The sequence below is a fragment of the Leptinotarsa decemlineata genome, unplaced genomic scaffold (assembly GCF_025532065.1).
Source record: "Leptinotarsa decemlineata unplaced genomic scaffold, Ldec_3_MD MMD2_tig00026328_RagTag_RagTag, whole genome shotgun sequence".
Taxonomy (NCBI): Eukaryota; Metazoa; Arthropoda; class Insecta; order Coleoptera; family Chrysomelidae; genus Leptinotarsa; species Leptinotarsa decemlineata.
This window is the reverse complement of record NW_027412688.1, coordinates 28,012,445-28,156,623: the sequence shown is the minus strand read 5'-3', so window position 1 is coordinate 28,156,623 and position 144,179 is coordinate 28,012,445. Positions and strand designations below refer to the sequence as shown.

The following is a 144,179-nucleotide window of genomic DNA, read 5'->3' as shown; positions in this document are numbered from 1 at the left end:
TAGTTCAGAGAGCTCTACTGACTAGGAGACTAGGAATTACCACTGAATGTTGTAGCATATCATGATAATATCAAAGGCTGACTGGTAAGTAATATTTTAATCAAAATTAACTCAGAGCAAAATATAACAACGTACAAATGTACAGAAACTAATACCCAGTTAACAATCATTGCTTTCACTTTGTTCTCTGGTAATATCTTTCTGATCGAGCAATTTCATCTTTGAAAAGCTTCTCCGGAATTCTCTTCCGATGTATTCGTCTGATTCGTCTTTGTCAGTGTCACTCACCCTTCCCAAAATCGGCCTTGGAAAAGGTGGTTTGTTCCCTAGAATTGGCCTCGGGCTATTCGGATTACTTGCTGTTTGCCTGGGGGATTTTCTGGAATACCTTGAACATTGAGGCTCCTTTGACTCAGGTGTCGACTTGGTAGATGCTGGTGAAGATTTCGGGGTCACATGCCTCAGATGAGGAGGAATATATACTGGTGCTTCTGGACTAAGTTCCGTTTTCATGAATATGCTCAGTTTGCGATAGATCTTTCTCCTTTCAGCAGATGATGATGTAAAAGTGACGTTTTTTATTTCATTTGTATTTCGTTAGTGATAGAAACGAATACAGGGTGGCTGAGGGAAATTTGATGAGTTTTCAAAAAACTGTTCATTATTATTCATTGCAGATTATATGTAATAGGTTTTAGCACAATTACAGGTATAGCTGCGTATCAACACTACAATTAATTAGTCACAATAACAACCTACATTTCAATGTATGTTCATTATTAGGTATCATGTTTCAAATTATGTTCTTTCGTAGTTAAACGATATGTAGTTCTTTATTTCTTACCTTGCTTCACTGTCCATCATACAAGAGAAATTTCCAAAACCCCCAACGTAATACAACAAAAATTTTTATTAGCAGTATGAAAGTAGGATATTGATCTCGGATTTTCAAAATTTTGCAGAATCTATCTAGAGTAATTTACTTGGAGTACAAAGACTACTACTGAAAATGTCAACCATACGTCTCGGAGAAATGTTGAGATTTTCACTAGACAGAAACGACTTTCAACAATCCAAAGAAACAATGATTACAATGAAGGCTTGCTGCGAAAGCCACAGTCAATTTAAAAGTGTTTTCATTATTCCTATCTTAGTTTTTTATTTGAGTACCGGTAGGTATTAGACATCTCTTTTCTTCAGTGACCAATACATTCAGGAAAGTTATGATACACTAGATTGTCTATTCCCTCATAATCATTTGAGTCATTGTTCACATATTTTTCCATTTCACCGTCGTTATAAAAAGGGCTGGGATATCATCTGGAAAGAAATCTTTTTTTACTGCTTAACTGCTTTTGAGTAGTACTTTTGTGCCAGTTCATAGAATGGTTAACCTCTGGAACAGAACACTTCTGGTGAGATGTACTGAAAAAGTCAAAAACTTCTTCTTTCTCCATTGACAAAATCTTGAGGTTTTTTATGACTGCGTTCAATGCATCTGTATGGAGAGGGTCTGAAAATTCTGGGACTGTTCGAGCCATTTTTTGAAGCAATAAAAACGGAAATTATTGAAATAAAAATATTAATATTTGCCGGAAGGAAGCGATGGATTTAAAAAAATAATCATTACAGGTCTTAAGGTCTTTGGGGAGGTCATCTGCAAACAACTGCATGATGCAGAAGGGCATTCGCCACTACTCTGAGATACACGAATCCTAAAATTGAAAGAAGAACAAAACAATACCTACTACATAGAAATGCGACTCGTCGGAAATTGCCTTATCGTGAAGTCTCTCCGCGCAGCAAGTTGGTAATTTTCCCTCTATTGTCGTGGTATGCAGGAATATTTTTGCTTCAACAACCTGCATCCATGAAGGGAGCTCCATGGATGTGGACAACCCTTTTCCCCGTTACTCGTAGGAATTTAATGGACCACAAGTACAAACTGAAGGAGTTTCTAGTCCCACAGGAAAACGATCATGGGGTTGAAAGAAATCCGGCAAGAGTTCATTTGCAACAGAACCTCAAAGACCCCCAATACAATGCATAATTAACCGAAAATCATTAAATATACTGTCGTTGATTGAATTGTGTATCATGGCGTCCAAACTAAAAATGACTGGTGAGGAAACCGTCATTAGATCAGTAGTGATGATAGCCACGAACCGTCACCAATCAGGGATGTGTCAGGCAGACAGATTACTTTTCATAATTGGGTATGATGCCAATGCATACCACCTGACCTGGGGAGCATTGACACCTATAAAAGTGATGAACATTTCATTATGTAAAACAATTTAGACATTTTGAATGTAATAAACCTACCTTCGTAAACACGAGACGTACGCAAGTGATATACGCAACATTAAGGACTACATTTACGAATAATTATGTTCAGATGTATCTGAAGAGGAAAGTTCATCGGCATATAAACTTTGGATCTAATATTTCTTCCACCAGGAATGTTTCATGGTGAAATAAATACCTGGCATGTTTGAGACAACAAACTACAAGAACACATTTGAAAGTGCAAGAAAATCAGGTATATGAAATCGATACAAATTGAAAAAAAAACAGCACCATGAGAAAATCTCAGAGAAACTCATGGAGAAGACAATGCAAGTAGGTCCAACAGACACAGGAGAAGGGACTATAAGAGGGATTCTCCGGGGTGACTTCCCTGGATTAGAAATTACAAGTTCAACACCGGAATGTTGAACAGTTTGCTCAGAAAAAATTGGTATACAGGACCATTATATGGTAAAGAGTAGTGGCAAAGGTTGCAAGGGGTTATCCTCCGGGAAAAGAATTCGTAATGGAACCTTGTAATAGACAGATGAGCTACGAGTACTATGTCTTCTGAACCTGAATGGATACAAAGTACTGGGCTATGGACACGGAGTACTGGCTTATGCAGACGACTTAGTAATCCTAGTCTAGGGCTCCACTATAGTGAAGAGGCGCATGTAGCAAACCCTGAATTTTACAATTATATGGACAGAAGGAGCTCAACGAAATCGACACTAATAGTATTCAAGAGAACTTAAACAAAAGGCTTAGGATTTCTTAAACTTCACCGTGGAGAGATACATCGGTCTGGGAGAGTCAAATGTCTGCTAGTGATACCTGGAACTAAAATCAAGAAGCAATGGTAGCACTAATGCTGGGCAAACGCACTTACGGTATGAGATGAGGGGTTCGAACCAAACATGATGTATTGGCTCTACGGCGGTTAAACCCATAATAATATATATGCATCTATGGTCTGGTGAGAAAAGATGAAACAAACAGCTGCTATGAAGAAACTAAGCAGGCTGCATGTTTGATGATAACGGGACCAATGAAAACCACTTCAACACTTGCATTGGACAGAATCAAAAATATTTCTCCTTCACATCTTGTATTAATGGTGGAAGCCAGTTTGGGCTAATTCAGACAGGAAAATTCACTGAGTTAGATGGGATCGGGCAAGACAGAAATTTCATAATATGTGGAGGAACAAACATCTAACATAATATTGACTGAATGTTTTTTAGGGAGGTCCATTGGTTGTTCCTTGCCTTTATAGGTTTTCACTCCCCTGGAAACCATAAAGAAGGACAAATTACTAAAATTTTTCCAGAAATGTTACTCCGTTTGAATAAAAAGGGAGGTTACATACAAATTGAATGAATCCTTACGTGAATTTTCATTCAAACGCAGTAACATTTCTGCAGAAATTTGAATAATTTTAAAAAGTTTTTGATTCCAGAAAAGTGGTAACCCATAAATATAAGGACTCAAACATGTTATCGGAGCACATGACACCGAAATAACGTTCGACCAACCTTCGCGCTTAAACTGGAGAACGACGGTCTCCGTACTGGGTGCCTGGACACTCAACTATCACAGGCAATGAAGGACGATGAGTGTGCAACTCCATATAGGAGTTTAGTACGGAACCAGTGGGTTTATAAGAAACATAAAGAATACTAGGAAAATATACTCGGGAGCACACAGCAAAACCTATAGAAAGGGGCCGCCTGGAGCCGCCAGAGACACTCTCTGTCGGAAGAACACCTGAAAGAAATGGGGCTGTACAACGAAATCGTTATCTGCAGAAAATGCAACAAAGAGACAGAGATCACTCATCATATTTTATTCGAATTTGAGAGTAGCAACACGCCAAAAACATGTTTTTTTGAATAATTATAAAATACTGAAGCACTATATACAGAAAGAATTACAGGAAAATCCTTAAGTCGCTCTAACAGCGGTGCACGTGCGAAAGTAGCGATTCACATTGGATTTGAATCGCTCAGGAAATTCATTCCACATAAACGCAGTTCTCCAAATGAAAGAGTTCCTGAACATTGAAGTTCGAGGTGTACTGAGTTGAACCTACAAATTATGAGCCGCTATAGTCCGTTGCGTATTTCTGATATATACCGCTCTTGGTGGAATTAAATGTGCCAAGTCACTTGAACACCTCACGTGAAAGTATCTATAGAAGAGAGACAAATCTCCAACCTTTCTTCGATGTTCCAGACTATCGAGGTGGCACGTGATGTTCGCGTCTCCAATCAGGCGATGCGGCTCTCTTCTTGATGGAATCCAGCAGCTTCAGGATATGCTCATGGGAGGAGCTCCATACATGAGAACAATACTCCAAAGAAGATCTGATCTGAGCTTTATAAAGTATTAAAAGTTGCTGAGGTGTGTACAGATTTCTGGTTTGGAACAGTGTTCCAAGATTTTGCGAAGCAGTCTTTGAAATTCCTGCGACATGACTGTGTCAAGACATATTGGTGTCCATTTCAACCCCCAACAAACTTATCGAAGCAAAAAGCGGAATTGTTATATTTATTATTATATCTGGTTCGGAAACATTCATCTTTTTTTAGAAAACAGATGCCTGGATTTTCGTGGCATTGAATTGAACCTTGTTACTTTCACCCCAATTCAAAATCACTTCTGGATCCTCATTAAGATAGCAACTTCTTGCTGCCCGTGAAGATGTGCATTCGCAGCCGATTTCCTGGAATCCAAATGGAATGACGAGACAAGTGTGCTGTCGTCAGCAAAGCAATATATTGGATTCTTTTTTTTCCAATGAGTCGTTGACATACAATAAAAAGAAGGTTGGAGACAATGTGGATCCCTGGTGAACACCAGCGTTGATGGTAAAAGTATTCGAAAGATATCCATCGACGGCCACTTGCAGGGAATGTTCTTTCAGGAAGCTGCAGAGCCATACACAAAAGCACAACAGCTGTTGACTCACATCAAGTTTATGAGAAGTTAGCTTTTAGGCCATTGGCGAAGTTAACATTTCGAGTAGGGAATCAACGATCAACTCAACTTGGCCTACCTTTTACCGTATGTTTCAACAACGAAGGATAAAAGGGATAATTTTCACCATATTGTTTTGATTCCGGGTTTTAGCTTGGTCTTCTTTGGTTACAATCTCCAAACGTTTCAACTTCAACTGCGGCAGTCATTTTCAGTGGCGTGGTCGAAGTACTCTTCTTGACTAATCAAGTTTCAATTGATTCGTCAAGAAGAGTACTTCGACTACGCCACTGAAGATGACTGCCGCAATTGCAGTTGAAGCGTTTGGAGATTGTAACCAAAGAAAACCACGGCAAAACCAGGAAACCAACAAAAACATTAACGCCAGCCGAAAAAGCCTACATTTCTATATTTCACATTATTCATATAATATATCTACCTCTGAATAGTTCTAAAATTTTCTTTTTTTGAAGTAAAACTTCTTTACGGTCGCTTGAATTGGGGAGTAAGCTGGTGAAAGCGTGGCGAGAGCGTTACGAAAAGTGTGATCAGGCAAGGTGAACGGAAGTTGAGAGGGGTGTATAAGTTAGTGTAGATAGAAAGAAGCAAAGGCCAAGAAAACCTAGAGAGAGGGGAAAGTTACATTTCGTATACTACTGTAGGGGCAAGTTCCCACTAATTTTAGCAGGAGATTTCATTGTTAATTTTGCGTCCGAAGATAGACAACTCTTGGTGAACTTTCTACAAGATAATCTAGAACTACAAATGAATAATAACCGAAATGAGCCAACCACAAGACATGGAACAACAATCGATGCAGTTTTCTCTAGATATCTTTCTAATTTTCATTCGAAAACTTATGTATCTCATTTCTCATTACATAAGCATATTGTCTCGGTCTTACAATCCACTACAGTAATTACTGATGTATTCGATAATAAAAATAATAAATAAAAAACCTATTCAAAAATGTTCATTCATCAATGAAAACCCGTAATAAATTTATTTGTAGAAAATTAATATATGTACATACATGCGTATATTATACATATATAGGTAAACATTACATTTTCCATTACAAACTGTAGCAGTGCTTTCAGAAAGTGAAATTCCACAAAGTTAATTCCTGCTTTGTTACAGAATCTTCATTGTTTTATCTTTCTTTTGTAGGAATTGCGTGCAATGCAAACAGATGTTTGGTCCATACTTTCAGGGGAAAGCGTGTGGAGACGCATGTCTATCCAATAATGGTCAGTTAGTGCCAGACTGTAACAACCCTGGGACATTGGGAAACTTCCTGAAACGTCTCTATTAACTGGATGGGATGGGAATGTTTGCAATTTGGATTTGTTCGTAATAAAAAAATATCATGCAAGTGTGTCTTTTTTTAAATTTTTGTCTGTTTTTATGAGTCTACTTTAAACTGTAATATCTCAGTGAATACTTAATCAGTTTAATGGGAATAAGCGCCATTTGAATCAGTGCACTTCTGCCAATTAAAACAAGTCGACTAATTTCGTCAGCGGGATTCGATGAAGTCGACGAAGGCCGTTTTTGCCTAGTCCTGATTGGCGAAGGTTCTACCGGTGAGAAAGTTATTGAAGTGCTTGAAAAGATGGTAGTTGGTTGGCGAGAAGCAGGGGAGTATGGTGAGCGAGGCAGAACTTCAACGCTTAATTCGTTAATTATCGGTCTAAGATTTGTGAAACATGCGGACGGGCGTTGTTTTGGAGCAGGTCCGGTCTTCTGCTGACGCAATCAATTATCGGTACATTTAGTCGATTTTTTTACAATTGGTTTCTGCTGTAACGGTTTGGGCCCTTTGCAGAGTTATAGTGAATCACACCAGCCGCTGACCACTATAAAGTTAGGTTAGATCAAGAATGAGTGAGTCTATTCGACCCTCCACCGCACACCTATTCACACTCAACCAAATAAAAATTTTCTACCGATTTAGACGTTGCTTGGTAGGAACCAAGAGCTTCCAACGCCGCTTGACTGTCCGAGAATATTTTTATTGACTTATGTACGAGGTTGGATTCTTCCAATCTCTCTGCACACAATTCAATATCGTAAATTTCTGCTTGAAATACAGTCGTATAGGTTCCTAGGTAGGTTGATATCCCTGTCTTGGGTCTGCGACTGAAAACACCAGAACCTGAAGGTGTTTTTGATCCATCTGTAAACCAACAACTATCTTCTCTTAATATTGCCTTCTCCCAGAGTATGCAGTTCCTCTACTCGGGAAGAATATTTTATGAGGCGGTTGGTAGTTGATAGTTGGAGACATAAAGTCAGATGCCATTTCCAGAATGCTGCGACTTCCAGTGTTAACCAACAGTCTGTTGCACTCTGCATTAAATTGATTTGTGCAATTGACAATGTGCAATGTGTGTCTTTTTTGGTGGGTTTTCGGCTTTGGAAAGTGCTTGGATGGCTCATGGGTGTCCAATCACTGCCTGAAAGTCTCCTGTTGTCGTATAGGATCCAGTTTTCATCACACATGCCGATCCGACTCAAAAAAGAATCGTTTTGTTTGCACAAAAGCAAAGAACAGACCTCGACACGAGACAATTTCTGTTGATCATTCAAATCGTCGGCCTTCTACTCTTTGAGCTTTTTGACCTTTTCAATGCGTTCTAAACCATCAAAAATCGCATGGAAGCTGATTCCCAATTCTTCCGCCATCCTACGTACCCTTTGTGATAGGTTAGGCTCCACCAGGGTTCTCAAATCCTCGTCCTGGATTACTGCAGGTCGACCACTTCGGAGCTTATCTTCAAGGGTAAAATCTCTGTAACGAAATTTCGCAAACCAACGCCAAACAGTGCGTTCATTAATACTATAATTTCCAAATGCCTACTTAATTTTTCAGGTTGTTTCGTCAGTGCTTTGGTTCAATTTGAATTCGCAAAAAAATTGGTCGAAAATCAGTTAACTACATCATATGCAAAAAATTAACAGCATCAATGAATAGAGTAGAAAATTCTCTATTGATCAGTATATTAAAATAAATATTTATAGAGATACAAAAACATACATTAAAACGGACAAAACTTTTGAAACCACCTAATATTCTGTAGATAACCTAAATTTGAATCAATAAATATATTCTTCAGCGATTTAAACATTAATTAGTACTTTTCACAAATGTGCGTCACTCTTGCCAGAAAAAACTGTTTTATACAGGTATACCATACATACATATAGATTTTTATGGTTTGAAGGAAATTTTTCAACCATCATTATTGATCAGTTTAGAATTTAGTTTCAATCGTTTGTGATTTATTTGACAAATAATAAAAAAAATATAAAAATAATCAACAAAAGTGGTGTAGATGAATGAAAATATTAATTAAATCAAGTATAAAAAAATCAGACGTCGTGAATTGTGTCATTGTCTCATTTGTAGGTATTATTTCACTGTTGAAGAATTATTCAATTTATTGAATACTGTGCAGAATTTTGTTGATAAATAAAGGCAGAGATAATTTTTCCTGTCACAACGATGGCTGGCTTTATAATTAAGTGAAAAAAACTGTTAGATTTCATCCAAGATGCATAGAAACCATGGTGTTGAAACCGATTCACTTCTGTTTTGCCAAAAAATCTGGAGCCAACTTTGTAACCATGTTAATAGATGGCACCACATCAGGATATTCTATGTATGATAGAAATGGCCGATACTTTATGAAAATCCATTATAACAAAGCAACAGTTACAAAACCTCTGTCAGGAGGAAATCTCACATTACAGTGTTTTTTTGAATACGAGATATTTTATGTATTTTGATTTCATCATTTGTCTTTGAAAACACCAACTTGTGTTTCATTTGAAATAGCAATATACACAAAATACATTTGAGGTAATGCAAGCCATGGTTCAAAATAGGCACAAGCATAAAATGTATGCCCCCTCGTTCAAGTCTGTTATCAATGATTGTAACAATATCAATGTATATTTGTAGCCAAAGTTGAAAAAATATATCAATTTGAATATCTAGGAATTTCAAATTATTTTATTTTCAACGGTTGTCCCCTTGTGAAAAGACTACACATTTGGAAGAAAAAGGAAGAAGCTGAGAAAAGGTGAGATAGCATAAAAAATAAGAATATAGAAGTAATTTTTCACATAAAAACTTTTACCGCTCATTAATAAATATTTGAGAACTGATCTTGAAATACTCATCTCTCCCAACCACCTACACTGTAGTTTCTAGTAAATGCCTGTTGGAAATCAACTACTTCCCCGAATAATAACATGCTGGATATTGAATAATGTCCGACAGACACTCATGTAAGATACCTCAGAGATTAGTCTCGCAGATGTTTCTCATTCATTAGTAAACCTACAGTGTAGAACCGAGATTTTTTTAAATAAGTAAACTTTTAATGCTATCACAAAACTATTGATTTTGAGTTGATTAGAGTAGAGAATGTATATTCATCATTCATAACCTTAGAAAACTTGATCATGTTGAGACTAGCATAATTATAATGACAATGAATTAAACTATTCTCAAGAAATATAACATGTTTATAGTGGGGACAATGTAACGCATTTATTAAAAAAAAAAGAACATACCCAGAATAATACAAGAAACAAAATCATTTTTTACTACAAAATTGTCACTTTATTCCAAAATATACTATTTTAGTTGTTTCAAGTTTCGTGTAATTAATTATTTTTATATTTCTAAAAATTTCATTATATAAATTACCTAAATTATGAAAAATACATTTTTGACCAAGTTTGCTTTTGTGTGGTTGTGAAACTATATTTTGCATTCGCCGTGTATTATGACCATGAATTGAATTGATTTCATATTACATATTACCGAATGTTTTTTGTTTCAAAATATTCAAATAGATGAATATTTATTATTTTATAAAATATACCTACAAGAGGTGCATTTTTTTCAAGTTAACTGATATGTGAATTTCACTGAAACTAAGAATGATCCAGGTACTATTATAAGAGCATCTCAAATGCCACCCAGCAGTACTTATTCATCTAAAAAAAAAAAACTGAATAAAACTCAAGTGTGTAACGTCAGTATTTACAAAAAAGATACACATACAAATTCAATTTATAAAACTCAAAACAATATAAAACTATACAATCAATGAAATATGAAGAATACATTTCAATTTACAACAGACAATTAAAAACAAAATCTTTTACACTCTTGTAATTCAACACTTCATTGTAAAGCTGTTTGAGTTTCATCAAGTTATCTTTGTGTATTTTTGATTGTGCGTTTTTGTACCGTAAGGCAGTTATGGCTTTGTCCAAAATGTAATGTAGCCACAGCAAGTTTGTGTAAGGTTCGTACTCCAACCAATTATTTCTGAAAAATAAAATAAAATCAGTAAGTACTTTTATGAAATGAAAAAAAAAAGTTTGTAAACCCTCTCACCTGTTTTTCTTCTGCATTAGCTTATATACTTCGAACTGATAATCTCCTTCAGCGTTGAACAAATCAGGATCCAAAGCCAAGTCATTGAAAATGACCACACCGTCATATTCGATTCTTGAAAGGGTGAAATCTATAATGGCAACCTCAACGCCCTTCGTTTGGATATTGAAAGTTTCCCCATCGAGACAAAAATTGACCACTTTATTTTTTTCCACAGTAGATAGCAGCACGTTGCCCCAATGTAGGTCACGGTGTTCGAAAAATAATTGATTTTCAGCAACTGCTAGTGCTAAGGCAACCTAAAATAATTGAAGAATGTCATAATTTCCAAAGAAAGAAAAATTGAGGAATATAAATAAAAAATCTTTCCAAACTCAAGATCATCCGGGCATTTCTTTCAAGTATAAACTTGAAGGAAGATCCTATCTAAAAAAATTACTTCACAATTATTCAAAAAAGTTGCTAGACTTGACTATCACTAAAATTGATAATAAATATGGTTTTGCAATGCTCCACAAACTATCTTATGTGGGTAGATTGTCTTATATAATTCCTCGACACATCCATATCAGCATAAAGAAGCAGCTTTCAAAAGTATGCTTCACAGGCTACTACAGGAAATCAATTTTCAGAGAACAGAGTTCCGTAAAAAAAATTACTGGCAACAGGGCGGATATTACCCATTCTTTAAAAAAAACTATGCAAACAAGTTATGAACCAGGACTATCCATCTTAATAATTTGAGCATATTCAATAAAAACAAGGACAATAATTCAGTGTGGACAGTAGTAAAAGTCATTGTTATTCAAATTATTAATTAATGGATATGAGCACTAAGTAGGAATAATTTAGTTATTAGTGAATACGCCCGAAGAAGCTATTTTATTATGTCAAAATTACCGGGAATTGGTCAATGAAATGCAAAATTTGTATTATTCATCGAAATTTATTGTATCGCCTTCAAAGTAAGACCCTTCCAAAATAAAACATGTACGCCAATGAACAACCCAATCATAAAAAAAATTGGAATTATTTGGAATTGACTTAAAAATGTGCTGTGAATTCTCTCGAGGTGGTAACTTATGTCTTAAAAAAAGGAAGAAATCAGCCTAGCCATATCAGGTGAATAAGGTGGCTGTTCAAGCCATAAGTTTGTTTACAATGATAACCTTGTGAGATATGTATGAGGTATGTTATCCACATATATGATTTTTTCCGCATGAGTATAGATGACAGTTTTGCCAACCAAGCTACAAAATTTTGACAATCCCTTCACCTCCGACTATCTGTTATTATACTTATGAAATTTAAATGTGGACAAACTCGAAAATTTCAAATGAAATAAAAATGAAAATCACATCAGTCTCTTTTATTTTCTTCTATTCTTCTCCAACAATAATAACGAACATTCCATTTTATTTGATAGTTAGAAGATTGTCAACCCATTTGTCGAATTAAAAAGTATGTTTCACTTTCGAAAGCCGGGCAGAATATTCTAAAGACATATTTTGAGTAACGGGTTGTGGAATTGGCCGCGGTGGTAGTGCGTCCGACTCACGATCGGAAGGCCGTGGGTTCGATTCCCGCCTCGACCAGATATTTTTCTCAAGAGAATTTATCTCGTTGAAGCTGGGATGATTCTGCAACCGTGTTAGGAATCACACGTTAAAAGGTAAGACCTTGTTAGTCCTTAGCTCGCACAAGTTTCTCAACTTCTGAGAGTCGTATGGGGACGACAGCTGATTAACGGAAAAACAGAATTAAACAGCTTTAGGTTGTTTTTGAACAATTTGAAACTTTTGAAACTTGATGCCTGAATATTTATTTTCTTATTTTTACTTCATCTATGCTCATTCTCATATTAAAATTGATGATTTCAATTTGAAAAATATCCACTCTTTAAATTTATTATCTTTTTTATTTTCGAATAATTCTGTATAAAATTCTGTTTTTTCAGATTGTAAACAACCTGACCTACTTTAATTTGAGAGCAGCCAAATCTGACCAACCAGTAATATGCCCCTACACCATTCAAATACTTATCAACTTACTTGTTTGAACATGGCATGAGCTTGACAGGCATTGTTGAATATATAAGATTCCAAATCCTTGCCACCATTTGCCAACTGGAGGACAATGTAGAGTTGGTCTTCTCTGAAAATGTCCGGGCAGTCATTTTCTGATCCACTGGTTTCTTCATATAACTCCCACAGGTCCAGGAGTTTTTCTGGATAACGCCCCCGAACACACTGGATTTTCTGGACTTCTGAAAAAGCACATGTGGCATTTTTGTTGTTTTTCCTCAGGTTACTCAGCTCCCTGAAAACGAAGATCAGATAAAAGCTATACTTCAGGTACTCAATATCCATTTTTACACATTAAAAAAATATTTGCAGAAATGTTTGTTCGTTTGAAATCACTCCTTGTGCATTCAATTTTATATATTCTAAAAAAATAAAAAATTTAGGTGTAATTATATGATTATTAGGCGCCTTAGTTTTTATAATTCACACATTCCCGATATAATACTTTTCTTGAAAGAGAAGTTGAACCAAACAAACAAGAAATAAGAGCCTCACACAATGATTACAATTCATACAAATTGCAGTTAAAGCTATTCACTGACACCCATCAATCATATATAATAGGAAACGAAATTGCTAATGGCTTTACAAGACAGTTCCAATCAGTCTACAAACAAGATGCTGCAAATGCTCATTTATTAGAATTCAACTGCGAGAAAACTATCAATATGAATTCCTGCAACTTCAGCTTGAAAACCTTTTTAAATATATTATACCACCAATTAGACTCGAATAGAGGTCTAGTACCTGACGAAATAACTCCTTTATTATTGAACAAATGTAGATTCACCTTGGAAAAACCATTTTCCAACTATTTACTGCATCCTTTAGTTTTGGACAATTTCCACGTTCGTGGAAATCTAGTTTTATCAGGCCAATATTCAAGTCAAGGGATAAAGCAAATATAAAACATTATATACTGATCAAAATTATAAGTACGATCCCAAAACTATTATAGAGTTTGATCTGTGATCAAATGAAAAGTCCATTGAACCAAGTTAATATACAAGTGCAGCACTGTTTTTGCCTGGGTAAATCAACAACTACAAACTTGTTAACGTTAACCCAATTTGTGCTGAATACCTTGGAATAAAAGTACCAAGTGGATGTAATTTACATAGACCTTTCCAAGGCATTTGACACATTCAATCATACAGTATTGCTTGGGAAATTTGAAGTGATAGGGTTTTACAGAAATTTATTGTGGATAGAAATGAATATATAAAAGTCAAGAGTTTCATGTCTGAGGAGATTTATGTCACGTCAGGAATGCCACAAGAAAGCCACCTAGGCCCCTTCTTGTTCATTATTTTCATCAATGATACTGAAGAAGTAATCAAACATTCAAAATGTATGCTGATTGCAGATGATATTAAAATCTGTAGCTATGTGTGGCTGAAAAGAAAAAAACAAAAACTTTTTATTCAGGAATACCTTATTTAAATTAAGACCCTATGATAGAATTGGCTGATACTTGATGAAAATCCCTAACATATTGAAGTCACAAAAACGCAAGAGGTATTTCAATATGTGATAATCATTTTACCCACTAATTTCATATCTTTTGTTTGTGCTATTATGAGTAAATTGTTAATATATATTTGTTTTGTAATTTCAAACCAGAACTGATGAATATTTCTCCCTATCAGTTTGACAGTTTCATTCGGAAGGTTTTTATATTTTTCAAGCACATAAGGAGTTGATGAATCAGTGTTTTTCAGATTCAAATGTGTATGATTGCAAGGTATTCGCTGTTAATTGAACATGATCGCAGGGATCCCATATGGACCCACTGCTGTTCAACTTGTTTGCATTGGACATAGAGTTTGTTTCCAAATATTCAGAATTTCTTATGTTTGCTGACGATCTCAAACTTTATTGGGCAATTACTTGCCGGGAAGATGCTGAATTAGTTCAAAAAGATCTCGAAACCTTTTCCATGTGGTGTACACATAATTTGTTAGAGGTAAACATTGATAAGTATCAAATCATTACGTTCGCTAAAATTTGAAGTCCAATATTCCCTGAATATATATTGAATAATATTGTTCTTAAAAGAGAAACATTTATTCGCGATCTGGAAGTTAAATTTGATAGCGAAATTAATTTTAATCTTCAAGTATCAGAAATTGTGGCAAAAAGTCTCAAAATGCTGGGTTTTGTGTTGAAAATTTCTACTGATTTTTCAATTGAAACTAGAAAGATTTTATATTGTGCTTTCGTAAGATGCATTCTTGAATATTGTTCGATTATATGGGACCCATACTATAATGTAAATAACAATTTGATTGAGAATGTTCAAAAGAAATACTTAAAGAATTGTGCTTTTGACTTTGGTAGTCAACGAAATGAATATGAGTACAGTCAACTCTTAACAAAGTTAAATAAAAAATTATTGGAAGATAGGAAAATTTCTATGAACTTGAGTGTCCTCTTCAAATTAATAAATAATGAGGTAAACTGCACAGAACTACTTCAACTAATAACTTTTCATATCAAACAAAAATATAAGAGAAAACCAGAATTTTTTCATATAAATTTTTTCAATACCAATTATGCTTTGAACAGTCCGATGCCTCGTATTTTGAAGCTGGGAAATCAATATAATAATAACTTAGATCTGTTTAATGTATCACTTCAGGTCTTCAAAAATTAATTGAAAAGGCTATAGCGTTTTCGAAGCTTTTCTTTACCTTACCATTTTCCTTCTAAGTACCAGATTTGTTACATCTTTTTTTCTTGTAAGTACCAGAATTGTCTAATCTTTTAATAATATAGTCACTAGACATAAGGATTTATTTATTATTTTGTATTTCACACTTTGCTAAATGTTTTGTAAAATTGTAAATTGTAATGTAGACATCAGACATGAGCATTTAAAAATACCACACACTTTGGTAAATATGTTTTTGTGAATTGGCTCTGCCTTTGAATAAATAAATAAATAAATAGATTTACATTGCCAACATTTCAACATTTGTCGCTATGTTGAGGATCCCAGAAAACTTTTAACCATGTCACCATCGAAAGTTTTTTGGAAATGTACAACAAATTATATTCATTTCCATTAATTTATTTTTTATAATAACCCTGAAAATGTCAGCAAATGCCGCGAAACGTTGGCAAATAAGTTGTAAGTAAATGAATATATGTTTCATGTCCAATGCAGTAAAAGTTGTTACTCTTCAAGAATGCATTGACAATATTTGTACTCACATTGCTATTATTACTTCAGAAAGAATTTCGTCAAACTTTTTCTGCCTCTCTCCATTAACTATTTGGTCGCCTTCTATTGGAATAACTTTCATTACAGATGTGCCTCCTTTGGGTTTTTTGAAGAGGAATACCTCTCCATAAACCCCTTCCCCTATTTTCTGGCAATTCTGAAGTACGCTAAAAAAAAAGAAAAGGTTCAATATCAGTTCAATTTTATGTTTTATTTCTAAAGAATATCTTATAAGCTTGTTTGTTGTCATATTTTATCAGCTTTCAAGTCAAGAGATTACCGGAAATCAGATCATATTAACAATGTCATGATTGTAGGTTGGCCAAATAAAAAAACTTCCAATTATAATTGTCTTTTAACCAAATTAACACGAAACCTGATCTGAGCGCAATCAAAACTTGTAGCAGATGAAAATACAAAAACAGACAAAAATATTGGTTCATGATTCATTTGTAATTCTTGGTTTTACCAACAATTCTATCAGTGATTTACTTGTTATCTGAATAACAAGTACTTTGAATGAATTTAAATAAACATATTTGCCTCGATTACCTCGATTGCAGAAAAATAAAATTTGCAACATAGAAGAAAGGGAGTATTTTCTGAAAATGAGAAGTGCTTTGGGAAAAATTAAAAAACCAACAATATGCTTTCAACCTTAGAAATTTAATTTCTATGTAACTCTAGAAAACGTGGTAAGTAAAAGATAAAAGTAGTAATTGAAATTGTTAAAACATATCCATAACCTTGTCACAAAATATATCTGTAACACTGAAAATATATAAGATAAATATTTCAAATTGAAACATGCAGTTTTGCACCATCTTTGAATAATCCCTTCTGCCTGTTGTGTGTTGTAGATAGTGCTAGAGGTACGTGCAATACTAACTTAGTGCAAAGACAATAATCAATTCCTAGCGAGCTCTGATGACGTTAACATTTGTTCAGCACATTTTGGAAAAATAACTGACTTGGCACTTTCACATTCTCGAGATTTTTTTATCATGCGATGAAGAAGATTCCTACAGCTTTTCAGCCAATTTAATTGGGAACATAACTTGGTATTGTAAAAATCCAGCAATGTCAGATAATTTTTCATTACATGGCATGGACTTATTGAGAGCTGCTACATTTTATAATATTTCATAAAATGAATATAGGCCATTGAAAGATTACATATTTGCCAAGCATAAGGGAATTTGTTGTTGTTGAAAATCATTTTTCACTTCAGAGTTAACTCCTAACCTTAAAAAACTAATTTTCCTCCCTAAAAAAACAACACCTTCAGTGGTGTAATTATGAATATTTGGAAAATTCATCAAATTCAAACAATTTACAACTGACCCTTATCTAGCATACAAAGTAAATATAAAATTACTATAAAATTAAACATGATCTCATTTCCTGAAAAATAACTGACAATTGGGTGGTCTAGCTGATACCTACAAAGTTTGCCTAGACAAAATTCTGAGCTCGAGAATGCTCAATTTTGCATAGTTGCAAACATTGTTAAATTAAATATTTATGCAAAAAAATCAACATAATTACCTTTCCGGATAGCATTCTGAAAATGGTATGGGTTCCGTTTGTCCACATCTTCTCAATACGATTTCTCTAGCAGTGACAGGAGCAGGTAATGGATTTTGTGTTACAGAGCTTCTTCCACTCAACGATAGACATCTAAGGTTATTTTCCAAATTATCTTCGAGGACAACTTGCTCTGGTACATAACCTGATAAAGGTTCATACGTGAAAATTTGCATACACTTCCTCAAACTCGAACTTTCGGAACAGAAATGCATGCAATTAAATTTGGAAATTTGTTGCGCACGAGGAATATTACAATCTCCTGATATTAAAAATTGATTTTTAGATTCAGATTCAAAAACAATTAGCTGAAGATGAACAGTTGAACCTGACCGCTGAACTTGCCGTTTAGTAAAAGTTAAATACAATATACAATCACTAAAATCTATGCGCTACGCTGCGTAGACTAGTAGACACCTTTATATTTTGTTGTTCGTGCAGTGTTGCCAACTGAATGAACTATAAAGTCGCTACACATGAACCAAAATTCCGTTACACTGCTTCATATTCCGCTACGCTTGTATATCTGTGACGCAATCAGTTCACGAATGCGCTCTATTCAAAATTATATACCACAAAACTTACAGTTTGTGTACCGTTCAAATACCACAAAACTGAAATGTCACTAATGTCAGGAATCAGGATTATGCTAATTTTCAACCGCGCAACTCAGTAGATGGTACCAATTTTTCTAAATTTACAGTAGTTCATTTTTGAAAGCTGTCTTCTTGGCCAAATATTTCTTAGCTTGCATTAATGATTTTGAAAAGTAAAAATAAATATCAATTTGTTCACGTATACGTATAGTCATACTGAGCTCTTGAACGATCATTCATGACAGGTATTATCCATTCTTTCAAGTTGGAATCAGACAACCAATGTTAAGAAAAAGTTTGTTTTCCAGACTTTTTGTATTTTTTTTAACATGTCCGTTCACGCCAATTTCAACTGCGGTAACTTTTTCGCTCATGCTACAATCAGATGAACTTTCTTCAATTTCCACTGTAATTTGTTCCATATAATTCCTAATAGTCGAGACAGTTGAGACTTTCAGTTTCAAGATATTGGAGGTTATATGCTTTTATGGTTTATGATATGAAAGAAAATATCCAAAAATATTTTCTTCTCTCTCATCATTCAATTATTCAAGTGTCAACTGTCAGTTTCGAGTGCTGTCCACTGCCTCTTCTTCTTTCAAATTTTTTTCAATATTGATTATTTGTAGAAAATTCCGCTACTTTATGTTTCAAATCCGCTATGCCGCTACTGTCGAGGAAATTCCGCTAGAGTTGGCAACTCTGTGTTTGTCCGATCTTCGTATTCGCGGTGCGCCTGTGCTGCTCCGAACAGGAAACACGTGATTGGAGATCTTCATTACAGGCCAGAAAGCTCATGGGTGTAATTAACTTAGAAATAGCCATTTTATCATGATAGTCCTTGTCTGAAGTCTCAGTTTTAGTTTCAATCGTTTTCTCAATAAATTAACGCCTGATCAATTTTAAGACTAGGACTACCACAACTACTACCACAAAAATGACAGTTTTTTAAACAAACACAGACAAACAGACAGACAAATTATTGAATCAATCAATAATTATATTATCAGTGTCAAAATTTGGCAGGTTTTGGAACATTTGAAAAACCTTCCCAGAGGACTTTCTCAAGTATAGTGACAGTATAGTGCGTTTCAACGAGAAGGCTTTCTCAAACGGCAACAAAGAATGAACTTCCTCTTCGATCGCTACAGAGGACGGTTATACCGTTAACGACTGCCCTCAAAGATGACACGTGGATGTCGTGGTCGGAGTGGAGTCCAAAAGGTGTATTCTAAAATAACGTTGAGTTCGAATAAATATTGAAGTGAAAGACGTATTGGGAGGATTGGCGGCCCTCTTCGCCAGTAACCAGGCTATCAGGTCGTTGGTTCGATCATAGATGTGTTAGTTTTACCCGAAAGCCTCCCGAGAAGGAGTCGTCCAGTTAAAAATTGAATTTTTTTTTCAAGAAAAAGTGGCAGCATTGCCTCGTGCAAGACAGCTGCGCCCTCGGACGAAACTTCTGTTCCCTATGGACAGGAGGAGTCTGGCCATGCGTAGTAGCAAGTTGAGTGGAAGGGTTCAATAATAAGGAATATTCATCTCGCATCTCTAGCTTTCGGTTAATTTCATCCAAAGGAGAACGGAAAATATTTTGTTGGGTCTGAGTAAAAATTTCAACTAGGCAGAAAGATATCTACGCATTGCATCGAAAGAGCAGATTTGCATTAGAAGGCATTTAGGTGTACACCTGCGGTGCAGGTTTTCTGGGAATTTAATTTTTCAACTATAGAACTATAATGCTCAGTGGCTATATTATTGACAAATAACGGAGAAACATGAAAATTAAACACAATATCAAATAGGAAACTACCCAGATATTGAGGAATTTCCATGACAACGATCAGTGATCTGACCTGCATGAAAGATACACTAGACATCATGCTCATGCATACGTGTTTCTTTGAATCCATACACGTGAATCACTTAAGTATTTCCTAATAATACACATGAATAAAGTTTCTTGTACATCGCAGATAAGGTTTTGCGTGACTAATAGGTAAATCAGGTCGATCAGGAATACCTGGACAGCTTAATATATTGTCGTCAATAATGTTTAAAAAAAGCACTAAGTAGGTTTGAAGTGAATTATTCTACTTTCAAGATTCAAAATATATATTCAGTGATGTTTCAGGATGGTATTATTGACTATTATGATTTACCATTGTCAAATATTTTTGAAAATTTCGTCTATATTTGGACTAGCTCGACATTTAATCAATAACCTGTCTATTTTATTTGAAGGTCTCTCAAAAGTATATTAACATTTTAATTCACGTATTCAATTGAAAATTAGTAAACAGTAGGTAGGTATCTCGAAAACATTCACAGGTATTTTCTAATGTTGCGCAACTGAACATCATCTTGAATGATTTTGTTATAGGAAGTAGAATAGATAATAAATAGAGGTAGTCAAGTTCTGACGAATATTTAATAGATTTCAATAAATTTATTTCAATATCAATGAAAGGAAACTTTGAAAGGAAAATAATAGATTTGATGAATAGGTATGAATTCAAAAAACATTTGACCCAGGCAGATTAATCATATAAAAAAGTTTGAAAATGAATATTGAAATTGTCCTTTCGTGGAGGAAAATCAGTTTATTTTCGACCTTCTTTGGGTATTTTCACCTTCAACAATATGAATATGAAAATTGTAAAGGAGAACTTTATACACGTGTAGAAAGGGCAAACTTTTTAATTTACCCAGATAAGTTACTGCGTAAATTCAAAGTATTTTTCACAAATAAAAATGTTCTATTTATCAGTAACTTACTGAATTTAATAATTTTGTCTATCAAAGAAGAGCTAAGAAATTATACAATACTTGGCGTTTCGGAGGCCAAAATGTAACTCCGTCTTCAGAAATGGACAAAGTTTAAGTCTATGCGCAGTGTTTCCCTTGCTGATAATTTTCATTTCTCAATTCTTTGACAGATGTCAAAGAAGTTTTAAAATGTGAATACTCGTGGGAAATGAACTGACAAGTGTAAACAGAAGGAGGAATCTACGAGCGAATCCTATGACTCACAAAGACAGTACATGGTCAGTCCTGATATAAAAAGCTTATGGTTGAGTTTGATATGGCTCTGGTTAAAGCATCCTGAGGCTGAAGGGGGACAATCAAAGACATCCGAGGGGAGTTTATTTATAAGAAGAACATGTATTATTATTCCGAAGAGGATTAAATATATTGCCGTTGAATAACTTTTTGTCCAGGGACTCGATAGCGGTTAAATAAAAAATGGCTAGTGAGCCTGAGAAAATTATTATTTAACCAGCATACTTCTCTTACAATAGTTCAGACCCTCCATCAACTAGACATGTAGAAGAGCTATTGACTCATGATTGGCTGTGATGCCAATGCACACCACCTACCTTGGTAAACATGAAATGTAGGGAAGTAATCGACATAACATCAGGTACTATATTCAGAAATGAAATGTGTCTGATGAGGAAAGTTGTTCGGCTAATTGGCATATAAACTTTGAAATTAAGGAGTCGTGTACCACAATCAAAATTCCAATAAAAAAACTGGGAAACCCGGAATGCCTTGACTGTGAAGACGAATGTTATATCTCAAAGTCTCAGATGATTGCTTAGAATTACAAACAAATTTAATTAGATTTAGTGAATGATATTCACAAAATGATAAGTGTCTCAACGTGAATAAATGTAAATATACTATCAAGTACTAAATTCCATAAACTATGATAACAAGATATTGGGGGAACTTTTAACATATGTCGAACTTTCACCTACCTTATAATCATATTATAAACATGGCAACAAGAATGCTAGGCTTTATTTGTCGTACTTCCCAGGACTTCTCGAATATTGAATGTACAAAGATGCTGTATTTCACCATGGTAAGATCATTCTTAGATTATTGCAGTCGCCCTCATATAAAAATCATGCACTTAATATTGAACGGGTTCAAAACAAATTCTTTAAATTTTTGGTGTTCAAGTTGCCTTTGAAGGACCGTTAATTAGAAGATATTCGTAGGGCGACATATATATCTAAGCTAAGTAGTTGTAGAGTTGAAACTTACTTAAAATTATCATTCCAATTATTAAATTCTCTTATTAACTGCCCTGCACTGCTAGCCCAGATTGGCTTACTGGTCCCTTCTAGAAGTACACGGCATACAGAAATATTTGCTATAGATTTTCATTATTGTAACTATGGCAAACACTCTCTCCTGTCTAGAGTTGCTATTGGTGGTAATAGAGTCGATCTGGACTTCTTCTCATTAAACAAAACAAAATTTAAGTTTGCATTACGCTCTCTCAGGAATTAATTATAAATGAAAATAAACAATAACTTCCTCAATTCTTGAATCAATGTTGTCTGCCACACAAGCAGACGAAACTTTTGATACTACAAGTTCCATTCTTCTCTCTTATAGTTACTCTGGCATTGAAAGCCTTTGTTTTTATTTTCTCCCTGCGCAGGTCAGTAAATGCTTGTGCTCAAACGATGATTCATCCAAACCAAAGGCTGACAGTAACGTTATGAGTGTGCCAAATACGGATTAACAAATCCATAGATAGGCCCTGAACCAGCTGTAGTACCAGTCTTTAGGTGCGGAAACAGATTGGAAAGTGGGTATATAAGGAACTTGAAGAGTACTGGGAAAACATACCTGAGAACACACACGGGAAAACTTTCATAAAGGGACCATCCAAGAAGAGAACCCAAGAAACACAAAAGTGTTCTTTCAATAACTATGGACCCATCGCACTTCTTCCTAACATCAGCTAAATTTTCAATAAAATTATATACATGAGATTAATAACCTTTCTGGAAAGTAATAATTTTGTCTGATACACAGAATGATTTCAGGAGAAAGAAATCAACCTTGAGAGCAAACTTATCAGGCTTTATGCAACATAATCGAATTCATCAAAGAAAAAATTACAACAGCTGTTAATCTGGATTTGTCAAAAGCCTTTGATAGTGTTGAACATAAAGTTCTGTGTGACAAGTTGTTAATTTATGGTATATGAGGATTACTTCTTGAATTAATAAAATCCTGGAAAATTCAAAGGGACCAAAATAGCGAAATTATAACATCAAATAAATAGAGGTGTACGCCAAGGGTCAGTCTTGGGTCCTCTACATATTGTGCACTAATAATGTACCTCATAGTGTGAATGAATTTATGGTGCAAAATGCCGATGATTGCTTTGTGGGTTTTTAGTCCAAACGATGACTCCTCTCAAAACACCAATATCTTTGCCTCGATCTTGTTACAAGACTACTTTTCAGCCCATCACTTGGTATTGAACACCAATAAAACGCAAGTCATAACTTTTACACGAAACGGTACTAGTAGTGATATTAATTTTAGCAAGGACAAAACACAAGACAATAGGAAAATTATTAAGGCCCTCTAATAGCGATGCCTGGGTGAAAGGGGCGATTCACGTTGAATTTGAATCACAGGAGATTGAATTCATTTGGAAAAACGTTCACAGGAAGTTTATTCCATATACTAGCAGTTTTCCAAATGAGTTCTTAATGGATTAACAACACTGGAATCTGCTCCTCAATTGTCTTTGCTGGGCTTAATAGTTAACTCAAAATTGATCTAGGACAGTCATCCAAATAATATTGCAACAACTTTATTAAGATATTGTTTTGCTTTGGAAGTATAATTAGCAAAATGCAGCACTACTGACATACTATGGATACATTGAGATATGGTATCATTATATATATATATATATATATATATATATATATATATATATATATATATATATATATATATATATATATATATATATTTTGCTGATAGACTTCAAGTTATTCACCAGTTTGTATTTTTTTTCTTTTATTTGTCTGAAATGTCTCTTGGTAGGTATGTATTTTTTTATTTTGTATTTATACATTTATAATTTGACAAGTTCTACTCCCGTAAGAGTTCTTGTACCAAAGAACCAATAAAGATTATCTATCTATCTACATATCTATGCTGATCCTCAGTATTAGATTCTCAGTCGCATCATAATGTTGCTTTCATCTGTCATTTGTCTCAAAGGTCAAGAATATTAAAAAAATCTGCGGTTCCATTATGAGATTTGATTAGAGACTAGTTTGGTACATTCTAAGCAAGAATGTTATGAGGGTTGTTCATATGCCAATCCTTATATTCAGTGCACATTATCAATTGACTTGAATGAGCCTTTTTCCTGAGAATAGTACAGTGAACTTGTCACGAGAGGCAGCACTAGTAGTAGGTACAAATATAAACTATTCACAAGTAAAACAGTGTTATTTACGTAATATTAATATTCAAAAATATAAATCTGATATAAAAAATTATTTTGTGCTAGTATAATGCCAACAAAGCATTGCTGTTTTGCGAATTGTACGTCGGATTATCGATATCCGAAAAAAAAACGTATTTTTTATACCATTTATAAAACCTCGTATTAATGAGGTTAGATGTGAGAAATGGATACATGCTTCGAGGAGAGAGGATTTAACAGTGCAACAAATAAATGAATATTCATATGTATGCTCTAAACATGAAATGAATTGTAAATTTTTCATAGTTAATTACCATTGATTAGAATGAGATATAACCTAAATCGTTTATTGAATTATATTCATTTATTAATTTGTAATTATTATTTGTAATATTATTTGTAATATTATTTGTATTGTAATCTTTCAAAATTAGCATTAGCAATTAGCAGTGCAATAATTTTCATTAACTTTCGAATAATCATTTAATTTTTTTTTTTTTGAATAAATGATGGTTTTTTTGTTTATTATATTTAATTAAATTTATTTCATTACCATCTATATTTGATTCATATTTCACTCAGAAATAAATCTGAAATTCATAATTATTTTAAATTTCTTTTATTACAGTTTCAATCTACTGCTACTCTTTTACTAGAGTCTGTATACTAACCTGTCTATTAATTAACTTTTTTTCCAATAAGTTTCAAGTTACGGCATGCAAGCCAGTGTTTCAATGTTACAACATTGTTATCCTTTACAGTTGCAAATTTTAGTTTTGCTCCAGGAACATCTTCTTCTGTTAAAAACATTCTTTTTTAAATGTACTTTACCATATGTTTATATGAGGATTAGGCAGTGTTTGTTCCTACCGAACTACTAGCGCTGCTAGTGAGTGATTTTTCGTACTTCAGGAAAAAGTTTCATTGTGCTGTAGGTTTTTTTTAGTTGAAATAGCAAGTGGACCTCCAGAAAGGGACATTGTTAATGAAAGAGTTGCAACAAATTGATATGTTGTGGCTGTTTATAAAAGATAAAATTAATTACTAAGAAAGGTATCTTACTTGTATTGCATGCGTAATCCTTCAAGGGTGTGGTAGCTCTAATGATTCTTGTGGGATGTAACTGTTCAACTGGTACTACTCTTATGGACAGCCTTCTATTGAATTTTGGATACTTCTCAGGCACGTCGCCCTTCTGACTGCAACATTTTTCTAAAACAACCATATATGATCATTCTATTATGATACCAGGCTAACTAAAAAATATTTAAAACTTACCAATATCCCTTTGATGTGGTTTTTCTACTGTATTGCCAATTAATATACTACTTCTTCTATATAATGACAAAGAACGTCGCCAATTTTTACCAGATTTTAATACTAGAATCTTGGCAGCAGGAACTTTAAAACCATCTGCATCAATTGGACTACATTCTTGGATTGAACTTTCAATAATGTCAGATGAATGTTCTTTATAACTTTCTTGGAGAGAAGTTTCACTAATAAATGATAATTTATGTGGTTCTGATGTATGAGTTATATTATTTTTATAAGAATTCACACTTGTATATGTAACTTTAATGGTTTCACTATTTTCACTCCTTGAATTTGACAATGAGTTTGATCTAATAATAGTATTTTTCTCGCTACTATTTAACACATCATTTTGTTGGCTATTTATTTTTACATGTGATAATACCAAGGATGATACATTCTTAACGACTTTATTGGGTTTTTCTATAAAAGAACTTTCAATTACCGACTCATCACTGTGGTTGTTTGAACAACTGAATCCAGTATTTGAATTCGTATCTAAACAGCTTCCTGAATCAGATACACTATAATTTTCAGAATAAAAATTCTCAAAAATATCTACATTTTGTGTAAGATCAACCAAAAGTTTTTTGTTTGTACATTGGGGAACATATTTGGTCAACATGTGATGTTGATTTCTAGTTAAATTTACTATGAGATCTTTGTCCTCTTGAGCATTTTTGGCAGTGTTGATTACATTTTCACATTGACTTATTTCTCTGATACTTTTTGAATAGAACTCTTCAAAACTTGACAAACTGTTTCTGACAGAGCTTTCCCTTTTAGACCTGAGTATTGATTCAGGTATTCTACTTAAATTAACAACTAATTCCTTCAGACTTATAGTTTCCATATCACTTTCATCCTCGGATGATTTATTTTCACTCAAAATATCACAGATTTGAGGAAACATTTTTGACTGTTCAATTGTCGATTTATTTTGCGCCACAAAAGATCTACTATTTTCATAATTTTCTCTAGAACTTAATTTCAACTGACTGTCTGAACATACTTTCCGCCTTTTGGTAATGAAATTCACAGGAGTTTCACATTCTTCCTGGCGATTTGTCTCTGAATGCAAATTTGATTCCTTGGAGCTCTGAGAATTATTTTGATTTTCAAAAGTACTAAAAGCATCCAAACTCACAATCAAGCGATTTTGGGGCATTGAGGATGAATGAAAATCTGATCTCTCTACTGATTTCATTGGAGATGTATAGCTTTCAGGATTGATTTTAGAACTCTCATCAATTTGAATCACATCTTGTTCTTGCTTAGTGAATCCTTTAAAGCTGCATTCCTCAGAACTATTTCTAGGTGGTTTTGAAGATCTTTTTGCAAGACTTTCATTTTGCATCATATTTGTTATTGGAAACTTCTCATCCCACTTTTTGATTTCTTCAAAAGACTCCTTAACCAGCGAGCTTATATTTTTGATGGGGGACATAGTATGGTTGTCAACAATAGCTCGAGATTTGGTTATAGGAGTACTGCAATGAATATGTTGCTTGTCACGAAATGTCTTTGTAAAGATATTATTGTAAATGGGTTGGGAGCTATTCACTTCAGTAAAAAGACTAGGAATTTTATCCACAATAATGTAACTTGAAGAATCATTATTTTTCCGTGCAGATTCTACTTCTAGACTAGCATCTATTCCATCCACAGTTGGTTCTGTTAATCGATACTGGTATGGGTTAGTCAAGTTGTTGGAGTTATTTTCTACACTAGAAGATATTTCCTGAATGCTTGAGGACTTTGATAATTTGGCATTCAGTCTACTCCTTGTCATAACTGGGGAGTAAAAACTTTTACTTCCTGTTACAGATCTGGATTTGCTTTCATTGAGCAGCAATTTCGAAATATTTGACTCCTCATGTTGGGATTGAGCCTTGTCTTTTTTACGAACATTTCCTTTTAAAAGCTTGTCAAAAGTATCTTCTGTAGAAACATGGAGGGAATCTTCAAAAATGGTTTCAGATCTAGTTCTTGGAGGTAGTGGTTTGATTGAACACATGTTTTTTTTCCTCTTTCTTCCAATAAGCCTTTTGGTCATGTTTTTTGCAAATAGAACATTGAAAGCATCGATGGAATTGTTCACAATACTGCTATTCGACCGACCGTACGTTTTCATTTTATTAACTGGAGCCATTATTTACTTGTTCAGTCATAAAATTGAAACTGCTTTTACTTTAGTTTTTGAAAATAACAAATAACATAACAACTAAAATACATTTGAAACCACAGAACGACAAGTATCAGTGTTGTTCCTGATCGAAGAAAATTTGTAACAGATTATATCGAAAAAAAGTAACATTTGACAGGTACGATGATTCTTCGGTCAAGATCGTGTAGAAAGACACGTACTGAAGTCCCAGGGAACGCGAGTTACTTATTTACTGTTCTACAGGCGAAGCGATACGAACCGATTTAAATAATGCCCCCTGGGGGGTTAGGTTGCTGAGGTTAAATAGGGTTTAGTGTCTAGAATCGTCGATTTTTTATCGAATTTAATTTTTTATTGGTTTTAGTGGATTTTCCATCCCTTTATTCTGTTGTAATGTAACTTATATTCAATGTACTATATGAAATTTCATTAAAATAATTACAAAAACTTGTAACTTTTGAATGAATCGCACACAAAGCGAAGCATTTCACGCCGAGACGTTGGCAACACTATACTATATTAGCAGATTTATCTTCAAAAGTGGTAGCTGAGGTATCAAACGTACAGGAGACGTGTGAAAATGTTCTTCAATTGTCGTTTTGATATCATAACTGTTATGATATGTCAACTGTCAATGTTGATGTATTGATTGTCAGTTGAACGTTTCTCAAAATGTACCTACCTAACTTATTGTTGATAAAGCCATCTGTGATGATGGCGAAACGTCGAACTTTGAAGAATGCGCACCCCGAAGAAGCATATATGTATACAGTGTGACACACTTAAGATGAAGACACCTCTGCATTTTAGTCATTTTTGAAAGCAGAAATTAGATTTTTGGTACAGGAATAGACCTTCATGGGCCACACTTTTCTCAATAGTTAGCCCGAGTGACGGCCTCAAACCCAGCCTACTGCGATCCCCCGAAAAAGGCAAATTTTCGATATTCTGCTTCGCGTTGAAGATACCGATATGAGTCATTTGAAAAAGTTGCTCAGAAATCGATTTCGACCGTATATACCGAATTTCAACGTTTCGAACGTTTGTTTGAAGGTGTTTGACAATGTTTCGTGGTGTATTTCATCAGTTCGGACTTCGATTGTCTAATATAATATAAATTGATTCGAAATCCCTGAAAAATTTTTTTTCAGTTGAACTTTTTAATTTTTTTTCAGGGATTTCAAATCAATTTATATTATAGTAGACAATGGAAGTCCGAACTGATGAAATATCAGAAGTCGAAATTTGAATTTTTTGTAATTTTTATATTTAAGTACAATTTTCAATCACTGGTTCCGAATGGAAAGCTACAGAAATGATAAAATAGTCGAAATTAACCTACCTATTCATAATAAATATTAGGTTTTCCATTCTCATTACTACATTATAACAAATGTATTATTGTTGAAGCGTATTTTGATCATTTGCTGTGGTTTCATGTTGTCTTTACATTTTAGTTAATTATTGCTATTTGTTCAAAGTTCTATTTTCATTGAAAAGGACACAAATGTCTAATTTACCCCATACACATCTCATTTATCAAATTTTGATTGTTGTCTCGGAATTTTTTCATTGGCTTCTCAAACGAACCAAACTCGGTGAGATTTTGATCCAATAACTTGAACATAGTTTGATGTCGTTGTCGTCTTTCGGGATACAATTTTAAATATATTTCCCATGTCCTAATACAGTTTCTATCGTATTTGTAATAAATTTGTATCATATCTCTTTTTTCTTCATTCGTGAAAGACATTTTTCGCCAAAAATGCAATGACTTGTACAATAACAAAATGTCATTGAGTGTAACAAATTGAAAGTCAAATTAAAAACATCAAAGTCAAAGCCTATTATGATAAGAATAACTTTTTTTCAATATCTCAATTTTTTTAAAAAGAATGATAACTTATGATACATTATTGAAAAGGTAAAATATGGTTCTATTCAAAACAGAAAGAATTCAATATAGCGCCCATAAGAATGATGATGATGGTGGTCGGAAGACGAAACGTCGGATATCAAATTTGAAAACACCGTTATGTAGCAGAAAAAAAGTGGCAATGTGAAAGTGCAATTTATTTTTAAATCCTTCGAAAAATAAAGCCAGAAAAAAATAAAAAAACATTTTCCGAAATTTCTGTTTTTTTCCGGATACCTCTGGATATACTTGGAATTTCAGAACTTTCCCAACGGGATATTGTTAGTCAGGTGAATGCGAAACTTTGGGTAAATATTCGTGTTGAGGGCACCCGGCGATTTTGAAAAAATGAAAAAAAAAATGAAAAAAGTGTACTTATGTATTTTGATGCGTAGATTACGAATCCGGAAGGAAAAAGCGGCGCTCTCCCTTATTTTCAAAGTTACGGCCCTTAAAAGTTCAGAAAAGGGCAACTTTTCAGCCTTCTTTTTCACAAGATAAACTATTTAAAAACACAAGCGTTTATTTGGTAAGTCACCTTTACACCTTAATCCTCCTTAATTGACACTTCTCGATTAAACAATCAATATTTTTCTCATGAAAAATTTAATTTAAAAACAAAAGTTTGCATCAGTCATACCAACTATGTCATTAGGTACCTTAAAAACGTAAAATACAGAGATATATAACCAAAACGCAGCTGCGTACATTTTTTAACATTTTAATTGGAAAAATGTTGATTGTTGAAGTGAAAAGTGTCAAGGAAGGAGGAATGAGGTGTAAAGGTGACCTAGTGAATAAATGCTTGTGTTTTTAAATAGTTTATCTTGTGAAAAAGAAGGCTGAAAAGTTGCTCTTTTCTGTACTTTGAAGAGCCGTAACTTTGTAAATAAGGGAGAGCGCCGCTTTTTTCTTTCGGATTCGTAATCTACGCATCAAAATACGTGAGTTCACTCAAAAATTTTTTCAAAATCGCCGGGTGCCCCAATTTAACCATATCTCATAATTTCCGAGATCCCAATGGTGATCTGAGGCCTTCCCAGAGTTTTAATAATGTAAAATTTATTATCATAAGATAAAGACTTAAAATTATTTGTCAGCAACCAATCGACTATATCGTCAGATTTTTTAATTTCGTCCAACTTATCCATAATAAATGAAAAAAAAACTTACCGAAAAGTGAAAACCTAAAAACACCTTGAAATTGAAAGAAAACACTTTAAAAAAACATTAAAAATATTACCAAGAAGCACTGCTATAATACAATACTGTCTGTTTTATACACAAATAATTATATCAAGAAACACTAAGACGATTTAACGAAATATTTTTCAGTCCCGGTCCGTCACGGCATCCCGTCCGAATAATTAAATAAAAAACAAACGCAGTCGTACACTAACGGAGACCAACTGGAGGCTAGCCTCCTCTAACACTATAATTTCTGCAACTGAAATTACAAATCGGGACGTATGTCGCTGGTTGGATCGGTCTCGTGGAGCCTGTGTTTTTTAAAGCGGTCGGAGGCTTGGCTCCCTTGCAACGTATGGCATTTATAATTTGGGGTTGATGGTTTATTCGTCATTCGTTCATGGGCGGTGCGTTTGAGTTTTGTTGATGCAGGATACAGTGTGGTACGTACTACGTAGTGAGTGATAGTGTTGATAGTAATGATACCCAAGCATTTTTATTAAAAAAAATAATCATAATTATTTGTCAATATCTTTTAATTTATTGCGATGAATAGCCTCAAATTTTATGGAGAGGCTAAATCTACGACCAGAAAAATTTTAAAAATTATATATATTTTACATACATTTCTTTGGAAAAGTATGTTGGAATTAGATAATACTTACATTGGTGATTAACGGAAAATAGATTCTAACAGATTGTATTTTCTGTCTAGGGAAACCTCCACGGATAGATTCACGTGGATGAAACCTATGAAGAAATTATACGAGGACAAGTAGGACTAATTTACTACACGCGTTTGCCTTTTCATTAAGCCACTTTTCCAATTCTACTAGTTTGTGTATTGTAGTAGAGAAGTGTTATATCCAAGATCATCATTTCATCTACTCTTATAGAACTTTGTAAATGTTCTTTCTCATTGATTGATTCTATAGCACTTCGGGACACTTTCATTGTCTATATCGTTGCTTTTCAATTTCTAAATCCATGAACTTTGAACCACTGAAAATTCAAACAAAATAAACGGTATGATAGGTATAGATAACAGATTCAAATTCATTTTCAATATTTAATTTGAGTTATAAAGAAATCAATGCATATGCACCACCTCTGAAAATCAAGAAGTACTTTGAATGTTAATTCATTGTGTCTGGAACAGTTGGGTTCGATGCCTAATGTTATTTTTCGTTGTATTGGGTTTTATTTGGTTAGGAAAATAGATTATTATACTTCAGCAGAGAATAGAGAAATTATCGAGAATTCTTCTTACGTTGTGAAAAAATGTCGTTCTTGATAACACCGTAAATCAAATGAACATATCCAGAACGCGGGGGTCAAAAAGTAAACTGGAATAAAAAAGGATTCTTGGTGTGATATAATTAGGTTATAGGGGGGATCCCAATTAAAAAATAAATGCGATGAAAAAGACGATTATTGTAGAAACGGGAAGAATGAGTTGCATCGCATTTTTAGGAGAGGATTTTCAAGGCAACGAGTCACGAAGGTTTGAGAAAAACAATCAGTTCTGTTACGAGTTGCCAGAAGAAAAATCTCGTAGACCCGTGATATGGTTGACTACAGATAAATCCCCAGCGAGAGAAACAAGTAATCTGTAAGTTAGTAAATCTTGTGAATAGGTGAGAGTCAGTGTTGCTCCGATGGAATTTCAAGAAGTATGGTAACCTACCTTAAAATTGTACAACTTTTGGGGAAATTGTACAACATTACGGTTTAGTTACTAATGGGGTTGTACCCAAAATTATTACTTATATTTTTATAAGTTTTGTTGCTTAAAGCATAACCTAACCTTAAAAAAGTATGTTATTTTTTTTTGTCAATTACAATTATATATTTCTCATTTATATTTAACTCAAAAGCAAAGCAAATGTGTGGTGTGAAGTTTCATCAAAAGCATAAACCATGCAAGAAATGAATTGAATGATGTCGGAATCATATTATTAAGTTTTCAATGCTCACTGGCCTTGGCTACCAGTACTAAAAAAAACAAAAAGGATTTTTTCATAACATTGATCAGATTTGAAATTGTACAATTTGGGGCATTTTCCAAAATAGGTGTAAAAGATACAACACAACTTAAAATAGTGCAACATGTTGTGAAATTGTACAACATGAAGCAACACTGGTGAGAGTGTATGCGAGTGGTAACTGACATATGACACAACCGGGTTGGCTTTAGACAGTTATGTGGAGTTTGAGTCGTCAGAGGAAATTTCGAGGGGTGAGTCGCACCTAAAACCCTTTGTTATTATATGCTGGAGAAGCGGAATTTACATTAATATAAGTTGATTTAAACTATTTTCACGGGCGTTACGAGACCCCATTAAATAATTGGCTGATATTTTTTTAGTATAATGGACTGAGTTACAGCACGTCAAAACAATTGATATTCTTGTCAGACCTGGGATTGCGAATATTTTTTCAAAGTTATTTTCTCACAAAATAGCTATTTATGATATTAGTGTCAAAAGTAAGGTTTTATTTTGTGTGTGAAAAAGTTTGCGAAAAGAGCGTAGCGCTTTTCATATTAATGTTCATAAATAATAATAATGTAATTAATGTATATAATACATTTGTAATTGAATTTAATTGTATCTATATCTATTGTTCATAACAAAACTTAATTGAAAACTGAATTATTATGTTTTGTTTATTGCTAAACATCATCTTTTAATACTCTTGACAATCATCAAAAATGCCACTTTTAATGGCAGTTGTACAAAAGACACCTAGTTTTCTTTATTCACTAAGTGGATCATTTATTCGTTCCCCAATTCTGAATATATTAGTTTAATATTCATTTGTAATAGATTTCAGAGATTTCAAGAAACCACGTTGAGGTGATCGCAACAAGTTTCAACTGAAAAAAGTAATGTTTTTTCATTAACCAGCTGTCGCCCCTCTACAAACGACAACTCAAAAGTCGAAACTTGTGCGAGCTAAGGACTAACGAGGTCTTACCTTTTAACGTGCGATTCCTAACACGGAACTCATGTATATTTAATGAGTTTCAGCTCAGTCAACCAAAAATTACAGAATCAGTTGGTTGTGCGACTTAGTGTGTATGAGATATTTTCGAATTTTTCATTTGAAACACCTATATTGATGCCATTATGTGTGGAATATAACATCGTTCAAATGTCCGCCATGGCTTCTCTGGGTGGAACGCACTCGAAACTTTCAATTTTGTGACTGGCGCATAAATCAAGCTGAATTTGACCGATGGCATGGATTATGTTGGCTTTGAGGACCGCTGTGGTTTGCGGCTTATTCGCATACACCTGCGACTTGAGAAAATCCCACAAGAAAGAGTCTAACGGGGTCAAATCGCACGATCTCGGTGGCCAGTTCACATCACCTCCACGTGAGATGACCATATCCTCAAATCACTCGTGCAGAATATCCAATATGGCATTAGCTGTGTGACATGTAGCGCCGTTATGTTGAGACCACATGTCATTGGTATCCAGATCACCAAACAGACTTTTTCGGATGCTTTGGACATTTTTGGATATCATGTGGATTGGTATCGCCCCAAATTCGACAATTTTGTTTGTTCATTCATCCAGAAATGGCGGCAATGTTATAGGCAGATCTTGCGTTTCGTCGACTTACGGGTGTTGGTCGATCGTTTACTATGTAGCGTTAATAAAAACCTACTGTTCTTTTCATTTAATTTTTATTTCACCGAAGGTAATCCTAGTTGATTTTAAAGAAAGTTTCCTGAGGAGTAGGCAATCCAATTTACACCTTTTGCCTCGTTAAGATTTTCACTTCTCAATACAAGTATGATAATTAGTTTCTGGTACAGATTGGTAAGTTTTTCTTTCCAATAGGACTGATTCAATCGGATCCCTTCGAGGTAGATTTTCTATTTTCGTTAAACCGAAAGTCAGGAATGAGGTGTTGCCAAAATTTTATTCGGGTGAATTCCTCAGAATAGACTTGCGCGGTAAATGATGCTTGATCATGAGAACGGCAAGGAGATGTGCCATTTTGGAAGAGAAGGGTGAACGAGAATCTTGAGAAGGGATTTGTTTAGTGGTGAGACGTGTGGTCCAGTTTCAAGAATTTGAAAGAAAATGTTTCGGATATAGTTTCATATATAGATTTTGAGAGTTCCATAAAATATTGCACTTCATGAGGATTCTACTGGGTCACAACCACTTTTCCAGAACGAGCGACAGCGACGCCATTTCTTTGAAAACGTTATTCGTGATTTTTTGGTTAACGGAACCCTTCGTTTAGGAAGGTATGAACTTTCATTTCGATCCTTTCAATTGCATATGAGATTCACCTTTTAGTGAATCGAACTTTTGAATGAATTTCCACTATGGAAATTGTTTTTTCAGGGTTTTAGTATTGGAGACTTTTTACAATAGTTTTTCTGCAGAAGAGCTTTTACAGAACTTGTGTGGAATCATTAAAGAGGGAAGAACAAGGGCTTCTATCTCTGATTGCCTTATGGAATAGATTTTCAGTTAATTTGCCGAATGGTGGGTTTTTCATTCGTCCAGTTCGATAAGTGTCATTGTCCACGTCCACAAGATAGAATTAGAATTAGAAAAGTACGTGCTCCAAGTTTGGCTCGTTCCTGGTCGAAGAAAACTACAGCTACAGCTCGACGAGAAACTAACAGGCAAATATTACTTACTCTTGACTCATTTTTTCGAAAATAACTACTTTTTGCATTAGAAATACTGATTTATCGACACGACACAATTATTGAATTTTGAGTTGATCCATAATGAAAACCTGAAATGAGTATACTCTGGTGAGGTAATTTTTTAACACCATTCCTAATAATACATTTGGACTATCCTTAGGTAAATGAAAACGTACTTTTATCTACGATCATTATTGAGTTATTACAATATTTTTACACACGATTAAATGACAAATTTGGAGCATATTCAGATTTTGATTTCTACCCTTATTCAATTTACCAGCCAGTATTTTGTGAATATTAAGTATCTTCAGAATATCTGCTTTTTATAGATTCACTTCATTGCTGTGATTTAAAGAGCTCAATTTGATTAGAATTTGTTTCACAGTCGACCAGATCATGTATCATTCATTTTATTGGCTGTGTGGCGCCCAACTTAGATCTTTATAAAAGAAAATATTCAATTGCTGAAATTTCAAGATACAGAAAAGTTTTTTTGAACGAAACGATTATGGCGACCGTAAAATTGACGAAGCGCGCGGTACGTTGCCCGGACAGAACACCCATTTTGATAAAACAATTTTATTATTTGCAAGTTTTGTTGAATGCTATCCGTCCATGGTTATTTGGCAAAACAGACTAAATAAATGATAACTAATTTGACAGATGTAGCTTCTACAAGATGGCTTCAATTGTCAAAGTTCGGAAGTCCATATTGGCATGCAGGGTGTAACTGAATAAGTGTAAAACATTTAAAGAGGTGATTCGTCATCGAAAAAAAGATAGGATTTTTCATATAAAGAAACTTCATTGGAGCATCCCTTGTTAAGATACAGCTCCTTAAAGGGGGTACATAAAATTTGTACAATTTTTTTCACAAGCACTGGAAAAGTTACAATATTGAAATTAACCTGATGTTTCGTACTACCAAAAAGACACTTAGCCAGTAAGTATTTGGTTTACTCCATGGTTGTAAGGAATGGAAAACGCAACCCCTAAAATTTATTTCCAATGTAACTTTTTGTCTTATTATCCGTTTTCCATTTTAAAATTTATTTCCGATAGCCTATTTCATTCTAAACAAAAAATGTCTTTTGGGTTTTTTGCCCAAAATAAACCAGTTCGCAGCAAAAAATTATTTTACGAACAACTACAGAGATACATCGTCATAAATGCGAACTGGATTTATTGTTATTTTGTAGTTAGTACCTGCTTTAAACGATTAAAGGGCAATAAACAAAACTAATTTATTAATAACAAAACACACCAACATGTAGAAATCATAGTAAATATTCACTATATCTACGTTCAGACATTACGCATGCGTCTAGACGTCGGCGCATTAAGCCGCGTATTCGCTAAAATATTCCTGGAGTCTCTCTGATTACCCTGCACGCATCGATGATGCGGTTTCTCAAGTCCTCTACATCGCGAACAGGAGTACGATAAACCAAATGTTGTAAATGGCCCCAAATAGAGAAATCGAGAGGATTGAGATCCGGGGATCGAGCGGGCCTGTTCTGTGGTCCTCCTCGATCTATCCACTGATTTGCATATATTTCAGTTAAATGCTGACGTGCTACTTGACTAAAATGGGCGGGAGCCCTATCATGCATAAAAACATATCCCTTCTGACGCCCAAAGGAACTTCCTTCAGCAGTACTGGATGCACTACTCTTAAAAATTGAACGTATGCCTCACCATTCAATCAAGGAGGTAGAAAATGAGGCCCAATCAAATCATCCCCAATAACTCAGAGCCACACGTTAAGAGAAAACTGTTCTTGATGGTTAGTTTCGACAATAGCGTGAGGGTTTTCATCAGCCCATATGTGGTAATTATGAAAATTAATAATCTTGTCCCGAGTTTAACTACATTCGTCTGTGAATTCTATCGTCTTCAGAAAGTCACAATTTCTTCTAATCATTTCCAGCATCCAATTGCAAAATTCAAGACGGTTCGAAAAGCCTCGCGATAACAGTGCCTGTACTCGTGCAGATGGTAAGGGTATAAGAGTTGTTCCTTTAAAATTCGAAATACCGTCATATGATCAACATTTAGCTGGAAAGCAATCTTTCTAGTACTAGTAGTAGGTTGTTCTTCAATCAAATTAAGTACTGCTTCCTCAAGTTGTGGTGTTCGTACTTCTCGATGGCGACCACAATTCTGCGTTCTTTTGTCGAATGAATCATATTCTCGTAATCGTTGATGAAGTCGAGCAAATATTCTGTGTGAAGGATGCTGCCGTTGAGAATACATTTCAGCATATCTTCTAGAAGCTTCTAACCCATTCCCCTGCGACAGACCGTAAACGTAATGCATATCAGCCATTTCCTCATTTGTGTATGCCATTTTAATAACAAGTGAATATGGAATATGCAGACAATTTTTTAATTTTTTTTATTCAATATTCACTTCATTTTGATATAGAAAAGAAAATAAACATAGCTGTAAGAGTAGCTATTATTTTTTCATGAAATCTTAAAAATATTGGTTTCATTTGACAAGTTCAAACGCTCCTATTTCTCGCGCGCTTGAGGCGTGACTTCATAGGGCACGTCCTGTCAGTTTATTGTTTACATTGAGAGTTAGTTTGATAGTTAACAAGGTGTTTTAGTTTAAATATCGCGTAATAGTCATGGAAGAAGGAACCAAGTCATTTTATAGATATTGCATGGTACCAATGTGTCCGAACACTATAAAAAGTACACCAGATAAAGTTTCATAACCTTAAAGTTCATAACCTTATTTACGTATGTCATACAATGAATGTAAACAACATTTGAGGTTATATTGAGGGAAATCATTTTATAAGTGCATGCATGCATAAAAACAGATTTACTAGATTAAAAATACCATGTTTTACAATAATTACCTTGCAGCTTTTACTCCCTTAACCTCAGCAGATGTAAAATCCGGGTTTGACGCAAAATATGTGGTCATCATGAATGCATCTATTTTTGGAAGATTATCCGACTGTGCTTTCACAAAACCGTTGTCCGTCATTGCTGTTGATGACGCTTAGTATTTCTTGACATTGAAATATTAGAAAACTAAGCTAGAATAGCAATACAACCAGTTTTTCTCTCCAACACAACCTGAATGTATGAAAATAAATCACAGGTGACTGACAGGACATGCCGTATGACGTCACGTTTCATTTCGACCAATGGTGGGGCATTTTACAGATTTGTAATTCGCTGGTAAATTTTTCACGTTTTGATTTATGTTTTAAATAATTAAATACATATTAAATTAGAAAATAATGAATTAAGTGTAATACTAGGACCTTAAAAGCTCAGGAAAAAAAATCAGGCCATTTTATTTTTTATGCATATTCCCTATTATTAAAGTAACAATTTAAGAACAGAACAACAACACACAATTAGTACTAATTCAATTTCGAAAATTCACAAACTGACAGCGTCATACCAATTCAATTGTCACTATCGCTAATAGCGACCTACTAGATAGATTAGTTTCGTATTTTCGCATTTATGACGAGTAGTTGTTCGTAAAATAATTTTTTGCTGCGAACTGGTTTATTTTGGGCAAAAAACCCAAGAGACATTTTTTGTTCAGAATGAAACAGGCTATCGGAAATAAATTTTTAAATGGAAAACAAATAAAACAAAAAGTCACATTGGAAATAAATTTTAGGAGTTGCGTTTTCCACCTCTTACAACCATGGGGTAAACCAAATACATTTCTGGATAAGTGTCTTTTTGGTAGTACAAAACGTCAGCCTTATTTCAATATTGTAACTTTTTTAGTGATTGTGAAAAAAATTGTTATACAAATTTTATGTACCCAATGTGCTCCAAATTTCTTTATATGAAAGATCCTATTTTTTTGTTCGATGAGGAATCACCTTCTTAAATGTTTTACACTTATTTAGTTACACACTGTATATAATACAAATTTATTCGAATCACGAATAACTATTTTAGTAAATAAAAACTTAAAATCTTTATTTATTCAAATGTTGTGACATCCAGTGACATTCAATACAGTTGCGATGGACATGTTATGATGTGATGAATGAAATGACATTTGCTGTAATGATGCAACGTGGTGAATAATATAACGTCAAGTAATCTAACTTCTTCAAAGTAACGTTATTCTTGAACTACACATTTTTCAACAACCACAAATCCCAACAGTTATATATCTAATTTTTTTAGCTTTACTACAAAAAAAATGTACTCCCGAAACTGTCAAACATATCAACTACAAAATTACAAACTACATAAAAAATACAAACGAGGTGGTTTCAAACGATTAGTAGTAAGTTTCTTTTCGGTACCATCCATCAGGATATTTACGAAGGCGCCATTTTCTGAATTCGTCGAATATGAAGAGGAATATGGCAAAAGGAAAGGAGTAAATCCACCTGGAAATGAAATATATTTTGAAGAAAATAACGATATGAAAAATGAGGATATAGTGTTTGAACTACAGATTGTTTTTGAATACTATTCGACTGTTTTTTCTAACTCTTACAACTTTTTTGAGAAGAAAAAAGAGTCTTGTTCACCCATGCTTCCCTGTCCGAAAAAAATATACTCACCATCTGAATAAAATTGGATAGAATTTTAAATAATACATCTTTGGAAGATACGACAACATGCAAGCAACAACTGTTTCTACTACCAAACTAACGTTTAACACCATGTTACCCATTCCTGAAAAAAAGAACCCGTAAAAAAACCAAAATTAATTTCCCAAAGTTTTTTTCACACTGAATAATTTCCCAAAATCAATTTTCTTTGAACTTACCCTGTTTACAAATCGAATTTAGCCTAGTCTTACAAACGATCAAATCAGCCCATTGGGTCACCACAACTGATATCATGAAAGCGGTGTAGCAAGTATATTCCAGTTGTTTTCTATGTTCATATGTCCATTCCTGTCCGTAGGAATCCATTAAATCATTTATAGATTCCGAGTCCCATTCTTCACGAATACCTGAAAAAGTGGTGTAACTGAATAAAATCTGCGTGAAAGATATCGGGAGAAACATCATGAAAGTAGCGCAAAACCTATTTTCAGTAGTCCATTTCATGACCAAGTTCTTCAAATTCGATAACAACAGGTTTCTAGGTTCTTTTTCAAAAACTGTTTAGAAATATTGAGGTTTTAAGCACCAGATCTGTGCTGAGCTTTCTTTTAACTCAGGAAACGCATATATTTGTGAAAGAAATCGAAGTGAATAATGATAAATATCACACCACAAATGGAGCATTACTTTGACTGCTTCAAAGTTGACCTTTTCCAGTGCAACTTATGAGTTAGCCAATGGTAGTTTAAAAAAAATGAGGGACCGTCATGAAACGCATCAAAAAACATGCAAGGTATTGACATTCACACTAGGAACTGAGCAGATTTCTGAGAAAAAAATGCGATTGATTATTGAATCAACTAAAAACAAATGAAATTAATTAGAAAAGACAATTGAGCGTCTTTAGATCCACACCAGGAATGTTTTTATTTACAGTGTGATCAAACTCGAGTCGGCACTATTGCTAACTTCTTCATTATTGAAGATACGAGTTAGGTCACATTAGAAGACTACCAGTGTTTTTCCGCTGATAAACGTAGTGCTAAAAACAATTGAACATCGGGTTTTCGATTCTTTTCAAAAAATGTACTGTGTAATGAATATTTTGAAAGCTCAATGAAACTGTCCAATCTATATTCATCAATTAGTTGAGTATATTGGCTAGTCGCAACATGATTATGAGCGGTGACCTAACAGTAGTACAAACTAGGGGTATATTGAAAGTAAGAGAATTTCTCATTCTTCTTGCAGGCACATTAAATCTTATCCGCGTAAGCAGTTCAGGAGAGTTGACTTTATGATTCAGTATTTTGAATAGAAATAATAATATATTTTGGTTTCTTCTATCCCCCGGAGATAATATTCTGAATTCATTTCTCAATTGTGTTGTTCTAACTATTCTGTAGTCAGGATAGATATCGAATATGGAAGACCTGAAAAATCAGCAGTCGCCCATCATATTTTGCAACAAAACCATTCCATAGACTTCAGTTCATTAAGATTAGTTAGACAAGTTAACAACAATAGGCAACTAGATGCCTATGAGAGTGTAGAAATAAGTAAACATAATAATATTATGAATAACGATGACGGACCAATACCAAATAGCATACTATATAGCTTTTTTTGTGGTTTAAAGGCGTCGACTACGAGGGCATTGACCTTCTACTATTAGTTTGTTTATCATTTGCTTTCTTGTTCAAATTTTTGAGTATAGCCCAATAGCTTTCATAAATTTTATAATTCTATCCAGACTTTCATTATGATCTTTCTAACATTCTTCCATAGAATTTGTTATTTCAAATCGATGTCTAGCTCCATCATATTGGACACAATTTACCAAGATATGTTTCACTGTTAGCCTCTGCCTACATTGTTGGCATATTGGTTGTTGTTCTCCTGAGACCATGAATATGTTAGTTAAGTTGGTATGACCTATTCTAAAGCGTGTAATCACAGTTGGTTCTCTTTGTGTCTTTGGAATAGAATGCCTCCAGGGTGTGATTTTTGGCTTCACCTCTTTCAATTTTGCATCTGTTCTCTCCCAATCAGTTTGCCATAAATCTATAATCTGTTGTTTAAAATAATGTTTTACGTCTTCCGGTCGAATAGGAATATTATTGCAAACATCAGGTATTTAAAATAATATTATTGGATTTACTGATTACTACATAAGGACACATTGTAAAAATAAATTTAGATAGGAATATTGTGAAATTAATTTTTATATAGCTGAAATTTTTTTTATAACATTTAAACACTACATAAGGACATATTGTAAAATAATAGGATAAGGCAAATTGTAAAATCAATTTGGGGTGGTATACCTGCATGGGTGGTATACCTTCTAGTTTACCTGTATAGTATACTTGTATAGCATAAATAGCGTTTGCTTATTTGCTTAGGAAAGTTTCCAGTTTAATAATATTCCTCTTGAAGATGATCACTCGTTGATCGAAACACGTGTCGAGGTGTTAAAAATAATGATTTGATGTTGGGAAAGAACTCCAGTAATATTCATTACTACACCAAAGATTCCAAACAGTGCATCATAAGTATTTATTCATCTGTTTTGCCAAATCACCATGGACGGATATAGCATTCAACAACACGTGCAAATAATAAAATTGCTCCATCAAAATAGGTGTTCTGTTTGGGCAACGTACCGCGCGCTTCGCCCATTCTACGGTCGCCATAATCGTCCTACCAAGAGGACTATTCGCAATGTGGTGGATACATTTCAGTCCACTGGTTCAGTAATCGACCGACTAACGCCCTTAGTAGGTCTTTTTTTATACGGCGCAAACTTACGAGTATGTTTTTTAAAATGTTCTGAATAGTTCTAGAGCATATCCCATTGGCTCTCACTCAACCTTGTATGAAATTTTCACTATTTGCTTCAAAGTTAGCACATTTATTTTCAGAATCATTTTTTCTGGAAACATAATAACATTAGATCATTCAAGAGCACGGTCGGCATTTTTTCGACACACTATGTATGCTTCAAATATATCACATTTTTCTAAATGACTAAAAACCATTTTGATAATTTTGTTTCAATTTCAAATATCATGGTTAACTTGACGAAAAGTAAAAAAGGCGAGTAACTCCGTTATTTTTGGTTACAATCAATCAAGGTAGAAATGTACAGGTTGTCTCAATAAAAAAATATTCTTTGAATGAAATCGAAAATTCGATATTTAATCATTTTTAATAGCACCACGTTAATAAACGGAAAAGACACTACTAGCTCTCTGATTTGGCAATAGTGCCGACTTAAGTTTGATCACACTGTGTCTAAAATCAACTTGTACCGAATTCAAAATTATATTTCATATTAGTTATTTCTTAATTTGATAATATCTGATGATTATATATAATGTTTCTTGAATTTGAATTGTTGCATAATGTAGTGTGAGCTACCTATTGAATTTCATACTTTTGAAATAGTTTATTTACCTATTCTGAAGTTCAATGAACTATTCTGCTTGAATGTTTGTTTGAGAGTGATTGACAATGATCTCTATGAACAGAAGATCTTAGAGGTGCTTCAGAAAGGAAAATACACGAAGATCGTAAAAGACCCTACTGCAACAATTGAAAGGAAGTTGTACCAGACTTTGAAAAAACTATTTTTCGTAAAAAGAGAGATCATCGCTAATACCGCACCATAGTGAGCCCCCTCATTTGTATGGATTACCCAAAATCCACAAGAAAGATATACCACTCAGACCGATCATTAGCTCCAGAGATTCAGCCACTCAGAATTTGTCTAGATTTTCACTATCAATAATTAAACCACTGTGTGGAAAATTCAAGGCACTACTAGGGGAAATCGAAGTCAAAGACCAGGATCAACTAATCAATTTCAACGTGGAAAGCCTCTACACCAACGTTTCTGTCAAAGAAGCACTTCAAATCATACAGAAGAAGCTATCCGAAGATAGGGACCTGAAAGATAGAACAAACTTACCGATACAAGTAATCATGGAGTTACTAGGATGCTGTGTACGAAACTGCTACTTCCAACTAAAAGACGAATTCTTTATGCCACCGGTTATAGCTAATATATATATATATATATATATATATATATATATATATATATATATATATATATATATATATATATTTTGATTGATGCAACTAATTTTCCTTTATTTTGAGTATTTCAATATTAAATTCTACATAAAGGATTTGAAGCTTTATATCTTCTATTAATTATCTGCGAGAGCTTTCGACAGTTGGTAGTACTGTCATCATCTGGCACTCCTCAAACTGCCAGATGATGATAATTGTTGCTTGTATATTATTTCATTGTAATTTCAGTTTTTTGCTTGATAAAATTGTTTTTGCAGCTAATATTTTTAATTTTTTACATATTTTTTCGGGGATTTCAAATCAATTTTATATCATATTAGACATTGGGAGTCCGAACTGATGAAATGGAACTGCTTGAATGAATATCAATAAAATGTATATTTTATAACTCTTATTTGAGAGATTTACACTACCTACATAGTTTACAAAACCGCAACACTAGTTTCACAATGCAATAACTTGTGGATTAACTAAAGTGGATTTTTTCACCTGAGTCACTACTTCTGATAACACCGAGAATTCGTGGATTTTATATTTTGGCTGCTTCTACTGGAACAACTTCGACATTTATTGCTTTCTCGTTGCACTTCGGGTTATATTTGTAAGGAAGAAATGCTTATTTCACATTTTTAACTTGTTTGTCTAAACAATGTTTGTTTGTTTATTTGAAATTGTCTTAATTTTCGTTTTGGAAAATTCTGGACAAGGATAATCGAACTTTTTTTACCGTTGCGGATCATAAATCATATAATTCAGCGGAAATAGCTTATTATTATAGCTCTTCACTTCTTTCTTTCAATACTTTTGTCAATAATTTGATCTTGGTCGCAACAAGTTTTCAATTCAGACCAAGATGTGGCAATAGTTTTGTTTTACAGGGATCTACATCGTAGCATTGATTTAAGTCACACTTTTGATTGTACATTTTTTTACTCATATGATGCTCTTTCAGAAACAAACATGTTTTCTTTGAAGAACCATTTGTGTGGTACTATTACTACTCTTTCATACCAATCAGTACTTACCGAAGAGTCTACTAGGAAAGAATCCATTTTCGGCCATAATGGCGAAGTAAACAAAGAACCCGCCTAGAGCTTCTATCATACCAATATGTCCATAAGCCAGGAAATACAGCTTCCCGGTCACAAGTTTATCTTTCCTCGGGTTTCTGGGTGGGCGCATCATGATGTCGCTTTCGGCCGTTTCATAGGCTAAACTGATAGCTGGCAACATGTCTGTTAGAAGATCTATACATAAAATGGCCATGACACCTGGAAAAGGCAAGTAGAAAAAGCAGTCATTTATGGGGAGCAGAAGGGAGAAGACGAATGAAGACACATTTCTTTGGTTTATTCTCTTTTCAAGTTATGAAGTGTGAGCCCTTGAAAACGAGAAACAGTGAGCTTACCTAATGGAAGTGGAATGTTGAGAAGAACAAAACTCAAAAACGGTAAAATTTCCGGTACGTTCGATGCCAGTGTGTAAGCGATAGACTTCTTTAGATTGTCGAATATCCTACGACCTTCCTCGACTCCTGTGATGATCGAGGCGAAATTGTCGTCGAGAAGGATCATGTCTGCGGATTGTTGTGATACTTCTGAGCCAGATATACCCATCGCAATGCCGATATCTGCCTTTTTCAGGGCCGGAGCATCATTCACACCATCCCCTGTGACAGCAACTGAAACAATTTTTTCATTAGTAGACTGTAAATATTGTTAATGAAAAATTAAGCGAATAAATTGATGGATTGGTTGAATAACGCGAGGTTCAAAAACATTCAACACAAACTTAATTCTCCAATGAAAATTTGGAATCAAATTCATCATAAATTGTTAAGGAAATAAGAAACGAGTAAACATATGAATACAAAATACATATAACAGCTAACAACAAAAGTTATTATATCACAAAAGTTGGTAATAATTCGGCCAGACTTATTGAAATTCATGTAATTGATGAAAAAAGTCGGTTTTCGGTGTCAAAAATATATTACGTCTACCAACTTTTTTTCAAAAAAACATCACTATGACTATATAAAAAAAGTATTCAGTAAATATCTGAAGACCGTTTCATAAAACTGCTGATTTAAAACTACCATGGAAGGTATTGACATCAAGGTATTAAACTAGTTTTAAGTGAACAAAAAGACAAAAATATTGGATCATGGATGTAATGAGGTAAAGTCCATCTTCTCTTTTCTCCAGTTGTGTCAGATTGATAAGGCTGAGCTAAAGATGCCAATAATGAGAAAACTTCCAGTTGAAAGACTCATTCCAGATATGAAACCTTTCACATTCACTGAAATAAATAACTTTGGACCCTTTACAGTGGTAGTTGGAAGACGACAGGAAAAATGATGGTTAATACTATTTACATGTCTTTCGATTGGTGATATGTATCTTGGGGTAGCATATTCATTATCAACCGTTTCCACTATCATGACTTTATGTTGCTAACATAACACAACTAAATCGCTAGGGTGGCGGGTTGGCTGTCTTTGTTCATCTTTCACTGCCTGAACTGTGCATGCTGTTTTTGGCGAGTGCATTGGCTTGGGATGTGGGGGTTGAGCAAACCAGCCATCGGATGCCTGCTTCCACGTAGCCCCGCTGGATACGGGAATGACAGAATCACTTGTGGTTCTGTTATTCACTAACTGAATGGCATCCCAACGATGGCTCAATCCTAAGGTGTGTGTATTCGTGCCGGGTGACTGAATGACACTGAGCCTATCAGCTGTCTCTACGGAACCTTCGAGATACCGGGCACCCTCCCGTCGTAGCATCGCCTTGTCACGGCAATGCGGGGCTCTGCCGTGATTGACCTTCTTTCCCTAGCTACTCGTGGGACTTTTATTTTCAGAGTAAACCTAAAAATTCTCTCTAACGCTGAATCTACAGAGGAGATGGATGTCGAGCTTACGACTCCAACTGACCCCACTGTAAATTCAGATCAGGAGCGAGAGCTTTACAACTCTCCAACTCCTGATCCAATAATTGAACCTGAAAAAAAAAGGCTAGGTGGTGCAGCCAGGAAACGACTGAGTCGTCTCCTCAAGAGCGGGATACCTTATGAAACTGTCTGGCATCAAATTCTTGAGCGGCGTACGCAGAATCTGTCTCAGGTGGAGGAACAAACCCACCATGAGCAGGTTAGCAAACGTTTGCGCTCAAGTGATGATTCACCAAAACCAGAGACGAAAAAGCCCTTCACGATTGAATCTAAGGCATCGTCAGATGTAGCTGACGTGCAAAAACCCTCATATAGGAAGGTTGTCGCGGGTATCAAAGTGGGAATCTTGCACCTTGACTATCCGACTACCTCATTAACGATGAAACAGCTGAGCATATACTTTGTGCCTGCCCCGCTGGGGACTGAATCAAGTTTTTAGAGTTCGGCAGAGCTGTACTCTTACCATCTGACCTGAAAGACTACTCACCATACAAACTAATCGGCTTCATTAAGAAGCTGGGTTTATTTGATCGAGTGTGAATAGGTGTGAGCCACAATGAACCCTTGCGGGTTGCGGTGGAGGGTCGAATAGACCCACTCACTTTGGACCTAACCTAAATCTCTAGGGTCTATTGAAAAATTGAAAATGGTGTGGAAAGGAATTGATAGTCAAAAGATTCAAGAATATACCCAAATTAATAATACTGAATGGGAAACCATCCCACCGACAGTACCCCACAAGGGAGGGGTATGGGAAAGTTCAGTTCTTTCGGTCACAGTATCGTTCTATACCATTTCATAAACTCAAAAATTGAAGGACGAACTGTTGTTAACACTATTCGCTGAAGTAGAGAACATGACCAATACTAGACCAATAACAAAAGTATCTACGGATCCCAACGATTACGAGGCCCTGACATCTAACCATTATCTTCTTGGGAATTCAAATGGAGACAAGTTAGGAGCATTAGACGATTGTGATCTATGGAGACAGTGGAGAAAAATACAATGAGTGACAAATTAATTTTGAAAGATATGGAAAAATGAATATATATCGACACTGACTAGAAGGACCAATGTTAATGATTCGCTTAAAATTATTGAAATTTATATAATTGGCGAAAAAGGTCGGTTTTCGGTGTCAAAGATATATTACGTTTGATAACTTATTTTCAAACAGTATCACTATAAATACGTCAAATAGAGGCATTCAATAAATATCGAAAATCTGTACGATGACGCAACAAGTTTTTTTGATAAGGTTTTATATTCTTGCCAAATTTTCATTATTTTGGAAATTAAAATAATCCTTAGTGACTTTTCATCTCACGAACTTCATATCAACGGGTTCGAACGTATCTCAGAACTTACCAATTTCTCCCAATCTTTGACAGCCTTCAACGATATGCAATTTTTGTGTTGGTGAAGTCCTCGCGAAAACAATTTCCTTGAAATTGAACAGTATGTTGTCCAATTCCTGGTTGGTGGCATCTCTTAACGCAGAACCATGAATGACTATTGCCTTATCTTTAATATTTGGAGGTAGAGTTTCTAATATGTTCACGTTGAAGGCGTCTATAACATCTTTTGACTTGATTATGCCGACTTGTTTAGCAATCGCTTTGGCTGTTACCTGGAATGATAAAAAACAGTTTTGAATATTTTCTGAAGAAAACACACATTTTCAAAATGTGAAATAGAGAAAATGTTTGTTAAACGTGTATTTGAGTTTGTAATGTACCTAATGAATGAAACGACCTGAGCTTATGTTTCATCTCTTTCGCTATATCTCTTCGCTATCTGGGATTTCTCAAGACGGACCCTCAGAAAATATAAGCGATGTTGAACTATCTTCAACCTCAAACTGTCACCGAATTGAAGCGTTTTCTTGGAATCTGTGGTTGGTATCGAAGATACCTTCTCTAATCTAACTTTACCAATGACGGTTTGGGCGGTTCTCTTTGGAATAGAGAAGTTTAGATGCTACATTGAGAGGACGATCATAACGGATCATTACAGCTTATTATGGCTACACAACCTAAAAGATCCGACCGGCAGACTCGCCAGATGGGGTCAAAATTCAGCAATTTGACATGATCTTAGAACATCGAAAAGGATCGTTAAATACCGGAACCAGACGCGTTATCTCGAGCTTCGGTGGTGGAAATATCTATGTTATATTTGGAGCCGGCCGAATGTGTGAAAGATAGGTGGTATCAGAAAATGATTAATGAGGTGACTTCGAAGTCAGATAAATATTCAGACTGGATGGTGAAGGACGGGTTACTATATAAACATATACCAGTGGAAAATGAAGTGATTTCCAATTTTACGGAGTGGAAGTTGGTACTCCCAAAATCTTACAGGAAAGAGGCGTTGATAAGTTGTCATGATGATCCGAAGTCTGCTCATTTGGGAGTGTTCAAGAGCCTTTGTCGACTCAAGGAGCTTTATTATTTTCCAAAGATGCGATGCTACGTTAAAAATTATATAAAGCACTGTAAGATTTGCGCTGCTCAAAAGACGACCAATAGGCAAGGACTGGCTTTATGGGACAGCAACGACAAGTATCTTATCCTTGGCAAACCATTTCGGTTGATAAATGGTGACCACTCCCTAGATCGACTAAGGAATACAGTTACTTACTCGTAGTGTGTGAATATTTTACCAAGTTTGTTCTTCTTCACCCTATGCGAAAAGCGGATGCAAGAACTCTTACGAGATTCATAGAAAATGATGTAGTCCAGTCATTCTAGTAAGTTCACCTCGGAATTCGAGATACCCAGCTGTAAGTCTGTAAATATTCGTATATTGATACCCTAAAAGTTGTCTCAAAACCTACATATGGTAGGGTGTACGCAACTAGTAAATTTCAAGGTCAAAGGTCACAAAAATCGGTTTTTGGCTCTTTTTTGTAAATATCTCATTCCCTATGGGTTTTCTGCTATTTGTATATTGTAGAATATAAAATTCTCTACAAATTTTGTTTGAAAAAATTTTTCATACGGTGAACCGTTTTCGAGATAGTGGGCGGAGAGCGCGCGGTCACAGTATCACTTCAGGTCAACCGGTGCCTCCGGTCGAAAACGCGCCATATACATATAGTTGATGAACTATCGATGAATCAATGATTATAAATATTTGTCAATTCTTATAAACTATTATATTATATTTTATCATTTTATCCTTTTTATTCAGTATTAATTTATTTAACAACACTTACCTGCCCATGTAATTGCAGAATTGTAATTGCAGAATTCATCGTCGTCTTCTGGCTGCTGGTAAATTTCAAACTGGTCTTCATTATCGTCTCCAACGACATTTGTCTCAAGTTCTTTCATGATTTCTGGGTCAAAGGTTCCATCTTCGTTAATGTCGCTCTGATATGGTAGATCATTGGGACAAGCTTGCCCATTTCATTGGCTACAAGCTAAAGAACATTGCAAGTCCGCTTTCCTGCATCCGCATCGCGAACCACAACCACTCTTGCAGTTGCAGAAAATTGTATTTTGCAAATCTTTTGGAGCAGGTGGTAAAATTGTCATGATAGGCTCCAGAAAATCGTTTCGCATTGCCCAACCTCATACCTGGGGTTCCAAATCATGCCCTAACCAAGTTTGAACTTGATAATATACACGTTTGAAATGTTGATGAGCAGCTGCACTTGTTGGTGGAATATTTGAAAGCTGCACAGGTTTATTAAGTTTTGCAGACTTGACGTAATGCATATAACGAAGATGATCGGGACTTTTCACAGATTTCGGAGCATTATAGACTGCCAATAAGGTTTGAGTTCCACTCTCTAATAATCTCTGGGCTGAACCATTTTTTTTCCTCAAATGCTGTAGCTAGTTCATCCAAATTTGTCAGTTTCTCAAAAACTCTTAAAAATGATTTTTTCCCTTTTTAAAAAGCGCAGAAGTTGTGTCATAGCCACTTAATGCGTGCAGAAATAAAATATGTGTTTTGGAATGAGAACAATTATCAAAACTTTTAGTCGAGTATATCTCCGTTTTTACATTTCCTTTCCCAACTTTTTCAAAGAAAATTTCTTGTTCGTAAAACAGTGTACGCCCAATTAAAATGACAAGTAAATCAATATCTTATCCTATTATAACTGCAGTTTTTTCAGACCTTGATTCTTCAATTGCAGTTTCAACAATAAGAACATCCGCATCATCTCTGGCTTGTTTAGTAGTAATATTTGCACCTTGTAATTTTTCAATTAACATATTAATGAGCATATCATTGTTATTTCGATTTGATAAGAATTTTTCTTGAGTAACTGGTACAACCTTTGTTTTGTCGAAACAGACTTCATACGTTTTTGAAAGTGCAGAAGTTCTTCTCTGCTGCTCCATAGCTTTTACGTTCTTACTGTAGTCTGAATATCCGTCAAATACAACAATTATTTTGGAACTGTAATGCCTTTGTAAATAATTCATGTATTTATCAATAATAATAGAAAAAGTATCTTCTCTGCTCCATACAACATGATGAAGAAGAAATCCGCCATCAATAATGAAGGTCACATTATTTTCATTGAGAACAAAATCAATTGGGCTCATGTAGTCATACAATGACGATTTTGTTGTTTTTCTCATGCCATCATTATCAAATAGAGCTGTTGGATACGGACTCAATTCATATTGAAGATATTCTTCAAGATTACTTTCAAATCGTTTGCTGACAGGAATTATTTGGAAGAGTAATAATGGATCCACTGCAACTTTACAATCATTTATTTTTGCAGATTTGTTAACACTGGAAAGCGGCATTACTTTTTTGGAACGTTTCAACTTCATTTCATTGAATGATAAGCCGGTTATCTTCTTTATAGACTCTAATCCAATTTTGTAAGCTCTGTGGCAATTAATTTGCTCATTTCCAACAATTCCGGAAGCTATCGATATTAACTGTGTAGTACTTGGAAAAGGATCACGGAGTTTTAACCAATCAAATAGTATATTTACGTCAGCATTGTCTTTTTTCACTCTTGAGTCTCTGGAATCTACGTGTTGCTCGGTCGACTCCACGGAGATATTACAGAACTTCTCCTTTCCTCACAAATAGTATTTGTGGCGTACATAGCATATACCCATTTGCACAAAACACTTTCGTACTTCGACCACGAGATACTCCCCCTTCGGTTTCCATGGATTTTATGAGACTTTGTTCATCGACTATATATATATGGCGCGTTTTCGACCGGAGGCACCGGTTGGCCTGGAGTGATCCTATGACCGCGAGCTCTCCGCCCTCTATCTCGAAAACGGTTCACCGTATGAAACATTTTTTCAAACAAAATTTGTAGAGAATTTTGTATTCTACGATATTGATAATAAATACAAATAGCAAAAAACTCACAGGAAATGAGATATTTACAAAAAAAGCGCAAAAAATCGATTTTTGTGACCTTTGACCTTGAAATTTAATAGTTGCGTAAACCCTACCTTATGTAGGTTTTCAGACAACTTCTAGGGTGTCAATATACAAGTATTTACAGACTTACAGCTGGGTATCTCGAATTCCGAAATTCTTACCTAATTTAAGCTTAAATGACTGGAGTAATGTTGTGTGATAACGGAGTCCAATTCACGAGCAATGAGTTCAAAAACCTCTGTGAGCGATATGGTGTTCGAATTTGGTATAACGCCCGGTATCATGCACAAGTAAATCCAGTAGAGAGAGTCAATAGAGTAGTCAGTGCTGCAGTGCGCTCTTATATTGTAGATGATAAGCACAAGGATTGGAATGCCGAAATCCCGAAAATAGGTTATGCATTACAGACGGCAATCCATGAGGTTACTTGGTGCAGTCCTGTTTACTTGAATTTTGGACGGTATGTTCCAATTTATGGTCGATATTATGGTCGTTTAGATCACTGTCAGGGATATAACCTGAACCCTTTCAATAGAGAGGCCTATCGTGAAGAACTAGCCAAATTGCCTTTAGAATTTGTCGAAGTTCAAGACCGTTCAAGGAAATCATACGAAAAGAATGCCCACACCTATAACCTGAGAAAGCGTAAAGAAGATCAATACGAAGTCGGAGATTTCGTGTGGCAGAAGAACTATGTTTTATCGAAAGGCTCTGAAGCTTTTGCAGCCAAGCTAGCTCCGAAAAATATATTGTGTCGTGTTCTTACATTTATTTCACCTTTAGTTTACGAATTACAAGACGTGCAAGAAAGGAAAAATGTTGGGCGGTGGCACGTTGAAGACCTCAAACCTTATTTTGGTGAACAAGAAGATTGATCCGATGTGAATGCGCGAATGGATGGGATACGAATGGAGGAATAAATGTAGGATCATGACTTTATTTCACTTCAAATATTCAGTGTTAGTGAGTTAATACGTGTCATAGCGTTATCTTCCTGCGAGTTATTTCAACCTTTTGCAGCCTTGTTAATATATTGAAAGTGATACGTTTCATTTCAGTTTTGTAAATAGTTTGTGAATAGTAGGTGATAGGATAGATAGACACAGTAGGAAGTTAGTGGGTGATAGAAATATCAGAACTCATTAAAATTTCTTCCAGAGAAGAAATTTTATTGAGGAAAGGGGGTGTGTAACGGTTTAAATTTCTGAATTCAGAAGAATTAGTAGTGCCGCCCGGTAGGTTCGTTATTTTATCACAATATTGCTGGGATGGTGGGTTGTCTAGTAAGCAGGAGTACATGAAACCGAGGAGATTTTCACGGTCAGGATTTAAAAACGATTCAGGAGAGTATCTATCGTAAAGTCGACACGAAATCAAGGCTCTAGCTAGGGACCGTCCGAAACCTAAAAACATGTAAGGTTTTTTGGACAAGAATAATAAGATCACCTGTGAAAGATTCACGTCGAGCACTGTCCGACCTTTTATTCGTTTTTTGGTGGTAAAAGAAAAGCTTTCAAGGCATATTTATCTGATATATAATTGGAGAAATCCTTCGGAAAAGCTATAGTTGCATCATACCCGTCGTTCTTTGAGATACAAGGAGACATTCTAGAAAGTAGCAACGGAAAATCGTAGCAAGTATAAAAAATATCAAGAATGATGATACTTCGTGAGTAGAAGCCCTGATATTGATGATACATATATTTTAGAGCGGTCTGATTACTGAAATCTACAGTTCATTCCTTAAAATTAGAGGATAGTTTAAGTTTTTGCCTTTTCTCTGTGCACCTAAGACAGCTGTTGACGGGGGTATCTAATTAATAATTATCACATAATTTTGATGAGATCATGCATTGCCCCAATTTTAGTACGGAACTGAAACCTGTTCGAAACAAGCCGAGATATGTGGATATTTATCAGTCTCCTATCAAGGTTAATTCACAAGTGATTGATCCACCTTCTTCTTTTTCAGTGCGGTCAGTGGACTCAGGTCATTCTTGGCCCCAAAAAATGAGTTGCATTCCTCGTAGAACTGGTACCATTTCAGTGGAAGCGCTTCTTGAAGCAAGAGCCGAATCGATCCCTCTACGAAACCCTTTTTCACTTGGAAGGATCGATCGCAGCTTGAGAAATGGTTCTTATGGAGATTCTGTGAAACGTGTTCTTCCTTACGAATCAGTAGGTAGTTGTCCTGAAAATCTAGAGAAGAAAATTGGATTGGATAATTTAGGAAACACTTGCTACATGAATAGCATTTTACAAGTGTTGTTCATGACGAAGAATTTCAAGAACGAAGTTTTAATGATGAACGAGAACGGGAATATTCCCTGCTTATTCATCAAACTCAAACAACTGTTCATGCAGCTGCAGTTTCGTAAGAAGGTATCATCTTTCCCTCCAACCGATTTCCTGGAGTCTTTGAAGTCCACTAGATACTCGTTAGGACAACAAGAGGATTGTTCCGAATTCTTGGGGTTCTTGTTGAATACTCTTCGTGAGCAAAACAATAGCAAAATCAATACTCCAAGCCGCTCTGGACTGAATGATTTCGTACAACCCATCTCGTCTTGTGTTTGTAAATCTTTTGCTGGAAAAATCCTTACTTGTTTACTTTGTGGTAAATGTTCAAGAAGTACTGAAAACTTATGTGAATTTCTGGAACTTCATCTAGCTTTTCCTAATACGACTAATTACCAGTCCGTGCAAAGCTTATTGTTAAATCATCTGAAAATGGAAATTTTAACAGGTGATGATCGACTGTATTGTCAAACATGCGCCAAACTAACTGACTGTTATAAGGAAACAAATATAGCTGAAGCACCAGTCAATCTAATAATAACACTGATGATTTTCAAACAAGACTCAACCTCTAACGGAAGCAAGAAACTGTTTGGAAGGTTCGAAATAGATGAACATTTCAACCTAGCAGACCACTGTTATAATATTCATGCAGTCATTGTTCACTGTGGTTCTGGCGTTGAATTTGGTCATTATTACGCCTTGGTCAAAGAAGAAACGGACTGGTTTAAGTTTGACGATAGTCGTGTCACGAGGTGTTCTGGCGATGCATTGAATTTATTGGAGCCTCTGGAGACACCCTACATTTTGTTTTATGAGAGAGAGGACATTGTTAGATCAAAATCTTCAGATGATGTGGTGCTGCAGGTTTTTCCGGGTTTTCCTGCAGCTGAAAAAGCAAATGCGCCACTGGAATCAATGAAGTCGCCCCGGAGCGCCAATTAATTTTTATTGTTGTATTTATTTTATTTTTATCGTTGTTTTAACACATTGTTATAATTTTACAAAACATAAATACAAAGAGAAATTCATTCTCTTACTAATAATTATCGAGTTTGATTGTAGTTAATCGAAAAGTAGATTCTGGATAAATAAAGATTCAGACTCATTCACTACTCATTTGTTCCCTCACTTTCAATTTATGTAATAATCATCTGTGTCCGTTCATTACTGGAATATTTTGATTCGATATTGTCCCATGATAACAGTTCCCCAGTAGTAATAGCGTGATCAAAACGTATTATTATATTTAATCGAAACGTTTGTTTTAGTATTACGTTCTTTCATTAAGTTCTTTAAACTTGATGCATATATTATATATAATATATTTGATATAATTCTCAAGCTTGGAGCTTCGTTGTTGACTTTTTGGCTATTTCTCCACCCCTTTCCTGTTGAATCCGTTCAAATGGCGCTCCAGGGCTTACTTTCTTTTCCATCTATTTCGACTGTAAAAAAAAAATATTTTCCTTACCCTCGTCCAGCCCCGACAATAATCGACTAGCTTGGGCCGAACTACTTTTTGGTAATTACATAAATACCAAGGTAGGTTATACATCATAAAACAGTAAAATGATATGGAAAAAGGTTACGAAGCCAATTAGTTTACATATCATATGTTCAGCGATAATACAACACAATAACAAAGAAAGCGATCGTGGTAAAGGCAATTCAAAATATTTCTATTGCTGTATACATTACGGCAGACTTGTCGAGAGTAATCAGTTTCAGCGAGAACAAGAGAATTGATCTAGCCAAGTAATTGTGAAGTGATATATTGAAGTATACGTGTTTTTGATATTTCAGAAATATTTGTTTTCTGAATGGCTGATGATTGATGAATTAAGTTTTTCACGTTACTTAAAAAATATTGAAAATACAAAACTTACCGGATGATCACCAGTCACCATAACCACTCTGATACCGGCACTTCTGCACCTTTTTAGAGCGTCCGGAACTTGAGGTCTGGGCGGATCGATCAGAGACATGAAACCGACGAATCTGAGATCTTTCCTGGGAAAGTTCGGAGGTTCAGCACAGAACGGGTAATCTTTGGTGTAGGAGTTGTCCAGCATCAGATCAGCGAAGCCCAATACCCTTTCCCCCTTTTCAGCTAGCTCCGTCATGGCTTTGTCGCAGAGGATTCTCATCTCGTCCGTCATTTCCTCCGTTCCGTTAACGGTGCACATCTTTGAGCAACGCGCTAAAATGCGTTCCGGCGCCCCCTTCATCACTATGAGGCAGTGACCTTCTTCCATGGCATGAATACTAATCTGAAATAAAACTCGAATAAAATGGATGTTAAAACCTCGGTTACAGCAATAAACTTCAGCAATACTTCATATTTTTCACTGTTCTTCTGATGTCGTGAAAGAAGTGAAATGGCAGAGGCGAAATAAAGAATACGGGCGTCAGGGGCGGCCCAGTTCCAACTTTTTTATTAGGGATCCTGCCACGTTCATATTTTATCACGGTACTTTTGACTGAAGTAAAATGAGTTTCGACCTAACCCAGCCTAACCTAAGCCTTCAGTTACAGAATAGATTACAGGATTTACTGGTATCACATATGTCTACGTCTGAGAAACCATTCAGTCGAAAACACACTTCAGCACTTTCTTCGGATTTCCACTCATATTTTCCTTTTCGGTTTATTTCAGCTACATAGTTCTACTTGATGTAGCTGAAAATAAGATTCCTACAACTTATGTTCCAAGCCTTTGTTTCTAGGTCTACAAGTTTCGAGGATATCCAGTTTAAAAAAATCGCACTTTCTGGAAATTTGTCAAACTTGCTATACATCAGTTATAGCCTCTATTGAGAAAGCAACTATCAAGATCGAACTTATACAGTATAATTTGAACAAACCTGAAGGAAAATAATGAACCTGAGTAAAAATGGGCGATGACATATTCTCTTCTTTTAGGATAGTAGAGCCCAGCAACTCAATTGTGGTTGAGCCGAGCACCAACTGATGAGGTACATCGCGGGTCGAAACAGCGCTACCTGCTGTTGAATCATAAATGCCTTTTTTGGCTTTGGTTGTCAGTGGAAGCTGCAGTAAAGATCAAGTTTCGGCGGTCGATGTAGAAGCTTAGCTTTGCAACTGACCGCCTTGGGAAGCCTTTAATATTCGAAGATTGAGTTCTCCGTCGATTCCATAGATAAAGTTTTCGTAAATTTAAGGTCTTTATCAACAGGTTCCGCACAATTCAGTAACCATTTGCTCAATGAGAGACTTGACATTATTGGTCTGGCTGACACCTGGCTTTATCATGATAAGCTCAGACATATTCAACATACCAAATTATACTCTCATTCGTACAGATAAGAATGGCAGAGGTGGAGGTGCAGGTTTATACATATACCTATAGTAACATAAACTATAGATTAATTTTTCCCAATCTTTAGAACAACTTTGGATTGATGGTAAATTTAGAAATAAAACTTATATAATAGGAGTTATCTACCGTCCTCCGCAAGTTAATATTTTCCAATCTCTAAGTTGTATTATCAAATAAATCGACATTCCAAAGCACATTAAATACATCTCTTATCGAGTCTTTTTTTAGGACAAAACACAAGCACTACAGGAAAATTCTTTAGGCGCTGTCAGAGCGTTTGGTATTAAATCCATTTGGAAAAACGTTCTCACGAAGTTTATTCCAGATAAACGAAGTTCTCAAGATGAAAGAGTTCTTAAACAGTGAAGTTTGAGGTGTACTGAGTTGAACCTCAAAACGATGGTGGAATCAAATATGCCAAGTCACTTGAACACCTCCCGTGAAAGTATCTATAGAAGAGATACAGATCTCCAATCTTTCTTCAATGTTCCAAGGTTGCACGTGATGGAATCCAGCAACTTCTGGGTATGTTTGGGGCAGAGCTCCATAGATGAGAACAAAACTCCAAACAAGGTCTGATCTGATCTTTATAAAGCATCAAAAGTTGCTGAAGAGTGTACAGCTTTCTGGTTCGTAACAGTGTTCCAAGCTTTTGAGAAGCAGCCTTTGCTATTCCTGTGACATGATTGTGCCAAGATATAATGGTGTCGATTTTAACCCCCAACAAACTTATCGAAGCAGAAAGCGGAATTGTCTGACCTGACATTATTATATCTGGTCCAGAGATATTTATCTTTTCAGAGAAAACCGATGCCTGGGTTTTCGTGGCATTGAATTGAACCTGATTACTTTTATCACAATTCTAAATCATATCTAGATCCTCATTAAGATATGCAACCCCCTGCCGGTGAAGATGTGTCTCCGTAGCCGATGTCCTGGAATCCAAATGGAATGACGAGACAATTGTGCTATCGTCAGCAAAGCAATATATTGGATCCTTGGTTTTTTCCCATTAAGTCGTTGATATACAATAAAAAGAGGGTTGGGGACAATATGGATCCCCGGGGACCACCAGCGTTGATGGTGAAAGTATTTGAGAGATATCCATCGACGCCATATTGATGATCGCTCAAGATGTGGAAGTTTTCCAAATATTTGAGGATATGGTGGTTTACGACTTTCTCCAAGTTTTTTTTTTGATATCATTCGGAAGATTTTTCTTGGCTGAACGCGAGCAATCTTCCAACAAGAGGAAAACACCCCTTTCTTATCAGACAGGTTGAAAAGTCTGCTGTGAGTTCATTTGCGCACTTTTTGAGTACGATGACGGGTACTACATCAGGTCCAGACGCCTTGTTTACTAAATTTGACTTCAATCTTTTTCAATTAGATCTCAATCTCATCGACTGGAATCATATTCATACTTTATGAAATTCTAATGATGCATTTACTTTTCTGTATGATAATCTTATAGCCCTTCGTAATTAACACGCTCCGGTTAGAAGAGTTAGAACTACTAGACGCCTAACCCCGTAGATGATACCACCATTAAAGAAATGATGAAGATCAGAGATATAGTCTTGACCAAATTCATGAATACCGGATCAGCAACTGACTTCAAAGACATACACTGGTGTTCCAATAGCAAAAAAAGCAATATTCCGTTGTTTTCAATTTTTCACCCCTCCCTTCTTTGTAGTGTTGTTTGAAAAAATATTGGCGTTCTGTAGTAATTCAATTTTTTACTAGTATCATTCTGATACCTGTTTCCCTAAGATAGGCTATAACTGAAGTACAACGTTGTACTTCAGTTATAGCCTATCAGCAGTTGTGGACTGCTTTTAGGTAAAATGCACAAAAATAAAGATATAAGAGAGCGTATGAAGAGAAGCCAATTTTTGTCAGTTTTTCAATATAGTATCGATCATGAAGGAGAGAGAATTGTGCATTTTGCTTTTTATAAACTCTTAAGGTGGCCCTAAACGATCAATCTGCTTGATCAAACGATTGAGTCAATCGATTGACGCGCGCTTCAATCAACTGAAATCAGCCTTTCAATCTTTTGATCAACACCTTCTTCTCACCAGAAATGGGACCAGTGCACACTTTCTGTTCGTTCGTTGGTTCATTTCAGTGAGCCTCGATGGCCCTGAACTCCCTGTTGAAATTTGGTCTGAGAACATTGATTTTTGCTTTCAATAGCTTCATAGTTGAATCAGGTTTCAGCACTTTCAACGCACCCACGATTTTCTCTAATGATGCAGTTTTCTTATTTCTGTTGTGATAATCCTTGCGCTTCACTTTCCATAATTCCGGGCAATTGCGATATAATTCAATCAACAGGTTAATGAATTCCCGCTCAGAGTTTTCGGGAAGCTCGCTTTCCGTAGCGGACGCCATGGTTTTCACCTACTGACTGACGCAATGCTTGTCGAAAATTGCCCTAGATGGTCAACCTCCTCCTTCAACCGCTTGAGTCATTCAAACTTTCTATCAATCACCATCAAGCCTCGCTTCAAGCGTCAAACAGGTTCCCACACGGACAATCACGCTTGAGTCAATCGATTGACTCAAGCGTGTTAGGAATCACACGTGACCCTGATAGGGATCACACGTTGAAAGGTAAGACCTCGTTAGTCCTTAGCTCGCACAAGTTTCTCAACTTCTGAGAGTTGTCGTTCGTTTGGGGGCGACAGCTGATTAACGGAAAAACAGATTTTAAAACAGACAGAACATATTTTGATCAAAATGATTGACCGTCTAGGGCCCCTCTACTAATGATCCTAGATAAATTATCAAAAATTGAAACTACCAGACCTTTCCTAAGTAAACCCCTCTATTTCTTGAATAAATTCAAAGATGTACTCAAATAATTTCGAAATAGAGAAACAGAAAAGCACTTCCGAATCAAATACTTCAGTTCTGGAACTGGAGAAATACTCTCGAGTTACCATCGGTGATTTAGGGGCATTAGTGCCTTAACAATTCAGAGCCAAAATTTTTCTTATCGAAATTACAGAATGATGAACTTTTCACTCGAATCATAAGTTACTGAAATATAACAAAAGTTGTATCAGTATTTCTTCGAAAATGTTCTCAAATTCAATTACAGAAACAGCACACAAATGAAAACAACACTCACCTGATACTTTGTAACGGAACTGAATGGTACTTCCAGTAATTTGGGATGCTTGTGTCGAAATTCGGTTGGATCACCATGAATATGACTAAGCTCCACAAATCTCAAAATAGCCTCCTCAGAAGCATCTCCACGAACTAATCTCGTCTGAATAGGTTTGTTTTCCTCGCCATGCACAAATTCAGCTCGATTGCAGAGGGTAGCACAACGCATCAGGGTTAAGAAACCTAAAATATGTAGTTGAAATCAAAGGTAAGGCATTTCAAGTGTTATGCAAATACAGACTGGTAGATATTCATGATACCAGTAAAACTCAAGATGATGAAAAAATATTTTCAGAATCATCGATAGGTGACTATTAGAACAGGCGTTTCAACATCTTCTATGTACGAGTGGAATTAAAACTGATTACCTTCTGTTTTATTGTAATCTCTGGCGCTCTCTTGCTGGATGCTGGAATCAGCGTTGATGATTTTGTTGTCACACCAAAAATGACATACTGTCATTTTGTTTTGAGTGAGTGTCCCGGTTTTATCCGAACAAATGATGGATGTCGAACCCAATGTTTCGACTGCTTCTAAGTTCTTCACAAGACAATTTTTCGCAGCCATTCGTTTTGCAGTCACTGATAAGCATACCGTTACCGTTGCAAGAAGACCTGAAAAGTATGAGTATTCACAGTTTGATTAAATATCTTCTCGGTTCACATAGACTTTTTTTAAAACTTATGAATATGTAGCAATGTCCAAACGATTTATTAATCATATTTGTATTTCCGGTGTAATTGACAACGCCGTTACTTTGTTTTATGGTTTAGAGTTGTAGATTTTTCATTTTCACACAAGCATTGAGAAAGGACATTTTCAAAACCCCCTCTGGAGAGGGGGTTTTTATGAGCAATTAAATAAATAAATAAAATAAAATAAAATATTTATTATTCCTTTCAACTATTGTTAACAATAGATAGGATAAGTCAAAAACAGTGTCATTAAGTTTTAATTGACAAACAGGACGAAACAAGCACAATGATGACTAACATAGACTATGTAAAATACACTTCGATATCATCTCAAAATTGAAAAGTATAATTCAAATTCCTCAACAGTATAGAAACATTCTCTGATAAGGAGTTCCCTAAGTCTATACTTAAAAAACCGCCGGGGATCCCGCGTATTTTATTTCGTTCGGAAGACAGTTGAAAAAACGGCAGCCTGCATTGATGGGAGATTTTTTGTAATAGGAGTGTTTGGGCTTGTTCAATTTGATATCATTTTTATTTCTAGTGTTGTAAGAATGTGAATCACTATTAATGGGAAATGCATGTTTGTTATTGAAAATATATGTTAATAGTTTCATTAAATAAATTGATGTAACCGTGAGGATCCGTTTAGTTTTGAAAACCTGTCTGCATTATTGGCGACTACTAATGTTGAAAATAAGCCTAATGATTCTTTTCTGAGCAACAAAAATTCTTGTTATGTCTGATGCCTGACCCCATACTATAATATTGTAGGAAATTGTGGAATACATAAATGCATAGTAAACCTGTAATAATGAATCTGTGTTCAAAATATTTCTTAGTGTTGCCAAAATATAAAAGCTTTTGTTGATTTTTTTACATACTATTTGTATTTGATCCTCCCATGTTAGGTTACAATCTATGAGCGTTCCTAAGAATTTAGATGGAGTGGAGGTTTCAACAATATTATTATTGACTTCGAAGGTGAAATTAGAAGGTATTCCATGTTTTGTGTGAAACTCAATTATTACTGTCTTACTTTGATTCATTATTAGTGTATTCTGCATACAGTAATCCGCAAAATCTTTCAAAACTGAGTCAGTTTTTTGCTGTAGTCTTTGGCGATCAGTGTCAGACACCACAATAGAGGTGTCATCAGCATACATGAAAACTCTACCGTCCTTTATGTTATGAGGCAAGTCATTGACATAGGTAAGGAAGATCAAGGGACCCATGACACTTCCTTGCGGTGTTCCAAGATCTAAATCGTATTCCTTCGATTTGGTTTCACCGATTCTCACGATGATCTTTCGATCTTCAAGACAGGACGTTATCCAGTCGTTCACTGGGCCACGTAGACCTAGGTTGTTGATTTTTTCGGAGACGAAATTACGAATAACCGTGTCGAATGCCTGCGTTAGGTCAAACGATATGACAACTACATACTCATTTTTGTCCATCAGATCATCAATGTGTTGGACAAGTTCTGTTATGGCTGTTTCGGTAGATAGGCCAGGGCGGAAACCATGCTGGCAATCAGTAAGTATTTTATGCTTTGGGAAGAAATCTCTAATTCTTTTGCAAATGATTTTCTCAATGATTTTGGAAAATATGCTCAGGAGAGCAATTGGGTGGTAGTTCTCTATGTTGCTCGAATCACCTTTTTTGAATATGGGAATGATGGCAGCCGATTTCAGAACACTAGGAAAAGTGCCTGAATTCACTGATAGGTTTATAATGTCAGCAAGATATTGTGATATAATACAATTAGACGGCGTAGCGATGGGAAGTCCACTCAGCTCAGTGATAGCCAACTTCTTCCTGGAGAAATTGGGAAGAAGGCAGTCGACGCTTTCGATTTCAAACCAACCATTTGGCTACGATACGTGGATGACACCTTCGTTATCTGGATACATGGGAGGGACAGATTGAACCTATTTCTAGACCACATAAATGCTCAACACCCTAGCATCAAGTTCACGATGGAGACTGAAGAGGAACAACGAATAGCTTTCCTAGATGTACTCGTCGAAAGGTGTGGCACAAGACTGACACATAAAGTGTACCGAAAACCGACATATACGGACAGATATCTGCATGCACTTTCAAACCACCATCCAAGTTATTACCAACACCCTGACAGAACGTGCCCGTAGAATATGTGAACCGGTACACCTACAAAAAGAATTGGAGCATCTTCAAGTGGCTTCAAGATCGAATGGATACAGTGTAACCGAGATCAATAAGGCCATGAAACTGAAGACTTCTACAAGTCAAAATAGAGAGGGAACTCAAACGGTTACACTTGCATTTCTACCGTAACATAAAAACAGTGTTCAAGCCCACCAGGAAAAGACAACAAAGTCTGAGATCTGCGAAAGACAAAAGAGATCCATTATCAGCGGCGGGGTATATCGTATACCATGCACCTGAGGAAAACTTTATATCGTTACCATCAAAAGATTCATGGGTACAAGGCTTAATGAACATCGGAGAAACTGTATATTAGGTCAAATAGAAAAGTCGGCAGTAGCAGAATACGCGTTTAGTGAAGGAGATCATACGATACTGTTTGAAGATGTGAAACTACTTGCACCCGATCATGGATACCACAGTAGGCTTGTACGGAAAGCCATAGAAATCCATAAACAAACGGAAAACTACAACAGAAAAGAGGACGCGTAACGCTTAACCGGATTAACGTCATCAACAGGTAATAACACTTCGGCCAATAGCAATGCATCAACAAGAAAGGCAGGCTACCTGAATGAACACAAATACAACTTACGAACTAGAAATCGTTAGCACTATTGACATCGCGCTAGTACAGAACGTCGATACTACGGAGATGTCAGTACTAGATGAAGGTTCGTCAGACCACAACCCCATCCTATTCACAATAGGAAGGGGAGAAGTGGAAACAGATAACCCAACACAGCGAATCATAGACTGGACAAGATTCCAGCGAGCCATACACGACGCGCTGGGTGAGATACCACGCATCGAGACAACAGATCTGGAGAACGCCACGGACCAGCTTCAGCAGGCGATCATACAAACAACGGAAAGAAGCGTGAGGGAAGTCCCAGCCACGCGCTATAACTTCCAAGAGCACCTTCCACCAGAAACGATGGAACTAATCAGAATAAGAAGACGCCTGAAAAGACAGTACCAAAGAACACGTGCACCGATGGACAAAAGGTGCATGCATAGAGCAAACAGAATACTGAAAGAAGAGCTGAAAGCAATCCGAGAAAGACAGTGGACCACCCGTCTGGAAGAACTGAGCACAGAAGATAGATCTGCATGGCAAATGCAGAAAAAACTCAGAAACGGACCTCGACAACCCTGCCCATCAATACATGGCGAGCAAGGAATTGTCTACACTGACCATGAGAAGGCGGAAGCATTCGCGGACAACTTCGAAAGGCAGTGCAAAGAGAATGACGTCCCGTTCACAGACGAGGTAGAAGAAATAGAAAACCAGGTGGAAAGGACGGTACGGAGGCTTAATCGACGGACAGATAATGCGCAAAACCCCTGGCCCCGACATCGCCTGAGGAAGTGAAGGACATTCTGAGACGCCTTATCACTCGGAAAGCACCAGGCCCAGATAATATAACAAATCGAGCACTGAAAGTGTTGCCACGAAAGGATATAGCATCCATAACCAACATCATAAATGCTATACTCAGACTGCAATACTTCCCGTACCAGTTCAAAGAGGCAACGGTAATCCACATACCAAAGCCCAAGAAGAACCACCTGTTTCCAGCGAACCATCGACCAATAAGCCTACTGCCATCCGTAAGCAAAGTGGCGGAACGCGTCATCCTGAAGAGACTAGAAGAACAAACCAGAGAGTTAGGGATCCTCCCCGATGAACAATTCTGTTTTAGATCAGAACACTCAACAGAGCTAGAAGTCCTGAGGGTAGTGGACTTTGCGACAGAAGGCTTCAACCTTGGCAAAGGATACAACACCGGAGCTATCTTCTTAGACGTCTCCAAGGCGTTCGACAGAGTTTGGCATGACGGGCTACTATCCAAGATGAGCGATTTTAGATACTAAAAACCAATGGTAAGATTAATTCAGTCTTTTCTAGCTGACAGGCGATGCCGCTGCAAAGTAGGAGACGAATTATCAACAGTTCGACTACTGGAGGCAGGAGTCCCGCAAGGTGCAGTTCTTTCGCCACACCTCTACTTCGTATACACGGCAGACGTGCCCAAGCCAGAGAACAACTTTAACAAGTTGGCGCTCTACGCGGACGACACGGCCCTGCTGGCGAGATCTGGGAGTCAAGCACTTGTTACGAGATACCTACAACAGCAGGCAAACAGATTAGAGGAGTGGGCTAACCTGTGGAAGATCAGTATCAACCCTGACAAGAGTCAGGCGATACTGTTCACTCGCAGGTTCGTACAACCGGAAGGCAACTTCATCTTCAACGGACAAGAGATTCCGTGGACAAACAAAGCGACATATCTCGGGGTCATCCTAGATAAGAAACTAACATTCCAGGACCACGTACAGCAGAGAATAGGAATAGCCAAACAGGCCAGAAGACTCCTGGCGCCGATCATAGGAAGAAGTAATAACATGGCACTGAAAGTCAAGCTACTAATGATCAGAAGGATTCTAATGCCAATAATACTGCATGCACTGCCTGGGGCCAGTGTGCGCAGACATACAGAAAGAAGATCCAATCATTTATGAATGCGAGCGTAAGGGCCGCTGTAAATGCGCCTTACTATATACCAAATAGATTCATATACAGAGATCTAGACCTGGACACGCAATATGTGGACGTGTATATGAGAGAACATGCAGAAAGCACGTTCGATAGAATCAGATCGCACTTAAATCCAGCGTTCCGCGATCTACACGATGCGTTGAACATGGATAACCCCAGGTTCCGAGAAAGGGACAAACATCCAAGGCCGACGAAACAGAACCAGAGACCACCCCTACGAGTAGCCGTAAGGCGACTCCGGTAAGTACACTAATCAGATTTTCTTTCAGCAAGTTCACCGCAGAACAACTCGACCGCGATTCTAGTATTCTTATAAGGAACGCCCGACATTAAAAGTAAAGCCGCCGGTTAGTTTTTGGGGCCCCCCATGCTTATATTCAGTTAGGAATAGAGAGATAAAATAATAATTCGATAAGAAGGTAAAAGCACCTGAAGGCTGACTTTCTACCAAAATGAGGATAGATGTCAATCTTGCTGAAGTGCCCAGCAGTAAGTTGAGGACCGCTCGGATAGCGGGGGTGGAAGAAGTGGGGTAGTAGGTTCTCCTCGCTAACAAATGAGGGGGGAAGCTCCTACTTCAGGGCACTCAACCCGGGAGGGCAAGGGGGGAAATCGTTAGTCATCGGTGAACCATCAAGATGAATAAACCTCTGAAGAAACCAGCCACTCGTGCTGACGAACGTTAGAATACAGTTCCAAACCACGACGGCCTTCAAACCCGAATGCAGATCGTAACAATGAAAATTTTTATTATTAGAAATGAATAAGACCAATTTTGAAATGAATCAAAACAGTTATCACAACTCCGTAGTAAAACAAAAGAATTAATTATTTTGACAATTTAAAGTAAAGCATTATTGGCATACCCCGTTCGTTATAATTATTGTCGTTTCATCAAACTGTATGAGTGTGCATTTTTCATGTGAGGGCTATAATTTAGTCACCACTGTAACATCTACGGGTTTAAAACTGAGTCACCAGTGAAATAATACGTCATTAACTGTCTATCAACCCTTGATAACCCTCTCGCTATTTTTTCGTGTTAGCTTCATTTGCTTGAATTTGGCCTCCTGCACAAAAAGAAGATCTTTAGTTGCAGACGAAAAGACCTTAACGAATTCGCGGACACTTCCTTCCAAAAGGTTACTATGGTAGATTTTGAAACGAAAGCCTTCTTAAAACCTTCAAAAGATACTATATTCAATAGTAAAGACAAAAAGTATGCAACAAAATAGACAAAGAAAAACACCCAAAAAAATTAAAGAGAATAACCATTACCAAATATCGAAATTAAAACTCAAAGTTAGTGCCTTTGCCGGAAATTACTATAATAACTATGACGCAACTATTAGGTCCGCTCTGTATATAAGTTTATTATAGCTAACTCCTTCCCAAAATCACAAAATGGTTAGTACACAAGTACATTCAACTCACCGCTGCCTTTTTCCCGCTCGTCCCTTATTTAAATTTTCACTGCTCGATTTCCGTTCGAACCTTACACACTTCTTTATTCCTACGTCAAAATAAAAAACTATCCAAAATCGCGGTAACCGCCTGTTTATCAAAATATTTTATAAAAATTCAAAGATTCAAACCAGGAAAACTATCTCCTGTAACAAAATACCGCTCTTGACCGACCGTCAAGAGAACCCTTTAAACTCCAAGTTTTCGAACCCTCCTCAAAGTTCACGCAGACTTAATTCCAGAAAAATTTCCGCACTACTGCCTTATGCAAAGATCTTTCCGATCTCTCTGTCCTCTCTGCCTTTTGAAAAGCCAGGAAGAATTCACGGGTTCCTCGTCCCCCCCGTTTCCCAAACCGTTCCTCGTAACCGTCGTCCACGTGCGATGAACACGCCAATGAACTTTGTTTATATAAACACTCTCTTGGTCTTGCCATGATGTTACATTGTATGAGACACAGAACCGGCGTTTAAGAAAATTCTGAATTAAAAAATTCTGTCTCTTCCCGAAGCTAAAATGTATATTTACCATACATAGCTTCTGCTAGGTAATACCCTCTATTTTGAAGAAGTCCACTATATTAGAAACTGATCTTCCGTTTTTTCTTCCCTTCCTTCAGAAGACTTCGAACTACTTCAGATCATCTTCCAAAGAATACCTTCAAACTTTTGTGTCCTCCGCTGGCTCTCACTAATTACAAAACAGATAATTTCTTTCTTCAACCTTTGCAAGTGATTTGCGTCTTCAGACTCTTTGCTTATTATGTAATACTCTGTTTCATACTACGAATTCTTGATTGATAACTACACTACAGATGTCCCGACCTGCTGAAGTAATATCTTTTGCATTTGCCTTGTCTTCTTATAAAAATATTTGTTAGTGAAATCAGATGGTTCTTTCGATTCCTTCTTGATGTCAGTATTCTGGGACTATCCGTTAACTGTAATTTAAAATTGTGAAAGAATTTTCCTGTAAGACAGGATTAATGATGAATAGCTTCAATAACAATTGATTCAAGATTCCACTCAGGGTTATACTACAGAATTACAATACTGGAAAATATGTCAATCCAAGACATGCCATTCATTGAGCTTTCTTTTCTGGCCTTTTCTCACTCTGCTGAGAGCTTCGACCAGCTAGTTTTATGAAATATAAAATCTACATTTCCGATTTCTCTATTCTTATTCTTCTTTTATTTCAAATTTCTGTTTGTCCTTTCATATTTTGTTGCTTTCTTATCTATCTTTTCCTTTACTTTTTCATAGTAATCTTGATTCTTTTCAATGTGCCGAAGAACTCAAATTCTTTCATCTACGTTGTCATTTCATTGTACCTACTTAATTATATATTCATCAAAAACATTAAATCTCTTTCAATTATATTCCTCTCAGAAACCACTCTTCCCACCGATGTCATCACTTCTACTACAAACCTCTTTTTGATTTTTTAGATTATTTCACTTCTCAAAACGCCTGTTTAATATATTAGTTAACAATTTGAAAACTTTCTAATTTTCCTCAGAAAAACTTCCAAATTTTACCTTCAGGCACATTGGCTACGATAATACCAATCAAAAATAAGGCGGCTTCTATCCAGGAATAGTCCATTGCCAGAGCAGCGGCTCCAAACACGAAGCCCAAAAAACATGCCCAGACGCTAATAATTTTCATAAAATGTTCCAGTTCTCGAGCGATGGGCGTTTTGTTGGGTTGCAATCTGGCCGTCAAACCGGCTATTCGGCCCATTACTGTGCGATCACCAGTTTCACAAACAATGCCTGAAAAATCACACAGAAATTATTTTCTATTCATCCAAAATAGTCTTTTGAAAATTTCAATGAGAAATGCAGTGGAATATCTACATTTGGTAAGAAAATTAAAAATCGTAATAACATCTACATTATTTTTCACTGGAAATTGTTATAAATTTTGACACACGTGTTGAAAAAACCTCAGCATCTGAAATAAAAATTGGCGAATTGTGAAGATTTCACTTTTTTGTTTTTGTAATATTGGGAGTTGGCACTTTTGAAATAAACTTAGAGAGAGTGTTGAAACTTTCAGTAACACCTTTTTAAAGTGATTCAGAAATGATTTATTACTCATTGACGAACTGCATAAAAAAATTCATATGAAAAATTATTTTATTATTTGAGAAAATATTAACAGGATCAATAATGTTGTCATTGTGGGCCATTGCTTCGCAAAAATCCAAAAACACGTCAAGTTTGTTTGTAAAATTTACAAGTTTTATTCCAAAATCCATTGGAAATCCATAAGAATAGGAGACGAGGTAAACCTCATTTAAAAGAACTTTTGTTTCGCTAACTACACAATTAGAAGATATAAAGCTGTGAAATGTCAACAATACGTTTTTGAAAAATGCAAAAATTCAATAGATTATACTTAAAAACTCATCGTATTCCACATAATGCACTTGCAATGTCACTTCACGACATTCATTAATAATGAATCGTCCTCGCAGTTTCTGCAATGGATTGCGACACACAAAAAATCTATATGATTCAAGTCAGGTGAGCCAAGAGACCATTCAATTGAACCCCTTCGTTCTATTTGGGGGAAGGATAACCTTCTCGTTCATCTCTGTGACATTGAAAAGATCTGTATTATGGAGTTGATCGAGGTACACATCACCAGGAAGAAAAAAGGACCCAGGAGGAATTTCCCAAAAATATCAGCTCACATGTTGACCTTTTGAGGGTTTTGTGTGTTTCCCGCATAAACTGTCTCAGTTATGGCGATCAACTGCACGGATCAAAAAAAGAAAATACAGCTTCTGGAAAAAACACACATTGAATAGCTGATTCACTCATAATTTCACGAAATTACATGCTCTATTTAGTTCTCGAATTAACTGATGAAACTTATAGTTTTTTAATATTTGCTGGACACTTGTACAACTCCTACTACCTATGTAGCTTTATTAAGTACCTTATTTTATTTTGAATCGAACTAATTTCGTGAAATTTTCACAGAAAGGTACTTTCAGGATGCTGTTCGTTGAATATCTTGGTAACCCGATTTTAATGATTATTTTTTAATTGATTTCAATCATTTTACCCTCCTTTCTGGAATTGATATCCTCATAACTGATAAATTCAAATATTTCATCACAATCCACAATTAGATTAATATGGTAGGTTTTTAATTAAAAATCGACTGAACCTCTACATTTTTTGGAATATGGTAGACTCATCCTCAAATCCCGAGTAGCAATAAATAGATAATCGAAAACAATTCTTAGTGAGCTATTACTCGTTCCCCATTCGTATAAAAATAGGGAGGTGACTTTCCTGCTTCGAGTATTGAAAGTTTATAATCGTTTTTGAGCCAAATCTTGTCTTCCTTCCAAATACTAACATCATAAAAAATAATCTTGCAAAGAAAATTCTGTTTTAACCAGACGGTGTTCCTTCATATTGCTCACAATATGTGCACTATTTTTTTAATAATAGGTTTCGAGGATGACAAGGTGCAATTGAGTAGCTTCCTCAGTCACCCGACTTGAGTTCTTCAGACTTTTTTGAGGTGTCACATGAAAATGACATATATCGCACTCTATCTGTATGACATGGGTTTGAAAATAAACTTTTTTTTATGAAACATTTCCAGCATATATGTGATCAATTAGTCCGATCAAATTAGACAAAAAATAAGAGTAAAGCTACCTAAATTCCCACCAAGCTAAAAATCAGTAAGATTGTTCAAAATATGATTAAAAATAAAATTTGAAAGTTCCCCATCTTTCTCCTGTATGGAAAAAATGTTATTCTAGGTCAAAGGTCAAAAAATGAGTTTTTGCGATTTTCAGCAAAACTGTAAGTTATATCATAAAAATAACTCTTATCTACAAAAAATGTATCAATATTTTTTTTCATCAAGCTACCGTTTTTGAAATATAACGATTCAAAAAGTTGTAACAACAAATCATTAGAACCAGTCCAAACCTTACTCCCACCTGCGCCAGAAAAACTGCTGAACACATTTTTTTGCAACTGCAAAAAGGGGTGCAGTGCTACATATACTTGCAAAACAGCCGGACTGTTTTGTTCTCTGGCATATACACATTGACAAGGCCGGTCGTGCTCTTATATTGAATCACCATCAGTGGATGATCTGTTTGATTCCAACAAGGCGACGTGCGATACATCGCTATTAACGCAGTTTACATGTACTCAGGATGAAGATGAAGAAGAACAAGACGAACAAGAACAAGAAAATCAAGAAGAAGAACAAGAATTTGAAAGTTACGACTCGGACAATTGAATTTTACTACTTTTTTTTAACTTAAATTGCTTGTATCTTTTCAATCTCTGCTAATATCCATTATTTTTCAATAGTTTCAAATTAAACAGGATCACAACTGACCCGTGGAATAGGCCTACTATGGAAACGACGTTAACAAAGGCGCTAAGTACACTCCCTTACGGGTGGCGTGGTAACGTGCGTACCTATATTATGACGATCACAACTTTTTGAATCATTATAACTCAAAAACGGTGGCTCGTAGGAAAAAAGGATTGAGACACTTTTTGTGAATAATTTTATGATCTACAATTTTTGTTTCAAGTATTTTTATGATAAAACTCATCGTTTTGCTGAAAATCGCGAAAATATCCATGCAAGGAAGAGATGAGAAACTTTCGAATTTCATTTTCAATCATATTTTAAACAATCTTACTGATTTTCAACTTGGTGGGAGTTTAGGTTTCTTTGAATGTCTAAATTGACCGGACTAAATACGGATCGATTTTCAAAATCAAAGCACCAAAGCTCAGAAAATCGCAAGATCTTTTTAATAAGATGTTAATTGACCCCCATCCCCATCAAAAACTGAATGTGGGGTGACACTCTCGCTCAGAGAATTGGAGGTTTTGCAATTATTTTTTGGCCAAAACTTGTCTATTTTTGGATCATTGTGAAACGTTCTTTCCCTGACAGTACTGACACAGAAATTGACCTCTCTAGATATGAGTATAGATTTGGATGAGTATAGATATATAGTATAGATACCTCTTGCTGTTCCTTCAACTGCATTAGTTGAGAAAAAGGCGAAGTTCTTCGTTTCGAGTATATTGTCACTGGAACAATCTGGACCCCGGAATTGAGGTTCCGATTCTCCTGTAAGAGCCGAATTATCTACCTGGTAAAAATATTGAAAATATAATAACACAATAGGTTACGTTTGACAACATAACATCATCATTTTCTTATTATTATTCCCAACTAACATGACTAGAAAGCATTATGATGATAATTATAATAATTCAAGAAAGACTGTGGTACATAGTCGGTCCATACAAGGTGGGGCAAACTTGAAGCAATCTTGCACTAGAGCGAATGTGAGATTAAATTTCAAAATACATGGATCAGATTTATTTTCCAGTGCAGTATCAGTTTTAGAAGTGGGTGATGTGGTTTGAAACTTGATACACGCGGCTGGCGTCAATGTTTTGGATGGTTGCTGAGTTTTGCTGTGGTCTTCTTTGGTCATAATCTCCAAACGTTTCGACTGCAACTGCGGCAGTCATCTTCAGTGGCGTGGTCGAAGTACTCTTTTTGACGTGTCAATTGTCAGTCAACTGTCAGTTGACACGTCCAGAATAGTACTTCGACCACGCCACTGAATATGACTGCCGCACTTGCAGTCGAAACGTTTGGATATTATAACCAAAGAAGACCATGGCAAAACCCGGAAACCATCCAAAACATTAATGATCGATACTTGATGAAAATCCATTATGACGTAGGTATTAAAATGAAAAAATATTGTGAAATTTCCACTTGACAGTTCACAAAACCAATTTTGTGTCAAGTCCTGAAAAATTTCTGCCTGATAAATTCTTTACATAAAATATTCACTTTTGTTGAGTTTTGAACCAAATGTAAAGCGTCATAATCGTGATTGAACTTGTGTTCCTCTGTCAGAAGATGGCATGCAAATGTTGAGTTGGTTTTCTTATTCAAAAAACTCGTTCTATGGTTTTTTATTCTTTTGGAGAAAGTTCTTTCGGTTTGGCCGATATAAAATTCAGGACAAATACCACAAGTCAACTTATATACTCCAGATCTATACGATATTGGGGTTTTATCTTCATTGTTATTGATGAATTTACTCGAATTATTGTTGTTTTGGTAGACCACGTCCAATTCTTTATTTTTTATCATCAAGATGCTGAAGATGCTATTGTATAGCAAAACACGTGTCGCGGTTATGTAAACTATCAAGTGGAAATATTACACGTTTTTATTTAAATACGTTTCGATACATACTTTCATGCTAATCAAGATGGTCTATCTACATTTTCCATGATTTCAGGCATGGCTTGCTTCTATGAAAATAACATATTTGAGATGACTTTTCACAATATATGCGTGAGCCAGAGAGCCGTTTCATAATACATTGGCTATGAGTGAAAATGTGGCAATTTTGCCGGACTGTGTATGGGCCGACTTGGTTTGATGTTAGTCAACGAAGTTACCTTGAATCCCTGACTATGTATGATCCTGATATCAGCTGGTATCCGATCTCCAAATTTCATTTCAACCAAATCACCTACAACTATATCCTTTGACACTATGGTCATTGTTTCTCCACCTCGAATTACAGTGGCTTTCGGGGGCACCATATTGGCGAATGATTCCATGATCTGGAGAATATTATTCATTAATTTTTTCCAAATGTATAAACTGATCCAAATAATATTAATGTAATAAATGTAATGGGTATGGAATAATCAAAACAAAAACTACGAAATCTGTTTTATTTTTCAGAAACATTACATTATTTGAAAATCACTATTCTATAGCGAATATCTGATCTTTGGAGGTGAACCATGACAAAAAAATTCATAGAATCTTCCAGGATTGGCTCACTCCAAAGCATTTATTCACCCTTCGAAGCTTGATACTAAACAGTTGTTGGACTACAGTAGGGATGAACTACGATGTCTAACAGGCCTTCTTACAGGTCACTGTCATTTGAATCATCATATTCCGAGACTCGGACTGTCGGAAGACAGAATGTGTCATCTCTGTTTGGAAATTGATGAAACAGCAGAGCACATACAGCAGAGCACATTTTAGAGTACGGCAGAGCCGTAATCTTACCATCTGACCTGAAAGACCACTCACCATACAAACTAATCGGCTTCGTTGAGAAGCTGGGTTCATTTGGTCGAGTATGAATAGGTGAGCCACAATAAACCCTTTCGGGTTGCGATGGAGGGTAGAAAAAACCCACTCACTTTGGACCTAACCTAACCTAACCTGAGTATCTGATTTATATGAGAAGACTATAAACTTTGTACCGAAGTATTTTCCGGGCCGAATATTATTTGTAGTTCTCGGTTTTCATGAAAAATATGAAACATGATTTGTTTATATCGATACAGCGAAGTTTCCGAAAAATGAATAAATGAAAAAATTTTAAGTGACTGCAGAGAGTTGAATATGCGTAAAGAATTGTAATTATGAAGGTCGAGTTACTTCTTTCTGAATAATTTATACAATTTTCAAGAAAACTGAAGAATAATAAATTTAATAGGTTCAGAGTAGGACATAACAACTGAAATGATGTTCATTTCCACTCATTTCTCATGAAAAAACAAACGCGTGGTAAAATTTCAATCATATAGAAAAATGGCGAATAAAATCTGAATTCATTACATATTTCAAAACATCACAGCTACTACGAGAGTTTATAGTAAAATTCAATTTTAACATACTCGTATATATATATATATATATATATATATATATATATATATATATATATATATATATATATATATATATATATATATATTATACTATATATACTACTACTACTACTACAAATTTTATACCATTTTTTCCAGATTTCGTCAGTTACACTCTGTTCTAGAATTAGTGATTCAGAAATGAACCATATGCTGCAATTCAAGTTGCGCCACCAAATCATACTCAGTTGAGTTTCTTACGAAAAACCTATGAATTAGTTCATATTTCAAAATGAGCTCCTACTGACTGCTTGTTCTATCAAATGTTCGATTTAGTTTTTGCAACATGTTACGCCCCTCACTAACGATCTGGACTAGTTAAAACGCTGCAAGAACGGTGTGTGTGAGAAACTATATTCATTTGGAAAATATATTTCAGGATATTTCACACACCTCGAGCTACACAAAAGTGTGAATGAAATACTAAAAGGAATAATGAATTACGAAGAAGGGAGGGAAGGGGAAACTTCTATTAACAGGTCTAGCTGGAGTTTCTTCGGCGTTCACCAGTGTTGCCAACTGGATGAACTATAAAGTCGCTACACGTGAACCAAAATTCCGCTACCCTGCTTCATATTCCGCTACGCTTGTATATCTGACGCAATCAATTTGCGCATGCGCCCTATCCGAAATTGAATACCACAGAACTTACTGTTTTGTAGTTTTTGTACCACAAAACTGAACTGTCACTAATGTCAGGAATTAGGATCATTCTAATTTTCAACCGCACAACTCAGTAGATGGTACCTAATTTTTAAATTTACAGCAGTTGATTTTTGAAATCTGTCATCTCGACCAAATATTTCTCAACTTGAAATAATGATTTTGAAAAGTGGAAATAAATATTAATTTGTTCACGTACGTATAGTCACAAGTTGGAATCAGACAACCAATGTTGAGAATTTTTTGTATTTTTCTAAACATGCCCTGTTTCCGTCAATTACAACTGGGGTAGCTCTTTCATTCGAGCTACAATCAGATGAACTATCTTCTATAACTACTGTAAATTGTTCCATATAATTTAGAATACTCGAGACAGTCGAGACTTTTAGATTCAAGATATTGGAGGTTATATAGTTCATGATAAGAATGAAAATGCCAAAAATATTCTTGTCTTTCATCATGTAATGGCCTCAGCTACTAAGACTATAATGTGTTTACTGTGCATTCAATTATTCAAGTGTCAGCTGTCAGTTTTCGAGTGCTGTCCACTGTCTCTTTCATATTTTTTTCAATATTTATTATTTGTAGAAAATTCCGCTACTTTATATTCAAATCCGCTACGCCGCTACCGTCGAGTAAAATCCGCTACGGTTGGCAACTCTGGCATTCACAATAGCATTCAATTTTTTTCGTTCCGTTCCGTTGTGAATTATATTTTTGAGTTATGATAGAAATTAGTTTAGTTTCTCTTCATTATTCAGCGAATATATCATCAATGTAACGCAGCCACAGTATGGTTTCACGGCTGCTTGCTCTAAGGCTCTTTGTTTCGAGTTTTTTTGTAAATTTGACACCAGCGGATGGAACGGGCTGCCCATTGCCGTACCATCCGTTTGTTCGTGATAAACACCCATTGGAAATATGTCGATGATAAACAATGAGCGAACAGGATATGTCTGTTGGAAATACTTCACCAATTAGCCGTATAGTATCTTTGACCGGAACCATCTTCATATCTCTAATCTTTTCGATGAAGTGTCCCGAGTCTTTGATAAATAACTGTTTTTTTTCTGTGAGCGGCTTCGATAGAGACGTCAAGTATTTGGCTATCTCATAAGTAAATAAAACACAGAGAAAATTTCAATACAGTGGGAGATGGAATTATTATAAATGCACAAATATAATGCCATTTGATCCAACCAACAGAAACGAAACCATGCTCACCAGCAATGGAATGAAACTGGAGACGAATTCCAATTATGTAGTTTCTGCTGTGAGAACAACTTAAGCCTTCCGTTCGTTGCCTCATAGCTTTTGATAATGTCTTCAGCAAACGTAGACGAAACGCCAGGCATAAACACCTGCAGATCACGGTAAAAAAAGCTGGAAATAGCTTTGATTCAGTAACCTCATATATTATACTATTTTATTGTTCTTAAATTGTTTCCTTGAAAATAAAAAAAGTAATCTACCCTCAAATCGTCAGAGTTTCAGCTTGTAAATAACTCATCATAGACTAATCTCGAATATTTTGAACTATCGATTTTCTTCACTATTTTAATCAGCTGCAGTACACGTGCAGCTCTAGAGAGATTAGATATGCTGAAGGTATTCATGAGGGTGCATGGTAACCCTCCGTAAGTTAATTTGCCGCGTTTGAATAAATAACCAGAATTCCCTTTAGTGACCGGTTGCGGAAAAATACAATAAATACTGGAATTTTTGGCAATTTAGATACAGATACATATTTCTTACCTTCTGACTTTTGTGTTCTTGAGAGTACATGAAGCATCCTGTTACAAGTACCACAGTTACAAGAACACATCCCAATATGAGATTATCAGTATCCACTTCTTGAGTTGTGAATTTTCTAATAACAAAGGAAGCAAAACATAGGAAGGCACCTATCCACAGAAGTATCGAGAATCCTAGGAACAAAAAAGATAAATATATACAATCGGAGAATTCGTAATCACAGAACAGCAAAATTATTCATGTAAAAAGATATCACAATAATTTGAATGATGAATGGACTGACCCGTTACTTGATAAAATTAAATAACACTATCCATGATTAATTATCAAACAATTTTCACAAACATATTTTGTTTCTAGACGCGTGTTACTAACACCGTAACTTTCTCGGTAGCTACGGTGAAAGCTACGGTGTTAGAGAAACGTCTCTAGAAATAAGAAATGTTTGTGAAAATAATTTGAAGATGAAAAATATCCACGGGAGTTATTAACTTACCTAATAAACCTAGCAATAAGCAATATGATATTATTGTAAAGCATAGGTAACAGTCACGTTTTCAAAATATATCATAAAATTATATTTTTTTTAATAGGACACCCTATATTTTATCATGCATTTCGATTCGTAAAAACATTCTCAACAATAAAGCTCATCTCACATTTCTTCCTTGAGTTAAAAATGAGCGACTTATGTGGAAATATTTCTTTCTTTCACTAGTACAAAAAATTTCTCTGTTTTGGCGAATAAAGAGCTATGAAATATCGGGTAAATATTCAAGAACACCGTCTTCTTGACACTTCGTATTGCTTTCAACACAATTCGGCCATCAATTCTATTAATTATTGTTTCAATATAATTTTTCAGTTCATCTATATCAATATGTTTTATGTTGTACACCTCATTTTTCAGAAATCTCCAAAAATAAAAATCTAAAGGTGACACGTCTGGTGAACGAAAAGGCCACTTAACAGGACCATTTGTAGCAATCCATCTGTTTCCAAAACAGTCTCGCAACATTCTTTTTACGCCACCGAAAGTATGTGCTGATGCTCTATCCTGCTGAAAGTAGATCATCTGACGAGTTTCCATATTAAGATCATCGAAAAACTCGTTAATAAATGATTGTAACGGGATCCGTTCAAAGAAGTCCCTCATTTTCAAGAAAGGTGTTTCATTTAAAAAAATATCATTTTATGAAATATTTTTGAAACACGACTGTCAATTTTTTTTCGGCATCGAGAAAGCCATTAAAAATGCTACTATATATTTTGCCAATTCAACCGAATTCGTAGCATCAATAATAACGGAGTTGGCAATGGTGCCGACTTAATTTTGAACCCTGTTTATCAATTTCGTAGAGCCAAGGAGATAAATCAGCTTCTGAACTGATGAAGTCGATCACATTGGTTTCTTCCAACAGTTTGGAAAACTGTGCCGGTTATTTTTGATATTCCCAGAAAATGTAAAATGTGAAAAACATATTAAGTTGTCGTTAAAGAGAATTCGAGTAAGTAATTCATAATCTAGACGATATTTCAACATTTTTCTCTCCTTTTTTTTCAAACCGTAAATATCCCGCAGAACGTTTATTTGCTTTGCGTTATTAGATACTTTCCTTATCAAAGTAACAATAATTATAATGGCTGTTTAAGTAATGCTGAAGAAAGACGATTGAAGCGGTTCTGTTTGTATTGTGAAAAGACGAAATAATTACGACGAGATGGTAAAGATGGTATGCTTCAGTTCTTTAAATCAGCTTCTGAACTGATGAAGTCGATCACATTGGTTTCTTCCAACAGTTTGGAAAACTGTGCCGGTTATTTTTGATATTTCCAGAAAATGTGAAATGTGAAAAACATATTAAGTTGTCGTTAAAGAGAATTCAAGTAAGTAATTCATAATCTAGACGATATTTCAACATTTTTCTCTCCTTTTTTTCAAACCGTAAATATCCCGCAGAACGTTTATTTGCTTTGCCGAGCGTGTGTTTAGGTCAAGTTATTCTCGATTCTGTTCTCAACACCAATCGAATAATAAATCCTTTTAACGACCCTTTTCACTTTGTTTCTTTTACACTGATTACCGGTAACAAAGATTCCTTTACAAACCTGCATCCACATACGAATGCCGTTAATTCTAATTATTTTCACTGATTGAAATTAGGTAATTCAACTTCAATGCTGTAATTACATTAGTTTATGAATTGGCACCTTCCCAAAATACTCATTCAGATGCCTAGTCTTTCTTTGCCTGATAGAAAAATAATTCATATTTGGACGGTTTAGAGATTTCCAGTCACTTTTTCACTATTAAATTATTATTGGTATGAAAAATCAAAAGACAATCGCGGCATTGATCAACTAACATTGATTATATTGTGAGAAAGTTACCTATAATAGTTACTATCCAATTCTTGAATTGAAGTGGTAAGTAATCATTGGTAAGTGATCATTGAGTGCGAGAATCATGTGCCCCAAGCAGAGGGATAGAGAAAGCATCATTCCACAATGGCCTCCAATAATCAGAATAACCATCTTAACAGAATAGTCTGGTTAGAGTCTTCAAAGGTCGAAGAGAAAATACCTATATTTCTCCGTTTTTCGTTTTTCATTACGTAATTGTAATGTATAGTAGATGTCACTGTTGATTTGGAAATGAATATTGGTCAAATACTATCCAGGGGTGCTTTACTGATCATTACATGCTTATATGAGCCTGGGGAGGTGGAATGAATAGTTCTGATAAATTGGGCACTTCTCAGAATGTATTCAATATCCCCTGGCTTATCCTTTTGTTGTCGTATGAGTGAAGTGATCTCTGCGACTTCAATGTGTACATTTTGCTGAACGGGTTCCAACTCGGCGACAGAGTTGTGATCAACTCGATCAGTGTCAAAAAATAAACCGAGTTCATCAGATACTTGAATAGCTACCTTGACGAGAAATGCTAGAATTCCTGCTCCCTCTTAGTCGCGGAACATGCAGAGAATGGGATCCGATGACTTTACAGGCTCCATCCAGTACCATTCTATCATGTAGATACTCCAAACTCAACAGTCCTCTCGGTGGTAGGGGGAAGTACAATCGTGGAACGGACGATTTGGGATGCAAACTCCAACGGAAATGCTTCATTTTTCGGGACTTTACTTCACTAGTCCAAACGAGTAGAGTATGAATGGAATGGTAGGCATATTCGTAGCAGCAACTTCGTTCCTCGTCTACAGTTCCGATGACCAGAGTTTGTGCTGATACTTGCCGCAGAGAGAGTTCTTCATTACCTTTTTCTCTTCTGAGTGGCGTTGTTCACCTCGAGGTAAATATACGTCTCTCTGGTATCTACATTACGTAGGATGCTTCCATCTACGAGCTGTAAATCGTCTCTGTAATCCATCCATCGTCCTCTTTTGAGATGAATCGTCTATTCCAAATTTCACACCGATAGTATGCGTGTACTCTTCCATCACCCTCAAGGACTAATGAAGATCATTTTCTTCATAGGCATAAAGAACGAAAGAGCATTCATATGAAATAAGTGGGTAAATCGTTATCCGGGAGTGCTACAGCTATATCTCCAAGTCTTTCTGAGTGCAACGGATAATGGCAATAGTGACATGCAGTAAAAGGGGACTGAGGGCATCGCCCTGGAATACACCTACTATGTTTGGACGCCAGCTTGACCACCATTATTATTATCATTAGTATGTGTCTAACTATCTGGTTTCTAGTTGTACTATTGATCATTTTGAAGGGGATGACGAACAGCCGATATACTGTTAAAAAAAGTGGAGATGGGGAATAGGTCTTATAGACTTACAGCAACGAACCATTGCTTATGCGTCATCACTATCTGACGCGATGAAACACATACTTTTTTATATCATATCCTCTTATTCTACGAGTGAATAACGAAGATAAAACAGTTAATGTTTACGATTAATCAGCGAACGCTTTTGTTTGGGTGATAACTTGCATTTCGAAAAGAGATAGCTATACACACGTGAGTCGTCGGCAGTTCATTAGATTTTGGTAGTGACTGATGACGTATCACTGTCTTTTGACAGTTGAATGTTATTTATTGTAAAGTTTCTACAAGTCGTTCATACTACACAAATAGTTGTTTTCACAACTAATGAACTGCAGGCATTTCACATTTCATGGCAAGTGAATTTTATATCGTCATTATGAATTTGAATATCAAATTGCGAATGTTTTTGTTCAATGTCACGCATTGCCAAATATCGTATTGGAAATGTGAATATAAAATTAAATATATTTACTGAATTATTGATAAAGGCTGACTAATTCAATAAAATAGACCCAAAATCGTAGCATGTGAGCACCTTTCAGCGAATTTAATAAATGAAGGCAATTATTCACTGAAAGGTTAGGTTGTAAAGAGCATGTTACACGAATGTCGTTGTGTTTTCATAACTCAGTTGACTTATTTCGGAAGCATAAATTGACTATCAAAATAAACAATGTACTTGTCTCTAGTTCACAATATCGACAGCAGATGAAGTATCGATTTTTTGAATTCCCTATATTTTTTCTTAAAGGAAAAAAAACAAGCACTACAGGAAAATCCTCAAGGCGCTCTTAGAGCGGTGCATGTCCGGAAGTAGTTTATTCCACATAAACGCCGTTCTCCAAATAAAAGAGTTCTTAAACAGTGAAGTTCGTGCTGTACTGACGTGAAGAAGAGAGACAAATCTCCAACCTTTCTTCTATGTTCCAGACTATCAGGGTTGCAAGTGATATTCGCGTCTCCAATCAGATGGATGGCTCTTTTCTGGATGGAATCCAGCAACTTCAGGATATGTTCGGGGGCGGACCTCCGTACATGAGAACAATTATCCAAAGAAGGTTTCATGTGAGCTTCATGAAGCATCAAAAGTTGCTCAGGTGTGCACAGTTTTCTGGTTCGGAACAGTGTTCCAAGCTTTTGAGAAGCAACCTTTGCAATTCCAGTGACATGATTGTGCCAAGACATATTGGTGTCCATTTCAACCCCCAACAAACTTATCGAAGCAGAAAGGGAATTGTCTGACCTGACATTATACCACGTTCGGAAACTGATGCCTGGGTTCATGTGGCATCTCCTAGATCCTCATTAAGATTTGCAACCTCCTGCTGCCGGTGAAGATGTGCATCCGCAGCCGATGTACTGGAATCCAAATGTAATGACGAGACAAGTGTGCTGTTGTCAGCAAAGCCATATATTGAATTCCTGTTTTCTTTTTCCAAAAAGTCGTTGATATGCAATAAAAAGAGAGAGATAATATGGATCCCAGGGGGACACTAGCGATGATGGTGAAGATATCCATCGACGGCCACTTGCAGGGAACGTTCTTTGTGAAGCTGAAGAGCCATACACAAAAATAATCCGACAAGCCATATCATCGAAGTTTGACCAGCAAACCCTCATGCCACAGACGGTCAATGGGCTTAGAAATATCAAGCGCAATAGCTCTTGACTCTCCATGTTTCTCGATTGCGTTATTCCAAATATGGGTGACATACGATAGAAGGTCGCCTGTTGATCTTTGTTTCTAAAGCCATATTGATGATCGCTCAAGATATTGAAGCTTTCCAAATATTTGATGATAAGGTGGTCTACGGCTTTCTCCATAAAATTTGATATCACTGATAGCAAAGCGACTGGTCTAAGTTTTTAAAAGTACAAAGTGTCAAAATATTTGCTGATCAAACTAAAATACAAAGGGACTATTTTCTCAAAGTTAAAAGAAAATTAGAAGAATACAAGAATAGTGGTCAAAATAAAATTATTAGGTATATAAATAATATTCCCACAATTGTTGATGCTATAAATAAACAAAAAAACTGACTGAAAGTCCTAATATAGTATACAAGGCTGACATCATTTACATGAATGCTGAGAGTTTTCTAGCCCACAAAGATCAAATAATTAGAGAAATATTTTGTTATTATCCATCAATGGTAATATTAAGTGAAGCCAGATGTACAGATAGTGTTCTTGATAGCGAAATTGTCATTTCAGGGTATTCTATCGTTAGATGTGATTCTAACAGCAGACATACTGGAGGAGTACTTATATATGTAAGAGGGGATATAAGTTATTCGTTAAAAGGAAAATATATACTGGATACCAATTACTGGTGCCAATTTATCAAAATTGAATTGAATAACACTAAATGGTTAGTAGGTGGACTCTACCATTCTCCAAATTCAAGTCATGATGTGTTCCTGGACAAATTTGAAGAATGGTGTGAGGACTACTTCATGAGAAATAAAAAGTGTCTTTTGATTGGTGACGTAAATATAGATTATCTTAGTAATACTACTCACGGCAAAAAAGTTAAAAATATAATGATGACTTTTGGTATCGAACAACTTGTTTGTGATTCGACAAGAATAACCTCTAATAGTTCTTCATTGATTGATTATGCGATATCAAATCAGAGTGGTCTAAAAGTTTGTGTTCACCATGAGCCTAAGATTACTGATCATTCAATAATTTCCGTTATTATACAAAATAGTGACTTTGCAATATCTACACCTTTTTTCACACGGAGATTAAATGATGAGGTTTTTCATAGTATCAACCTGAGGCTGATTGAATGTGAATGGTTGAAAACCTCCACTGATGTGAATGAGATTTACCATAATATTGAATCGGAGTGTAGATTAATTTTAAATGAGATAGCACCCATTATCGAAATCAAAAACAAACAAAATCAGGTACCTTGGTACGATGATGAGATAAAATCATTTTCAAAACAAAGAGACAAATTGTATAAAGATTTCAGAAAAACTTCCAATGCCAATAAAGAGGAGTTGTGGAATAAATATAAATCAAAACGAAATGAGGTTGTTAATTTACTGAAAATAAAAAAATTGCAATACTTTGAAAATAAAATTGATTCAAATAAAAATGACCCTAAAGAAATGTGGAAAACTATTAAAAAATTAACAAAAGGTGAGAAGCAGCATATGAACTTCAAGTGCATTAACTTTAGCACTGATGGCACTATATCAAGGGTAAAAACTGAGCAAGATGCTGCCAATAAGTTTAATTCGTTCTATGTTGATAGCATTGAGCGGATCTCTAGTTCTATCATCTCTGAAGAAAAGTGGTCTCAGAAAAATCTTAAACCAGTGGTAGCTAGTTTTCCTGAATTTGAAAGTGTAAACCTAAGTAAGTTGAGATCTACTATATTTTCTCTCAAAAAAAAGGCAGTATTGAGGAAGTAATTAGTGTCAGGTTTTTGAGAGAAACGTTTTATACTGGTGGAATTGTCTTCCTGAACTTGATAAATACTTCACTTGCAAATGGTAGTTTTCCCAACCAATTGAAACTCAGTACTATAATGCCCATTCCTAAAATTAATAACGCAATAGAAATGTCTGACTATAGGGCCATAAATACTTTACCAACTATAGAGAAACTCTTAGAAATAATAGTGCACGAACAAATAACTCAGTACTTCAGTAAGAATGATCTGTTTATGGGTAACCAATCTGGTTTTAGAGAACATCATTCATGTGAAACTGCCCTTCAGTTAACAATATCGAAATGGAAGCAGGTACTTGATGATGGTAAATATGTAGTGGCAGTATTTCTTGACTTCAAAAGAGCGTTTGAGACCATCGACAGAGAAATTTTACTTCTAAAATTGAAATATTATGGCATTCAGAGTAAAGTATTGAATTGGTTCAAAGAATATCTCAGTAATAGATCTCAAAGAACCAAAATAGGCAACTCTTATTCAAACGAAATTATTAATAATTTTGGTGTACCTCAAGGCAGTGTGCTGGGACCACTGCTTTTTATAATATATTTGAATGATCTCAATTATGTGCAAGGTCATGATTTTCTGAATTTATTCGCGGATGACACATTGGTTGCATGTTATGGTCACAATCTTAACGAAACAATAACTCGAATGAACCAAGTATTAAAAAAATATGAAACCTATCTGGGAACTAATAAACTAAAATTAAATACAAAAAAAACCAAAGCCATGATTCTCAGTAATAAACATAAATTAAAGTATGTGGACTATGAGTCTCTACAACTTACCATTGATCATGACAAGATTGAATGGGTAACCGAGTTTAAATACTTAGGTTTCATAATAGATGACTCACTAACACTGAACGCTCATAGCGATTACATTTGCAAAAAAATTTCGAAAAAACTCTTCTTTTTTTCTAGGATATCATCTCAAGTGTCTTTATTTTCAAAGATAACTATATATAGAAGCATTATACAGCCACATTTTGATTACTGTTCTAGTCTTCTATATCTCTTGGACAAAAACAACAAACAAAAATTAGAAAAATTACAAAATCGAGGAATGCGAATAATCTTGATGTGTAATAGATATACTCCCATTCAAATTATGCTAAATACTCTAAATTGGTATAGTGTAACGCAAAGACTATTTTATATGTCAATGATGTTCATTTATAAAATCACAAAGAATTTATTACCAAGTTACTTCAAGTCTTTTATTACTTATAACAATCAAATTCACCGTTATGATACAAGGACTAATAATGAATTTCATATAGCTAGAACCAAAACTAAAAATTCTATGATATCATTATTTTTCAGGGGACTGAATGATTTCAACGAACTCCCTCAAGACATTAAATGCTCGGTCACTATCGATAGTTTCAAATATCAGCTAAAAAAACATATAAGGTCACTGGATATTTATTAATTTTTTTCGTTCTTTTAACTTTCTTTTCTTTCTTTTTAGCTTTTAAAATACTTTTAACTTTATACACACACATTCATATGTTTCACTGTTTTACACTTATTTTGAAGAATATTTTTTTAACAGATTGATATAAAAATTGTTTTTATCTATTTGTATTTTATTACTAGTAGCTATTATAATTGATGTATTCATATATTTCGCGATATTGACAATTTTTTCACATTTATCATAATTTTTAAGATTTGTATGTATATTAGGAATTCCTATTTCAAATAAAGATATATAGTTATTTGAAACAGTTTATTTGCCCTTTTCGGGAATAGGCTGAACGCGAGCCATCTTCCAACAAGAAGGAAAAACCCCTTTCTTTTGAGATAGGTTGAAAAGTCTGCAAAATACTATAACTATCTTCTGATAGTTTCAAGTTCATTGAAAAGTGTTGTTAATTATTAGATACTTTCCTTATTATAGTAATAATAGTTACAATGGCTGTATAAGTAATGCTGAAGAAAGACGATTGAAGCGGTTCTGTTTGTGTTGTGAAAAGACGAAATAATTACGACGAGATGGTAAAGAGGGCAGGTATGCTTCAGTTTTTTAAATCAATGAAAAATGAACGCTAAGAGAAAAATAAAGGTAAAGAAGAAAATAGAAGAACTTGAAGTGAGAGAAAAGAAAAAAGATGTTGCTGATGATAATAAAAATATGCGAATGAAAACAAGAGAGAGAGGCATAAAAGAGAACGGGAAGAACTGAAAAGTAAATCAAATTAGCCTAGGACCTCGGTAAAAAATTAGTGAGTGTCAGACGAAATATTGAAGGTTCGGGTTGGAGCAAAAAATTGGTTTGACTGAGGGGAATCGAAAACTCGTTGGTAAAGACCAAGGATGAAAAAGCAAAAAAATTGAACCATTGAATGAAGAGCTGAATAAATTGAAACACCAACTCAGTCATACTCCCATTTCTAGCCATTTGGCTCCTGAGCCCAGAACCCGGTTTCAACAAAGCCCTTTTACCCGCATTAGCAAGATCTTCGCGAGAAGTGGTTTTTCAGATAAAGTAGCACTGCGGAATAGAGAAGGATGATGAAAAATGAAATTTGGTGATATGAATCATTGTTACAACAACCTAAAAAAGGCAATGAATTTAACCCAATCGAAAGAAAAATCAATACAAAACTGTGTGAGATACTCAAAATGACTCTCTAAGAAGAGCAATCCAAATTCTCGTTTATATTTGAATTCTTAAGTGACTTGTGAGAAAATAATTGTTACTTTAGATAACAAAAACCGACTCGTATTATGTCAAAATTCTGAATGCTGAATTTATTTCATCATAAGTTGTCATACTTAAACTATTTATACTCACCCTGTGTTATTGTTTTCAAAAATTTTATGTACTCAGGTACTTTATGTGAAGGCGTTAGTGTATTTGGTCCAGTTTTTTCAAGCACTGCTGCTGCTTGCTGTGGTGTCAGACCATTTTCTCTATCAGTTTGAAGTTTTCTACATAGGTCGTCTGGAATAAAAAAATAACAATGTTGAAATCTTCTTCAATTCTATCACGGATTACCATCTCTTCAGAATCATTCATTCAAGTAAATAGAAGGTATTAGAAGAAGGCATCTATATTTATAAAAACATAATTGATTCTCAAGAACTGAAAATTCGAAAATCAGTAATGATGGATTTAAATATGATTCCACGGATTACGAAATTTCTATATACTATTCAAAACATAAGGTGAATTTAATTTTTCACAAAATAATATATATATATATATATATATATATATATATATATTTATATATACGCATTTATATATATCGCATATATATTATATATATATATATATATATATATATATATATATATATATATATATATATATATATATTCATCTGGTCCTATTCTATTTGCAATTTTCATGAACGACATCTTAGATATTTTAAATAACGATGAGGCTACTATCACTAATTATGCCGATGACACAAATTTACTGGTTCCTAGCTGTAACTATCGAAATTTAATTACTAAATCATCCCATTTAGTCGAAAAAACACAGCACCGAATGCTTTCTTCGTATTACTTCTCGCAAGAGGCACATAAATGCGAAATAATACTTCTATACGACCATGTGGCAAGAACTCCTGATGCACTCTCTACACCACGGTAAACGAAGAAAACTGAGCAAAACCTTGATATTTGATAGGAGTTGACGTGCTATTTTTGGTTTTGGCTCTCCTGGGCTCTTCCATTGGAATCATTGGACTTTGGTTTCGATGTCATAACTATAGACATAATTATAGATCGATTAGTCTTCTCAGCATTTTTAAAAAAAATCTAGAAAGACTAACGTGTAATAGACGCATTGCCACGTCAACAGAATCTGCTCCTACTCTTTTTGTTGATTTCATATCTAGAAATATGAACAATAGGAAGCACGTGGCGGGAATTTTCTTTGATCTGTCAAATGTAAAATATTGGTTTTAGAGGAAATATTCTTGTCTGGAATATTTCATTCCTAACAAATAGACAAATCTTTGTAAAATTAGATAGTTTTGAGTCAGATAGATATTCAGTTGATGTTGGAGTCGCGCAAGGTTCAATTCTGGGGCCATTGCTTTTTTTACTATTTCTCAATTACCTCCCAATAAATGTCAATAGACGCTTTTATCTCATCAATTTTGCTGATGACACAACATTTGGTATAGCTGAATCATCTATGGAGGATATGATTCTATCGGTTGAACTCTTTATTAGTGAAATGGCAAAAAATTGTCATTCCAATAAACTGATACTGAATGCACAGAACACAAAGATTATATTTCAATAAGAGCAATCTGATCGATAGTGAATTCCTTCAGACACATAACTCCACTAAGTTTCTGGGTGTAATGATTGACAAATCACTTTCATGATCCGAGCATATTGAAAGTTTATCAAAAAGACTCTCCAAATCTTACTTCGCAATTTTGCAATTGAGGTATAAACTTCATGAAACTATTCTTATCCAAGTTTATCATGCATTAGTATATTCTGCATGATCATTTTCACATCATGTTATGGGAAAAACTACCGAAATACAAAGGATATTTGTCACACAAAAAGCGATTGTTAGATCAATGTTCAGCGTGAGCCTACGAGATTTTTGCAGAGTACTTTTCAAGAGTAAGATGATTTTGACAGTTTGCAGCATTTACATATACAAATTTTGCTTGCACATTAAAAAACATGAAAATGAGCTGAAGGAAAACAATTATCACCAGCAATATTGCACTATAGAAACGCTACAAATTCAATAACAATGACTCACAGAACATCCGCATTTGAAAAATCGCCAACTTATGTTGGGGTAAAGATATATAATAAATTCCTTAATCTGATGAAGGCCTTTAATACTCTCGAAATAAAAAAATCACTAAAAGGTTTCTTATTGGCTAAAGCTTATTGTACATTACAATAATATTTCAATTATTGATTTTTTGCGGAAATCTGTGTTTAAATAATCTTATTCTTTTATATTTCAATTTTACATTTTTATACTTGTACATTTATACGTTTTTTATATTTTTACTTATAAATATGTGTATACATATATATTTATATTTTAGGGACCTATGTTTATGTGTATTTGATGTATATTTACATATTCATTCGTTTACATATTTATTATCAAATCTGCATTAACAGTTCAAATTGTATATTAACTTTTGTTTTTTTTATTATGTCTAATTTGGATAATCATTTTATAAATATAAATTGACATGTTCGATACCATGTAGTTGGTTTATTCAGCAATTTTGGAATGATCTTCGCTGCCACACGTTTCATTTCAAAAGTTTCCAAAAAAATTGTTTTGGGCCAACCAATATGCTGACATCCTCTTTACTTTCTCTAATAGTGATTCGACAATTCTCCATAACAATTTTCTTCACTCTCTCAACATTTTTATCGATTGTTTATGTGCTGAGGCGTCGTCATTCATATCTTCTCGACCTCCTGTGAAAAACTTGTACCACATGTAAGCAGGTCTGTATTTGACAAAAAAGTTGATGGTGACCATGTTGAAACGAAACGTTCAATCAGAGATTTATTGCTTTTTATAATAATACTTCCGTTCTCAATTTTTGATATTTTCTGGAACAACAGTTCTATTCGTAAAAAAACCAAAAACATCATTTTTAGTTTTCCCTATATAACTGGAAAACGACGATAGTCCCCGTGAAGATAACTGAATCTGATTGAGTAAAATCTCTCTGATTTAGTAAAATCTGTCAGATAACATCAGTCAGATGTTATCTGAGAGATTTTACTAAAAGGAGTAAAACGTAAAACTCAGGATTGAAAGTTTCATGAGGAGTTTATTGTTTTCAAAAAGTAATTGTCTGTTAATTCCAGAGAAATGCATCCATCATTCACCACACAATAATGTGTAGTTCAAATTTTAACATATGACGAGTCCAATATGAGTTATGAAAAATGAGAAATAAAACTGTCTATGTTTTTTTACTACTTTTATTTGTAACTAATGTTACTGCAGTTTTGTCATATAAGGACATGTTCAAACAATTGCAATGAACTCTTTCTGCTACTAATATGAGTTGTTTGAAATCTAAGGTACAAACTGATATAGAAATTGTTTGTTACGTTTAAAATGGATGAACTCGAAAACTACTGGACCGATTGTAAAATTATTAAAAACTATAGAAAGCAGCGATTATTATGGGTTATATTTTGTTTTCAGAAGTTAAAGACATTAACCCTTTCGAGCCTGTCGGTACACATGAGTACCGGCATGAATCATGCAAAGACTACAGGCAAATATTCATATTTCATATGGTTTCTATACGTACCGGTGCGTCTCCTACCGTCCTATGTAACTGTGATGCGCGGATTTTTATTCCAGGTTATGTAGTAGTCGTTTATTTGAGCCGGGTCACGTTTTGCCCTCCGTTTTCAGTTAACTTTTACGGAAAAGAGTGACATACATTGCGCGAATTGTGTGTGTGGATTTAGTTAAGGGTGAGTTTCAAAATATTACTACAAAATATGATGCGAAATACTGCTGGAAATAACAAAAAAACACCTGTTTTCTACACTGGTACACATATGTACCAGTAGTCCGTAAGTGCACTAGATGTTGGTACATGTATGTACCGATAGTATTCTGTATTGACTGTTTCCCTTTTTGTTTCAGACAATGTCCAGAAGAAAAAAATTATGTATGGATGAGTTGGACCACATCGCTGAACATTTGTCAGAAGTTTCAAGTTTATCCGACTTTTCGTCAGGCAGTAGCGATTTATGGGAGCCATCATCTGCAGAAAATTCGGGCCAAGATAATGAGTCATTGTGCAGCAATGATGATATGGATTCTCAACAAGTCGAAAGCTTGGAAGAAATAATTGAAAGTGAATCACTGGATGGAGAAACTGCTCATGGAGAAGAGTCTGGCGATTCAAAAAATCGTAGAATTATATGGTCTGATGTGACACCAGACTTTGTTCTAAGAAAAAGTGTTCCACTTTCATGAGAGTGTTCTTTATCTTCGGAATTTCACAAAGACATGAGCCCTATTGATGGTATTTCATAAAATTTTTCCTCGCTCGCTTTATATGTATATTGCACAGTGCACCAATGCCCGACTGAATGCTAGCGAAATGCTAAGGGAAATAAGAAAAAACGGATTTTAGATACTGATGTAGGTGAAATACAGATTGTGATTGGCTCAGTTCTCATTATGTCGTATAATCGATTACCATCAATTGCACATTATTGGTCAAAACATCCATCAATGGGAAATATAACTATAAAAAACGCTATTTCGAGGGATAAATTCAAACTTATTTCGTCAAAATTATATTTTGCTCCTCCAGAAAAGCCGACCGACTGCTCTAAAACTTATTATATTGGTGACATCGTTCAATGCTTGAAAAACACGTTTCAAAAATCACGACAGGACAGCAATTTCCAAAGCATTGATGAATCGATGACTAAATTCAAGGGGCGGTCATCCCTCAAACAATACATGCCCCTCAAACCAACAAAGCGAGGAATAAAAATGTAGCTCCGTTGTGACTCAGAAACGGGCTATACGTTCGATTTCAACATTTATGCGGGTAAAGAAGAGGGCAACCAAGTTGGTACTTTAGGAGAAAGAGTAGTCAATACGCTTGCAAATACCATACAAGAGGTCGATGTTACACTTTGCTTTGATCGTTTCTTCACCTCTGTTGACTTACTCCATTCAACAAACTATGCAGCTACTGCTACTAAAAAAAATATTCCGAAACTACCCGAAAAACAGAAAAAGGGTCAATCAGTTTTCAAATGCAGTTTTCAAATTAATGCACCAAGGAGGGTGTAATTTTTTCAAAATGGCAGGATACTAAAGATGTTCTGGTTCTTAGCAATTGCCATATGAATAAAATTGTATCGCTAAATAAGAAAAACAAAGATGGTACAAGATCTCCTATAGAATGTCCAGATATGATTGCCTTCTATCGGGATCACATGGGAGGAGTCGACCGGGCAGACCAAATGGCGGGATTGTATGAATTTGACAGAAAATCAAAAAAATTGGTGGATCAAAGTTTTTTTCAGGCTTTTGATGATATCAGCTGTAAATGCCTGGATAATTTACAAAGAATTATCAGAAAAAAAATACCATTTCTAGACTTTCTCGTACCTTTAGCCGAAGCAATTCTCAGCGAAGGCCAGAAAAAAACAACTTTAGTAAAAGGTCCATCAACAAGTGGTCGTCCTTCCAAAAAAAGACTGAGTCAAAAAAACGTTCCGATGCATCTGCCTACTGAAGGTAAAACTCGAAGGAGATGTGCTCGCTGTGCCGAAACTAAGATTCAGAAGAGGACCAAGACAGTGTGCAGTCAATGCAGGTTACCATAATGCAAGAATTGTTTTGCTGCATACCATACTTAACAATTTTTACGTTTATGTCAAATTTATAAAAATGATTTCTGTAAGACGCTTGGTACATATATGTACCACCATCAAAGACCCTAAAGGACTGGTGGTACATATATGTACCTTCCCCCCACCACTTCCTATAAATAAAAATTCATATGAATTTCGATGCAGATGTTTTATTTGATCGCCACTGACATTGAACCACTGAAAATCTAACCCATAACCCTTGAAACAAAAACTCGTCTCGAAAGGGTTTTAAAATAATGTAACCTAGCAAAAATTCACCCAAAAAAAATTGTATTTAGCGTGTACACCGGTAAAATCATTAGTGTGTGAATTTGGCACCTAATAAATATTCTCTCCCCCCCCCCCACCCCATTAACCTCTCATTACATCAAGAAGAAATATTTTGTTATTCATCGGTCGAATAGAAGTAAATTTGAATCCACCAACTCTTCAAATTTGGTAGAAATCGCAGTTTCATGAAAAGCGGGTTAGAATGTAGATATACTTCCGAAGAATTGTTTGAATGTATTAACTATGAAATGCTGACATTCAAAAACTTTTCCGTCCAGAATAATTCCCCTGGAATTCGTAATACTCTATTTTTGGAGCGCGCATAAGAAAAGAAACTTATAGAATCATTAGAAATGCTCAGTTTAATGTAAGCGATATTCATAGGCGTGACCAGATTTCCTTTCAATTTTGCTCTAATAATTGGCGGATCTAGAATGTATTTCAAGGGGGTGGCAAAGAGTTTAATTTTGCTACCAGAAGGTGCCAGCAGACAAAAAAATATCATATTAGTAATTTTTTTCATTGAAGATATTTTCATTATAAATTAATTCCTCTGAGATGTATGTTTATCCAAAAATGCATACAATTGATTCATATGATTTTTCTACATATTGTTTTCATACCTACTGGTATAATTATTTCATTCGGTCCACTTCTTACTCACTTGCTAACACTATGTTGACAATTTGAACTGAATCTCTTCACAACAGACCCGGTAATTTATTCAACAATCGAAAGCTCCCGAATCGTCTTGAAATATTAGATTAGAGGAATGGGCCAACCTGTGGAAGGTCAGTATAAACCCTGACAAGAGTCAGGCAATACTGTTCACCTGGAGGAGGGTACACCCGGAAGGAAATGTCATATTCAACGGACAAGATATTTCGTGGACCAACGAAGCTAGATACTTGGGGGTCAACCTCCTAGACAAAGGATTAACGACAAAACCTATTACCAATATTTGGTCGAAGAAGCAACATCGGACTGAAAGTGAAACTGATGATGATAAAGACCATAATACTACCGATAATCCTGTATGCCTGCATAGATCCAGTTGTTTATGAACGCGTGAGTAAGGGCCACCGTAAACGCTCCAAGATATGTACCGAATAGGTACTTATTAAGACACTGAAACCCAAAGCAGCCATTAGAAACGATGACATTCCAGCCTAATTTTTCAAGGCTTACTGTGACTTGTTAAAGCAACCACTGACATTGATATTCAATCTTTCTCTGAAAGAAAATCGTTTTCCAAGCTTTCTCAAAATTGGCAAAGTTACCCCCATACAAAAAAACGGCGATAAGAACAATGTAAGAAACTACAGACCTATAACAAACAGTCTTACCAGCTTTGTCGAAGATATTTGAACGGGTAATATATAATCGAGTATACAATCACGTGGACTCAGTAATAAGCGACCAACAGCATGGCTTTATTCGTAATAAATCTACCATTACCAATTTATGTGCATTTAGTAACTTTGTTACGGATTGAATAAAAATGGCTATCAAATAGACGTTATATACACTGATCTGGCCAAGGCATTCGACAGAGTTAATCACGAGGTTTTGATCCTGAAATTAAAAGCATTCGGTTTCACAAACAACACACTTGATTTCTTCTACTGCTATCTATCCAACAGAATACAGTTCGTACAGTTTAACAATGTATCTTCCTTCAAATTCACCGCTACTTCGGTCGATGATCTCAAACTGTTTAGAAGAATTGAAAGCAAAAAAGATTCTGATATGATTCAAGATGATCTCAATAATCTATCTACTTACTTTTCAGTATCTGACCTATCTCTCAACGAAGCTAAATGCAAAATAATGAGTTTCACACGAAAGAAGTCACCTACTATCAAGGACTATTTCATTAATCATACCAATTTACAGAGAATCAATAAGATGAAAGATTTCGGGATCATTTTTACTGGTGTGTTCAGTTTCTCTGGGTACATTGAATACTTAGTATCTGAATGTTATAGAAAAATGAGCTTTATCTTAAGATCTAGCCGTGAATTCAATAACGATACTTGTTTGTTACTCTTTAACTTCATTGTTCGTTCTAAACTGGAATATGGTCATTCGGAATCCAAAGACCTTTTTATATTCTGAAACTATAAAAAAATTCCAGAAACGATTATTGAGAACACTCTTTTTCAAAAACACAATGTTTGGCCTCGGAAGTGATTTTTTACGGTCATTTTATTATTTACTGTTTTATATTGTAATATTTTATATAGATTTTTAACTGTATCAATGGTACTCAATACTATATGTAAGGAACTTTTGAAAAAACTGTACATCATGTAAGTGGAAACCATTCTGTTTGTTGTTTAGTATAAATAAAAATTTCTATTCTATTCTATTCTATTTCGGGATCTAGACCTGAACATACACTACGTGGACGCATACATGAGGAAACACGCAGAGGACACGTTCGACAGAATTCGAGCGCAAGCGACTTACATAACGCACTAAACAGGGATGACCCCAGATTCCGAGAGAAGGACAAACACAGGAAGCCAACGAAGCAGAACCAAAGACCACCTCCGAGAGTCGTTGTCAGGCGGCTCCGGTAAGTATAAAAATGTCTAAACCAGTTCAAATTTATCTCTTTTTCAGACTCACTGAGAACAACACTCGCTCACGATTAAAAAGACACTCGTCTCCAGTTAGTTTTTGGGGACCCCATGCAATAATTCAGTTAGGAAAGTCATGATAAAACAATTCAACAGATCAGAAAGTAATAGCACCTAGAGGTTGACTTTCGACCAAAGAAGGTCAGATGTCAATCTTGCTGAAGTGCCCATCAGTAAGTTGAGGACCGCTCCGGAGGAGCGGGGGTAGATGGACGAGATGGGGTGTTCTCCACACATTAACCCTGTGGGAAAGATTTCAACTCAGGGCACACAACCCGGGAGGGGGCAAGGGGGTCGCCAGAATAACCAATCATCGGCTTCTTTGTATTTGCTGAACCATTTAATAGATAATGATTCATCGTTGATTCTACAATATGATTAGCTAATTAATGAGGAAAAAAAACGAATCTGATACAAGTGAAGTTAAGTATATTCAATTGTGGATATTGCAAAAATTATCATATAAACCACTCTGGTAGACAAAATACCATAAAAGCGGTTTTTTCTACTAGAAACTTTAAACTTAAATACGTATTTTCTCATAAATATATTTCCCAGAGAAGTTTGTGATAGTTCTTGAAAAATATGATTGATTCCGATTCAGAAAGAATAACTTCAATTACAAAAATGGTGAATATTAAATTCATATTGATTTTGATTCGTATTGTTTCTCTGAAATTGGAAAATTATCTGTACGTTCTAAATATTGTTAATGATAAAATAAATAAATGTGTATTATGTATATATATATTACAAAAAATCAAAGTCTATTATGCAATAATAAGGTTATTGGTGTCAATATTTTCGATTTAGTCAAGTTAATAAGTAGGTATTTTCGAGAGGTTTCAGTATAAATAATACATAATTCCTGGGTGAAAGCCAAGACTTCCATATGGTTTATATACGGACGTAGATACTTAAGCAAGTTTATTTTTGTAGAAGATTCAAAAACGTAACGAAATCCCAACTGAGAAAATAAAAAAATTAGTAATCAATCCTTGAATATTTGATTCGTTAGTCTACCAGAAATAATCCATGCAATAAAATGACCGTTTGTTTAATTTATAGACCTGTGAGTATGACTGTTTATTTTGACTTTATCAGTTAGTCTGGAAGTGAAATATATTTCATTCATGAAGTAGGTTTCCAAAATTCATTTTGGAAATTCTATGAATAATTTGAATTATCAGTTTTTATAGAGACCAATATTTATTAAAAAAATACCGCTATAATTCTTATAATCCTTAAGACAGACAGCGCTTACCAAACACTTTATTGAGGGATGGAAAAGAACTGAATCCCAATTATATTGATAATAATTCATAAAATATTGGTAATACTAGGTATATTTTAATATACAAACAAACAGTGAACAAAAAATAATCTCATTAATATCATGAAGACTATGTAACAAAGTGCTAAAAGAAGAAAAAAACAATATCATAAAAAGTTTCAGTTGAGAATTGTTATACCAAGACAAACATGCGATAGATAATACCATGGTATCATCATAGTAAAAATCAACCAGTAAGTCTACTCCCAGTACTTTCATACTTTCACAAAGTTCTCGTTGACTTCGAAACGAAGTGCGGAGCCAATTTCGTTCTTTTACTATAGGCGGGCACTCATATAAAAATGAAATTTAAGGATATTATAGAAGATTTTGTGGTAAGTTATTTATAACCAACTACAAATACTAAAAACAATAACAACAACAAATAAACTAAACACAATATCAATTTCCGACCGTTTATTATAACTAATCCGATGACCGTGGTGCGATGACCGGCGTTCCGATGACCGGCGTTCCTTTAGTGCGATTACCTCTTCCTCTGCAGTGGATTGATTAACAATATTCCGCAGTATAATTGCATTGCGGTTTCGTTGTGAAAATTCGATCTTTTTGCTGGCGGCATAACCATGTGATGGATATTGCTGACTTAGCAATATGACATGAAAGTTATTCATGAGCGCACAATTCCAAATATCATAACCCCAATTTTTTTGCGCGCAATATCGTAACTGTCACTACCTAACTAACCAAATATTAGCACTTTCCAGCCGTTCTTTTAAAATATGTTAAAAGCTATGTTTCCGTTAATCATCCCCCGTACGAAGGGCAACTCTCAGAAGTCTAAACTTGTGCGAGCTGAGGATTAACAAGATATTACCTTTTGACGTGTGCTTCCTATCACGGAATCATAAATGATATAAGTAAATTATTCGAAGTAAATTATTCACGTTTATCAAAAAATGATTAACAGTGAGAAGCCATCTGAAGTGCAACATTATATTTTGGAAAATTCGTGAATTCGTCTCGATTCAAAAACTAACATATTGAAAGAATGAACAAATTTGATAAGTCAGTTTATTTGAATAAGTTGCTGTAATAAAGAAAGCCATTATCGAAATTTCCGAATGGTCTTCAACCTTACACAATCTAATAAAAATCAAGATCAACAGAGAATCTGCTCAAGAAATTTGAAGATTTTCAATATAGGTATTTTTTAGCAAAAATTCTGAAGTTTTAAGAACGGAAAAAGACTGCTTTCCAAAACGTCAGCCTTTATGAAAAGGTGAGTATCGGTGGTTCGAGCCCTGCGGCCAAACGATGAATATCTTTCAAAAGAACTGTTGAATGTCATCACGAACCCTTCTACTATCTACAGAAATATCGAAAAATCAAGAATTATTTTGAGGTAAACATATTCCAAATGTCAAGATAACTGAAGTAATACTCTTAAAATTTCATTTGTAATAAAATCATGCTTTATCACTGGTCCGAAAATATTTTCAATAAGAAGATATCACAGTCAATAGCATACTCTAAAGACAAGTCCTTTATAATCATTCTAACATCATATGGAAGATAAATTGACGACTTGTGTGGCTTGATTACGCTTAAAACATATCATTATGTTGACTCGGTGTCTTCAATGAGATTTCCTCATAAGAAAATAGGTCAATGTATCGTGTTTCCCTCGTCCGAGAATATTTAGGAGGGTTCGAATGTCAACTTATAGAGGACCGGACTTATCATTGGGTTTAACAGTAAGCTGTTCTGATTTGAGGTAAAATTTGACAAACGAATACCGTACGTCACAAGTTTTAGTCAACTGAGATCCTGAGCTTATTACGAAACTAGTCACATTACCCTACAGGGTAATTAGCTATTAGTGAATTTCAATTTCGAAATTGAAGGATATAACTGGAACCTCTGGCGTAGAATGAATTCAAGAATAAGCACTCATCCCAAACACCAAAACTGCAACACTCTTCTCAAAGCACGTCTCACCAACCAAAATCGATATGCTGGAACCAGAAAAGTCGGTGATATGTAAAATAAGCTGTGAGGACTATGACAAAAACTATATCGGTCATATCGAACGAGCCATTGAAATTCGTCCCAAAGAACATTTATATTTGATTTTGGAGACGAGAAAAGTCTAGTGTCGCTCAAAACGTCTTGGGTACCGGGTATAGCTTACATGAACACTGTCTAAAATTGTTGGGATCGGTACATGAGATCGATGTGGCATGAGAACTACGAACAGTGACAAAAGGTCCTATTATCTTAAGAGTAAGGAATTGATCGATTTTATCTTCTAAAGACGCCTCTTTGATTAGTAAAATGCGCGTCGAGAAAAGTGTTGTTTGGTGTTTGGAAGTAGTGCTTATTTAGGAAATTCGTTCATAATATCTGTAGAATGTTTATATACGTTTAAAATGTCATTAAAAGTCCACACTGCAATTTTTCATATGATGATTTTGATTGAGCATTTTAACAGTATATGTGGGCTACGTACATTCCATTAGTATTTTTTTTATTTTTTGGGAAAGAAAGTTTTTTGCTTTCTACTACTCCATCTTGATACAGAAAAGGATGAGGGAATCTTCCAAAAAAAGTAATCAATTTGAAAATAAGTAACTCTATACATGGATGTGTAGATCATGCAAAGAAGTAACTTTCAGACACAAACTGAAAAAAAGGCCTCCTGAAACAGCTACTTTCATATAAACATTGAATTAAACAAAAGAAAAAAAAATCTTTCGAAACAAATACTTCTATATGAACACTGAATTATACAGAAGATACTTTTCTCTACCCAGTTTGTATTTCAAACATTCGTTATGGAATGAAAATCAGATATCATTCACATGAGTTCTACTTTAAATGAATGATAACAAATTGCACTTACATGAAACACTGTCATCCTCACTGGTATATATCGATGTTTCGCCTTAAGACACTTGCCCCAAGGCTCTTCAGTACTGGTACTGAAGTAAGTGCATGTATGTAAGTGCAAGTTGTTATCATTAATTTAAAATAGAACTCATGTGAATGATAAATGATTTTCATTCCACAACGAATGTTTGAAATACAAACTGAGTAGAGAAAAGTATCTTCTGTATAATTCAGTGTTCATATAGAAGTATTTGTTTCGAAAGATTTTTTTTTCTTTCGTGTAATTCAATGTTTATATGAAAGTAGCTGTTTCAGGAGGACTTTTTTTAAGTTTGTGTCTGAAAGTTACTTCTTTGCATGATCTACACATCCATGTATAGAGTTACTTATTTTCAAATTGATTACTTCCTTCCTTTCTTTAGAAGATTCCCTCATCCTTTTTTGTATCAAGATGAAGTAGTAAAAAGCCGAAAACTTTCTTTCCCAAAAATTAATAACTCCTAAAAAATATAACCCCTTCCATTCAAATATTTTTTTTATGTTGGGACATTTAGTTTGATGGTGAGGGGCATGAAAGTTAAAAGTGTTTTACATTTTCTGCCATCGAAAAAATTAATAAAAGAATTTGTACCAAATGTTGTGTGATTTTTTTTATTAGTGCTAAAAAATATTTGAAATGTTGACAGTAGCATACGGTGATTTTACTCTGAGTGATGAACCGATGAAAATAGTGATAAAGTGAAAAAATTGTTATATTGAATCGTTGAATCACTATTAGACAAGTTGTTGTGGATGTCGGCAGATTCGCTTTAGATAGTCATAACTGATGACGAAAGTCCATTCTTCCCAGTAATAGAGCCCAGGAGAGCCAAGACTAAAAAAAGCACGCCAAGTTTGATCAAATGTCAAGATTTTGCTCAATATTTTTTTCAATTACCGCGGCGTAGTGCATCAGGGGTTCTTGCCACATGATCGTACGGTCAATAAGGAGTATTATTTTGAAGTTATGCCCCGCTTACATGCAACAATACGAAGAAAACGTCCGGTATTGTGGAAAAACAATTAATGGATTTTGCATCACGATAATGCATTTGCTGACTCGTCAGTGCCCGTTCGTGATTTTTTGACCAAAAACATCACCGTAATCATGCTTCAGCCTCCGTACTCAGCAGATTTGCCCCCCTGCGACCTTTCCCAAGATTGGAGAGACCTATGACAGGACGGCATTTCGCGACGATTAAGAAAATAAAAACGGAATCGTTGAGAGAGCTCAAAAAAGGCATATCAGAACTGTTTCGAGGATTGTATTATATCTGAGAGAAACTACTTCGAAGGAAACAAAATAGAAATTGGTTAATAAATAAAAATTTTTGGGAAAAATCTAAATTTTTTTATTTTCAAACAGATTTTTAAACAGATATTAGGCATTCCACCACGATGTATTCAACAAAGAGTCCCATAGAACATATTTCGCAAGACCTGGGTTCATCAGGGCCAGATATGAGATATTCATGGCAGATGTCACTCCCGGCCTTCAGCAATTTGTTTTTAAAAAATATTCCGAAATGAAGAGGTACTGAATTTGTTGTTGCTGTGATGAAATCAGTTGCATTCAGAACTATTTTCTTTAGGCTGTGGACCACCAGTCATACCTGAATGTGCACAATATCGCAGTTTGTTTCAGTAGTTGTCCTAAAGATAATGCCTCCTACTTCAAAAACTATATGTAATTCCTTTGAGATTTCAAATGAAAACTACAAAACGGCAACTCATGCTTCAGTAGACTATGGTTTGTTTAAGCATATTTTGACTGAGGTATGATCAATCTTCCAGACATCGAAGAGAAGAGGGATCAACCATATAAGCTGTAAGTGTACTGGATGTTTAGAAGAAGATTGGTATGTACAACCATTATGGGAAAAAGAGTAGTGGCAAAGGTAACAAAACGTTATCCTCAGGGAAGGTTAATGTCGTCCTAGAATCCTTTACAGGAAAAACGTATTAATAAAGTGAGGTTTTTAAAATTATAAAAAAGTTAATGAAAAAAACTATTCAAAATGTCCAAAAGAGTGATACATCAAAACACCACGATAGATGGACTAGGAGCTTGATAATTCCGAGGTAAATAAATACAGCTGTCTAGAGAGGTTGAATATCTGGAACTGAAACCCAGACTGACCTGAAACCAATATTTACATAGGGTAGAAAAAGGCAGAAGATGCTGGTCAGGTGTACGTCATGTCTGGTCAGACATAGAAGCTGAAACCAGGCATTATGGTGATTGAAACTATGGTAACATATGCCACTTTGGTTTGCTAACTGAAGATGAAACAAGCGATTACTGACAGCACACTAGTCAGGATGCATAGACTTGCTTGTTGGAAGAAAATGGAATGGAAATGGAAAACATCAAGAGCAACTTTGGACTACTTTGGAGACTTTCTCGAATCTATCCCTTTTACTTTTTGTAATGACGGGAGGGGTCATTACCGAATGACCCATCATTCGCATTCACAGACCACGTGTAATACAATTTTTTCTTCTTCCTGATAAAACCTGCATTCAAATTCTTCTGTCAGGCTCAGAATGCCTACCTCATTCCTAGAAGCTTGTTCTATCAGTTTTGTGGTTGGGCTTGCATCCATGAATTGATAGAAGTATTTATACTGCATGTATTAGCCAATCCGCAGAAAGGCTCTGGACCTATCAGTTTGATTACATGCTATAATTGTATAGGAAAATAGTCGTTTTATTCTGGAATTTCGAAGTTAATCACACATACCAGAACAAGTTGAACAATGAAATAGAAATCACCACTTTAAATTATATTCAATCGATGAAATATTGCAATTTTCAAAATAGATGTTGTATGCTTATGAAACAACTTTTATTTTATTACCATGTATTCGTAATTTGTGGCAGTATTCCATTGATTCACTGATGTTGATATGAACTGAGACATAAGTTGAAGGCAATATTGTGGTCATCGGTTTATATTGAAAATAAACAATATGATGTATTCATTTTAGAAATTCTAAACGAATCATAAACATAACCGTTAACATAATAACAATATGAAACTGAAATTTTATTACGTTATTGTTTTATGTCGCTAGATAGGAAATTTTCTGCGGTAATGTAAAACGAACTTTATGTAGTTTGCGTAGATTTTGTGATGTTTATTACCTCATTATAAGTCAGCTTTGACTATCATAATATAATAATGTCCTAATGATTATGACATAATAATATATGCATCTTTTGATGATTGTGAAACGTGCTTGGACCGTGTTCATAATTTTTATTGTAAATCCTTTATACGAAAAAGTTATTTTCTATACGTATTTACTTTTATTCATATTTACTTTTCAAAAAAAAAAGGCTCTTGAGAATTATACTGTTTTCAATATACTCGTATACATCTAGTTCAAAACTGAAGATAGCTCTGGTTATGCATATCCAGCTAACTAATACAAACAATATTGTATAACTCTTTTCTAACCCATTTTGTTTCCTCAAAAAAAACTCCTTTGACATCTGTCGAAGAAGTTGAGAAATAAATAATCAGCAAAGGATTAACTGCATATATATTCGAAGTTTTTGTCCATTTTTGAGGACGGTGGCAGAATTTAGCCTCCGAAACGTTAAGACTAGTATTGTTACTGATAAATAGAATATTTTTCTTTGTGAAAAATAGTTGTATAAAGTTCTCCATTACAATTTTCATATTTTTCAGATTATGGATGGTGAAACTACTCAAAAAAGGTCGATAATAAACAATTCGATAACTTTCTCACCCGTAAACCTTTGCCAACCAGGACCAGGCAAAAACGGTTTGCGTTGACATCATCGAATTCCGATCGACTATAAATTGTGCTGGGAACCACACGTCGATATACTTTGTAAAAAGTTAAGAAAAATTATTATGCGTTAAAGTTCTTATCAAATCATTGTCACGAAAACATACTATTAATCATTTATTATGCAAACATCAACTGTGATCTGCGATATGGTATTCTATAATATTCATATATTAGATGATAATAATTATATGGAAATATAAACATTACTAACTATTTTGTGACACAACTAGAAATACAAATCAATTCAAAGAACTATGATTATTAAGAGAAAAGGAAAGAAGAAAAAAAAAGGAAAGAAGAAAAAAAAAACACACATCAAAGGTGCTGCTTCGTTCCCTCCTGTTCATAAAAGAGGACATATGCCTCATTGCTCACAATTGATTTTGGCGAAATTGGGAACACCTGTGAATCGTTGTATTCATGCCATGTGCCACTATATGGGTGTCTGCAATATGCTGTGTAATGTCCGTTGTAAGTAGTCCCACTGTGATTTGAAAGTGCATATAGATTATAATGACAAGGAGCCACATTCTCTGCTGCATAACTGCTCATATCTAATCCGTCTGAAGAAAAGTCAATGTAAACGTTCAATTTGCCACTGAACCTTTCCGTCGAAGAGAATCTTTTCAAATGAATTACTAAAATACGGGGAAACTTATAGATTGATAAGGACTTTGTACATTTTCTCCTTTGCTTGCACCTCGAACACATTGGTTTTTCATCTCCATCCAGAGTTTCCTCTTTTGTGAAAGAATCCAAGCAATGTGACAAACTCACTTGGCCAGATCTTTGTGGTATGGGAAGGGACAAATCCCAGAAAGGATCAAAGATTACTGATGAGTGTCCACAGTGTGTGCACTTCATAGTGGATTTTAATTGACCAACGAAATTGTCTACAATCTTGGAGTTGTTCATATTCAAATATCTCTGCCAGGACTCTTGTGCTTTTCCGTTATTATGGTATTCTTAACTGAAAATTTGCTGTGGCTTTTTTCCAATTCGTGTCTGAAAGAAACTTCTCTGGAAGATTCACACAATTTACTCGTATGAAGATGGAGAAGTAAAAAGCCGAAATATTTCTTTACCAAAGAATTAATTTCTCCTCAAAATATACCCCTTTCAATATTCTGAACGTGAGGCAAAAAAGAGGGCGATGAAGAGAAAAATCCGGCTCTGATATTTTATAAATATCACTATGAAAGACCTGTTTTGCGAACTATATCGATCGACCTCGATGTTATTGAATGTCAGGGGGTGGTTGTGAAATAATAGGACAGAATAAACATCGTATTTTTCCTCAATGTTGATCTTAGGTATAATGGAATTAAGGAGAAGATTCTCTGTAGTACTAAGCGATCCATTTTTTGTTGCCTTTTGCAATCATTATGTCCTAGTGTGGTGCTAAAATTTAGATACTTCTTCACAGAAAAGTATTACGTAGGAAAAGATTGAAGTGATAAATCAATTTTATGTTAATTGCACTTTACTGTGCCAAATATTATTCCACTTACTACGTTATTCAGACGCAGATTCAAGAAAGTATGAGAATGACACTATCAAAAATTTTGGGCGTGTTAGAAATATCATCAAAGCAGCAGATTTGCAGAAATTTACCTTTCTTTCTTCTACTTCAGACTTAATTCTGTTTTATCATTGTTCAAGAGGAAACTATAATCAAAAGTTAATAAAGATAGAAAATACTTCACCATATACTAATTGAATTACTAAAAATATATATCTGCCTTCCATTTTACCATACAATAAGGTACAAAAAGGAATATATTTGATGATATTGTTCAAGCCACAAATGACGGTTACTGTACCTACAGCTCTCGTATTACTGGACTTCAGTAACGCCTTCGTTACACTCAGGCATCGCATTATATCTAATTATAAATAATTACCCGGGTTTTACCCCAAAGGGCAGTACTTGGTCCTTCTTTCTTCACAATATATACACAATATTCCAAGAATTGCCGGATACCCTGCGAGAATCATACATCGGTAAAACTAAGACGCCATTGAAAGTTCACATTGCTGAACACAAGAAACACACACAGCGAGGAGAAACCAGCAAATCGGAATAGCAGAGCATGTGTGGACTCATCAACATAACATCAAGTGGGATCAGCTGAAATCATCCACAAGGAGGAACACTGTTTTAGGAGAAAATTCAAAGAAGCCGCGTATATGTTGTCCAACAACGCATTTAGCCAAGCTAGCGTAGGGATACGTAATATATGGAAACCTATAAGCAAGCGAAAAACCAATGAAGCGGAAAGAGGGAAGAGGGGATAGGTGAAAGCCCTATAAATAGTCAGATATCGGAGAAATAAGTCCAGTTATCACCCGAAGACGATTGTGGATACTACAATCGAAACGTCGTGACGTAACTTGGTTTGGAATCCTAATTTCTAGTTTCATTTTTTGTTAATACAATTTTTTTTATTTTCAGCTTGTTTAAACTTTTCAACTTCTTTTATTTTTTTGGTTGTTGCTTGTATGTTATTTCTTTGTAATTTCAGTTTTTTGTTTAATAAAATTGTTATTTTTCGGTTGATCTTTTTGATTTCTCACAGAGATTTCAAATCAATTTATATTTTATTAGACAATGGAAGTCCGAAGTGATGAAATACACCAAGAAACATTTTCAACCACCTTCAAACATACACTGTTGTCAGCTGTATCATTCATTTATCCCAAGTGATGGTGTTACACCAGAGTTGGAAATCAACAGTGACAGGTAAGAAATTACTGTACTAATAACTTAATCCCATTAAATTCACTGTTATTTTTGTTATTTTTTTGGTACAAAATCAGAATGAGCATATCAATCTCCAGATATTAACGTCAACGGGATACATCAAAAAGAGTTCGGGAATAAGTCACTAAATGCGTATAATAAGTCTATAATGCAATGAAATCAATGTATCCCCATAGACAAAGTCTACGCAAATATTACAAACAAAATGTTATGTGAGACTCTATTTCTTTCATAACTCTCTTTTTGTGTTCCCATGTATGATCCCAGTTTAGACCAGCACACTGTTAACATAATTCAAAGTTCAATAAATTGATGGATGTAGCCATTACTACGTGGTAGGAGATCATTAAAAATGACACAAAAATTCCTATGTTTTTACCAATCTTATTTGTAACTAAAGTTGCTGCAGTCTCGTCCTATGAGGACTTTTTTTCTGCTTTTCCGTCAAATTATCCATTGTGTGGAAGTAATTTTCCGGGTTTTTTGACCGTGATCTGCAAGCTTTTATGTCTGAGCAACACATACAGACAGATATCTGAACAAAAACTCTAACCACCAGCCACAAGAGGAGTGATTAAAACGTTGATTGAGAGAGCACGACGTTTCTGTGAACCTGAGAGGCTTTCCTTCCCTATGCTAAAAATGTTACACGCCGGCTTGGGAGAATCTTAGAGAAACAAGACGTGAAAGCAACAAAAACCATCAGAGGTCAGCTAAGAATCCCAGAAAACCTTCAGCAACACCTGGGGTGTACAGTATTCCTAGCTGCGGGTTGGTCTACATTGGGACCACGAAAAGAATTATAGGTACCCGTTTCTCTGAACACAAAAGAAATTGTCGGCTCGAACAAACCAACAAATCAGCTGTAGCCTAAAGGTGCGTTTAAACCAAACGTACAAAGAGGTAGAGCTAGAACAAGAGCATTCTTTCTTGATCTACGAAAGGTACTTTCATTGTTTAAATCAAAATATCAACGAGCAAGAATGAGAACCAAGAACTAGAATTCTGTACAATGTTTAGATCGAACGAATGCTCATACCTCATTTGTGTCAATTCTGTGGGTGGTGGTGCTTCACTATGTCCGACTCAGACAGCAATATTATAATTGCAAGTGCTGCATTTATTATACTGTCTCAAACACTCAAGAAGAAAAGAAGGAAGAGACGTTGGTGGGTGACAAATTTAATGCAACGAAGGATAGTGGATAATGTAGGTGAAACATTGACTGATATGCAAGAATGCATATCAGTCAATGCGGAATGGCGTCAGAGGATTTTAACCATTTATTATCTCTGGTGAGCGACAAAATTCGGAAATCAAATACGAATTTTAGAGACTCGATTCCTGCGTATGACAGGCTAGTAGTGACTTTAAAATTTTTGGCATCTGGAGATTCCTATGAAAGCCTGATGTATTTTACTAAAATGTCCAAATCCACAATATGTAATGTTATATCTGAAGTATGTGCTGCGATTAATGAAGCTTTGCATGACCACGCTAAGGTAAGTAAGTAAATAAAGTTATACACATTAATTTTAAGACTTGTATTGAAAAAATAAACAATTTTGTAACTTAAGTACTCAGTAATATTTTCTGAAAACACAAAAATATATTAGAAAAGAAACGTTACTTAAAATTGTCAAGGTAATACACTAAAGACCCTTTAGTTTGTTCACTTAGGGGATCATCCGGGATGTGTAATTGTTGGCCTGTGTTTATAGTACTTTGTGAACTGTTGTCCAATACTGTTATTTCGTTTGCTTGTGATTGATCTGTTATTACAGAATGCAGTTGTGTGTTTTATGAACTGTCCGAATATGAAGACATGGGTGTTGATGCTCAACTTGACCTAAACTCAAATTTCCCCAAATCAGCTTCGAACAGTATGTTATTTATATAATGTTCAACATATGCTTTTGTCTGGTTTGAATATTCACGATGTTTTGAAGCTACATGATTTCCAAAGCTTGACTCTTGTCCCTTATCTTTGATTCATATGTATCTTTTAAAATACGATAGGCTTCGACTACTCGAGGGTCCTCAGGTTTGGATTTTTTTGGTGGTATTGTCGTGTGACCAGATCCCAAGGAAGTTGATGGTTGCGATTGTGTTTTCGTGTTGCCTGCTCCTACTGAAGCTGCAGGTTGCGGATGTGTTGTCGAGTCTGATTGTGTACCTCCATTAGGGCCCAGCGCCGTATCTCCTTGTTCATTTCGCTCATTCTCCTGTTCATGAACCTAAAACACAGTTTAGTTTATGTATACCCTAGAATCTAAAAAACAGTTTATTTTTTATGTATACCCTACAGTAGTTTTTATTAATTTCAGACCCCGTCAACAGAAGATGCATGGCTATCAATTGCTCAGGAATTTAGTGAGAAGTGGAATTTCCCCAACTGTCTCGGTGCTATAGATGGGAAGCACTGCATCATACAAGCACCTATTAAGAGCGAAAGCAACTTTTATAATTTTATATTCGCCAATGTTGGTTGTCAGGGAAGAATATCAGATGGCGGAGTTTTCAGAAACACTACTTTCTATCAGGATCTGAAAAACAAATTTACAATTATCGTTTATCAAGAGCAAGAAGAACAGTAGAAAATGCGTTTGGCATACTTTCAGCAGTTGTTCGTGTATTGCGAAAACCCTTGCTACTACAACCAGATAAAGCTTCTCTCGTCATTATGACCTGCGTGTACCTACATAACTATTTAATGAAAAGGAAAGCTTCAAGAAAGCTATACAATTCACCGGGCATTATGGACAGAATTGAAGATGGCGTCATTACTCCCGGCCAATGGAGAAATATGGAGGCTTTATCATCATTTCTCCCATTATCCAACACTGGACGAAGACATACTTTACTATGTGAAAATATTCGATATGAAATTTCAGACTATTTTAATTTCACTAATATTTTGCCACGGCAAAACAATACTGCATAATTAATTTCTGCTAACACATTTTCCGAAATGGTTTTATATGTACTTATTAAATAATAAATAAACATAAATGAGAACCTACTTACTATGATTTTATTTTGATTCATTTCGAAATCAAGTGTTTTCCTTGGTTTATATTTATCCATCAAAAAGTGCATATTTTTATATGCAAACCATTTGGAATTATAAACGCTGTCGGCACCGCTACCTGATTTCGTAGTCATTGTTTTTTGCCTTTCTCGGCGGTAAGATGCAAGATGTCCATCTTTTTCTTTGCTTCTTCAACATTACCTTCTAGTAGATTTGCAATTTCCTGCCAAGAATCTTGTTTGCGATTTGTTTTTTATAGTGTTCAAAAGTCGGATCCCACAGACATCTGGAATTTTGGTAGGCTTCTATCATTAATAGACATTTTTCTTGAGACCAATCTATAATCAAATCGATAAGTATGTATTCAAAGCACTAGAACACCAGAAAGCTTTGAAGAGACCGCTCCGGGGAGCGAGCAAGAACGCTCTAAGCAACTGGTCGCACGCTCTAGTAAAGTTTACATCAAACGAGCGAGCATTCTTAGAATATTCCATAGACATAGAACAACGAAAGAATGCTCTCGGTCTGTTTACACTAAACAAATTTAAGAGAGTGGGGATAGAATGAACATTCGCTCGTCTGATGTAAATCCGCCTTAACGTGGTCTCAACAAAGAATGCACGTTCGAAGATAATACTCGATAAAACCCAAAACCAACTTCAAAAGTTTCATAAAATTATGGTATACATCAAGTGATTCACTTTCTTATGAGATCGTTATAAAATTAAAAACATATCGTATATTTGGGATACTATTTATACGTTTTTAACGAATTTTATTATTTCTATCAACAAACATGTGTTACAAAATCTCAAACAATCAATAATGTTTGCTATATGTTTGAAATACAGTTGATCAATTACCTTTCACTAGTTCGGACTTCCATTGTCTATTATATAAAATGATTTGAAATCCCTGAAACAAGTAACATGTAGCAGACCATGTTTGGACCCATCAACACAACATCGAGTGGTCCCAAGCTGAGATCTTGCACAGAGAGGAACATTGGTTTAGGAGAAAATTCAAGGAAGCCGCATACATGTTGTCCAACAACGTATTCAGCCAGGCCAGCGTAGAAATTCGAAACATATGGAAACCCATCATCAAACGAAAAATGGCCAACTCCCGCCAAAACGGTCATCTCTCACGGAATCAGTGAAGCGGAAAATAGAAAGCAGAGAAAGTGAAAGTATTTCAACGACCTATAAAATAGTCATCTCTCGGAGGAATCAGTCCATTCATCACCCGAAGACGATTGTAGATACCAACAATCGAAACGTCGTGAACTAACGTGACTTGGAATCTCTACACTTTTTTATTTTTCATTATTTTCTTTTTTTCATTCCTTCAATTTTTATTTATTCAATTATTATATTTTTACTTGTAGGTTATTTCACTATCATTTCATTTCAGGTTTATTGTTGCTTAATATAATTGTTATTTTCAGCTATTCTTTTTAATTATTCTTTTTTACTTGTTTCAGGGATTTCAAATCATTTTATACAATAGACAATGGAAGTCCGAACTAGTGAAATTCATCACGAAACATTGTCAATCACCTTCAAACAAATGATCAATTACCATCATTCACACTTAATAATGATATTTTTTCTTATATTTTACTATGAAATGTTGATGACGTAATATCGTGAAATTACATCAAAGAAAGAAAAAGAAAACTAAATTTACGACATTGTAAAATGGGATTCATTCGTTAACTATATGAGTCATTTCGAGACTGCTTTTTTTCTATAAAGCCGGAAATTCCTTTTCGAAATTCGGATTGCCATTGACCAAAAAACTGTAGAGTTTTGATATCCGAAAATAAAAATTTGAGCCAATTGGCTAGTGAATGGGTGAAAATAACATAAGAAAGTCACAACAAAATTTATCGATGCTTACTCGACGATTTGACAGTGTAAATAATATTAAATTCTGAAAAGCAACAGGAGAAATCCCTGGAAAACTCACATCACCACGTTTACGATCAAGTTTTCATCGTTTAATCGATATTTTTGATATTTTCGGTGGAATCCATAAAATCACCAGAACTACTTACACCAAAGAAACGTCAAGAATAACATTTCTATTGAGAATGTCAAGAAGAGTGAGATTAAGCACTATCTGTGATGATAACCAGGTTTTGTAATGAATGTCTTTTGATTCTTCATAAATAAGTTAACTGTTTCAGATGGAGTATTGAAAAAATCTGTTTTGCTGATGTTAATCAGCTGTCGCCCCCTCTGCGTTCATTGAGCTGTAACCACCAGGCTGCAAGAAATAGAGGAAGTGTCATGGCAGAAGACATGGAAGGTAACAATTACCCAAAAAAGGTCGATAAAAAACTGATTTTTTCCTCCACAAAAAATGACTTTCGTTGAATATGAATTAGATCTAACAAAACACCAGGAGAAAAGCATACAAACCCTACCTGGTTTTCGATCTTTAGATTCAGGATATTACAGATTACAAGATTTTCATGAAGTAAAACCCCACTAACCGAAAGAAGGGCAAACATTTGAATTGGATGCTTTTTGAAGCTCCAGTGGATCCTTTCCTTAACCCCCTCTCACACGCGGAGAGCATTCGAGTGTATAAGATACTCGTAAGCAACTTATAACACAAATTCAAGCATTTCATTGATCTGTTATTTTTGGGAATAGGCGAATCTCCGATCTTGGGGAGAAGATCAGGTTGCTCCTCATCAAAACTATCTGGAATATGTTGCTCTTCCTCCAGCCATAAGCTGAAAACTCGCATCAGACGGCGGTATGTGCTTGGTAGTTTTTTCCAATAATAGATATTCAGTCCATCTCTTCTGGGCCAGGAGCAGCAAAGTAATTTGAGGACACGAGAGTTCTCAGAACGTCATTCGATGTTTTCCAGCTACGCAGTTCATCATACTCAGGCTGTTGAAATTTTTTGCTGGAAGCTTCGAACTGCGTCAGACCTGTATTGCCTTTGTTAAATGGTTGAGGACTTCCTCCAGAAGGATTCCCGCTATCAGCGGTCGGTGGATTATCCACAACACGCGGAGGCTCTTGGAATAAGCGATAAAGTTTCTTACGGAACTTGAAGTTTTCCGCGTCTCACAAGTGACTTTTTAGCAGCCACTAACGTATCCTATCAAGACAATGCTTGTTAGTAGTTAGCAGCACGCTTTGACTCAGCGTGTGATCGACTCGTGTTTTGGCTGCTATTCGCCGCACGGCAGCCATGAAGGGCATGTTGGCCGCCCTGTAGTCACACATTGGATACGAGGCGCGTGTTGTCTCATTGACTCAATGTTAGCTTTCATCTTGTGTACTCGTCGTTCAATCTTCCGAACTACAAGGTCAGGAATTCTTCCTTGCAATTCAGAAAGGTGAATCTCCTTATAGGTACTTCTGTTGGAGATATTTCGTTGAATCTGAATCTGTTTCACCAACATTTTTCCTTTCTAACTGAGAGGTGTCACTGAAACGTCAAACTGAAACCGCTGACGTGAAATAAATTAAAAACAAACACGCTCGTCACGTAGTTCGTTTCACCAACCAATTTGTCGTCATCAGGAAATGAACTATGGCAGTAGGTGGGGAAACGCTTGTCAAGAAGAGTGCTGCAGTTCTGGTGTCTGGTAACAGTGTTTGTTTTGAATGAAAAATATCAGTATCGTATAAACCCATTCAAAACGTTATTTGTGTGGATCAAGAAGGAACATAATTTTCACAATAAATTTTATTAATTAATTTATATCAATCACGATGTTCGTAAACGTGGTACTTTTATTATCTCTATTTATAATATCCTTACAGTAAATCGTCCCTCAAAAGTAGTAGGTAATATTTGTATTTGCTGCGCGGCTAAATTATATAAAACTAGTTGTTGTCCGCAGCTTTGCCCGCGTAGAATTTGGTTTGTCACAATAAATTTGGTGACGGACAATTTTAAACAAATAGTTACAATATTTTTTTGTTAACCCAAAACAATACAATCTTTGAACCCCTATTTTTCCCCCTTGGGGGTGGTAATTCCTGATTCCCTTTCTTGATGCTTATTTACGCTATACAAAGAACCTACCTGCATATTTCAAGATTCTAGATTCAGTAGCTTCAGCTGAACGTTAATATAGGAGCGGACAATAGCTAGGAATTCACATTTCTACTTCAAAAATACAGTAACTAAAAAATCGATCGATATTCATTACTGAGTGCGATTTACATTTGATATTCGGAAAGACGTCATTGGGTACCAAATCAGGACTGTACGTAGAATGAGTCATCAATTCGATGTTTTGACTGCTCAAAAAGTCACCTGTTTGACGAGATGTATGAGATTTCGCATTATTATGATGAAGAAAGATTTGTCTTCGACGGTGTACCATTCAGAATTGTTCTCAAGCGGAACCGTGGCCATATTACCCATTCGGCTAAGACACAGGTGACCATTTGCTTCGCTGCGCTTCTTCCACGAAGAACTTTTGTTGGATTTTGCCTGTCTTGGAATACCCACACGGTCTATTGCTGTTATGTTTCCGGCTCATACGCAAATATCCATGATTCGTCACCTGTCACGATTTTATACACGTCTTTTGAAGCACCACGGTCGAACTTATTAATCATTTCCTTGCGCAAGCTTTTTTTGAACGATTGATAAATTATGGGGTATCCAACGGGAACAAATTCTTTTTACAGCTGAGTGTTCATGCAAAATCGAATGTATTGAAGTGAAACTAATGTGTAAGTATGTCTCTATCTCACAACATGTCACATGACGATCTTGCATCATTGGTTAACGCACTGCATCGCTATTTTGTGGCACAACAACCGATTTTGAACGACCTCTACGGAATTCATCAGCGACCGAACTACGACCACGATTGAATTCACTATACCAGCGATATACTGTGCTTTATCGCCATACAAAGAACTGATTTCATCGACACATTCTTGTTGAGATAATCAACGTCGAAAGTTGTGAAAAATAATCCAACGAAATCCTTCTCTTGAAATTTCCATTTTTTGGTCGAACTGATTTTCTTAACTCACTGTAAACAAAACAAATAGCACTTGTACATCAAAACGTTGTGAGTACGTTTATGCTGAAAAATGTCAAACTTTACTATGATGTTGCCACATTTTACCTTTTGACATTAGTGTTGCCAGTTCTCGAAATATAAATACTCCTCCATTACATATTTAACATGATCATTATTTTTGTTCTTCAACAATATTGATTTTCATGTTTATCTTCGAAAGTCTAGACTAGAACAACAAAGTTGTGCTATAGCTTTCCTTCAGTATGTACCATTAAAAATATATCTATTTGATCCGTGTAACTGTTGCAAATTATTTTGTCACCTCTCTTTTATTTTATGATATAATCGTTTACCGTCTGAAGTATCGCCATTTAACATTTGGTTCTGACTATAACGATTCTTCATCCGAAGAAAACCGTCAAAATAAGGTTTGATCAATAAAAGATTTGAAAACGAACAAATTGATGAAACAGCCACAAAATTAAGAATTGTAAAGCGTTCCATCTTTCAGAATTAGTACATGATGTTTATCGACTTTGAGATGTTACAGCTGATAGATATCTACTAAAAATAGTATCCACTATGATTTATTTCAGCAGGTGTTCAAAAGGGCAGCTAATTTGTTTTGATGTTTCCACCTGCTGCTTTCGTGAAACACTGGGAGTTGAATCAAGAAAATTTTTAAAAACTCTTCCTATTTCCGAAAACTTTTCAAACTTATGTTAATATAATGTACGGAATTTTATCATATTTAGGAAGAATGTATTCATAGAAGTTTGGCTGAAAAATAATAAATAGGCTCGTCCGTCTTAAAATTTGGTAGTTTCAACGTACTTTTGAATCTCACAATCAAATCACGGCTTCTGTGGAAAATAATAATTTAGGTTAAACATATGACTCGATTTTTTTATATACAGGGTGTCCCTGGACTTCCTCTTTTCCTCTCGGGAATGTATAGATGGGGTCAAAATATCACCAGTACTTCATATAACTTTTTTTCCTAAAAGTCTTCGTAACCAAGTTACGGGCCCTCGAAGTTACAAAATGAAAAATGTTTTTCTTTGATAACTTTTCAAGTGAATATTCAAAATCATCCAAATTTTGGTAATTGACTAAACAAATGAATTCCGTCGATGAGCTTTCATGTAGAAGTCAGTTGTTTTGCTACAAAGTCAGGAACGGACTACCCCCGATGGTCCACACCCCAAAACTTTGAAATGACAGATATTTTTCAATATTTTTCAACAAAATAAGGTTACTTGGACAATTTTATGAATAAAAGTACTCGTGTGGAAAGTCGATGTGAGCAACGAGTCTTGATAAAAATGTAGTTCTACTCGACGACATCAAACCCGCTCGTCCACCATTATTTGAAATGAATAATTATCAAAGCAGAAATAATAATGATAACGTTAATTCAACAACATTTATAACAGGAATAATACAAAGTATGCTAAAATGAAGTCGTAAACAAAAAGTACAGTACCTATATGGAAGTTTAAGTCACAATTGTGATAGCAGATACTTTTTCAAAAGAAATATCAAGTTCTGCAGATTCGTGGTGTTTTTAAACTAACAAGCTACTCTACTATGAAATATCGAATTCATTCCATATTTTGTATGTACATAATACGTGTGGAATAATCACGTTTCGTGTTGATCAGTTATCTGAATCTCATGAAACTCAACATTCGAATGTTTCAAATTCTTCTTCACAGCTAAACTGTTGAGGAGTTTCACTGATAATTATAATTTTATGGGAGAAATTCTTTAACACGAATCTAAATTTAGCTGAAAAAACGCACATCGGAAAAAATATTTACTATACTAATAAAAAGCAAACGAATGAACTACAAAAACGGCTGCACATGATCAGGTGAAAAATATCCAGGGAATAATTATGTTCCATTTCTTTCACAGATGTTGACAAATAAACCTTTTAGAAAGTTTTGATAAAAAATGAGAAACTGGAATGCGATTTTGTTTTGTTGAGTGGTGCGTTGTCATATGACTATCATTGTATTGTCAATATTCTATAGGATATTTTGAATTTTTTTGATATGGCCGAACAGTTTACATTCAATGAATATGCAGATATGCATGTATTTTATGGACGAGCATTTTGTAATGCTGCAGAAGCTCGTCGTCTGTATTCCGAGCATTTTCCCAATCGAACGGTACCGTCAAGAGAAACATTCGAGCGTGTCGATTGCAGCTTGAGGGAGACAGGTATGTAATAATTGATAATTGATTTGAGCACGTTGTTTTATTTCGATATTATTGTAGGTACAGTTTTGCCAAAACGAGGTGGTGAGGGCGCTCCTAGGACTGTACGTACCGTTGTATTGGAGGAAAATATTTTGGAAGCCGTCGCTGATGATCCTTCAATGAGCATCAGAAATCTATCAGAACAGTTCCATACATCCAAGTCCACTATTCATACAATAATTAGGGAACAACTGCTCCACCCATTTCACATCCAGAAGGTACATGCCATGACACCTCAAGATTTTCTAGCACGACTGGAATATGCCAATTGGTTCATGGATAGGCAAAGAGAGGATATGACTTTTATTAATCGAGTTTTATTCACTGATGAAGCAGGTTTCAGTAGAGATGGAGTTATCAACTCTCATAATCTCCATATATGGGCCGAAGAAAATCCCCATGGTATATTGCAAACCAAACACCAACGGAAATTCAACGTGAATATTTGGGCTGGTATCATAGGAAACCATCTTATAGGACCATTCATTCTACAGGACCGATTGAATGGAGAACGTTATTTGGAGTTCATTCAGAACGATTTGAATGGACTTTTGGAACATGTTCCATTGCAAACCCGAAGAGATATGTGGTTTATGCATGATGGCGCTCCTCCTCATTTTAGTTTGATTGTGCGTGACCATCTGAACCATATTTTCCACAATAGATGGATTGGTAGAGGTGGGCCATATTCATGGCCATCGCGGTCTCCATATTTAAATCCATTGGATTTCTTTCTGTGGGGGCATCTAAAAAGCCTTGTTTACGCTACACCTATTACGCTATAACATTACATTGTGAAGCCATACGAAACGACCCTGGAATGCTATTTCAAGTACAGAGAGGGTGTCTTCGCAGACTAAGAAAATGTATAGAGAGAGAATGTGGCCATATCGAGCAGTTTTTGTAGCGGATTTTTCATTTCTGTTTGCTCTTGAGTTTCGTTAGTTAAACGTGTTTGCATTATAAAAATTCGTTATGAACATTTTACCTATCATTTTCATTTTCCTTAAAAACTAATATTTTTGAATAATGGTAGACATCTCAGGATAAATGTTGTTGAATTAACGTTATCATTATTATTTCTGCTTTGATAATTATTCATTTCAAATAATGGTGGACGAGCGGGTTTGATGTCGTCGAGTGAAACTACATTTTTATCAAGACTCGTTGCTCCGATCGACTTTCCACACGAGTACTTTTATTCATAAAATTGTCCAAGTAACCTTAATTTGTTGAAAAATATTGAAAAATATCTGTCATTTCAAAGTTTTGGGGTGTGGACCATCGGGGGTAGTCCGTTCCTGACTTTGTAGCAAAACAACTGACTCCTGCATGAAAGCTCATCGAAGGAATTCATTTGTTTAGTCAATTACCAAAATTTGGATGATTTTGAATATTCACTTGAAAAGTTATCAAAGAAAAACATTTTTCATTTTGTAACTTCGAGGGCCCGTTACTTGGTAACGAAGGATTTTAGGAAAAAAAAATATGGAGTACTGGTGATATTTTGACTCCATCTATACATTCCCGAGAGGAAAAGAGGAAGTCCAGGGACACCCTGTATAAAATGAGTTAACAAACTGTAAAAGCTTTGCCAATTAGCGTCTTCCCGTGTGTGAAATTTTCTGTCACATTTGCGTAGACAATACACAAATCTTCAACAAGAATTTTGGATTTTTCCGAATATATGTTTAAAAATATGTTATGTTTAAAATATGTTTTTTCGTTAACCAGCAATCGCACCCCTACGAACGACAACCCTCAGAAGTCGATTGACTGAATGAACAAAGCACCCAATGTCAATTAATTAATTAATATCAATTCCAACTAGTAATACGCTCTTTCCTGCAGTTGATTCAGCAGGATGTACCACTGCGCCATCTGCAGAGAAAGTCCGGAAGAAACTCCACAAACACATACTCGGGGAAGGGAGCCATAATAATTAATAAATAAATATATTCCGGAGACGAGCATAATATATGCCCAAGTTCTGGGCATTTACTCTCATGTGAGACCTACGATTTTGTAGATATCTGTTGAAGATACTCGGCGGAAAAACAACAGCTAATCCAGTTAATGCCGTCCAGCAGAGCCCTAGCGAAAAGAAAAACTGGTGGGGAGGGTATCCAAATTTTCCCAACCCCACCAGCAAAATTTCCCAACTTTCGAAAAAATTAAAGCCGAGGGATTAGTTTCTACTATAATATATTAATTTTCTTACTTAGCTATCCAAAGATTGGGTGAATGCGTATGCCCGTTAGGGTATGCACAAAGAAAAATAAATGTTGGTAATTATAAAAATAATAATGGGAATTATTCTACTTTGGACCAAGGTCCTTGGTTTTCCACCATATCCACCATGTATAGGAGTATTCAATACAAATGAAAGGAAACAACACCTAAATAATATTGTGCTAATTGTTTTCTACTATTATTTTCTCTATCTTCTCGGCCCGAAATTTCCCAACTTTTCCAAATCGAATAAACAGCGAGAAGTTGGGAATTCTGTAAAACTGTCATTTCAAAATGTGTGGACTGTTCAGGACTGTTCTCTTACTTGGGAAAAATTAAACTTTTTTGAAGTTTTCAAACAACTCAGAATTTCAAAGTATGCGATCTCCAAGTTATGCATGTTGGAAATCCCAACCTTGCCCTGGTTCTTTCCCTTTCCCTTTCTTTTCTCTCATTTTTATTTTTTTAATTGTTATTCATTTTTTGCTACTATTTTTTGCTACTATTTTTTTCTATCTTCACTTCCCAACTTTTTCCCAAGTCGAAAAAGCAGGGGGGAGGCTCCCTCCATCCCCCCATGGCGACGGCTCTGCCGTCCAAAAAGTTGAAATAAAACCATCAGACACCTGTGTCTGCAGAACTTGAGACTTGAATACTTTCAAGTTCAGCTACCAAGCAGAGCACATAAATAGAGCAAGTAGGATCATGCTGAAACGTTGTGATAATGTCAAAGACGAACGGATGTATACCTTGGATGAGACTTCAACAGAAAAAATCAGTGAAAATTTTCGAAAAAATTTTAATGGACGGTGATTATGAATGGCGTCACAGGTGAGTCAGTTCTTTCTCCTATAAGTCATTATTTCCGTTAAAATCATGTTGAAAGTGAAGTGAGACCCCAGTTTCATCGCACTACCGCCTACAAGCTTTCTGATTTATTTATCCGAACATATTAATGGCTGGAACGGCATATAACGTGGGATGCTGGAAATAAACGTTACACATTTTTCTATGTCTACCAAATCGTCAAAGTATTTATAGTACTTGCAGGAATTCGATCCACGGCAGTAAAAACTCCACGGTGATGTATACCGACAATTCGGAGCATCCTTAATTGAATATTTCAGTCTGAGTAGTTGATTTTATCTTGTTTGTCTTATTGAAAACGCATTTAAATTTCATGCGATACCACACATGAGATAAACTAAAGTGTAGACCTTGTAAATGATACAATCAGATAACCAGATTGCCTTCAAAAATATCTCGGATATGGAAGTAATACATTTGGAAAAATTACGCATACGTCATCAATGAAATAGATACGCGATAAAACACATACTATTATGTAGCATCCTTTTCTTGTACAAATGAAAACAGAAGACAAATCAGTTGAGGTTCGCGTATTATTAGCAACAACTCTTGTTTGAATAATAGCTTGCACTCGGTATATCGAATAGAGATAGCCATACAAACACGAGTCGTCGGCAATTTCCTAAATTTTGAGGCCGATTGATGGAGTTTTATTATCGTTTGACAGTTTCAATTCTTTTAGACTACACAAATAGTTGTTCTCACAACTAATAAACTATTGCATTTTTTATTTGTCAGTAATCAATTTCACATTGTAATTATAATTTCAAGTCTCAAATTGGGAATGGTTCAGTCTAATATTCCGCATGCTTAAATATTAAAAATTGTCAAATATCGGATTTGGAAAATGGAATTTCAAATACAATGTACCTATACCTATACATAGAATAATCAATGAAATGCTCATTAACCTTATGAAATTGACCAAAAATCGTAACATGGGTTTAATTTTTGGTGGATTTAGAGAGGACAAAGGTACGCGTAATCCTTTGTTGCCCCAACTGTGAAAATACCAATTTGTGAAGAAAACAGGAAATGAAATTACAAATGGGTCAGTGAAATTTTAATACGTACAAACAATTATGCGTACACGATTATATTAATAAATTGCTCATCTCCACAACTGCTTAACTAAATGCGTCGTTGTTCAATATAAGCGCAGGTTCTTTAAATTTCTTTTTGAACCAATGTTCTTTCCTATGTTGATGTTGGTGGAATCCAAACAAGGTCCGCTATTCCAGTTTATCTAGTTTTTCTCCCCTGTGTATTTATTTTGTGATTGTAAGCAATTAATTAATTTATTGACTTTTAGTGAGTACGGTTAGAGTAATTCAAATAAAATTGATGAAATAGTGAGGATAACTTTCCCAATTTTCAGACCTTTCGTTCATCTAGATACTCTTCCAGCCCAAAAATACTTTTCACTACAACTTGATTTTTTTGTGGAAAATGATGAAAATTGATGTGACTGCATCGAGATCTTTCTGCCCATATAACTCACATTGAGGAACACCGATAGTTCAAACTCAATTCTGAATCATTCATATTCATTTAAATCGTAATAATGACTACCAAGGTAAACAATGTATTTGTCTCTAGTTCCCAACTTGAGAGAGAGAGAGAGAGTATTGCGTATTTTCAATTCCCTATAGGACTTGTTGCATTCACATGGTATCCGGTCAATCAATTCCTTAAGTTGTTTTCCGTGTTGGTGGCTTTGTTTTGGTGAGAAGGCTGCTACGGACGGTATGCCCAGATCTGAAGCAGGTTCAGACCTAATTCTTATCATTATCTCCGACAGTCCTCTTCATTGGGAAGAGATGGCACTGGCTGTCATGATCTTTTTTCTTATGGGACTGTTATATCTTCTAACCAAAGTCTTTTCTAACAGTTTTATGGAGTAACCATTCTGCTGAAGATATTTCTTGATGAGGCACAGTTTCTTGTCGAAACTTTCATTTGTGTTAGAGAGATTGAATGCACGATCAATTAGGGAATTAAATATTACTATCATCGTGGATTGATGGTGGTTCAATTAATAGTTCAGTACTGTCTCGTGTGAGTTGATTTTCTGTATCGTATCATTGCTCAGATAACTCGTCGTTAATATTTTTCACATTCGTCATTACTGACAAAGTAATATTTGTATGCTGGGGATATATGATTCTGAACAAGGAAATTCAATATTTTTTGTCGCCGTGAATTGTGATTTCTACGGCAAAGGAAATGTGGTTAAGATCAGCAATGGATTGATTCACTATCACGTGAGTGTAACTATCCAATACTATTCCAGTTTCATAGACATAGGCAGGGTATCTGCCGTGGTTAAGTCCGAGAATACCACCACAGTTAAGTCTTAACCGTTTCATAGTTACAAAGTAAGCTCTGGATATAGTGGTATCGTTAATAAGTGAAATATGAACAGGTTGAGATGGTTGTATCAATAAATAGTGATTGGAAGTTATTCAAAAAAAAAGTTTTCTAGAAAATTTCCCACCTATTTCATAATTTGGTTTAATAATAATAATACGTCTTGCCGAGATTATTGGAACTATTCGTTCCCCACCCTCAGGCTCATAAAAGCCAATAAGCCTGATGTAGTCCTTCTCGATTACCAGAGCAAAACTATATTTGTCGTGGAGTTTTCAGCTTCTGGCGGGACAAATATCGCCAGAAAAGAGGAGGAAAAACGGATAAAATATCGAGATTTTCTCTTCGAACTCTCTACTTTCGAATCTCAAAATCATACCGGCTTGCCGCACTAAGGCAGAAATCTTAGCCGCACAGGGCACATGATTCTCGAACCCAATGATCACTTATCCCACGATGTGGAGAGTGGTCATTGGTTGATAATGCTGGGGTGCCCTCCCGAATGTATCGGGGCTTCGGGGAATAGGGCCTGACCAGCGCACACTACGGTAAAAAAATAAGTCTTTATTATTTTCCACATACAGTACATCTATTTAAAAAAAATATATTTAAAAAAATTTGGAAAATAAGGAGCGAAGTTCATTTTCTCCATTTTACTTCATCAGGAATATGTTCTTCCACTTAACTCTACCAAGACCGAGTATATCTTTAAAATTACCTATCTTAGTTATTGTAGACAGTTTATTGCATCTTTTGCTTGCTTGATTGTTCACTGTATTGCAAACAGAAACAACTATTCGATTTCTTTCAGAGAGTTTATGGAGAATTTTCCTGATATAAAAACGCAAGTGGGAGGGTAGTTAAATGTATTACTGCTGATTGCTTTCAGCCAGTTGAGTTTGTGAATCATTAAAGTTTGATAGTTCAGAACAAGAGCTGTTTTGTTGTCAGTTTTTTGCTGCATGACTTTGACCAAAGGTTAAAGTGTTCATTAAACACAACACAGGGAGATTGATGATGAATTTTTAGATGCTGTACGGCATATGAAAGTGTCATGACACTTATTAATCATAATCAACGAAACATTTTATGAGTGTGCTATATACGGATCATCAACTGTCCGTCAAACAAATAAAGTATCCGGAACAATGATCACCACGCACAATGGGTAAAATAAACATGCCTGCATTTGCTGGCCAATAAGATTTAACTGCAATCGGCTGGCGGTATTCATTTAGATATATCGCTACAGGGTCGGAGTGATGAGTTACGTTTCAATGTACATATAGCGTATTTTGAATTTGAAAAGTTTTAGAGTGACAATTACTGATATGACTGAATAAACTGCTAATTTGTGTCCCTACACTGCACCTAAAGAAAATCCTATACCCAGCCGCATATTATTAAAAAAAATTCAATTTCGATGGTTCCTTAGTGCAACTCTGTACAAGCAGACTTGTTTAGATCACGTGCACTATGCATGATAATGTTTCGGAGCACTCTTTTGCTTGTACGGACAGAGTATAGAAAACTACTTCAACAAAGCAGGGATCGACTCAGAGTAATTCCGGGTGACACTACATTATTCATATAGAGGATACCTAAATAAAATAAGGCTGTGTAACGGACACCTTAGCTGCAGGCAATGCAACAATGGGGCGGAGACAATTTGTCAATCTTTATGCGCAGCATTAGATCACAGGAGGTAAGCAATTTATAGACAACCCAAATTATGTACAAGTGGATATGAGAAACATCCAAGGGGAGCAAAAACGAAATGAGCCTATGAGGCTGCAGTGTTTTACGAAAAATCGGAAGAAATTAGCAAGTCAGTTCCAAGCAGCAGCAAAAATAAATGTATTCAATAACTCATAGTGAAAATTGTAATTCTGTTCTGCATTTGGTTATATCTTTTTGAGATTCGTTGTTCTTAGATATGGGAACTAATTTCGAGCATGTTTTCCTGAACTAAATGGCACGTGCGTACGTGGATAGCTTGTCAATAATCCCTGATTCGTGTGTTTGTGTTGCTTCATCTGAACAGTTATTCCACTGTATATGTTGTTATTATTTCAACAAGATCAGATTTTATAATTGTCATTATTGAGATGTTGAGAGACGTAATTCTTTCAGATTTGAGTTGAAGAAGAAGTATTATTCCATTGAAAAAACTTATAGTAATATGCATCATGTACTATTTTAATAATAATCGTCTTTATTATTTCCACATTCAAAAGAATACCATAAATATTAGGTTCATATATGGAAATAAAGGGCGAAGTTTATTTTCTGTTGTGTAAACACGACAGAAAATATTCTTCCACTCAACCCCAACAAACCTGTGTAATGATACAAGAAAAAAAAAGAACAAGAAGAAAAAAAATCATTCTTATAAAATTTGAGATTCAATAAGATGTTCTTTGTAAAATTGTCTGAATTTGTGAGCATTTTGTGTTCTCATAATATTCAAAACCGGATTGCACAGAGAATAGATTTGGTAGAAAAACGACCATCTAAAATATTCCGTTCTAAAGGGCGGTACAGTCGTAGGCCTTTATTTCGAATATTCAGATTATGTAGTATATAATCTGAATATTGAGAAACTTTTTGTCGTCTTCTAATACTGTAGATTAATCTCTGACATGAGTTTTGCAGTTTATGTATCTTTTTCTTATAGAGTGTTATTAAATTAGGGCCGTAGAGAGAGTCAGCATAATTTAAGGCCAATAAAACTAGCGTTTCAAATAATGATTTTTTAACTTTAATGGTTACCAAATGTCGATTATTATATATCATTTTTAGATTACAGTACGCCTGTTGTAATTGTCTATTTATATGTTTTTGAAATCTCAAGTCAGGGTCCATAATTACTCCTAGGTTTTTTGCTTCCTTAACCATTTCCAGCTTCTTATCATTTACCGTAATAATAATAGAGACCTCAACTTTTTTACGATGAAGTCTGCTTCCAAACAACATAACTTTTGATTTTTCAAGAGTAATAAGTAGGCACTGAACTCTTTGGCAGATTTTACGAAGGCCCCAAGATCATTATTAATAAGATTGCATGCGTCATCCCCCATATGTGGAAGGAAACTATAGTAAAGTTGGGTATCATCAGCATATAAATGAATATTGCAGGCTTTCATTCCAGTTACCAGATGAGAGGAGTATATAGTACATAGAAGAGGCCCCAGTATAGATCCCTGCGGGACACCTGTCTTGAGTTTCAAATATTTAGAGATCTTATCTTCGAGAACAACTTTTTGCTGCCTATTCTTGAGGTAATTGCCTATTAGCACTCGTGAATTTCCTGGAAAACCTATATAATGTAACATGTTTAGTAACGAATAGTAATTAATTGTGTCGAAAGCACGACTGAAATCAGGTAAAACTAGCAGTGTGACCTTGATCAGTAGCTCTTAAGATATCATCAGTGATGTGGAGAAGTGCTGTCGTACAGCCATTACCACTACGGAAACCGGATTGAATTGATAGTAATAAAGAGTGACTACTTAGATAAGACTTGATTTGTTTTTTATCGACCTTTTTTTGGGTAATTGTTACCTTCCACAATCTGAAAAAATATAAAAATTATAATGGAGAACTTTATACAAGTGTAGAAGGGCAAACTTTTTAGTTTACCCCGATAAGTTACTGCGTAAAAATCAAAGTATTTTTCACAAAGAAAAATTTTCTATTTATCAGTAACTTGTCGTATTTCACAATTTTGCCTATCAAAAAAATTATTAAGAAATTATACTTATCTTTTACGTTTCGGAGGCCAAAATATGCCGCCGTCTTCAGAAATGGATAAAAATTCGAATATATACGCAGTTATTCCTTTTTTTGAGAGCTTATTTCTTTACTTTCTCGACAGATGTCAAAGAAGTTTTGAAATATGAAATTATGTCAATGTTGTTGATTGACAACTGAAATATTCGATGTAATACAAGGTACTCTCCGATATCAGTTTGTTGCCATTTCGCCACTATCCAAAGTTTTCTTCAAGATGGGTAGCCAAGTACGGTCTATTTCTAAGGAGCTATTCGAGATTGTGGAAGGTAACAATTACCCAAAAAAAGGTCGATAAAAAACTGATTTTTTCCTCCACAAAAAATGACTTTCGTTGAATACTTGATTTGTGTTTCCATATCTTTCTCTAGAGCTTTCGACAAAGTTGGCAATATACTTATTGCTCTTAAATCTTTAAATTCATTTGATTTTGTCTGCTTAGGTAAACAAGAGCATTTTTCCACATTGCTGGATATTTATTTTCAGTTAAACAGAAATTCACTATATGAGTAATATACGGTACTATATGAGGACAGCACAGTTTAATAAGTTCTATATTGAGTCCATCACATCTCTTGGCATTAGTTTTGATCTCATAAATTATTTCGTAAAAACTTGATAGCTCTCAGTGTTTTCTACATACCTTTGGAGGTGACATTATTAAATTGATGAAGAAAGTACGCTCTTTTCTCCGTTTTTATGAATTGACTTGTGAAGTTGCGAAGTTCTTTATATGCTCGCAAATGAATATCAGATTTTGTTCTCCTGTATTTTTTCAATGCTTTATTTCTCTCTTTCATCATTTGTGCAACTAAGGAGCTTTAGCTTTCGTTACTCTAGATCAGTGGTTCCCAAACTGGGATACGCGTACCCCATGGGGGTATGCAAACATTTTTAGGGGGTACGCGGCTAGCCAAAAAACCATTAAATTTTAATAGCGGAAAAAACTCTAAAATCCAAGGTATACGCACGGTGGGCGTTTCCCTTAACAAAGTAAAACTTTGATAAACCTCCAGCATATGTTTTTTACATCCCTTTCGTTTTGCTAAAATTTTTGTTTTCCATTTTAATGATGACTAAATTAAAATAAAATACCTAAATAAATAAAATGAAATGATTATAAAAATCAAAAGAACAATTATTTTTGATTATAATGTGAGCGGGATAAGGGAGCGCAGAGTTCAAGTCTCAATAGTGTGAAAAGTGAAGGAAAGAGCAGGTGTGCATTGAGAAGTGAGAGTAAAAAGGTGGGGGGATGGAAGGTCAAAAGGAAATTCCCTTCTACCTATTAAACACCGCCAAAGCAGTGTTTTTGCAGTAGTCAGTGTTACCTGTCAGTGTTACCTGTTAATTATAAAAACCAAAAGAACAATTATTTTTGATTATAATGTGAGCGGGATACGGGAGCGCAGAGTTCAAGTCTCGATAGTGTGAAAAGTGAAGGAAAGAGCAGGTGCGCATTGAGAAGTGAGGGTAAAAAGGTGGGGGGATGGAAGGTCAAAAGGAAATTCCTTTCTACCTATTAAACACCGCCAAAGCAGTGTTTTTGCAGTAGTCAGTGTTACCTGTTAATTTCATGATTAGTCAATGGTATTTAAACAATAACGACTATTAAAAAGGAGCTGTTTATTGAAATCTCGTGTGATCCCACGTTGAAAAAGAAATACTCTGGTACTATATTGTTAGATTCTTGGATCTGTGTTGGGAGGGAGCACAAAGAACTGTCTCGCACTGCTAATAAATTTCTTGTTGGGTTTTGCACCACATATTTATGTGAGAAAGGGTTCTCAAGTTTAACTTATCTTAAAAATAAATACAGAAATGAATTAAATGTCGAAGATGACTTAAGATTGTATTTAACTGGTTCAGAACCCAATATTGAATATATGTTCAAACAGAAACAAGCGCACCCTTCTGACTAATTTTTGTTTGGGAATTCAGCGCTTTTTGATATTTTTATTTTGTCTTGTTTGTTTGAAAGCAATCAAAATTAAATTATGTATAAATCTCTACATAAATACGTATAAATATAATTATATAAATATGTATAAAATGTATAAATATCAATTACGTGAGCAATATATATTTGTTTTTATTTAAACATTTCTAATTAAGTTACACAGGTTAAATCTATACTAAATAGAAAACCTTGAAGCTTTTGATATGGTTTTTTTACTACTGAGAAGGGGCACTCAAAATTTTTTGGTGCTAAAAAGGGGTACAGTGTCTAAAAGAGTTTGGAAACCCCTGCTCTAGATAACGAAAGCTAAAGCTACGTGGTAGAAGGAAAGAGGTAGAAATTAATTTTGATAACTGCTGAAACAATTTGAAGGAATAGGCAAATAAGTTAACGGCAATATTTTATGGGAATATTATTGCCATAACAATTTTTCCCATAATTTCTTCGTAACTTTCTTTGTTATCAAAAACATGAAAAATATATCAAAATATTACAATTCGAAATTGTGTGAAGTAAATAATTGCAAAAAGATGAAAAACTAACCATATGAAATATAAAAGTCTATAATTAAGTTTCTATTCCGTCTGTAATTTTTCATATGGTGTTTCTTTTCTAGTTATTTTCGAAATGGAAAGAAAAAACTGGCCAATGAAAAGTTGAACAACACGCTGAGGAGATTGATGTACCAATAACTTCTGGAGCGGAAGTGGAAAGAAGTAGAAAGATCACCTTCTTAGATACATTTTTTATGTCAATTTAAATTCACTTCGGTTTATATGTAATATAGAATAGGATTAGTAAGACAAAGAACCAGAACTCGCCATATAATAATATTTTGAAAATATGTAAAATTCCACTATGAACTGCATGACGTGTTTTAGCGATGTCTGCGAACACGAAAAATTATGTTTAAAAATACTCATATGTGACGTTAAGTCGCCACGTAACAGACATCCTACTTTGCCAGCGACGAATAAAAATACCCTTGATTAATTTCTGGAACTTCGAAAAGGCATCACGTCAATTCGTTTTTATGTATTGGACAGGATGTAGTCATTTGACTTAAAGAAGGTTTTTCATTGAATGAAAATACTACATGAAGTTTTAGTGGGTGATGTTGACTCATAATAAGTATATTCTAGAGAAATGTATTTCAGTGTTCCACATATAACTCTAGAGAAATACAGGCCGAATATTTCGTTTGGTTCGAAGAATCATGTTTTAAATTTCCTGAATCTATGCAGTGTACACAGGCACCGATCTTGAGTGCCTTAAGGATTTTCCTGTAGTGCTTGTGTTTTGTCCTTAAAAAAACAGAAAACAGATATTTCTGTCGCATTTGATTATTTTCCATGCTCTCATTGATTTTTACAAGTCGGATAAGTTATGATATTCAACTCGATTCCAACAGAAGAGAAAATTGAAGTCAACACCTAAGTAACAACTGAGTTCTATATCATCAAGCTTAGCGAATCGACCTTTACATTGATAATGAGATAACGACATAGGTCAACACTACATGTATAATAGTACCTCATTTTACATTTTTTGTACATTCTCTTTGTCAGTAGCTCTTTCAAAATCGAGTGAAAACGAAAGTCGGACGTCACTAACATTTAATATGAACTTGCCAACACCGTAAAACTCATTCATATCGTCTAATTTAATGTTATTCTTGTTTCTGTATTCTTCTAGTTCACATTACGAAACAAAGACCCTATATTTGGGATTTTGTTAAGAAGATATTTGATTGAATAGAACTAATTGAATAGTCATGTCATGTATTAATTAATGTACTTTTTTCTGCTTTACAAAACTTATATACATTTCGGTTTGAAAGTGGGGATAAGTCTAAATGGTAATAAAAAAATTTGGGTGTTAGTTCCTGATGACTGAACCATTTTCTCATAGAATCTACGAATTATATATGTATTTCATCAGTTTTTTCGGAAAATGTAAAGTTCCACTAGATTAAAAAAATTCGTATATATAATCATATAATTTATATTAACACAAGTTATAGAACAATGAGAAAGAGAACAGAGGCATATTTGCAGGAGATGGACATTTTCAAAATTCTCTTGAATGAATTATTGTTTTGAAGTTACCTACTTGCATAAAAGCTTTTTCGAAATTCAAATGAATAATTTTTTTTCCATGCGAAAATCGTACGCCAACGAAAAAACAAATCTTATTTGCTCAGAAAAGACTAATAATCTCTAAAATGATTGTTGCTTTGAGAAAATGCAATGGCATATCACTTTTTGAAATTATTCAGTGCACAGACGCCAGTGGCAAGAATAAAAAATTGAGTTGCACAGCAGAAAATGCATTTTGATACTAAGAAGTATACTACGTTTCACAAAAATATTTAGTGTCATACCAGAGTTATTATAAGAGATATTTTCCCAAAATATTAAAACCCTGTATTTTGAAAGAAAATACCTTAATGATATAATTCACATATTTTTCCCGAAAAGGATTTGGATAAAATCTCCTTGAAAATTGGTAATTCATTAAAAAACACCCTCTATAAAGAAACTCATCATCACTAGGATGAGTTTTTTATTGTGACTGTTTATCTTTGGAACTCTTGAAAGTTTGTCATCATGAATATATTCTTTCTGGAATGTTTAATAGTGGTTGATGTTTCAAACAATTTGATGGAACTAACTACAGCTTATAAAATATAAGAAGAAACCTGTGAATTATTATTACCATATCAAAATTCAGAAATTTACGATAACCTCTGAAATATCATAAGACAATGGGGAATGTTCCTAAATTTGGGTTATTACAGCAAATGCAAGTTTGAACAAAATAAAGTTGAGTTCAATTCATGAGTTTTTCAAATTCACTTCGAAAAATATTCAAATTGATGTTTCAAATGTTGGGTTTTAATTTTTAAAGGGGTTAGTTTTTAATTTACATATTGGCAACAGCGCCTGGAATGCTAGATCGGAGTTCAGGTTAGTAGTATGCTAGAAGAAGAAGAATCATGTCAATAGTGTCAAATCTGTCAATACGTCCATTTTTATTATGATTTCATTAATTTAAAACTAGGTTATAGTCCAATACCACCTCCACAAGCCAGATAAACAACAGTTGTTTTGTTATTTTTTTATATAGAGGAAGATAGGTTAAGTGCACAAAATGTCATATGTCACAGAATGTCTCGGAACTCGGAACATAAGTAAACAGTTCTCATACAGTTTGTTTGTCTCATACAGGTAACAGATTCATTGTCCTTTATTAGCTATAACCGATGTTGCCAAATGGTGAAATAGAAACGAATCCCTTTAAATGTTGAATGCATTATTTCATTCTTATTTTTTGAGTATTTAAATAATATTTTAAAGAAAAAGGTTGAAATGATAAGTTTAAAATGAGTTGTTTTAGATCTCTTTTATGAAAATTACTTGAGGAACATTCCCCATTGTTGGTGGTCATTATTCGGTAATTTCAATCGTATTTTTTTTGTTGTCGATTTTCCTCAGTATAGAAAAAGAACTCACATGTTAGCTTTTTCTGAGAAAAAAGTTAAACATCAAATTTCTGGAAAGCAAATGAACCAATTTTGAAAAAAATGTGTGGTAGTTTCTCCCCATAAAAAGTGATGAATTTTTAAAATTAGATCCCATCGAATTGAAAATAAACCTCTTTTTTTTAAAGTTTCTGATCACACGTCCGATTCGTTATTGCACGAGGGATAAGTTTTGTTTTTTTTTAGAGACAAAACACAAGCATTACAGGAAAATCCTTAAGGCGCCCTCAGAGCGGTGCCTGTGCGAAAGTAGCGATTCACATTGGATTTGAATCGCTGGAGATTAAATCCATTTGGAAAAACGTTCTCAGGAAGTTCGAGGTGTACTGAGTTGAACCTCAAAACGATGCGCAGCCACAGTCCGTCGCGTATTTCTGATATGTACTGCTCACCGTGAAAGTATCTATAGAAGAGAGACAAATCTCCAAACTTTCTTCGATGCTCCAGGCTATAAAGGTTGCACGTGATGTTCGCGTGTTCAATCAGGCGGATGGCTATTTTCTGGATGGAATCCAACAAATTGATATCACTGAAGATTTTTCTTGCCCTGTATGGGAATAGGCTGAAAGTGTGCAATCTCCAACAAGAAGAAAAACCCCCTTTCTTGTAAGACAGGTTGTAATGTCTGCAAAATACTGATGCAAGTTCATTTGCGCACTTTTTAAAAACGATGACGGGCATTTCATCAGGGCCAGGCCCCTTGTTGATATTGAGCCGTTTCAAAATTCGCCTAACTAGACGCTGTCGAAAAGTAATTTTCGGCATTGTGGATTCTAGCATGGGAAAAGTGGGTGGCGCCTTTCCCAGAAAATCGACTGTGGAGTAGGACGAAAATTGTTCAGCTAGTAGATTTGCTTTTTCTATGGCTGTTGTTGCAATTGAACCATCCGCTTGAATTAGTGGTGGAATTATGAATTTTGTAAAATTCTGATTAACAGCATCAGCTACCGACCAGAAGGATCTAGATCCGTTGGGATTGGCAAGCATATTATCCCTAATTCTCTGATATTGAAGTTATTTGCTTTCATGTATCTTAAATTTGCAGCTGTTGCGAGCATTAACAAACCTAGTTCGGTTTTCGGCACTGGGATATTTGCGCCACTGCCGGTAGGCGAGATTTTTGAAGGCGACATCTTGCTTGCAATTTTTGTTGAACCAAGGTTTACCGTTAGAAGATCGTTCCATTGAAAAAGGAATACATGCATCCATGGATGATAGAATAACTTCCGTGAATTCAGAAGCACAAGTTGGTGGATCTTTAGAGCTGAAACAAACATCTAACCAGGGGAAATTTCGGAAATGGTCTTGAAGATTCTCCCATTCAGCTGATCCAGAAGACTAGTATATTCTCCATCACGATCAGGAATCCTGGTTGGTTCATTAATAATCTGAGTAAGTCCGCTGCTTATTGCAAAAGCCTCAGCTTCGTGACCTTGTTCGTCGTTGATATTTGAAAATTTGAGCCATTCGATATTGTGGACATTGAAGTCACCAAATATGGAAATTTCGGCACTGGGATGATTGATTTGCAGAAAGTCAATGGTTGCAAGTGAAGAGAATAGTGCCTTATATTGTGTATCGCTAGGTGGTCGATAAACGCAGCATAGGAATTTGGTGATCTTCTGTGATATTATTTTGAACCACATAACATCAAAGTTTCGGGGTTCCAACATTTCCTCTCGTTGACAGAAGAGATCGCTTCTGATAACAAGAGATATTCCAAAGTTACGTCTGAATCGGGAGTGGAAATAATAGCCGGGATATAGAAAATTGATAAGGTTTGTTGAAACTGACTTTGGAAAGTCTTGTACATAAATAAACAATAATTTTATTCATAGAGACAAACAATTATTTCGATACATTCTATATCGAAAATAAACCAACCAACTTGCATATGCGCTTAATTATGTCATTGTATTTATAGTAGGTCTCAGTTCATTATTCACATTTAACATAAAATTAATATTTTGGCAGACTGCATTCACTGTAATTAATTATTGCTCTTAAATATCTTTGAAGAGATACGTATTTTTCAGAAAATTCTTGGATAATTAACTTTTGTCATTTTAGGTAAAAGACGCACTGATATACTGGAACATTAAAACATTTTTTCAACAATTGAACAATTGCTGATAAAAATTAGAAATCAAAATGTCGACAACTCCTCGTTTATGCAGTAGTGTCTGAAATCTTTTAACATCAAAATCGAATCAATAAGGTTATCTCCAACGGGCCCTGATGGTGCTCGAACATGTTCAACAGATTTCTACTGCAAAGTGAACTGAACTGATAAAGTTACTGTAGTTGATATTACTATCGCTTCCGTTACTTGGAAATTGATTATCGCTAGGAACCATTTTGTTTCGGAAAACATCATTGATTAACACAACTTTCGAATATGAATGTATCGTTGGTAAATTTTTAAAAAATGTCAAAGTACTCGAAGCTTGCAAGTTTTATAAATATTCGTATATCAATGTAACTGTAATATGTAGTATAAACCCTCCACCCATGGCACTAAGATTAGAATTAGCCTGGAATATCTCTTGATTGTCCAATCCAATGGTTTTATGCAACCCATCCTGGGATACCAAGCGACCTCCCAGGGTATTTAGCATTGTTTTCATAAAGATGTCACCATGTATGTGAAAAACGCCTTCAAGAATAGCGCGCACTGGGTCTGGACGGTACGGAATGGACGGTACGGTACGGACGGTACGGAACAGAAGGTACGGTACGGACGGTACGGGATGGACGGTACGTGGAAACCAAAGGGTTATTATTTATTTACATCCAACAGGCCAAGGCCCAATAAAAGGAATATACAATAATAGAGCAGGTAACTATTTCTAGATAAATATAAGTATAAATAAACATTTTGATATTATGACAAGTGAAGAAGAAATTAATGTTAGTGAGAGAAGAAAAAGAAAATGCAACAATTCGAAAGACCATATTTTAGACTGAAACATGAATAGGAAGAAATTGGAACTTGAAGAGTTTCACATCTTTTTTCCTGACTTGATCTAGCACGAGTGCAAGTTCTTCCAGTACTTTCGGATTATTCACAAAAAAATTGAAGAACTTTCAAATGTTGTGAATATGAAACTTCAAAGGAAAACGGCAAATATCAAAAAATGTTATGTCAGAACCACCGTTCTAAATTACGGTACCTTCTGCAAACAGCATAATCAGCACGATCCATCGGAATGTCCCAAAAATCTTTCTCTCGGACTCTCACGGCGGAGGGTGCGGATCCCGTAAAGAAGCCTTGATAGTGCTTACAAACGTTGAAGAGAAGTTTGATATTGCTGTCACACCAGCACATCATGGTGTGTTATTCGGGAGTGGTAATTTATAACAAGAGCATTAGGTATTATGTACCTACTGCTGTTGAGCAATTGTCGTACCGAGAACTTGACGGCGCGGCGGTTTGCGTCGTTTTACGAAAGAGTGTACTTTTTATCTAAAAGGTGTAGTTAATCGTCGCAAATGTCGTTACTGGGCTGATAGCAGTCACAGGGTAATTCACGTGGTGAACACCCTGTGCTTTATAGAGGTTAGAGGGCAATATTTTCGGCATCAGTTCTCAAGTAAATTCCGCCTAATGTTTGCCTTTGACTAAAATCGTATGTTGGCATTTCGAAGCTTAATTTCAATGAGTAAACCGATATTCAAAGACAGAGTATCAATGAATAGAGAATTAAAAGCACCTTTCAGGTTTTGCCAAGGTTTTTGGAAAAAGACTCACAAATAAAATTGACGCGCTCGGTTATACCTACTTAGCGGTACCCTTTCAATGGCCTAAACTTTATATGGTTTTTTATTTGAGAAAAATGAGAAAAAGCAAATGATGTTCGGGTTCTCTACAATAAATGTACGAAGAGTTGTTAGAATTGAAGAAAAATATGTTATGATATCGTTGGCCGTTTTTCAGCTGATCCCGGCAAGACTTTCAAAGGTCTGTTAAATTAGACAAAAATTTTCTATTTTGGGGAACTATAATAATCTCTCTTCAGATCAAGAATATGAGTGGTTATTTTTGAAATATGCGCCAGAAACTAAAATTGTCGAATTTTATTTTTGATTGTACCGTATCATTTGGAATGATACAAAAAAAGTCAGAGGAATTTTCAATACGGTTTCATATTTGTTATAATCTGATATAAACCAATTTGCAATGCGGCGTTTCGTTCATTAGATTTCATTATCAACATTTTTTTGAAGAAGTGATAACTTCTTATGGGAGGATAAACCGCTTCGTTACCTAACGCGTTACAATTCCAGCCTTGTCTGGCTTCCTTTTCTCTCACGCATGAGTCAGCGGAAGGCAGGCTCCTTCTCTCTCTCTCTGACAGAAACTCAGTATTTACTATGCCATGGACATGTACTATTGACAGTATTATAAAAATATATCCAGCAAGTACGTAATATTAATTGATTATGTGAAACGTGGCTTAAAAATGATCATACTAATTTTGTGTATGTTCATTATTAGCATCATTATTTAATCCTACAAAAGTAACAATTGGCTTATGGTGGCTATAATATATGTACATACACAAAATAATCGATAGAAGATTTTATTGATAAATAACATTTACTTACATTTTCATATTAATATACATAAAATTTAAGTAATAACCTAAGCTTTTCTCAAGTTAAACAATTTAAATATTAAATAGTTCAACTTAGATTAGTTTAAGTTATCACTTCTATCGGGCGTCCCGAGTTTTTTTCAACGGTTTTTGTAGCCACTGCAATAACTAATTCAACTATGTATTAAAATACATGTGTTTTCGAAAAAATATCGATATTTTTCTATTCTAAAACAGGTATCTTAGAATTCAAAGATACATCAACTCGACACACTTTTTGAAAATTTGCAAGTAGAGGTTAATGCCCATGCATTCCAGGGGTTTTTGTATACATATGCAAGAACTGTTCAAAAGCCAATTTTTATGGAACATGGGGAATGTTTGTTTCTGATATTTTCTGACAAATATGTTTAACTGTCAAATTTACGTAAATAATCATTCAATTCATGTGAATCTGAAATCTACAAGTGTATACGATAAGGCTCGTCTGAAAGCAGCAATGATCAAGGAATCGGGTGCTTGGTTGAATGCTTTACCTGTCTTATTCTCTTGGAACACTATTTATTAGACGATGAGTCTTTCAGAATAGCAGTAGGACTTAGGATGGGTTTTATGTGCCTCATATTTGTGTTTGCGGTAGTATAGTTGATGAGAAAGGTACACATGGTTTGAGTTGCAGGAGAAGTGCAGTACATCTCAACATCACCAGGTGAATGATATATTGAAACGAGCTATGGTGTCAGCGGATGTTCCTGCAATTCTGGAACCCTTAGGTACCAGTCGAGATAATGGTAAACGACCAGATGGTATGTCTCTCATACTTTGGAAAAACGGTAAACCTGTGGTATGGGACTTCACTTGCGTTGACACGATCGCGGCTTCCCATTTAGCCGAAAATTCGAAGTCTTCTGGAACTGCAGCATTGTCTGGCGAAAAACTGAAACGAAAAAAATACCAAAATCTTGGTAAAAACTATTTTTCCATCCAGTAGCGGTTGAAACTTTTGGTGTTTATGGCTCGGAGTCTCTGTTATTCGTTCATGAACTTAAAATTATTCTTCCTTCACATAATTTTCATAAGCTCATGCATTGCTCTCATTTCAGTACGGAACACTAAAATCTCTTCGAAACAAGCCAAGATATGTGGATATTCATCAGTCTCATATCAAGGTTAATTCGCAAGTGATTGGTCCATCTTCTTCTTTTTCAGTGCGGTCAATAGACTCAGGTCATTCTTGCTCCCCAAATATGAGTTGCAGTCCTAGTGGTTCTGGTTCGCTTTCGGTGAAGAGCTTCATGAAGCAAGAACCGAATCGATCCCTCTTCGAAACCCTTCATCACTCGGAAGGATCGATTACCACTTGAGAAATGGTTCTCATGCAGATTCTGTGAAACATGTTCTTCTTTATGATTCAGTAGAGAGTTGTCCTGGAAATCTTGAGAAGAAATTTGGATTATATAATTTTGGACACACTTGCTACATGAATAGCATTTCACAAGTGTTGTTCATGACGAAGAATTTCAAGAACGAGGTTTTAATGATGAACGAGAATGTTTCCTACTTATTCACCAAACTCAAACACCTGTTCATGCAGCTGCAGTTTCGTAAGAATGTATCTTCTTTCCCTCCAACCGATTTTCTGGAGTGTCTGGAGTGAATTTCTGGAACTAGCGTTACTTAATATGACTAATAACCACTCTGTGCAAAGCTTATTGTTGTTTCATAATTTCATGATTTGTATTTTGGAAGTGTTGTTATTATATAAATATCATTATTCATTATACAATAAAAAAAATTGTGAAGGGGAAACCATGAATGTTTCTAATGACAGGAAAGTTGATATGATTTTCGTATACATGAGAAGTTTGAGAAAATTTACTGGACCTATAGCTTTGTAAGAGACGTCAGCCGTCCAAAAGATAAGAGAGCTTGCATGAAAAATTGAGATGAAAATACTATTACAAGATCGAATATACCTATGTTTAAGGAACGACAGACGGCAATTTGAATATTTAATGAGATATCGTGAATGACATAGATGGGTAGGAGTATTTTCGCAATACATTTTTTCTGTGTGTTACTTAGTATATTACATGTTCTTCCGATATGTGGAGTTTATGTATAGCTTTTGAGTTCTAGACGCAGAAAATATTGGTCCTTACTTTTTTGAGGTAGCTTTGACCTGGAATTGTGTGATCATATAGTGATGATGACGAAAACGTCGGGAAACACATGTATCGTAATCCAGGGGTCCGTATTTAAAGAAAAAGATGATGAACTCCACGGCCATCGCGTGGGTGTGGCGACCGTCTTGGGTGCCGCAATCCAGGGGGGCCGCCGGGAGTAAAAAAAATCATGCGAAAGTTATCAACCTTTATTGATAAGCACTTAGACAACTGTGTCGGTCTTTGTATTATACAATTACTGCATTGCTGAGTGTATAACATTATGTCTGTCTATGCATGATTGATAATGTAATAGATTACTCAGTCTCAGCAACTGTGTATGCTGACGAGCAACGCTACGCTGCTAACCAAACCACTTGATAAGCTACGCAAGCTTACGAATCTAAATCTGACACACGACAGTGACACACACACCACTCTCACAGCTGAAAAGAAGATCTGAAACAAACTTGCTTGGACCTTGAAAGACACTTAACAGACGAAACAACCAATGTGTCTGATATGAAAGGCATTGAGCTGTATCATGAACGTTTACATGTAAAATCGATTTTGGATTATGGAAACAAAAAAACATCAAAGTCACACCAAAAGGACTATTGTGTAAGATCAAAACCACAAACAGTACAGATTTGTTTCCAAACTTGTGGGTTACTAACAATATATGTGACAGTTGCTACTGCCGAACGAAGCTTTAGTAAGCTTAAGCTTATAAAAACGTAAGTATTTGCGCTCTAACGATGGCACAGAAAAGGCTGAACCCTCTCGCCATTCTACCGATAGAGAATGACATAGCAAAAACTTAGACTTCAAAGAAATTCTGAGAACATTTGCTAATGCGAAAGCCAGGCGAATGCCTTTCGAAGTTTAAAGTTTGTATATATGGACCACAAGAAAGAGCACCAAAGACATGAACAGAGAATGAAGAATCAAAGACTATAAATAAATAAATCAAATGTTGGTATTCGTATATGTATTTAATGTATATTAAATATGTAGTGGAGGGTGTGTGGTGCGTGATGCTGTTATTTATAATAGCTGCCGGTTTTTTCCAGTCCGGAACACGGCGGGTCCATAGATAATAGATAATGGAAAGGCTCTAAAGAGCTAGGATATTATCCACCCCAACCAAAACTGGAATGGAAAAAAAACGGGTTTTACCAAGAGAGGGTATCATTCAAGATGGAGGGGGTAAGAGCCAAAAACGAAATTCGACAATTCTAGTTTTTGACGAATATTTATTTTGAAAACAACCATTGTTATTGTCGATCTGAAAAAAGGTTATTCTAGTTAACCAAAATAGGAAACTTTTGTTCAATTTAACCGACCCTGTAGGTCTTACCGTTTTCTAGCTAAAAAACGGCCCGTATATTAATGAAGAGCTTACTTAAAAAATGATTCGTTTTTGAAACTAATTAGGTCAAGAACATATAATCGATCGAATGATCATGTCTCCTCATTTTTGTGACGTGCCACTTTTGAAGAACCGCTGAATTTGTAAACATGTTTATGATCCTTTTGAATAACATCAACATAGTTTTAATTGAGTATTTATCAAATCCCTGGGTAATTTTTTCATCAATCGTCAAGCCAAATAAAATAGCAATTGAAGATGTAATTAATGACATCACAGTTGTAGCTAATGGTCCCTTTTCCTCAAATGACTTCGTTTTCAACGTGGAAAATGCCCTTAAGTGAGACATTTTCAAAGCAACAGGCAGTATCTTTTTCTCTCGGCAATGTAGACCTTTCAAATATTTCTCTAAAACACCTTGTAACTCAAGTGTACCCACTCATCAATTTCAAATACCGAAATAGCACAGACTAGAAAATCACATCAAAAACAAGATTATGCCGGCCAACTATTTCTATACCTACATCTAATTTATTCAAATTTGAAAGTAAACAAACAAATTCCACAACTCACTTAATTGTATCGTATGGTGATCGGTGACAACCTCTTTCCTGAAGTTTTCCAATCGAGCGAGGGAAATTTCTTTTCTGGAAAGGGATTTCCTCCTTTCGGCTTTTTTCTTGAACAGAGGCATTTTCGCCAAACTTGTATCCGCACAGTATACACCACGGAAGAGTTAAGGTCACAAACAATTAGAAACTAACATTTTAAAGTTTACTCGAACAATCTAAGGAAGAAGTGTTAATGTGGGTCGCGTGTATTGAAAATTTAACTAAAAATACATCCGTAAATCTGAATATATCTGGAATACTGGAGCGAGCACGATTCTAGCCGAACTTCCACTGAAACTGAAACGGATTTTCAGTTGATTTCAGGAGCGGTCATGTTTAAAAAAAGAATTCTGCTAGAAAATTACTGAGTTTCCACGAACTTTCGATAATATGTATCTGTTGCAACATGAAGCCACCGGCGATAGTGGATCGAAAGTGACGGATGATATCGACGGTGATATGGGATTTTTCCAGTTTTAGCAGGTCGTTAGGGTGCGGAAAGGTATAAGTATTAATTTCATCCAGACTTGATACGACCTAGATCAGGGACGGGCTTAACCAGCCGTCAAGGGGACCACACCCACGATGGTTACGTTCAATAGAAGCTAAATAAGTCACGCCAGAATTTCGCGTAGGTATAATTATTTCCTAATCAAATAATGAAAAATCAAGATGGAAATGTACAAGCACTGCAGGAAAATCCTTTGAACGCCTTGAGAATGGTGCCTGTGTGGATATAGCGATTCAAGTTAAATTTAAATTGCTGTATATATTGAAATATAATCTCAACTCCAAAATACAAATCATGAAATTATAAAACAACTACAAAAATTAATTGGCGCTCCGGGGCTACTTCATTGATTCCAGTGGCGCATTTGCTTTTTCAGCTGCAGAAAAAACCGGAAAAACCTGCAACACCACATCATCTGAAGATCTTGATCTGCCAATGTCCTCTCTCTCATAAATCAAAATGTAGGGTGTCTCCAGAGGCTCCATTAAATTCAGTACATCGCCAGAACACTTAAGCGGCGTTCCCACGAGGCGTTAATCACGACAGTGAACCACGCTTTCGTGAAATACACTTCTGTGTGAACGCATAGTCGTTAAACTTGCTTTCGTGAGGAACGGCGCACGACTCAAGCGTGGATAGATCAAACCTGTTTGATTTTCAGTCGTGATATACCGTTCGTGAAGCCAAGATGTCGTCACAGCAACATGGCATTATAAGTTTAACGACAGTGAAACTACGCGTTTTTTGGAGTTATATTCGATGGAAAAGGTGTTATATGATCCAAGTTTGGAGGAATACCGTGATAGATGTTAGCGCTGTATCCATTCTCTAACCCAAAAACGTCTTTTTTTTCGTTTTCTTGTAATTGTGTCCTGTAAGCACTCCATCTTTTTTGCTAAGATAGTAGCAAAAAACGAACTTAGAACAGCACAACTTTCAACAACTAGATCATTCATGATCGATGTTTCGATGGTGACTAGTCGAAACGCGAGGCGTGAACGGCACGAACCCCCCAACCGTGTGAACGTTTTATAAATTCACACTTTCGTGAGTGTCACGAACGAAAGTTGACTAGCGTGGTTAACTGTCGTGATTAACGCCTCGTGGGAACGCCGCTTTAGTGACACGTCCGTTTCGTCTTTGACTAAGGCGTAATATTGACCAGATTTAACGCCAGAACCATAGTGAACAATGACTGCATGAAGATTATAATAGTGGCCTGCTAAATTGAAGTATTCATCTATTTCGAACCTTCGTAAGAGTTTGGTGTTTCCGTCAGAGGTTGAGTCATGTTTGAAGATCATCAGTGTTATTATTAGATTGACTGGTACCTCAGCTATACTTGTTTTTTTATAACAGTCAGTTAGTTTGGCGCATGTTTGTCAATACAGTCGATCATCATCTGTTAAAAATTCCATTTTCAGATGATTTAACAATAAGCTTTGCACGGACTGGTTATTAGTCATATTAGGAAACGCTAGTTGGAATTTCAGAAATTCACACACTTTTTGCAACCTCTTCAACATTTACTAAAAGTCAACAAGCGAGGATTTTTCCAGCGAAAGATTCACAAACACAAGACGAGATAGACTGTACGGAGTCATTCAGTCCAGAGCGGTCAGGAGTATTGATTCTGCTATTGTTTTGCTCACAAAGAGTATTCAACAAAAACCCCAAGAATTCGGAACAATCCTCTTGTTGTCCTAACGAGTATCTAGTGGACTTCAAAGACTCCAGGAAATCGGTTGGAGGGAAAGATGATACAGTTTTACCAAACTGCAGCTGCATGAACAAGTG

The 144,179-nt window shown here is 35.3% G+C and overlaps 4 protein-coding genes and 1 non-coding gene across 5 annotated transcripts in view; 2 read left to right on the top strand and 3 right to left on the bottom strand.

Annotated features, from left to right (window-relative positions):
- Positions 1-6,638, top strand: part of LOC111516823 (eclosion hormone) — a 15,797-nt gene extending 9,159 nt beyond the window's left edge. The window contains exon 3 of the mRNA XM_023172961.2: positions 6,442-6,638. Coding sequence (XP_023028729.1) covers positions 6,442-6,586 — 145 coding nt within the window. The 3' untranslated portion in view covers positions 6,587-6,638. The remainder of the gene's footprint in view (positions 1-6,441) is intronic.
- Positions 6,639-10,309: 3,671 nt separating this feature from the next.
- On the bottom strand, positions 10,310-28,052 carry Haspin (haspin). The gene is made up of 7 exons (XM_023172791.2): positions 25,724-28,052; positions 25,508-25,657; positions 17,549-17,732; positions 15,991-16,167; positions 12,742-13,009; positions 10,691-10,989; positions 10,310-10,621 (listed from the first exon to the last, which is right to left on the bottom strand). Exons 1-7 carry the CDS (start codon positions 27,909-27,911, stop codon positions 10,423-10,425), a joined length of 3,465 nt encoding a protein of 1,154 aa, XP_023028559.2. The 5' UTR covers positions 27,912-28,052; the 3' UTR covers positions 10,310-10,422.
- On the top strand, positions 12,209-12,285 carry TRNAV-CAC (transfer RNA valine (anticodon CAC)). Its single transcript has one exon. It is a non-coding gene; the product is annotated as a tRNA-Val (tRNA).
- Positions 28,053-39,657: 11,605 nt separating the features above from the next.
- On the bottom strand, positions 39,658-142,217 carry LOC111514155 (sodium/potassium-transporting ATPase subunit alpha). The gene is made up of 15 exons (XM_074182684.1): positions 141,834-142,217; positions 88,726-88,875; positions 78,650-78,822; positions 74,954-75,121; positions 73,485-73,614; positions 69,992-70,228; positions 61,905-62,150; positions 61,496-61,719; positions 56,900-57,283; positions 48,702-48,963; positions 45,784-46,056; positions 45,401-45,646; positions 40,493-40,681; positions 40,284-40,398; positions 39,658-40,106 (listed from the first exon to the last, which is right to left on the bottom strand). The coding sequence occupies exons 1-15, from the start codon at positions 141,952-141,954 to the stop codon at positions 39,995-39,997; spliced, it is 3,030 nt and encodes a 1,009-aa protein (XP_074038785.1). The 5' UTR covers positions 141,955-142,217; the 3' UTR covers positions 39,658-39,994.
- On the bottom strand, positions 109,312-111,930 carry LOC141485562 (uncharacterized). Its single transcript, XM_074182424.1, has 2 exons — positions 111,069-111,930; positions 109,312-110,278 (listed from the first exon to the last, which is right to left on the bottom strand). Exons 1-2 carry the CDS (start codon positions 111,204-111,206, stop codon positions 109,991-109,993), a joined length of 426 nt encoding a protein of 141 aa, XP_074038525.1. The 5' UTR covers positions 111,207-111,930; the 3' UTR covers positions 109,312-109,990.
- Positions 142,218-144,179: the final 1,962 nt, after the last annotated feature.

What these genes read in the sequence shown, in the direction of transcription:
- Haspin (XM_023172791.2), bottom strand. Translation starts at nt 27,911, where the DNA reads ATGGCTCCAGTTAATAAAATGAAAACGTACGGTCGGTCGAATAGCAGT. An exon ending in ACCACATCAAAGGGATATTG is followed by an intron (nt 25,658 to 25,723) that starts GTAAGTTTTAAA and finishes TGGTTGTTTTAG; the next exon opens with AAAAATGTTGCAGTCAGAAG. An exon ending in CTCATGCCATGTTCAAACAA is followed by an intron (nt 10,990 to 12,741) that starts GTAAGTTGATAA and finishes CAATTATTTTAG; the next exon opens with GTTGCCTTAGCACTAGCAGT.
- LOC141485562 (XM_074182424.1), bottom strand. Translation starts at nt 111,206, where the DNA reads ATGACTACGAAATCAGGTAGCGGTGCCGACAGCGTTTATAATTCCAAA. An exon ending in TGAATCAAAATAAAATCATA is followed by an intron (nt 110,279 to 111,068) that starts GTAAGTAGGTTC and finishes ACTGTGTTTTAG; the next exon opens with GTTCATGAACAGGAGAATGA.
- LOC111514155 (XM_074182684.1), bottom strand. Translation starts at nt 141,954, where the DNA reads ATGCCTCTGTTCAAGAAAAAAGCCGAAAGGAGGAAATCCCTTTCCAGA. An exon ending in TGGTGACTGGTGATCATCCG is followed by an intron (nt 48,964 to 56,899) that starts GTAAGTTTTGTA and finishes TTATCATTCCAG; the next exon opens with GTAACAGCCAAAGCGATTGC. An exon ending in CTTTCCTAGTAGACTCTTCG is followed by an intron (nt 40,682 to 45,400) that starts GTAAGTACTGAT and finishes CCACTTTTTCAG; the next exon opens with GTATTCGTGAAGAATGGGAC.